Source organism: Mixophyes fleayi, chromosome 10 (assembly GCF_038048845.1).
Source record: "Mixophyes fleayi isolate aMixFle1 chromosome 10, aMixFle1.hap1, whole genome shotgun sequence".
Taxonomy (NCBI): domain Eukaryota; kingdom Metazoa; phylum Chordata; class Amphibia; order Anura; family Limnodynastidae; genus Mixophyes; species Mixophyes fleayi.
Window position 1 is genome coordinate 89,504,796 of NC_134411.1, and position 115,741 is coordinate 89,620,536.

Below are 115,741 nucleotides of genomic sequence, written 5' to 3' on the forward strand. Positions count from 1 at the left end.
CTTGTCAGTCAAGGCTAAGCCTTGTCAGTCGGCACTTACACCTGTCCCGTAACTGTTGCAAGTGATATTTCTGAAACCAAATGTACTTGAATCTGCCGCAGCTGCGTCGTCACGTCCTTCCTGTGCATGGTCTACGTTCATCAGCAGCTTACCTTCCCTGTTCCACCTCTCACGTCCTAGGCCAGTGTTGGCTAACCTGTGACACTCCAGGGGGTAAATGTATTAAGCTCCGGGTTCTTCAACACCCGCGGGTGTTGAAGAACCCGGAGCTTAATACATTTACCCCCAGGTGTTGTAAAACTACAAGTCCCAGCATGTTTTGCCAATATATAGCAGCTTATTGCTGGAAGGGTATGCTGGGACTTGTAGTTTCACAACACCTGGAGTGTCACAGGTTAGCCAACACTGTCCTAGGTAGTCGTAAGCGTCATTTGCACTCAGGCATGGATTTCATGCAATTTCATTTACTGGCGTAAGGTCCGTTTCTGAGCATGCGAAAAGCAATTTTTTGTATGATAGGGCATGCAAACTGACATACGTCGGAACATGAATCAGGACCATAATCCCTGTTTGTGGGCTTTACTTAAGCACATTTATAACTACATAGTAACCCCGTTCTGTTTGTCTCTGATCCGTATATCACTTCATGATGATACTGCATGATATGTCAAACTTATAGCACACAGAAAGACCTATTGATTGGCATACTTCCCAAACGTCCCAGATTTAGGAGGGACAATCCCAACTTGAGGGGTCTGTCCTGCTGTCCCGATCAAGGCAGTGTTGTCCCGTTGGGGGGTATTCTGTTCACCACGGTGAACAGGTGCTGTGCGCACACAATGAAGGAGTTTGGAGGGGAGAATCGGGCAGCTTAGCGCTTTAAAAGCCCCCATTGTGTTGTGACCATGATCCCCTGTCCCAATGCTCCCTATCCAAATGTTGGCAGTAGGGATTGACACAAAGTATTTGACCTCAGCTGCTATAGAGAAGACGGCTGCTATCCCTCACAAATAAGGATATCATCCTCATCATTTATTTATATAGCGCCAACATATTCCGTAGCGCTTTACAATACAAGGATATACCAAGGAACAAACAAAACCCAGCGCTATAGATCAAAACTAAACATTCAAATCAATTTATAATAAAATAACATGAATCACTACAATCACAAGTTTTTCAGCTAAAATATTAATCACAGTATAATATAAAATAAATACACATATCATAAGACAATGTCACTGAAACTCCATCATGGGCATAGATACTTATATAGAAACAATGTGTGCCAGCACAATTTAAATGGTTATCGACCACTGAATCACTCTAGTCAGTCCAAACTTCACAGGATTCTGGTAGCATCCACCATTCCCTCTTAAGAAAAAGTACTTATAAGACATCCAATTAATCATTTTCTAACTGCAATTGGAAAATACTGCAATTTTACCAATATACTTTTCAAACCGGTAATTATTAGATAACTTCACAGAGAACACTTTCACCAAAATATGGATAGAATGTGCAACTAAGTAATAAGATATTTGCTTGAATAATCCTGTAAGTACTCTAAAGTCTTTGACAACACAGTAGCTCAAATGGTTGTGGGCCTTGATATAATCAGGACTATCTGCAACAAACTGCTCTCTCTCTTTACTCTAAGGCGGCGGTTCCCAAAGTGTGCGCCGCGGCTCCCAGGGGTGCCGCGGCGCTGTCACTGGGGTGCCGCCGGCCAGCCCTAGAAAAAAGAAAGCAAACAGAAACTTACCAATCCGCGCGGCGCTAGGACCCTGCAGCCTCCTCTGTCACTGAATATCGACGTCAGTGACAGCTGCGCGAGAGAGGAGGCTGCAGGGTCCTAGCGCAGCGCGGATTGGTAAGTTTCTGTGCTCTTTCTTTTTTTCTATAGCTGGCGCCTGGCGCGGGGCAGAGGAGGAGGGCAGATGGCAGAGGAGGGGGACAGATGGCAGAGGGGGGGGCAGATGGCAGAGGAGGGGGACAGATGGCAGAGGAGGAGGACAGATGGCAGAGGAGGGGGACAGATGGCAGAGGAGGGGGACAGAGAGCAGAGGAGAGGGACAGGTGGCAGAGGAGGGGGACAGAGAGCAGAGGAGGAGGGCAGATGGCAGAGGAGGGGGACAGAGAGCAGAGGAGGAGGGCAGATGGCAGAGGAGGGGGACAGATGGCAGAGGAGGGGGACAGATGGCAGAGGAGGGGGACAGATGGCAGAGGAGGAGGGCAGATGGCAGAGAAGGGGGACAGAGAGCAGAGGAGGAGGGCAGATGGCAGAGAAGGGGGACAGATGGCAGAGGAGGGGGACAGATGGCAGAGGAGGGGGACAGAGAGCAGAGGAGGAGGGCAGATGGCAGAGGAGGGGGACAGATGGCAGAGGAGGGGGACAGAGAGCAGAGGAGGAGGGCAGATGGCAGAGGAGGGGGACAGATGGCAGAGGAAGGGGACAGAGAGCAGAGGAGGAGGGCAGATGGCAGAGGAGGGGGACAGAGACCAGAGGAGGAGGGCAGATGGCAGAGGAGGGGGACAGAGAGCAGAGGAGGAGGGCAGATGGCAGAGGAGGGGGAAAGATGGCAGAGGAGGGGGACAGATGGCAGAGGAGGGGGACAGATGGCAGAGGAGGAGGGCAGATGGCAGAGGAGTGTGACAGCGTGAGAGAGGGCAGAGGAGGGTGACAGCGTGAGAGAGGGCAGAGGAGAGTGACAGCGTGAGAGGGCAGAGGAGGGTGACAGCGTGAGAGAGGGCAGAGGAGGGGACAGAGGGCAGAGGGGGCAACGTGAGAGAGGGCAGTGTGCCAGGATGCAGAGGGGGCAGTGTGCCTGGATGCAGAGGGGGCAGTGTGCCTGGTTGCAGAGGGGGCAGTGTGCCTGGATCCAGAGGGGGCAGAGTGTCTGGATGCAGAGGGGCATTTTTGCATAAAACTAAATAAGTATATCTGTCGTGACCTAAATACTTATTACAATTTTTTGACCCAACTACTTCTAAAACGGGACTGCTCAGTAATTATTTTGGAGGGGTGCCTTGAAAAAATTTGCCGCGAACTGCAAAAGTTTGGGAACCACTGCTCTAAGGGCTAGATTTACTAAAGAGCGGTCTTTTTCAAACCCACCACTTTACAAATCGCCATCTCGATTTTAACAATGATGAACATACAAACCACCGTATTTACTATGCTGGGATTTGCAAAACTGCCACAAATCCATCATCCAAATGGCCAAAATAAAAGAGGTGGTTGTGAGTGGCGAGATTGCTCAAACTGCTGCTGTTTGAGCTATTTTGCCCTTCAGAACATAAGACAAAGCACCAGTGACATTTAAATTATTTGGGCAAACATTATTTATTGATTAAGGGCCAAAATCTATTTACTATTAACTTATGGGATTTTTTTTTAAGGGGACACTATTACATTATTATATTATGGGGAATTGTAAATATATAATAATATTAACTGATTGTTACTGGTGGATATAATTATTTATGTTGCACAATTTGGCATTACAAAGTGCCTGAAAAATATAATAATTAAATAATGTGGACCCTTAATATAATGGAGGGAAAAATCCCCTATCAGCTAATATTAAATTAATTTTGCCCCTTAATTAATAAATAATGATTGCCCAAATAATTTAAATGTTAATGGTGCTTTCTCTTATGATCTGAATAGCAAAATAGCTCAAACAGCATGTTTGAGCTATTAAGCCGTTCAGAAGCAGGTATTAAAACTGTCTTGTCCTGTCTCTTGGATGGCGGTTTTGGTGACGGTTTTAACCAAACCGACGGCGGTTTAGATTTTTCAATCCGCCACACATCACCATTTATTTTAAATCGTAGCCTCAAACCGCCCTATAGTAAATGCGGTGGTTTGGACCACTAAATCGCCGGCGATGTGTGGCAGTTTAAAACCACCACCAAACTCGATTCTTAGCAAATCTAGCCCTAAGCATGCACGAGGCAAAGATGGATGAAATACCTGAATACCCTCCTGAATCTTCCCAATGCGGCACAATACTAATCTCATCCACTTTGCTGTCACAACACTGAGGTTAGTATCCTTATAATCAATATTTAGGCTGGCCAGCCAAAAAGGTACGAACGTTCAAAAGTGGAGAGATGATTTTATGCAGATCACTTGCCAGTGTAATTCCGATCAACACAGCGAATGGATACCTTCCTTATTGGAGCTCAGAAAAATGATGGTCTCGTCTCAGTGGGGCCTATTTATAAATCTATTTTTTCATTATAATCGATAGCCGCGTAATTATAGATCACTTCAATGTATTACTAGGGCACAGCTGCAGATGTCGCTGTGTCTTCAAACACAAAAGCCCTCCCCATCTATGGGGACTGCTATTTTGCAAAATTTAGTAAGTTCCAAAAATCTTTGATTTTTGGAACATGTGCCCAATGGTTAACGCCGTCTGAAGAAGAATATGGGGAGAGCATTGAGGTAGAGGGATCTTCGGATCCCTTACCGCATCTTACCTGCGATCCCCTCCAGTCACTAACACAAAGGTGTGCACAGTAGAGGACACAGGACATCGGTATTCGCAGGAACAGCAGTTTTTCTTTTTCTACTGTTCCTAAAGAAGAATTTTCATACATAGTCACAAGCTTTCATTCCTTATCATTGTGATAAAGAATGAAAATGATCGTGTTTAAAACGCTGCGCTTGTTAAATATACCCCAAGGAGTTAAAGTCCACGAATGAATAAAATATAACTGTTTACTGGATAAAATAGTACCGTTTGCTCGCGCTTGATGCTGAAAAAGCTTTTGACCGGGTTTCATGGCCTTTCATGCGTGAGGTTCTCAAAGCATCAAACATTCAAAGTCCCTTCCTCAATGGAATTGCCTCTCTCTACTTCAACCCCTCAGCAACGGTCCTGGCTAACGGATGTGCTTCTGCGGCTTTCTCAATTCGGAATGGTACCAGACAGGGACGCCCCCTCTCTCCCCTCCTCTTTGCCCTAATGATGGAACCTCTGGCCTCCAGGATTCACCTCAACCCTAATATATCTGGTATTTCCACAGGTTTAAGATCAGCGAAACTAGCCCTGTACGCAGACGACGTCCTTCTAACCCTTACAAAACCTCATGTCTCTGTCCCGTCTGTTTTTGCTGAAATTAACGAGTACGGTCTCCTTTCAAACTTTAAAATCAACTCCGATAAGACTGAAGCTCTAGCCCTTAATCTCCATCCGAACACCCAAACTCACTTGCAAGACACCTTCAAATTTCACTGTCAACTCCATCACATTAAATACTTAGGTGTCAATCTCACCAAAACATATGATCGTCTATTTTTGGCCAACTTTCCCCCACTAGTAGCCGCCCTGAAGCGCGATCTTAAGTCCTGGTCCCCAAGGTATATTTCTTGGATTGGTAGAGTGGCTTCAGTTAAGATGAATATTCTACCAAGGATTCTTTACCTTTTCCAGACTTTCCCTGTACGCGTCCCATCACTCTTTCTGAAAGATCTCCAGGCAAGCATCTCACAATTTATATGGTCCGGCCGTCGTCCTAGAGTTCGTCTCAAAGTTCTCTTTCGTCACGCCCGGAATGGTGGTTTGGGGCTACCGTGCCTCCATAAATACTACCTGGCGTTACACCTCACCCAAGCCGTTCTTTCTCATTCTCCCCCCCCAAACTAGGCTTTGGGTCGACACAGAGGCTGACCTCCTCCAGATGCTATCTCCCAGTATTTTGTTCTGGCTAGACCCTAAGGACCTTCCTCCCCTGCTCTCCCTCCCCCCTACAGTTCGTTTCTCTATTGAAATATGGAGATATAGCACCCGCACTTTTAAACTCTTGTCTAATCCCAAGCAGATGTTCCCTCTATGGCATAACCCCTCTTTCCCTCCAGGGGTCAACCCAAAATCTTTCTCCCAATGGACAAAACAGAATATTTTGTTTCTTTCCGATATTGTCCCAATGGTTTTTTTTCCGACCTTTGCTGATCTTCGTAAGCGTTTCCATCTCTCGTCCTCCGTGTTTTACCAATATCTTCAAATTCGTCACATTTTCTCCTCCTTAATAGACCCTCGTGCTCCTCATAATCGCTCCCCCCTAGAAACCTTCTGTAAAAACAAAACGTCTTCTAAAGGCTTGATATCTACTTTCTATTCTCTACTATTGAATCATAATCTGCCTGACAAGGAGACTCATGAGCTCCGCTGGGAGGAGGAGATGGCCGAGTTTTTGGATCCTGAGGAATGGACTGAGATACGCGAGGCAGTCGCTAAATCTTCCATCTGTACAAATATAAAAGAAAACTCCTACAAACTATTGTTCCGGTGGTATTTAGTCCCATCCAGACTGAAAACAATCTATCCGGCATCTTCGGACCTCTGCTGGCGCAACTGTGGCCAGCGTGGCTCCCTGTCCCACATCTGGTGGAGCTGCCCGAAAATCATCCCCTTCTGGAAGGAGGTAGCTGACCCTATCCCCTGACACCCACAAAATTATGTGGTTACTCCCGGGCCATATCCTGACTGCAGCCAGATGCTTAATAGCCAAGAAATGGAAACAACCAGAGAGCCCTTCTGTTATGTTCCACTTCCACTATTTCCTCTCCTTTTCCCCCTCTCCAGTTTCCCCTAATGGTACTCCGGATATCTCATAACCATATCTCTTTTGACTCTCGTTTATCTGCATATTACTAATCCTGCGGACCATTACGTTTGTGGTGGCTCCGAGTTCTATGCCTCACCTGTTTTGCAAACTCTTGTTGTTAATATTGTTATGAATTGTTTGAGCATATCAAATACTGTACCGTTTATTCTTGACAAAAATCTGAATAAAAATATATTTTTTTTTTAAAAAAAAAATAGTACCGTTACGCGTTTCGTTACATCGATAGTAACTTCGTCAGAGGAAGAAATTATACAAATGACATTAGGAACCGGTTTAAAGAAAACTTCAACCAGTTAGTACATTGATGCAGCTGAAACTATGTGCAGAGATTCGTGGGTGTGGATAATCTGTAACAATTCTACACCTAATAATTTAAAATTGCTACAAAAGGAATAGAAATACCTAGGACCAACAATATTACTTAACCCCCCCCCCCCAAAAAAAAAACCCCAAACCTTTGAAATGTCAATCTTATCTTAAAAATGTAAAACATTCAGTATCAAAATAATCAAATGGACTAATTTATATGTATTAAAAATACAAATATTCCTTTCGTACTGTTTAGTCCATATTTTTCGCAAGAACTAAGATCAGTATAGTGAGGAGATACAGATATACCCTTGACCTTAATTGTGCACACCTATAGAAACACACATCTTTATTTTTATTTTATTTTTTTAACACAAACGCTAGGCTTGCAACACCACCATTCTCTAGGCATGGCTCCAAATATGTGTTAAACTGCTTAACTGTTGACAGACACAATCTAAATCCGCCTCTATCGTAAACACATAGCTGAGAAGTTTACAATGGTGTTAACGTGAACAATCCATTGTATATCAATTATCCTTATCAAACACCCTTTGTAATCAGTTCTTTCTGAAAGAGCGACATCATCAATTACGGCTCCGTTTGTGTTCACTAGTTATTGCTCGTTTTAATCTATATCACTGGGTTTTGTTTGTTCTTTGGTAAACTCATACTGATAACAGTATCTTATCATATATATATGTAATATGTAGTATTATCCATTGCCTGCAAGGTCAGATCAGGGAACAGATTCCCTGTTAGTATTAACAGTCAAGACCATGGCATGAATTATACACTTCCACGCTGCCGATAGGTTGCTGAGCAAGGGAAGAAGCTTCAAACTACCTAAACAAGTTACCTGATTGGCTGATTGATCAGTGACATGCACACACTCTATTGGCTGCCGGGAAATTAAAGACAATTGCAGCAGAATCTTGACGCCTTGTTAAAGCCCAACAGCAAAACGCCAGTCAGCATTTGTTGTGTCACCATTATGTATCACTAACAATTAATATTGTGAACAATAAATAAGAGTCATTAGACTAAAAGGATATAAGAATAAGGGGATTAGAAAGAAATCTAGGAATTCATACCCTTCACTTAATAATTTACCAATTCTCGTGTTGAGGAATTTTATGACAGTAGCCGCTAATGTTGCAATATTTTGTTTGAGGGTACTGGCTGGTACTCCTCCATGTCGGTGTCACGCTAGGAGTGTGGCGCTTGGCTATGATGTCACAGGCCAGCGCCACACTCCCAGTGTGAAGAGTCAACGATGCCGCCCCCACCTCCCATCTGCCACGGTAAGAAGCAGAGAGGCTGCGGGCACTGCCACGGTAAGAAGCAGAGAGGCTGCAGGCACCACTTGCGAGTGGTGAGGATGGGAAGAGCCCCTGAGGGCTAGTTCTTGCTCTGGGGTCTAAGCCGTATAATTGGAGACACTAGAGCTTACCAATAGTAACATACTAAATTAGGCTGGGTACAAACTACAGATTTTTCACCTGTTTATTGGGCCAATCACACGATAAACAACCATTCGGCCCGATATCACATTAGTGTGTACACTGCAACAATTAATGATGGGCAGCACAGTGGCTCAGTGGTTAGCACTTCAGCCTGACAGCACTGGGGTCACGAGTTCAATTCCCGATCATGGCCTTATCTGTGAGGAGTTTGTATGTTCTCTCGGTGTTTGCATGGGTTTCCTCCGGGTGCTCCGTTTTTCTCCCACACTCCAAAAACATACTGGTAGGTTAATTGGCTGCTAACAAATTGAAACTAGTCTGTGTGTCTATCTGTGTGTGTTAGGGAATTTAAACTGTAAGCCCCAATGGGGTAGGGACTGATGTGAGCGAGTTCTCTGTACAGCGCTGCGGAATTAGTGGTGTTATATAAATAGTGATGATGATGAATTATCGTTCCAAAGCACATTATATTATTTGATTTGATTTAATAAAGGGATTAAAAATCTCGTTTAACGATGGATCAATGTCGCTCCAATCCTGCAGTGCGTACGCACTCACGACCGGCAGTGTGTCCATAGCTCTCCATAGAGTTTACAGAGTCACAATCTTTTCAGCTGATGGTTATGACAGATGAAGTGCACAGATCTGAAGGTAAGTCTTGTAAACAGTGTAAAGTGAATCGGCTGCTGATCGGGACTTTCAGCTGTTGCTAAAACCGTTAAAAATATCACATCGGAAGAAATTTACTGCAGTGCATACCCAGCCTAAGGTAATGGAAGGGAGAGATCAATATTTCCTCAATTCTCACAATAATCAGCCCCAAAGTATTCTACAATCTGAACCTAGGAGGAACTGAACAAACTATTTAAATATCTCTAGGCATCCATGTGATATCATTCTGATCGGTGACATAAGTCAGCGATTGGCAACAGACGGCTCCGAGCCCTCACCTGCGGCCCCCAGCTTATTGTCAGATGTGTTTGTTATAGCTTGTAACACTTGTTTAAAATGCCTGCTGATGTTATTACAGATAGTCGTCTCTTTCTGTGGTTAAATGTATTGCTTTAACTTATTACTGATATTAAGGGAAATGTGAGAATTTGTAACCACATCACATAACAATGTAAAGTGTGTAGATCAGAGATCCTTCTTTATCTGTGATATATAAACCACTGTTCATCGGAGTGTACAATATTGATGAAGTTGACATAGATTAAGAATGCTATATAAAAAACAGTATTAAATTACAAAATAAAGAGACAAAAACACTTTTTTTCTGACACACATTCTATACTTGTTAATAAGAAAAGTGGCTATGTTTTAATACATGTAGGTCTCTGGTAGTGCACCACAATAAATGTATTTCCTTTTCTTTTTCAGTGGATATATTTAGTCTGGGTTACACTGGGATAGTGGCGGATCTAGGCTTTTATTTTAGGTTGGGGGGGGGCTTTACTGATTAGTCCCTCCCGTCTCCAGTCCTGGCTCCTCCCCTCTCCAGTCCCGGCTCCTCCCCTCTCCAGTCCCGGCTCCTCCCGGGCCTGCACCCTACTACACTGTTTCACACAAATAAATGTATTTTAAGATCAAGTTTGATCCTTATTTTAACCTGTTTATTGGGCCAATCACACGATAAACAACCATTCGGCCCGATATCACATTAGTGTGTACACTGCAACGATGAATGATGGGCAGCACAGTGGCTCAGTGGTTAGCACTTCGGCCTTACAGCACTGGGGTCACGAGTTCAATTCCCGATCATGGCCTTATCTGTGAGGAGTTTGTATGTTCTCTCAGTGTTTGCGTAGGTTTCCTCTGGGTGCTCCGTTTTTCTCCCACACTCCAAAAACATACTGGTAGGTTAATTGGCTGCTAACAAATTGACCCTAGTCTGTCTCCCCTCTCCAGTCCTGGCTCCTCCCCTCTCCAGTCCCAGCTCCTCCCCCCTCCAGTCCCGGCTCCTCCCGGGCCTGCACCCTACTATACTGTGTCACACAAATAAATGTATTTTAAGATCAAGTTTGATCCTTATTTTAAGTAAAACACTAAATAGCTATGAAATCACAACAATAAGAGCAATAAATAGTACACATCTTCAGCAGAAGCCTGCAAAGCTTCTTCCATAGATTCAGGAAGCGTTATCCTGGGATAATAGTGCCCATTCCGGTCCAGGTTTAGTTATTATTAGTTCTCCATAAGTACTGCAAAATGTTTTCACTTTTATTGCCAGTGACTCAGTGTTCAAATGCAAGATGTTTTTTGGCAGCAAGCGAGATCACAGAAAACCTGCTTTGTAAATCGCGTATTACGGAATCCAGCAAAGGAATGTAGGATGCCCTTCTATAGTAATCTTCTGGCATTGAGAATGAAATGTTAGCTCTATGTACTTGATTATTCATGGTTATACCGGGTAATTCTATTGCAACATCTAATTTTGATAAAAGCTGTGATGCTTTTGAAAACATATTTGAAAATCCCTCATTGCAGTTTACACGCTGTTTATTCAAATCTGACAGAAGATCCATGACAAGGGCAGCAGCGCCAGTCAAGTCTATAGTTTTCTTCTGGAACAGCCTGCTAAGCGGTAAACACAATGTAAATATCGAGAGTTGGCAGTGCAATGCCACTACAAACTCAACACTAGCAAGGTCCGGGATGATGCTGGTTCTGTCCATTGAGATATATATTCAAGTGGCTGAACAATTTTCTCTATTTGGTCGAAAAACTGGATTACGCATTCACATCATTCATAAGAACATGGTTCCGCTTAGCTGAAACATTAAAGAAATACGCAACATCCTTGATGATGCCGATACAGTTGCATATGCTCTGAACTTTTGAAGTCTTGGACATGGACAAGTTTAGGGAATGGTATTAAGCAAGGGCATCTAGTTGCCTCATTTTGTATCTCTGCAACAGCATCTAACTGCTGCGATATCATCAGGGAACAGCCATCTGTACCTATCCCAACACAGTTCAGCAAAATCTAAATTTTACTTTTGAATGTGCCTCATCACTAGCTGCCCCAAAACTTTGCCACTTACTTTAGGCTCAAAAGATGGTGATGAATCCTTGAAACAAGCCTCATGAACATTTTCAAACGCACTGAAAGCTTCATGTCTTTGGTTCCTGTATACATTGCTCAAACAGAGACTCAACTGAGTGACTGAGAGCAACTCCGAATAACTAAGTGGACATTATGCCTTTATAAGTAGTTATGGTCTTTGAATCCTGGGAAATAACAAATTGTGATAAATGTATAATTAATTTTCTGTTACGGTTATATTTTTCCATGTATGTATAGTAAAGACGTAAAGACATCAGAAATGACCAATTATGAACAGTGACTTTAGATCAGTTTATGTTGCTATTTAGGGGATTGTGTGCATATATTAGTAGTCTGTGTAGACAATAAATTAGTACAAGAAACCAATATAGACAAGATCCATGTACGTTCTCATAGAAGATAATTTGTTATAAATGTCATATTCCATCACTTGCAACTTATTGATTCCATTTTCCACCTTCTTCATCTCATCCATTAAATATCAAACTATTTAAATTGAATGTATAGTACACAGGTAACATGCGGGTGTATCTACTGCTCTATGATGGTCAGTTCTAAAAAAAATTGTTTAAAACTGGTTTCTCTAAGCACAAAAGCATTATCAAATATTTGCATGAATTATGTAGTATATTGATTAGAGAGAATATGACCTTGCTGATAATCTACTTGCTACCAGTGATAAGTGAACATACAGCGATCAGCCACAACATTAAACCACTGCCAAGTGAAGTGAATAACATTGATTATCTCGTTACCCTGGCGCCTGCCAAGGGGTGGGATATATTAGGCAGCAAGTGAACAGTCAGTTCTTGATGTGTTGAAAGCAGGAAAAACGGGTAAGCGTAAGGATCTGAGCGACTTTGATGAGGGCCAAATTGTGATGGCTAGACGACTGGGTCAGAGCATCTCCAAAACTGCAGGTCTTGTGGGGTGTTCCCGGTATGCAGTGATTAGTACCCAACAAAAGTGGTCCAAGGAAAGACAACCAGTGAACTGGCAACAGGGTAATGGGTGCCCAAGGCTCATTGATGCACATGGGAACGAAGGCTAGCCCATCTAATCCAAACCCACAGAAGAGCTAGTTTAGCACAAATTGCTGACAGAGTTAATGCTGGCTATGACAAAAAGTTTTAGTGCGGTCGCAACATTTTTAAGATTTACATGGCAGTCATAGCGTGTATTGGCAGCTGTTAGTACTTGACAACCAACCGCTATGGGAAACAACTCCACTTTTCCTTTTCAGAAAGTTTGACAAATCTACCCCCAGCTGTCCAATCAGGTGCCATCTTCACTACACTCCTCCCCTCACACAATTTGAATATTTCCCATCAATTTAGATCCCCGAGGCTTCCGTCTTAATTCAAAAAAAATATCTTTATCCCGCTATCCAGCCTTACAGAGCTTTCCACCTTCAACGAACATTCATTTTATTGGCTTACATATACCTTGCTGCAAAAACACATTGCTTTATCTTTGTTATATCCTTCTGCATTTTCAACCAATGGTTTTGAAATTATCTAGACAGACATTTTGATTAACAATAAACAACAAAAAATGTCTAATACCATTGTAAAAAACAAAATTCGTCTAAATAATATAATGGCCTTTGGAGAAAAAAACCCAACAACAATCCTTGAAAAAGCCAGACAGATAAAGTAATAAGTATGTATTTAGGAAAAGTTGCAAAAGTTCATGTACAAGCCAATAAATTAAAGGGAGGGACGTTGACTTGTGTGTAACAGGATAGTAAGAAGGTAACTGTCTTACAGGCTCAGACTGGCCTGTTATCAGGGGATCCACTGACAAGCCCCAACCCTCACTGGAACCTTGAAGCAATAAAACACTGAAAATGACTGTTTCACACTGATGTAGCAAAGTAATTGACCAAATATATTTTTATATTGTATAATATTGTGTATATAGGCTAATGTGTCTACGACATAAAATATGGTGTTTTAAACTCTGCCGTGAGTCTTTATAACAGACTCGATAAGGTGACTTTTACCACCTGTATAACATTCTCTTGAACTGCTCACTTAATTTACCACTGCAGTTACCTGTGCTGAGCTAATTTATTGAGCTTTCTAAAACTTGAATTAATTGAGCACAGTAACACCTGTAGGAGCTGTGTTGTAACTGGATTTACTGGTGAGAACTGTATACCCCAGTGTGATACTGGTGTCTTATATTTCATCTCCTGTTTAGAAATACTTCATTTGAATGACTCTCATGTGACTATTCTCGAGCAGATAGACCCTTTCATTGCATGTTGTTCTTCAGATGCGCTTCTCTTCTAAGATGCATAGAACTTTACGCGACTGATAACTTGTGACCAGCAATATACGTCACATTGAGGCTTTTCCTCCAGGCTGCTTGTGTGAGCTGGGAGCACACACACCTGGGAGAACAATCCAATATGGATCCTGACCCCCATTTAACCTCAGAGTTTGCACTTTGCTGAATGCAACGAAGCATCACTCAGATCATGCAGGTGTAGAGCGGCTGTTATACTAAACCACCAGGCGTTTACAGAGTATGTGCTTAGCTGCTATGATCATGGACCGGCTTCTTATCCAGCATAGACCAAAATAAAAATATGGCATAAGTCATTAAGGCAAGATTATAAGCAAAGTAATGGTGCTTTAATGCAATCGTCAGAATATAAAAATAAAAAGTAATACCTCTATGTCAGGCCTGGCCAAACAGTGGCTCTCCAGGTGTTGTGCAACTACAAGTCCCAGCGTGCCATGTCAGCTATCGACTGGCAAAGCATGCTGGGGCTTGTAGTTTTACCACATCTGGAGAGATACACGTTGGCCAGACCTGCTCTACTTACACAGGTTGCAAGATATATAAAACTTGATATACTGAACAATTAGGTTTTGATCAAGTATTTAAAGTTACGCTGATTACCTGTGCAAGAATGTTCTTCTAGAGATGCAAATGGAAAATCAAATGTACATAATATTTATGTACATAATGTTTTCCTCCTGATTTGCATGTTGTCAGTGACATCACCAGTCTGCTTGGATTGGGAGGGCGGCAAACAAGAGATACTGTGGCACAATCTGTTTTTCCCCCTTGTATGTAATTCCTCTCTCTGCCTTTTGTCCTCTACTTCTTTATGTACTCTACCCGCACTGTACAATGCTACAGATTTTAAAATAAATGATAATCATAATTGTGCAGCTACCCAACACACTAGTCCACTAATCCAATGAATTGGGGGGTGTTGCAAACCTCATTTTATCCAACAGTACATCACTAGACTCTGAGGGGTGTATGTATGTATGTATGTATGTATATATATATATATATATATATATATATATATATATATATATATATATATATATACATACATACTAAACTGTGGGTCTGAAAAGTGGAGATGTTGCCTATAGCAACCAATCAGATTCTAGCTGTCATTTTGTAGAATGTACTAAATAAATAATAACTAGGGTCTGATTGGTTGCTATAAGAGACATCTCCACTTTTTCAAACCCACAGTTTAGTAAACATATCCCCTGAATTTATAAATAGAGCCATGTCCCACAGGTTAAGACAGCTCTTCCAAAACTACTCATGGAGCACAAAAATGGAAATTGTATTTAAATGTTAATAACTATGATCTGGGAAAAAAAAACCATCATAAATTGAAGTAAATAAAATATCAAAAAAATAAATAAAAAACATGTAATGAAATACAAATGCAAGCATTTAAAATAAAAAATAAAATTATTTCATAAATCCCCTTTTTGATTACAAAACAATAGCCACCCACAACAATGAAGCATTCAAACAAAAATAAATTTATACAAATAATTAGTAAAGACAACCAAGAAGTGATTAAGAGCCAGTGACTAACCCTGTAACATCTGACACACAACATGGACGTGGTATCCTGATGTGCTAGGCCGTCACGTGACCCTCACACCCATGGGCGGGAGCATGCTGGACGGGATGAGAGACAGGCGGCCCAGCCAATCAGGAGAGGTACCTGCCTACGTCACGCTCGGCCGGTCTCACCTGCGCTCAGTGCAGAGTTAAAGGTCTCAGTGAGCGGAGCGGACGGTGCTACAGACTCTGCAGGGTTCATTGCTGGTTCTTTGGGCCCGGCTCTAACACCCACATGGGGGGCACCAGGTTTACACTGCCGACGTTGTGCTTGTGTAGTTTGCTGTGCATATTACAGGTAAGAGATTATATTTTGTAGGATGCGTTTAAAGCTGATGACTTCTGTTTATTATCGGGGAATCTGCTTAGTTAATTCATTACTTGTTTTTTTTTCCATCGCCAGATGCAGTAAGTTTGCTGCACTCGGCCGTAACTTTGTTCGGTTGTGCACGTTTTGACTCTGTCTACCCCATGTGTAGTGCAGTTACCCTTTTAATCACAAACTTGGCCCTCTTGTCCCATACAATATATAGGAGTGATCAGCCTTTAAATTATATTGCACTAAATCTTATTTTGTTAAAAATATAAAGTGCAATGCTACTCTTTATTTAAAAAAAGTCCTTCGTGTTTGGGTTACATGCGTTCTCTTTTTTTATAATTATTTTGATTTGTCAGCAATAAAGTATAACACCTTAACATAATTAAGCAAAGGCAACCAGTATAAATCCAATAGTAATTGTGGAGTTATGTACTGATGTACTCAAATACCCATATATTCTATTTTGTCTCTTGTCCCCTTTGACTCCACAATTCTCTTTTTAGGTGGTGCCCTCGTTCAGTGAGACTCCATCAGGATGTCGCCCTGGTTTTTCCTCCAACGAATATATCATTGCTGTAGACCGAAGGGAGATAAAGAAAGACAAAAAGCTTGGGAAAGGTATTCTCATTGTGTGCAATAAATTAGAAAAGCCAATTGTTTGTTTCAGTACACACTGCTTTTTTTTAAAGAGATAAAATGTCCTCCTAGCTTCCTATGGACTTGTACTGCTCCTAATGGGTTAATGTTTATCCAAGCCTTGGCTTCTGCTGGTTAATTCACAAATCTACCTGGCAGCTTTTATGATAATAGTCTCATCGGCTCTGTTTTATCGGATGTTGCAATGTATTAACTCTTGTTGTACCAGAGTAGTTGGCAGCCTGTTGCTGTACAAAGTGTTGAAGACTCCTGTTGAATTATTGGATATTTAGATGGGTTACAGGCTTTAAAATGGACTCGGCTAGTAGTCCTCTGCCTTTAATGACTGTTAACCTGGAATCTGTTACTTGTGTGATGTCCTTCATGGTACAGCGAGTTTGAATTACAGCCCCACCTTGCTGTCTGCATATAGTGCTTGTAGAGATCCCATTATAAAATGATTGTATGTATTTTAATAGCTTCTATACATGATGTGTGGTTGAAGCCCAAGGAAGAAATTACATGACCATATTTTTTTTTATATGCATCCTGTCTGGTACAGTTTGTAATCTTTAATACATGGACCTGTATTTGTCATTCTCAATTTTAATTCTGTTCTTCGACTAATTTAACAAATGTGAGTGCTTCAGAGATTTGTAGTGTAGTCAGTGTACAAGGTAAATAAGTTGTTGTACTTGGTATGTGCCTGTTATGATGTTTTTACGTTGTCCTGTGTATAATCACACTCTAGTGTCTGGGCTGCTGTGAGCAAAAGGTGTATTTTTTTCCCCTTCCCTTGTAGTTTATGGCATTGTGTATTTTTAAAAATAACACACTCCAATCTCCCACAATGCATTTTTTTCCTCTTGGTTGTGAATAATGGACCTCAACCTGCATGGATCCCGCCCCACCCCCAGTCTCACATTCCACAGCTTCTGTTACCTGTGAGGGTTTTTTTTTCCTCTCTCTCCTAAACAGATGTCTTGTCACCTAGTTTCTGTTGTGTCTAATTCCCCAGTGTGATACTTTATCTCAGTGCTGTAAAGTTTCTTCCAGGTTGTGACATTTTGCTCTGTGGGGGTTGTAGATCTCTGTGTAAATTTGATTTAGATAAGTTCTCCCCTCCCCCAGTTTCTCACTTTGTGTGGGGTGGCACTTGAGCTGTCCTTGGGAGTGTTTGCAGAGGCCCTCTTATCATTGTTGAAGAATGTAATACAACTGATTGGAACTGGCAGCGTTTTGCATATAATAGTGCTTTTAAAAGTTTGTTTTCAGTCTACACACTAACATTGTATTGCATGTTACTGCCAAATATGGTGGCAAAATTGCATCAGTGTTACTTTGAAATGTGGGCTTTCTGGTTATTTAAAAAAAAAAAAATGCACTAAAGTGACCCCTTTTGTCACTCACCCAAGTGACCATAATCATGTATCATGTTAATAGCCAGGGCTGAACTGTAAATCCATCTGAATAAGCATGCTCTTTGAAATGTTAATAATCCCAGTTTGGATAGTTCCAGGAATCCTTCCATTGTCCCCACTTCTGATAAGTCCTGCTAGTTCCCTCCCCCCTATCCATGGGTACAGGATCTCCTGGTGTGAATAGTGTCTGGTAGCCAATACCCTGGTCTCTGAGCCATCCTTTGTGTTTGTACAGGCTCTTGTGCTTCTGAGTGTAACTGAAGCTTAAGTGAAACTCCTTCACATTTTTGTCTCTAGTACTTGACTCTTCTATATGCTCTAACAAAGGGGTAATTGTATATTTTGTTCCAGGTGCACATGAAGTGCAATGTAATACACCTCTTGTCCGTATAGGCCGCATCTTAGATTGTTTCTGTAATCTGTATTATGTACACTCAGTTTATGAACTTGAAACCACTGGCCATGGTAAAAGAAAAACTCCTGCCTTTCTGTTATTAAAAAGCCTGCTGCCTAACTGCAGAGCTAGGGGGTTAATGAAATATTGTGGTTGTGTATTCCTGCTTTGGACTACAGTTTTCTGTCTTAAGTGTTCTGCGCAAACCCTGAGCTGGTTTAATGACCTGAAAGTACACGCTTTTTGTAAATATTTGTCACTAATGACGGAAATTGTTATCTATAGTGAGATCAGATATTATATGCATATGTAGAATCTGGCTTTAATCTGCACGTTCCCCAAGCATCCAGCCTTGCATCCTCTCTACTATGCTTTGTCTGCAGCTCTATTCATTAATGGGGGCTTTGAGGTGCGGTTTATCTTTATCCCATGTTGCGCAATACTAGCGACCTGTTGCTCCTCCCATCACTGGTCTCACCTGTTCATATATGCCCCTCCCTCAAAGTTCTGTATTGAATACTGGTTTGAGCACCCCACATCCTCGTTAGTTCATGCGTTTCAGGGGGAGTGCAGACTGAGGGTCCACACTCCAATGTGCGTTGCTAGGTGAACCCTGATAAGTTGATTGTCAACCACACACACTATTCTAACAATGCAGAGGGCAATCTTTCCAATAACCCGGCCAAATCCATCAATCTGATCTATTTAATTGGAGTAACGATCCTATTGATACCTGCACCACTCTTTGTAAGTTGGATATAGATATCCGAATTAGGACACACTAAAGAAATGCTAAGAATTAAGCTGGTCTAACCAGCTCTAGGTGACTTATGGCTCTCCAGCTGTTGTGGACATGCTGGTATAGATGGTTCCGCAGACTGAGTGTATCTGTTTTTCTACTTTACACTGATGCATGTATGACGTTTGTTCTTGCTTCTGCTGATTAATGTTACACTGGTAAGCCAAATGTGTTTTGACAGTTGGTATTTGTTAGCCATAAACAATCATCGGGGGTGGGGGTCTCATTACGAAAGGTAACCCCACTCCTCCCCTCACCTAAAGTAAGCTTAGTGTTGACAGGCAATAAAACTGCAACTTGCTTTCTACAGGACACTAATTATTCTAGTCAAGGAAATGCTTCTCTCCTTAAAACAATGTGTCATGGCAATAAGTAACGCTAACCAGTTTACTACATATGGTGGTGGTGTCTGCTTTCAGTGTGGATGGTATAAGTGGGTTTGAGAGCTGGTCCTTGATAATGTGGCAATTGGCCTGTCATTAAAAGGTAGTTAATGAAACCACACCCATATGAAATGGAACATCTTGGTAGGGCATTAAGGGTTGTCTTTATAAAAATAACCTTGCATGACAATCAATTTTAATCTGTTACTGTGTGCTATAATAACTTAAGCTTTGTGCTTGCAGTAGTCTAGTCTTATGATGTGCTGGTAATTATGTACATTAAGGCATAAGACAAGCGGTACATGAAGGGTCATGCTCTACTAATGGATCTATAGTACTAATGGAAAGAGGGTTTACAAATGCTTTGCACAGGCTTTCAGCTTGTATAGTGTCTATCCTGTTAAAGGGATTTCAAGATAAATTATACTTTTTCTGTCTTTTCACAATGAGGTTTGCTAAGGCTGGGTACACACTACAGGTTTTTCACCAGACTAATCTGCCAATCGCTTGATAAATGACTGTTGGATCTGATATTGCATTAGCGTGTACGCTCCTACGGTCGTGTTATTGTACCAAAGCTCATTGCATCACTTGATTTTATAAATAGGTTAAAAACCTTCATGAACAAGGTCAGGGAAATTCTGTAGTGTGCACTCATGACAAGCAGCGTAGGCAGATCTCCTTTTATTCACAATCTCTTCAGCCGATGGTTATGACTGATGAAGAGCACAGATCTGAAGGTAAATTTAGTAAAACGTATAGTGTGTACACATGAATCTGCTGCTGATCAGGACTTACAGTTGCTTGTAAGATCGTTAACAACATTGCATCGGGGGGGGGGGGGATTTTCTGTAGTGTAACCAGCCTAAGGCTAGGTACACACTGGTCCGATGTTTGCTTGAAAAACCTCCAATCGTCCGACCGTTTGGTCAGATATCGTGAGTATATATAGTGACACGACGATCTAAAGTTGTCCCAAAGTGCAGATTGTTTCATTTGGTCGGTCCTACTGTTTAATATTTTCCGAGCAATCATTGACTGATGTAGTGTGTATACGATCTACATAGAGTTCTGTCATAGATTTCTTTTCAGCTGATGCTAGTGATGACTGTCCTGGTGAATAAATGTAGTGTGCTGTAAAAGGAATAATTTATTTGTTCGTTCTGAGACTGAATGTTTTGTTTCAGTGTCACAGAAACAAACAAAATTCGTTGGTACATGTGGATAGCTATAACAAGATGGTTTTAATCAGTGTGACAAGAATGAAGACTGTGCGGTCATTCTGAGGACCAGATGAAGAGTACAGATCTCAAAGTAAATCGTGTGTACGCAGGAATCATCACACTGATCAGTTTCAGTCCTAGGCTCAATCGTTTGAGAACTCATTGGTCGGAAAATTCTTCAGTGTGTACCTAGCATAACTTCTAACCAGTGTACCCTTTATCTGAATTATGGTGTCTCCTTTGGGAACCTTTCATCTACATGATTGGGGCCTAAGATTGTATTTAACAGGCTGATTGGTGAGTAGTAGGCTGCATGCACAACCATATCTTGATCCTGAAATAATCTGTTAAAGTCCCAGCAAAATATCTTTTGGCCTATTGCTGCAAGGTCAGAATAGGGCCCTGTAAACCCTTGTTCATTCAGTAAAAGGGGCTTCTTAAAAACTTTCACTAAAAGTGGACATAGAAATTAGCCTATCCCACTTTTAAATGTTACTTGTATTCGTCAAATATATATGTAAAACCTCTAAAACTAATCCTAGAAGCCATTTCAGGCTCTGAATGGCTCAGTAAGACTAGCGGAGAAGCCTTTTTTTTTATTTTTTTATTATATATATATATGATGCCATCATATATTAAATTCTGAGAAGTACCTGAACATGTGCAGATGTCTCCTACATCTCACTAGATCTGTTACAGACCTGAACAAGTTATTTGTAGGTCATTTAAAGTTTATTCCCAAATGTGTTCTTTATGGGTGAGGTCGGGTGCTTGTGACTCCATGTCTAACTGCTCTAAATAGTGATTAATTCCCGAGTAAAGCGGAAAGGATGCCAGGCAAATGCTCTAATCGCTTGAGCACAAAATGTTATCCAATTGAAATACATTATATTTGAATAATGCTGTGACAGGGTCAGAGTGCCTGTTGGCTGTTTCTTCGGGAGAAGAGTGGTGTTTGGTTTTACTTGAATCCTAGTGTTATCGTATTACGTATGTTTGGTTGTGTGGGGGTTTATCTCTTCAGTTAAAGGTGTAAATTTTACCCCTGCTGACACATCGTTATATTTATATAGCGCCACTAATTCCGCAGCGCTGTACAGAGAACTCGCATCAGTCCCTGCCGCTTTGGCGCTTAGTCTAAATCCCCTAACTCACTCCCTCACTCTCTGAGACAGCCAGATGGCTGACATCACTAATCTGTCAGTACCAGCCACTTATCTCATTTCTTAACAATTTAGACCCCCTTTGCTTTAAAAGGAACTGTATAGGTTTTTGGTTTAGTTATTATCTCGGGATGTTCAATCCACTGGGATGTGTTTAGCCATATTTCCTATATGCATATGTTGGCGGAGTACAAACTCTGCCTTCAGAAGTTCATCCAATCAAACTGATCCAAGAGTGTCTAAATGATTAGACAAGATAGAAAATCGGGTCATAAGCTGACCAGCAAAAGGATGCTCCTAACTACGTCAGGTGCTTGTTCAACTGACCCCCCCCCCCATATGCCAGCCAGATCATGCCAAGCCATACACTGCAACTACTGGCTTTAATGCCCCATCTTGCTTTGCAGCCCATCTGTAGATTACATGTGGCTAGCAAATCTACAGCGCCCGCTCCGTTGGTTGAACTGCAGTGTTGCACTATAGGCTACAATGTAGTCTGTGTGTTTTCTCACCACTCTGAATTGCAGGAAGCAGAAACATTTCCTTATTTGTGTACTTTGCATATGTGGCAGTTACCATTTAGTGCCAACTGTCTCCATGTGCATTGGATGTCGGTGAACTTGATCATTCACTGCACAATGGTGTCTGTCTACATGATCCCTATTTTTTTATTGTTGAGAACTTTTCTCCAGAGATGGTCTAATCTGTGGAACCCAGGGAATTGATGTAACGAGAACTGTGTATTAACCTTGACATGCCTAATGAGTGTTAGAGGAAATGTTATCAGATGATCATGTAATCTAATTTCAGTAGCAGAAAGCTGCTGTTGTACCCTATTTTTTATTTTTAATTTGCCATGTATTGTAAATCTGCATATATTAAAAATGTATTTTGCAGAATTGCACATCCATTGGTTTTATGAGGGGGGTAACATGGTTAGGTGACTGTTGTACTTTAAAAGAGAGTAGGAAAAAACATGGGCATGAGTACTTGTGAAATACGAGTGTTCAAAGTCTCATTTCTCATCATGACACTTAAGCCACTCCCATTTATCAGACTAGTAATAGGTTTTTGGGCTTCATGTCAGATGAAAATGTGATTTGAGGGGAGGTGTCGTGTTCTTGATGTGGTGACTCTCCTGGTATTGGGGTTTCTGGGCGGTTTGTTGGTGGGTGTTTTTTTTTTAGACTATTAGGTTTTTCTTGCATTTTTTCCTCTTTTTAATTAGTGACCTGAAAAATGCATTGTTGCATAACCAGACACATTCCATTCTCCTGCAGGCAGGGCTGGCGTTCTTGTCCTGCCAGGCTGGTGCTCATTTAGATAAGCTTTTCAGCAGTTATTCAGGCACCCTAGTTATCAGCTATTTATAGTTATCTGGCAAACTTTACCATGTGCTGTTAGTACCCCACGGAAAACTTCTCCTTTCAGATCCACATTTTGCATTTGAAGCATATTTAATGCAGCTTATGTTGTACATGGCATGTGATTTTTATTTTTATCTAACAAGAACTCTCTTGTCCTGTATTTAATGGAACAAGATAATATATCTGGCCAGTGGTTTTTTTGGTAACATATCAGTCTAGACTTTCATCTCCTGTGTGTTTGTACATAGATCTTTAGGCTTGATTTGGAAACCAGAAGATTTGAAAGATTGAGCAAAAGCGTTGCGTTCAGATTTTAGAAAGTTAAATGCCAAGACATCCTCAAAAGTTTTTTAATGTGGGTTTTTTCTTCCTCCATGACATTTGTTTCAGATACAAAGCAGATTTTTTTTTTTGTTCTTGCGTTTCGAGCCCTGGGGTGCATGTCATGTGGTCTCTGACTGCTCTGAAGTTTCTTCTGCTGCATATGATTGGGGTAGGGTGTTCAGGAGCACCTGTCCCAAGCATAAATACTAGGATTCTAGAAAACAAATGCGGGATCTAATTACAAGTATGACCATTAACCAGTATCCACTGCATATTATCTTGCTGTTTGGGTGTAGGTTGTAGCTTGTGACTGGGGGATGGGTTGACTCAGAAATAGATGCTCATTTCCCGTAACTGTATCGCTTGCATGAAAGACTGACATCTCCAAATAATCCAATGGCTGTCAAGGAAACCAATGCAGAGGTTAAAAAGCTCTTAAGCCTATGGTTTATGAACATTTAACAGAAGCTTCTATCCACCATAAACAGCTGCATTTATTTTCCGTGGGCTTGCTTGCATATTGTCTGTAAAAGGCACTTCTTTGTAAGGTGTGGATGCCTTTACAAACCTCAGATGAAGATTGCATAGTATTGGATGTCTGAACCCTAGTCACACACAGGTCATCAGACCAAGCAGAGCCACAGACAAGTGTGCCAATACCTTGTGATCTGTCCACTTGTGTCTGAGAGGAAGGGGCTGTGGGTGACAGGAGCCATGGTATCATGTGAGGAGGAGACTGTGCAGCACACGTTCGGAGAGAGTGGAACTCGCAGGGTACCCCAACATCTATGAGGCTCGGTTACTTTGCACCGATCCCCTTGCGGTTAAAATCCTGTCCCTTGACTTCATATTAGTGTGTTCTCCCAAAAAAATGTTGGAAGCAGAAAGTAGTGGTAAACTACACATTCTTCAAACATGTCACCCCTTTTATCTCCAGTTTGTCACAAAAATGGACTTTGTTTAAAATTTCTGCTTCTGCCCATTCTGGACAATGCCCTCTTATGGCAGCAGTCACATTCCGTGTCTGGTACGCTTTGCCCCATCCTTCACAGCTTCGCACAGATACAAGTTTTGCATGCTTCACTGTTCAGATCTTGATTGGAGAAGGCAAATGTCCTCACTACACCATCTTGACACGTTGTTTAGGCGCAGGAAGATTGTTGAGAGGACAGTAAATAATGCGAGTTATTAAAAAGACTAGTTCGTCTGCTGAATCTGTTGGCTTGTTGTAGGATACAAGCGCTGGCTGATGTAACCAGGCCACAAGCAGCTTGGTGATATCACAGGGGAGAGACTGTAGTACTGTTAATGATGGCTCATGTTTAATGGCCTATGGCAATAGTTGGTGCTAATCAATGCCCGGAGTGCTGTGACACTGCAGCCTGCCCTCTTTCCCACGAGGACTAAATATTTAACCGTGAAAAGGTTTAAACTCCTTTCTGGGTTGTCAACTTTTGTTCCACTGTGGTTAGCATTGCTGCCTCACAGCACTGTGGCTGTTCTGATAAGGGCACCATCTGTGAAGGTTGTATGTTCTCCCTGGGTTTCCTCTGGGTACTTCAGTTTCCTTGTGTAACAGGGGGTTGCTCTACTGCACCAACTATAGGATTCTAGCCCAGTTTAGTAAGAGAATGTTCATGAGTAGTATATACTACTCAGTTATATATCATATATATCTATTTGACTGGGGTGCTACCTAGAAACAAAACAATATCATAGGTAGGGAGAAGAACAGAAGTTTCTTTATTTAGGTGCACAAAATCCTCTATAATCTGTTATTTTACTGAACATATGTTCGGACCATCCTTTTGTTAAAATATAACCTTAAAGTTTATTTAAAAAGCGAAATATAGATTAAAAAGTGTACTCATAAAAAATGATCTTGATAATAAAAGCTGGATACACTACAATCCTGTACCTATATACTCCTTATTCATGGACTATATGGTATGAAGATGTTGTTTAATTTAACCTGCAGTACTATGGAGGGGTCAAATCAATATGACCTGCAGTTGCAAGAAATGTTTGTCTACTTTATTTATTTACACATATATAGATATATAGATATATAGATATATAGATATATAGATATATAGATATATAGATATATAGATATATAGATATATAGATATATAGAGATATAGATATATAGAGATATAGATATATATATAGATAGTATTCTCCAGTCTACATGATAACAACTCTGGATATCTAATTACAAAAGATTGAATGGTGTTGAGCCATCCTACTCTTCTGATATCTTATATATTGGTTAAGTCAAAGTACACACACCTTACAATGAGTCTAAATGATAATATAATCACTTCAGTTTCCTACAGTACAAAAAATAGTAGGGTGATATGTCTTGTATGGCTGATTTTAGATTGTAAGCTTTGCTGGTGCAGGGACTAAAGTGAATTAAAAACCTTTTTAAAGCTATAGAAATGCATATAGATAAACCAAACATACTACTTGAACAAATATTTGGTGCATTAAATGATAGGTCAGTCTTGAAGTGACTGAAAACCAAATAGGGACAGGCTTTATAACAAGCATCAAGTATGTTCTCGCCATTGATGTGGGAAGAGTCGGAAGGATCTATTCTTGGCTCCGTTAACATGGGGCTGATGGAAATTGGGGACAGAAGGTCATAAACTATACTGTAACTTAAAATAGTCGTCTTATAAAACAATTATGTTCAACATAATGCATTTATTGATCTAATCTTCTGGAAACTGTTGAGGGAAATGTAACAATTGAGGCAGGAGATTCATATGTTGAGGTCACCTTAATCTTACAGGTGTCACACAACTTTGGTTGGTAATGACCTTATTTCCAGCAGGTGATCAGTTCATCTTCAGAGCTTCCTGGGATCTGTAGATGAACAGCAAAAAGCTGCAGAATCCTTCTCTGAGCTGATGGTACTATTCTGTTTTGTATGTACCTGGAGACTTGTATTTGCTTCAGTTTCTGTTGCTACTGATATTGAAGTACCTAAATGAAGTTTTGCAGGAAGAATTGTGTGGCCTTGACTTACACTGTTCCTTTGAGAATATTGCATGTGACTGACTGCCCTGAGCAAAGGTGTAGTTAGGCTGTAAGGTGCCTGGGAGCCATGTAACACTCCTTTCAGCGTCTGTGTGCTGCTGGTACTTGCACAACTTATAGAAGTGACTGCCTGCAGAACCCCCCCCCCCCCCCTTCCAAACAATCCCTTTTCCCTAACAGCATTGCTGTTGTACCACCATTCTGGACTAATGCTGTCACTATCTGTTCTTGCAGCTTTCACTAATTCCTGCTGGGGTCTTAAGCCATACCGTCACCAAAATTGGGGCAATTGGGGGACAGTCATGATTTAAAGGGCTTTCCTGCTCTCAGACCTGTGGACAACCTGCCTTGAGAAACTTTAGAGGTATGCCCAGTTCACCACGGACAGCGGTGGTGAACGGAGACGGCACTGGAACGGTGTTTTGGAGATGGCTGGAGGTGGGTCAGGGTTCATAAGCACTGGACACACCCCTGGTGGGGGTGATTAGGGGATGATGTGAAGGGGTCATGGCTTTTAAATGGTGAGCATGGCAAACCCAAGACATAAACAGCTAACTTTTAATCTTGTATAATTAAAACACACTGTCTCAGATTTATCCCCTCTTCTCTGTATAGTCTAAATTTGCTGTAATCCTGATACAATCGTTGCTTCACCGGTTGAAGCGCATATTTCCTGTCCAATACAGTAATTGTTGTCTGCCTAATGCTGTGTGGGCCATACAACTAGTACTAACATAGGTGTTTGTGAAGTGTTCTCCTTGGTATACATCCTGTAGGTGTTTATTGTCCTTTAGGTATCCCCAGCTGCTGCTGTTTTTCAGCCTGTACTTAATCTGATGAAACCAACCCATCAGCACAATGTAAATAGGTGGACGTGTTCTCCCGTTTCCAATGTGTGATGTAAATGGCCAGATCAACAGCCTGGGCTGAAAAGAAATGAGGTGCAATTTGTTTTACTGCATAGTCTCCTTTCTGGGGGGGTTGAGCAGGATGTCGTTGACACTGAATTACTTTGATGCTTGAACTGGTCTTTAGTGGAGCAAACAGGACTTGTGTTGTAGCATTGTAGCCCTTAATTCTATTACAGTAATATGTTTAGTGAAGCAATTTGGTTATGCAAACTCTCTTCGGATACTGCAGACAGGCCTATATTGATCAGATATAGCTGTATGTCCCATGTAATGTGAGCCACATAAGTGCGCTTTTATAGAGGTCCAATAGGTTCTTCTGCAACACTCTGTGCCTGGTGTTTTTAATTGGGTTTCAGACCAGTGCTCACTGGCTTAGGAAGCACTGAGCAGGAAACTATCTCTCTGTTCTTGTGCCAACACATTTCTAAAACATTGCAAAAAAATTCTCATAGGAAGAGATTTCTTTTTACCTTACACCAGTTTTGACATGTCCTTATGAGTTAATCTGTATTAACATCTTTACTTTTAAGCAAGCTTTAGTGTCCAATTTCAATAAATTAATGTAACACATTTAAATAGTATAAGCTGTTGCATTCTGCTTCTTTACCCAGTGTAATCAGCAGAACATCTCTTTATGGGGAACATCTTTCTGTGCCTCATTAAAGTTTGTATTCTTCCGCTAAGTTTAAAAACTCCTTCAGTACTTGTTCTTGCTGTAATCCTAATGCATGCAGCCATTGGAAGACTTGAGATTGGATTCTTGCTACAACTGGGTGCTAGATTCTTTGGTGACCATCCCAGTCCTGGGGCTTGTCAGCCAGGCACCAGATAGAGGTTTCATTGTGCCCTGTTTTTGTCACATGTTTGCCCACAGGAAAATGATCAGCAGCTCTTCTCTAGTAATCTGAATATAGATCAAACATCAACTATTGCATTGCTGGAGAATGCCAAGTCTCGTCCACTTAAAGGACTATTTACACCCAGTGTTGCTACGTTTCGGCAGCTTTTGCATAGGTCTCCTTAACAGAGCCAGAGGGCTACAGCACAGAAGCTTCGGAATCTTGTGTATTAATGTTTGTTTTTGTTATACAAGGCGTCTTTACATTGGGCTTAGTGGACATTTTTGGGCATCAAAAACTAAAATACATGAGCTAATATTGATACACACAAATACAGTTGTGAATGTACCCTTAGTTCTGTATAACTTTGATGTATTGGCATTGCTATGCAGTAGAATGTGCTGGTTTATTATGAGCTGTTTGAATGGATGCTGAGTGTGGTGTTTATCTCTAGACTTGAACAGGAAGTATGTGGGGGGATCTTCCCTGCAATCACAACAGTTATCAATTGTCTTCTAATGCACTTCTGAAGTGGCTGCACAAAGTATTCTTGATTTATTAGCTGCTCTGATCTAAGGCAGCTTGTATTTCTTGTTTTGAGCCTTTAACTGCGGAAAGAGTTAAAGTGCGTGTTGATGGCACCCAAGGCTCATCCAGCTTCAGAATTCTCTCCAATAAATCTCTGGCTCATCCATGCAAACTGTGTGCACACTTCAAAGTCCTAGCCTTGGGGTAAGAGTCTATGCCCTTTCACAGCATTCCCTTATCACGAGAATGATGAGCTAGGAATAGTCTCTGTCCAGATCTTGTATGGTCTCAAACTTATTGTGATGGGAGCTTGTTATGTATTTGCCACTCTCCCAATTGTGCCCAGACAATAAAACCCTGTGGCTCCCCAGGTGTTGTGAAACTACAAGTCCCTATCTGCTAGTTATCTACTGGCAAAGCATGCTGGGACTTCTAGTTTTATAGCACCTAGAGAACCATGGTTTGGTCAGGGCTGTCTTATGGTATGTTTTTAAAAACCAATCCATACTCGTTATGTCCTATGGCAGAAAGCCTTTACTCATTGTAGTTTTGGAGGGTGTGTTACTTGCATTTAACCTGTTGAGCTGTACAAAGTGTGAAAACAATGGCCCTGTATGATCCTTTAATATGAAGGCAGCAGCCTTGTGGGTGGAATAAACATGATTTAGTTCCCAGGGATGTGATGCACGCATGTTCTCGTGTCTGCACGAGTTTTGTTTTCTATTATAGTAGTCTTATAATTATCAGTAGTGAACTGTATAACCAGCATTAAGATGAGACTTCAGAGTATAGAACTTACTCTAAGTGCCATTTTCTAAAATATGGCCAACATAAAAGTTTTGTGAAGGAGTCGCTGTCCTTTGTCTGCTTCTTGCAAATCTGCAGTGACCTTCACTTACTGTGAATACAAAGCTCCTATTGTCTACCTGTTGTGACCCCCACCTCCCATACAGAGATCTCATTATGGTACATTGAGACGTGTTACATCTCACTGGCTGATCTTAAATGAATCTTCCTGTCCTTCAGCAGCTCCTTACTTGGGGAGCCAGTTTGATCAATTAGCCATGTCCAGGCTGTCCTGTGACACTGAGCGATGTGGAATTCAGAACTGGAAATACTCTTATCTATAGCGCTTACAGATCCATAGCAAATGTACCCAATGTTACCTCACACTGTTGGATTTATTGTATGCATACTCTAGAGCAGTGTTATTGTACACTTATGTCCATTGTCCAACCCTTTCAGTCAGGTTTTGCTTCTGAAGCGCAGACTGTTTGGAAGAACATTCATGGCTGGAACAATTGTGACCCTTTGCTGACAGACCTAACTGAAGCCTTCTTTTTAGGATGGCTTAGTAGTTCACTCTTGTACTGTGATGGGTGGGCCTGTATACAGTGGCATGGCCTTAACTGTGTGGAGTTTGTATGTTCTCCCCGTATTTGTGTGGGTTTCCTCCCGCGCTCCAAAAACATACTGGTAGGTTAATTGGCTGCTATCAAATTAACCCTAGTCTGTGTTGGGGATTTTAGACTGTAAGCTCCAAAGGGGCAGGGACTGATGTGAGTGAGTTCTCTGTACAGTGCTGCAGAATTAGTGGTGCTATATAAATAAATGATGGCATGACATGGAACCATAAAATTTTGTTGGTACATCTTTGGTTGCAGCAATTCACCTTTTCAAGTCACTTGTTAAGGTTACAACTGTTATTTCAGCTAATAAACTGTTCTCTGGATCTTCAGTCTGAGAAACAAATGGGGAACTGGTAAATGTTATACATTTCCGAATAAGGGAGTGCAGCGTCTGTCTGTTTTGCTGTTAACGTTTTTAGTCCTCCAGGTGTGATTTCCTCGTGCCTGCACTAGTTTTGCAACATATTTTTCTTAAGAACTATGCCTAAAAACATTCCAAAATGCATCAACCATTTATCTGGAAGCTTTATGTAGAATTAATTTTGCATCCTCCTTAACTAACTGTTGGTGTAATTCTGATTGCAGAGTTTGGACATAAGTCATTGGGGAAAAAAGTGCACCTAGGTTGTAGAGCCACCTTAAGCTGCAATAAGTTGAAGTGATTCTTTCATCTGTGGAACTTTGGGCCTCTGCTCTTTCAACACTGCTTCAGTTCATGGATGTTTGAGGTCCTGTGTTTAAGCAGAGCTTTGTCCCGACACAACATTTGTCACGTGGTGAGCTGGGTTTGGCCTTTCAGCCATAGTGTTTTGTATTTGTTACTTCCTTGGGATCAGTGCCCAACTTCATGATTCGTTTTACCCATGCTTCGGGTGGCATGGACGGATAGCCTTACATTTCAGTGACTTCACACTGTTTGGAAATGGCCTTATAACCTTCTTCAGCCTGAGCAGCAGCAATTTCCTCTGGGATCATTGCAGACATCTTTTGTCCTTGGCATGATGTAAACACACAAACCAGAATGCTCCAGATCTGGCTGCTAAATGTTCTGCTGTTCTATAGAGGTGGTGGCGCTTCCTGATCAAATAACAGTGCACTTTGCTGCACCTGGCTCAAATAACTTATTGATATGGAAGCAGTAAAATGGCAACATAAAATGTTATGAGTTATTGCTCATGTGAGACTGCACAAAACAAAATAAGAAACCTCCTAAAATGTTTTGTGTTTTTGTTTTTTTTAGTTTTTACATGTCAGAAAACAGATTTTTGGGTATATAACTGTGTATTTAACCTACTAGTATGCAGTAAATAAGTCAAAGGCAGATTATGGACTCTTAACTTTATTTTGACTGTACAGGTCGGGTCTGGCCAACCTGTGGCTCTCCAGGTGTTGTGAAACTACAAGTCCCAGCATGGTATTAGCTATCTATCTACTGGCGAAGCATGCTGGGGCTTGTAGTTTCACAACACCTGGAGAGCAACAGTTTGGTCAGGCCTGGTATAGGTAAATGAAACTCTATGGCTCTTGACCCACTAAGCCTAAAACACATTGCCTTACATAAACTGGTAATATTCAGATGTATAGATACAGTTAAAATAACTTGATAGAGGAGGGCACTTAAGACCTTAATTGATCTAACGTACAAGCTGTCTGAACAGAACTGTATTTTGCACTCTGTATGTGCTTTGTAGCTGAGGGCGAGCCAGTCATCGGCCGTTTCAGGCTGGGATTATCGGTACAATGTCTGCTGTATCGGAATGAATTTCCCAACACAAGCATTACTTTCACTGAGCTTTTTATATACTTGCCTCTTTATTGCTATTTGCAGATTTTATATAATTCAACTTTTAGCTTTAGTGGTGCCAATTTGATACAGGTTGAATGATGTGCAATAGAATAGGTGCAGGATCAATTTTGGTGTGAACAGCTGTAGTCCTTGAAACTAGTTGTACATAGGGGGCTTTCAATAGGCAACTCCTGTTTGCACAACTAAATTGATCAACTTTGCCCTTGTTCTAGTAGCTTGAGATGGTTGCAGGCTTGTTACAGAAAGAGGCCATGCTGCTGTTACAGGCTATGGAGACTCTGACTTACACCTGCATGCTGTACACATCTATCATGCATGAGTCGCACGAAGTAACAACTACTCAAGTGTGACTATTTGATGACTTTATTTCCTGTATGTCCTGCAGCGTTATCCATATTGGTTCCTATGCATTGCTTCATTTAACTTGCAGAAGCATACAAATAAAATGGAAAATTTGGGCTGTGAAGTTGTCTTCAGCATTTTCTTGTATATTCAGCAATTTAACATACTGATCAAGCCAAAATTTACTAGTGGCTTTCACCAGCGTTTAACAGTTTCGCTAGTGCCTGTAGTGATGGGTGCCACAAAGTCTGCTTCAAGCACTAGAGTTACGATTCCTGACCATGACCTTATCTGTGGAGTTTGTATGTTCTCCCCGTGTTTGCGTGGGTTTCCTCATGGTGCTCCAGTTTCCTGCCACTCTTCAAAAACATACTAGCAGGTTAATTGGCTGCTATTAAATTAACCCTAGTCTCTGTCTGTGTTAGGGAACTTGGACTGTAAGCTCCAATGGGGCAGGGACTGATGTAAGTACTCTGTACAGTGCTGTGGATTTAGTGGCGCTATATAAATAGCTGATAGCCTGCTCCTACTGTGGCTGATAACAAAGCACTAGTTTGACCCTTACAATACTATGAGCCTATGAACAGCTGCAAAAGGGATAGGGGTTAGCTTTTCTGCCTGACAGCGCTGGGGTCATGAGTTCGATTCCTGACAAGGGCCTTATGTGTGGAGTTTGTGTATTCCCAGTATTTGCGTGGGTTTTTTCCCGGTGCTCTGATTTACTCCCACATTCCAGAAACAGTAGTAGTAAGTTAAATGGCTGCTGACAAAGATTGACCCTGGTGTCTCCCTCTGTGCGAGGGAATTCAGACTAAGCTCCGATGGGGCAGGGACTGATGTGACGTTCTCCATACAGCACTGGGCAATTGGCGTTATATAAACAATTATAAGGAATCTCTAAAATATGCATATAAAATATAGAGCCTGTTGGGCTTTATTCTGGCCTTCAGATTTAATGGGGTACTCCAGGTAATGTGGTGTGAGGTCTTGGGGGGCTGCCCCCCCCAGGTCATGTGACATAAGCTTAGGTCATACAAATGATGAGCATTTGCTTGCAGAGAATTTGTTAGTGGCTGGCAAGAATAATTAAAATGTATTTAATAGAAGGAAATCTGTTTTGGCATCTTTCATATATTTCTGTGAGGAGAAATTTGAATAGGTTAATTTACACTTTCTCCTTTCCCTTTAATTCTCTCTCCAGTACATTTTGTTGACTGCACGGCACGAAAACATGGCAAATATGATGTGGGAGACCCCCGGTTCCTGGTGCTCATCGACGGCACCCTGATATCAAAACGACATGTGAAGCTTCACGGGCCCGACATCAAGTTTTCTGTCACCACGTGGGATGCGCAGGGGAATAAGTTTTCCACAACAGTTCTTATCAAAAAATTCAAAAGATATAAAGAGGTATTGACTTCTGCATACAATGACTACTTACCTTGTCCCCCCATTCGTGTATTTATTTCAAAAGCTTCACACAATGCAAAATATAGTGCAGAGATCATTGGTAAAATGAAATACAGGGTCATTGATCTGCCTGATTCCTTCAGTCCTCCCTGAAGGCCCCAATAGTACCATCCTGCTCCTCTATATACTAGTACTGGTGTATCTTGTGTTTATATGCACTGGGCTATAAACCATTAAGGGATATCTGTATTGTTGCTGCTTTAGTTAGACCAGTGGTCGTATGGAAGAGCCAAATCAGGTCGGGCAGATTGGCCAACAGACGACCTATTCGTAAGAAGAGACTTAATGGTCATACAGCAAGCTTTAGTTTTGCCAGTGTTATTTAAAGTTGCAATGAGTGATTTGATCTGCTGTCCAGACCATCTCTAGTGTCATGAGATTGAGGAACTACCTGAATGTAGAAGCTGAACACTGAAGGCATCGACAACCTTTGTCAATCACTCAAGATCGTAGTGGGTTCTGTGTGTGGATCATCTCCAACACTTCTTTTTTTTTTTTGTTCTTCTGCAGAAAGCTCCACGGAAAAACAAGTTGCCTTTGCTGACCTTCCCAGAGAAACAGAAGGGCCTAAAGAGAAGGAAAAGGGAATGGGTGATCCCACCCATCAATGTGCCGGAGAATCAGAGGGGCCAGTTCCCTAAGCAGCTGGTACAGGTAAGACCAAGCTATGGCTGGGCTAATCCTCACCCAAACTAATAATGTAAACCCATAGTCCTAGAGAAGATGCTAAATGGGCAAAACTAAGACTATGGGGGGGGACTGTTCTAAAGAAAACGGTGTTATGGTTAAATATGTTGCCCATAACAACCAATCAATCGTTGGGGTTTTGTTTTTACCTTTTAGTTGAGAAAATGAAAGCAAATGTCTGTTAAATTTATATTTTTTTTTTTCCTCCCAGATTAAATCCAACAAAAAAGCAAAGATCTTCTACAGCATAACAGGACAGGGCGCAGACACCCCTCCCGTGGGATTTTTCAGTATAGAGATGGAGACTGGCTGGATGCTGGTGAACCAGCCGTTGGACCGTGAGAAATATGCAATGTATATTGTAAGTATCTTATGGATGTTCGAACTGTTGGAAAATGCCACATGTTGGTGACATGTCTGGCTGCTCTTGGTAGAGTACAGTAAGGCAACTGAGCCTAGATCTGCCAGTGTATGGGCAGTGTTTATGGCGCTCAATTGCCCAGCATTCGGGTCCTTGCATTTTAATTCCATTAATGTTAACTAGATTTGTTTCCATTGCAGCTCCAATCTCATGCAGTATCGGCAAGTGGCGAGCCGGTGGAAGAGCCTATGGAGATCATAGTCAAGGTCCTTGATCAGAATGATAACAGACCCAAGTTCACACAGGAAGTGTTCAGGGGATCAGTTCGAGAAGGGGTTCAGCCAGGTGAGAGGGGCTTAACTCCAGCTTCCTTTATCTTGCACTATGGAGAATGCACAAATTTAGACCTTGCCTTATCGCTGTCTGCTAACGCTGTCCTGCCACAGGTACTTCTGTGATGAACGTAACGGCTACAGACGACGATGACCCTGATACAAGCAACGCCATTCTCGGCTACTCTATTCTAAAGCAGGAGCCAGAGGACCCAGCGCCTGGACTCTTTACCATCAATAGTTTGACGGGAGTGATCAGCGTGATTGCAACAGGCCTGGATAGAGAGGTTGGGGGTCCTTTGCCTTTTCAGAGTACATGCATTGAATCAGATCTTTATATGATCCAGCTAATTTTGTATCTGTTCTCCGCAGAGAATACCACAGTACATTCTGACCGTGCAAGCTGCAGACATGGAAGGCACAGGTCTATCCACAACGGCAACAGCAATTATCCAAATTGCAGACTCGAATGATAATGCCCCCGTGTTCGATCCCGTTAAGGTAAGGGTTACCAGTGTGAGATTGTGAACCATAGTGCTCTAGAATAGTGCAGGTGATGCATGGCCTTAGTGGTGGGCTACTGGTTCCCTCTGGGAAACAGAGGTGACACTTGTGCAAGTGCTTAAAGGGGTTTAGCAACTTAATGTTTTCCGTTGCACAGTAACCCTGAATCTAACTTTATCTTATAGCAGCTTGCATGCTGCTATTGGGGTTCAGTTTGACCTCTTCCCAAAGCAAAGGGAAACTTGGTATCCACCCTGCACTATATGGGGAAATACACTTCTGCATTTTTAACATGGATCTGGCTAGTCACGGATGTCTCGTATCCATTAATGGTGGCACATGTGGGAGCCGTAGGGGTACTGCTTAGAAATGCAATGGGTGGTATAGAAAACATGGTTCACCACCTAAACATACTTTAGTGTTAAATGTGTCGGCATTGGTTCTCTATTTAATTTTATTTTAAATATTTTTAAGTTTGGGTGCAGAACTATTTAATTGAAAATTGACACTTATAGGCTGAAGCAAATTCTCAAATTAAACTGCTGTTCTACCACCAAAAGCTGCAGCACTATGGCCTACTTATCAGGGATGTTTGTTTTGGGTTTTTATTGTAGTACACTGCAGCGGCGCCAGAGAATGAAATAGGAATTGAAGTTCAGAGGTTGTCTGTCACGGACAATGACGAGCCGAATTCTGCCGCCTGGCGCGCCGTTTACAAGATAAAGATGGGCAATGAAGGAGGCTTTTTCAAGATTGTCACAGACCCCGATACAAATGACGGCATCTTAACTACAGCCAAGGTAAGAGTCGATGTGTTTAGACACCGCATTTCATTATAAAGTTTCTTGTTTTGAGGAATCCAGCCAAAAGCAGTAATTTTGTTTACAGCATCGTATCTCCCATTTTCTGCCCACGGCTTCTTCTGTACAGAAGAATAGATTGTGCTGATCTCTGGAGGAGTCATCGCCTGACTTCCACCTGACTCTCTAGTTCCTGTGACCTTGCAGTGCTCTCCCTAGTTTCACCGCCTCCTTCTCATCTGAAACTGGCATGCACATTACATGCCGTAAACTTTGTGCCAGCAGGCAAACTGGTTGCATGATGTATCTTGCATATTTACATGACTACATAAGTTTAGTTGCATTAGAACTGTTCCCTCTAGTGGACAAACAATCATGGAAAATGACAGTTGGCATGAACGTAAATGTTCTGCCACTTGGGTGGTAATATTGCTTTAACTACTTTAAAATAACTGCAGGCAGGTGGTGTCCTGGGGAACCAATCACACTGTAATCCCCGTGGTTGCCGATTTAGATTAACCACCGAAACCCAGGGGACACACTATTGCATGGGCCAGCTTCAGTGAATGCCACCCTGAATATGGTGTGTGGGTCTTCCTTACTCCCCCCTCTCCCCCCAAAACCTGCAAGTGCAGCTTTAAACATCGACCCTATGAAAAACTCTAATTCCCCTGTACCTAATGTAAGGAAGAGCACTGACCCTAGAACCCTCTTGTCTTGTCCTGTGCTGTTAATGAGTACAAAATACATCTGTGGGGCACATCCTAGGCGCTGGAGATGTAATCCAGTTGGTTTGGGGGGGGGGGGGGTTGAGATGACTTCATCTGGGGCATGGCAATGTCAAACATTGGAAGCCAGTAAAGGTTGTGCTGAAACTGCTCCCTGTTTGTTTGTTAGGTGTAAATATTGCCATGTGCTGTGATCTAGCTGAGCGTTGAGCAATCTCAAATATGATTACATACTTGCACGGTGCAGCTAGACTAATACATTGGGATATGTGGCTAGTGACACAGGGACTTGTTAATGCCACTGAAGTCTGCTGTTTTCAGCCAGAAAATCTCTTGTATTTGGTTACTCATATATGTGGTCGAAACTGATGGCTTCAGTGGTCAGGTCTATGGGCCGTATCGCCCTGTGTATGGGCAGTTAAGGATTATAGAGACCTGGCTGACCTGTACAGTGATTCAAAATTGATAAAATGGAGATAATAATGAAGCTGCTCATGCTGGATTAAAATACCTGTCCCTCTTCAAATCTTACAATGCAAATGTCCTCTTAGAGGACCTATGACAGACGTTTCAGTATATTTATGCACTTTAAGGATTTTTAAACTGGCTTTGTTTCCCCCCTCTCCTCCTTGACAGCCTTTGGACTTTGAAACCAGAAAGCAGTTTGTGCTGCAGATTACAGTGGAGAATGAAGAACCTTTTGCTGTCCCTCTGATGACCTCCACCGCTACGGTTACTGTGAACGTGGAGGATGTGAACGAGGCTCCCTTCTTCCTACCGACTGTCAGCGTGGCGGAGGTGCGTGAGGACCTTCATCGCGGGGAGACAATCATATCCCTAGTTGCTCAGGATCCTGACAAGCAGCAAAACCAGAAGCTCAGGTAAGGCCCAAGATGCAGAGATGTTGGGGAAATAGCCGGCTATGTACACTCTTGTACAAGCCCTTCAATAGGTGTCCTTCCTAATAAAGAATAAAGAATCCTAGAGAATAAAGAATTCCTAGAATAAAGTGTGGAGCGTTCCAGTTCTGGTTCAATAAATGCTGTTGTCACAAGCCTGGTTCTAATTTGTCCTGCTCTTAAAGTAGGCCTGAGGGTTTCTTTACTTAGAAGCAGTGATCAGGTACAGGATATTTACAGATCCATTTGCCACCCTGCGACTGACTTTTTGGCCTTTACCATCGTGCAACTTCTGTTGCAGCCATGGTTTAGTCTGCTCCACTGTACTCTCGTTCCTGTTATGTGTACTGTTCATGTATGTCAAGCATTCAATTTTATTTGTGTGGCGCACAGATTTTAGTACCTGACAATCAAAAGATTTATCACCAATTGGATTTAACTTTTAAACCTATAAAATGAATATGTAGTGAAGGAAGCTGGATTTCTGTGCACTAATCTTGTTTAAAACAAGCAGATAAGCTTAATTTTATTTATTTTTTCCAAGGTACAAAATTGGTAATGACCCCGCTAAATGGGTTTCTGTGAATGAGGACAATGGAGTGGTCACAGGCAACGGCAACCTGGATAGAGAGTCTGAATTTGTCAAGAATAACAAATACACAGTCATCATGATGGTAATTGATGACGGTAAGGCTGGTTGATTTTCCTATTGAAAGCGAAGTAACCTAAATCCTCTCCTAGAGAAGTGGTGGCTGTGTTGCTGGCCTCTGAGTAGCTGTTTTTCTCAGTCCTTCAGCAAGTAGCTCTGTGCACACTACCATATTTCTGTCAAGTCTGTCCTGCATTTTATCAAACTGGTCTATCGGGCCAGAGCTTTCTTCCATGAAACTTTGCTAGTATGTAGCGTCATCCCGCCCTGTTTGTCACATCATGGTAGACCCTATCCACAGCCAATCATGTGAAAAGCTGTTCAAGCTTACAATTGGGGACTTAACACATGATCCACAATTGTATAAAATGCATGTTTAAAATAAAATTATACACCTGAAGTAGCTTTTATTTTGTGTAAATATCCTCAATATCAAAAAAAGGTACAAAAGGATTGTCCCTATGTTTTTGAACTTCAGTATTTGCTGTACAATTCTCAATGTCTTCACTCTGTAGAAATAAAGTAACTAACTTGCTGCAAGGTTGTAATTTAATTTTTTGGGGGTCTGCTTCATGTAAATGATTATATTAGTGCTCCATCCTGTCTATGTTCTCTGTGGCTATATACTCATGGCAATCCATGTCTTGTGCAGGGATCCCATTTGGCACTGGTACTGGCACCCTTGTCCTGCAGCTGCTTGACGTGAATGACAATGGTCCTGTCCCCAGTCCTCGAGCATTCACCATGTGCACCCAAAATCCAGAGCCCCAGGAGTTCTCAATCAGTGACGCCGATCTTCCTCCGAACACGTACCCTTATAGAGTGGAGCTCTCCCACGGATCAGACCTAACCTGGGCAGCGGAGATGAAAGGAGAAGGTAACTAGACCTGTGTAATAATGTCCAGAGTTTGTTTTACTCTGACTAGATGGAGTCCTAGTGAACAGGCTTTGTATATGGTGAAGAAAATAGATTTTGCCTATTTGTTTGCCCCCTATGGAGGTGTGAGCTTGGGAAGGGGCGTTTTAAATTAACAATACAACATCTTCTACATCAGGTGCCATGACACTCCGACCTAAGGAAGAGCTGAAGATTGGTGACTACAACGTCTACATTCGATTGTTCGATGCCCAGGGTCTGGCTCAGCTCACGGTGGTGAACGCAACAGTGTGCAACTGTGAGGGCAGCGCGATCAGCTGCCAAGAGAAGAACGTTGCTGGATTCGATCTGCCGATTATCCTGGTGATCTTGGGATCCATCTTGGCTTTGCTAAGTGAGTAGATTGCTTCATGTTGAAGTCTCTGTAATCCAGACTGGTCCAGCTTTTGAATGCTACCTTGGTGCTTTGAGCGCTAGAACCTGTGTTTAGCTGTCTGTAGCATACTAAGCGGTTGCTGGATCATTTCCCTGACTCTCGTGTTCTCTGCAGTCCTTATCCTACTCCTGTTACTGTTCCTGAAGAGGAAGAGGGTAGTCAAAGGACCACTGCTGCTCCCCGAGGACGACACAAGGGATAATATATTTTATTACGGTGAAGAGGGTGGTGGAGAGGAAGATCAGGTAAGAGATTTGTAAGGACAAAATAGTCCAATAATGGATTTGGTGAATCGAACCCTAACAAAATAAAACCCTCTCTCCCAGGACTATGACCTGAGCCAGCTGCACCGTGGCCTAGATGCCCGCCCTGATGTCATGAGGAATGATGTGGTACCCACATTAATGCCCGCACCCCAGTACAGACCCCGGCCCTCGAACCCTGATGAGATTGGGAACTTCATCGAAGAGGTAAGTTACTGTGTACAGTGGATTATATGGAGGCCAAAATGTGTTGTGCACTCCTTGTGTGCAGGTAACTGCTTCATACTGCCCGTCTGCTTCTCCTTGTAAGGGTTAACATGCCAGAGTCTATTTCCTGTGAGTGGACATTAGTGAGCTGCCAATGGCCGCTTATTACAGGAAACTGCTTAATGGATTCTCTGCCTCATTAAAAGCAGAAATTACCTCTAAAGAAGCTGACGGAACATTCCCAACCTAATGTCTCCTAAAAGCTCTTCATTTGTCTGTCAGTTTAGTTCGCCATTAAATCTGCATGTTTTACACAAACATCAGAATTGTCTCTTAAAGCTGTATTTAGCATTTTATTTTCTAATCTCTTTTTGTTTTTTCCCTTTAGAACCTCCATGCTGCTGACAACGACCCGACTGCGCCACCGTACGACTCTCTCCTCGTGTTTGATTATGAAGGTAGCGGGTCAGAAGCCGCTTCCCTCAGTTCCCTAAACTCCTCCAGTTCTGACGGCGACCAGGACTATAACTGTCTGAACGACTGGGGACCTCGCTTCCGGAAGCTGGCAGACATGTATGGGGGTGATGACGACTAGTTTGCTGGTAACGTTGACCAAACTAGAACTTCTACCGCATCGCCTTATACCATGGTCAATTTTGTGTCTGTTTTTCCGGACTGGAGTGTCTGCCTTAAACTATCTTGAGCGGCATGTGATTTTGCTTTTCCTGGTTTGTTACCCAGTACTTCCCTCTTACTGTCATCGTGCAATCAGTGTCCAAACTACTTCAATGAAGCTACCAAGCCAAAGCCCTGAGAAGAACTGGAATTGTTTGACCAAAGAAGTCCACCATAACTAGAAAATGCTTTCTTGAAGGGTCTGGAATGTGCCTTCCTTTGCACCGTCCTGCAAAAACTCTACCTGTAGTCCTCGTTTCTGGAGAGACTGCCTTGTTTTAGAAACTGATTTACCACAGTAGTCGAAATGTAGACTTTAACATTGCACCAATAAGACTTTATACGCCCTCCGCTGTACAGTCAACTTTGTTTCTTAGTTCACATCAATCGTCAAATTGCTTTTCGACATTATCCATAGATAATGCAAACCATTCAGCACTGGAATGATATGCGGATTGCAGGGATGTTACACAAGTTTTCAGATGTTCCTGTATACTTGTGGGGGGGGGGGTTCCTGGAAGAAGAGTAACCTCTATGTTGAGTATGTTGGGAGATAGGGTTGTTTGATTACACTGAAACCATGTTGGTGTCAGATAGTAGTCAGATAGTAGACCAAAATGCCCCAATTTGCCTAAACCTGCTTGGCTGATTAAGTTGAGTAAATGGTTCTAATTTTGTTACAGCATCTCTGCCCCCTGAAAATCTCTTGCCCTAACTCACAATTTAGGTTTTACAGTAGTTTTTTTTTATATTTTTGCTCTGGTTTTATTTACTATTTATAGGAATAAATTGTTTTTGTATCAAACGTTAAGTAAAGATTTAATGTAAACTACCCACATTTTATTAAAGGCTTTTGTTTTTATAAAGTTTATCCACTAACCGGCCCTTTATGTTTCTGCTATGAATACAACTTGCAAGGAAATCTGCAAAGGTTAAATGATGCAATGTTACTTGATCCTACAAGTGTACCTGTTCTGGTTTTAGAACGTATCTTCAGGGCCCTGGATAACATTTTGTATTTTTTTGGGGGGGTATTGAGGTCTTTCTTTTTCGTAATTAAATGAGGAATAGCAACACGGCATGCTGCTGAGGATCAAAGCAGAGTTTTATCTGGTATCAAGATTTCAATCGTGACATACTAGCACAAAGGGAATGATGCACTCACTATCGATAAAGATTTAATAAGTAATATGGAATTTAAAATACTAAACTTATTAAAGCCAACACTTAATTCCCCAGATTGACAGCATGGAGACCCCACATTAAATAACAATCGTCTGAGTTCTAAATTGCTTAAGGAGCTCAGTTTGCAGGACACGGTCCACTGCACTAATTTTAGGGAAAACATGTTCAAAAGACAGGTAAATTACTGCAAAAATTTAATTTTTAACCCCCCCCTCCCAAATAAAACACTAAATTGATGTAGCAAAAAGCTTAAATAAGCAAAACATCTACATAGGCTGAAGCCTGGGACAACAATTTATACAAGACTCTGTGTACTTGTACTGTCTTCATCCTCATGTTGTGTAAACAGAGACCAATTACTCAAAGGAGGGTGTCCTCTTGGGAGGGTGGTGATTCCACTAGACACTCTCTCCCCCCCCCCCCCCCCCCCCAAAAAAAAATAAAAAAAAATTCTGCTAATGTTAGGATAGCAATAAGACAGTCACACAAATGTGCTCTAGGCTCAGATATCCTGGGACTTGCCTAAAAAGCAAGCTGGGACTTGCAGTTCCACAACATCTATCACCCAGGGACATCCTTTGATTTGTACTTCCACAGCAGCTTGATTCACAAGTTGCCTAAATCTCCTCTACATCCACGTTTTAGAAATAGGACCATGATGAATTGGCTTATGTCTGTGTAGCTTGAGTGCTCTTACAGTCTGGGTAACACACGTTTTTGCTAGTCTTGGTGCTGCTTTCTTAACTTCTCATCCAGTATACTACTCTTCACTGGGACACTTGTGTTTGAGCAGTATGAATCCACAGACTTTATTGAGGTATATTGCTTGATATGCTATTGCTAGGAGGTTGTATATACTATGCATGAGTCCCTCATCCCCATGTATGCTCCAGTTGGTTTCCTACAGTGCTTCCCTCTGATAAAATGAACACTTTTTTTTTTTTTCTAAATCTGCACCTAGGAATGGTGTCTGTATGCACGGCTTCCAGTCTGTAGCCCCCTGCTGGTCACATGATCGCTTGGGTGCCCCTGCATCTGGGTCTGAAGGCCCAGCAAGCTTAAAAATAAACTTCTGTTTCAGTGCTAGTTGGATCTGGTACATTGATTACAGTAACCAGTTGCTATTCTCACTTTCTCATTAATAACCAACTTATTACATAGTGCTGTACACTGAGGGATTGAATACAAATAAATAAGGTACAATGGAACAGAAGGTAAAGATGATCCTGTACAGATCTTGTATCTAAGAGCTGTGCGGAATAAGTTACTACATGAGGTTTATGTAATGACTATTGCAGCTGTTGCTGGGGAAATGCAGTTTGCGAACGACAAATCTTAAAGCAGCCAGTTTTGATGCGGAGACCTAATAGATGAACCGGTCACTGTAGAAATGTCACAACAGTTGCTGGGAACCTTAACAGGTCTTCACTATTTATTGCAACCAAGACCCCTTTCCCTTCTGGTTCTGGAGAGCTCGTGTGGTCACCCATCAGATCGGAGGAGCTGTGTGCCTGGTAGAGGGGTTTGGCAGCTTACTCACTGCTGAGCACAGTCAGGACAGGTGTCCCCAATGTTCACAGAAATTGTGGCCACAGCTGTCACTAAGGAGGCCGTGAAGATCACCAAAGGAGGAATAAAGGTGGTGGCAGCAATGACCCTTAAACACTCTGAATACAGCAGCTGAACAGAAATGGTTTTCCATTAGATCTTTTAAACAACCCTGTCCTGGGTCTGATGATGCTTCAGTACCACATTAACAACCCTAAAATCTTTCACTAAGAAAATGACACATTAGTACCCTGATTTTTGGGACGATGTTTGGTCTGTTAGAAGCTATGAAGTAATGGTCAGCGTACCTGGGCTGCACTGAGTTTTATAACTATTATAGAAGATATTCTATGGGTTCTATTACATTCAGCACCATGGCCAAAACAGAGCATTGGGATTCGTATGTATGTTGCCCTGTGTCAGGCCTGGCCAAACTTTGGCTCTCCAGGTGTTGTGAAACGCCCAGCATGCCTGTTAGCGATCTGCTGGCAAAGCATGCTGGGGCTTGTAGTTTCTAACACCTGGAGAGTCACAGGCTGGCCAGGACTATGCTACGGTCTTAGTTGCTGTAGAATTCCTACACTTGGGTGACTTTTGTCTATTGGAGGTGCGTTCAGCCGCATCAAAATACAATGTTGCCTGTAGAGAAAAATTAACCTGTACAGACCAACTTTCAGAGCAGAGTTATGGCTCAATGCAAGAAGTAGAGGCGCTGGAGTGAGCTCTGCCTCTAAAGGTTCCAGGTACAATGATTACTATAAGCCAGGGTCTCGGGACCCCTAACAGTGCATGTTTTCCATATCTCCTTGCTAGAGCACAGGTGAAATCATTACTGACTGACACAATGTAACAAATCCACAGATGGTATAATTATATCATTGGTCACCTGGAAAACCTGAACTGTTAGGGGGTCCTGAGGACTGGGTTTGAGGAAAAACCTGCTACAAACACTTTTAGATGTACGTTCCCAGCACCATGAATCAGTGATAGCAGAGGCGCCAGAGCACTGCGTGACCTTCACATACCTGGCTCTCAGGGACAGACCCTGGGAAAGCCGGACATCTGGTAACTAGGAAATGGTTAACCCTTAGTGCTTCAGAGATGATTTACATCTGTTTTATTTCTCCCCCATAACCGGATGACAGAGATTATTGGCTGTATTAAGTGTGGGACATGGTTGAGTAGTGATCAGCTTATGTGAGAAAGGTCTCTGTCTATGGGCACTGAAGTAAGAGGTGACAGATCACAGCACTATAAGCAGCAAATTACAGCAGCAGATGGGGTGACTGAATGAGTTTCATAGCAATAAGGGGGGGCACCGGCCCCTCAAACCTCTGTGTGATGAGTTCCCAGTGACGCCAGGGCCTGACTGCTATGAAATGATCAAAACCGGGAATCCTAGGGACTCTTCATCCGCTGTCGGAGAGGGGAATACCGTGGCTTTGATCAATCTGCAGCAGTCATTGCTAAGAAGGGTGTGGGGTTTTTTTTTTATTTGTTTTGTGGTCATTTTTTAACTTTGTTTATTTCTTCACCATTTGGACTATGATGGATCAAAAGAGATTTTATTTAATATTTGTGTTTAATCCTCTGTCCTGCAAATTGACATCACACTCACGCGCAAATACTATTCACTCCTCTTGCGTCTCCCGTACTACAAAGCTTGCGACGGACTCGAATTCCCAAGTTCTCCTTCCTTTTCTGCAGCTGTTAAACGCATATGGTACGTCTACTGCATGGAATATAAGACCGCTATAATAAACAACTCCGCAAAATCATTTTGCAAGACCTGGGAAACTTGGGCAATTTAATATAACATCCATTTGCCCGTAACATATTAAATAAATTCCGCCTCACAAGTATTTTGCATTTCTTCACCTCTCACCCCCTACGCTACCTAAATTTGGGATTTAGGTCCCATACACTCTATACAATTGCGGGGTGTATTGGTGAACCGTCCCTATTGAATGCATTACGGTGTTATACTATGTTTGCTTTTTTCACATTGCTGTGCTGATTGGTGGAGATTTGGAGGAATACAATCATAGCAGAGGCTACTCCATCTGCTCTTCAATACCTATTGCTGCCTACCTTACATATATATATATATATATATATATATATATATATATATATAACTTTTTTATTTTTTTGCAGCATCCTCCTCCCATATAGGCACCAGTCCTGTGCTGACTTGCAGCAAACCAATTTCCAGGGCTCATGTACCTCATACTTGCCAACTCTCCCGGAAAATCTGGGAGACTCCCGAAATTTGGGTCAGTCTCCCGGACTCCTGGGAGAGCTGGACTTTCTCCCGCATCCCGCAATTCTCTTGGCAAAATGACGCCATTCTCTGCAAATCGCGCCATTTTGGCCCCGCCCCCGCGAGAAAACGTAATTTACTCGTGGGGGCGTGGCCAAATGACGCGATTCAAGACGCCACTGCCCCCTCCCGCCCTCTAGTCACGCCCCTCTCCCAGACGTCGCCTACTGAAAGTAGGCAAGAATGATGTAGCTGAATATATGACTGTGTGGAGGGACAGAAGACGCCGGAGCCGGTGCCCGTGAAGAGGGCGAAGATGTCCGGCAGCGCTGTGCCCCTGGAGGGGCTGAAGAGGTCCCCGATGGTGCCCAGCTACAAGAAAGAAGAGAAGAAGAACTTACCCGTCCATCGATCCAGCGGCGGTGAGTATAACTTCTTTTTTGCAGGTCCTGTGCGCGGGGGAAGGATGAGCCAATCAGGGCTCATCTTTCCCCGCTGGCCAATCAGCGGCCGGATGCGCGAGCCAATCGCGGCTCGCGCCCGGCCATTCAAAAGATTGGCGCCGACGCGAGCCAATCAGCGCTCGCGCCGGCGGATGACGTCACGCCGGCGACTATATAAGTCGCCGGGTGGCGCCATTTTGCCAGAAGTCCGTCGGCGGGGAAGAGAGAGGACGTCTCGTCCAGACGTCCATCAACAGAGCCAGCAGCAGCGGCGGCAGGGGGCCCTTGTAAGGGCCGTGAGCTACCCTGCCGCCAGAAGACTTCAATCAAGCCGCCGGAGCGGAGATCGCCGGCGGGGAGCCCTTGTCAGGGCTGAGAGCGCCCCCGCCAAGCAGCCTTCAACAGCGCCGAAGAGGAGAAGAGGCGCCGCCGGCTGGAGGGTCTGGAAGACCCGGAGAAGAAAGAAACAGAAGACGGCGTGTCAAGTTGAGTATCCTGCGCAGAGCAGGTAAGTATACTCAACGTTAAGTTCGGGCACTAGGCCCGTGGGCACAGTCGGGCACAAGGCCCGTGGCACTGTAAAGTAGGAGCACAAGGCCCAGGGACCTGGGTACTAGGCCCCAACGAAGTAGTGGGCCAGTAGGCCATTAGTATATATATGATAAAGGGGACAAGCCCCAGTTAGCTAGCCAGACAGGGGCGTGAGAGCCCAGATACAAGGGCACAAGGCCCTTAGGTAGTGAGTGGCCTAGAGGCCATAGGAAGGCCAGAGGGCCTGGTTAGGGGCTGGTAGCCCATCTGCTATTAAGGGCACAAGGCCCTCAGTTAGTTAGGAAGGCCACAGGCCTCAGGCAGGGGCTAGGACCCCTAGGTAGTAGGGCACAAGGCCCTAGTGAGTGGGCTCAGAGCCCTGAGTTAGAGAGGGGGCTGAGGCCCATTAGTCAGAGCAGAAGGCTCTGTGTGTAGCTGGGCAGAGACCCATGGTGTATAGGGCATAAGGCCCTGGTGGTGAGAGGTAGAGGCGTGAGAGCCTCGTGAGAGTAGGCGCGGTCCTGTGTGAGGTGAGCACACGTGGTTAGGAGGTACGGTCGAGCGTAGGCTCCTGTGGTGCTGTAGCAACCTGCTGGTTGGCTAGCAGCGGTGTGTTCGGGTAAGTAGCGGGCAAGGTACTGTATACTGTATCTATTTATTCTGTCTGTGTGGCGAGTGTAGTTTACATTACAGTATTTTGGTGTGCTTTCTAACTGTGTCCAGGGGCAAGACGTCAGGCCCCCATTAAAGGTAGGCTCTTGTTTCCTGTGGTTTTCCTGTGCTAACCCGTGCTGTGGGGGACAAGTGTAAGTACCAGCATACACATAGTCAGGGGAGAGCACATGTAGTTTCCCTGTCCCTTAGGTCCCCGGGGTCACACTGGTACCCAGAGGGGGTGGCTGAGTGAGTTGGTGGCAGTACAGCACACCTTGAGGCAGTTCCAGGGGCGGCCGTGGTTCTGATCAAGGGTCCTCAAGGCCGGTTCCGTGCAGGTGGACCTGTGGTTCCGGACGTGGGGACACGTGTGAGATACCCGAGTACAGGCAGTCGGGCGGTTCAGTTCGATCGGCTGTTCCGTGCGGCAGTCGGCCCGCGGGTTAGTGTGCTGTTTTACTGAGCCTCAGCCGGGCTTAAAGAACCCGTACTTAGGGCCTGTGTGTGACTCCATAGCAAGAAGGCAGCTTCTTGGTAAGACCTGGGTGAGGGGGTTAGGAACCGCCCTCCGGTTTAGGCTGTGAACACCGGCTGGTGTTCCCCGTAGCGTGTAACTAGTAGTTCCGTTAGTGCACCACATTTAGTTAGTCCTAGTGTTTGACGTAGTTGCGTTGCCGACCATTAGAACGTTGTTAGGGTCGGGTCGCCGTTGTAGTTAGTCCAGTTTGTGGGTGCCATCTTAGTTCACGGAGAGCGTAGAGGGAGGCTGTGTGTCTTGTTATCCGCAGGAGTCGGGAAGGTGCAGGAGAACCGGATCGGAAGTGGGAGTGTCCCGGTGAGTATCACGCTCGATTCCTCCTTTCGGTTAGGCCCTCACCGGCAGGTGTGTGAGGCACTTGAGGCGGGATTAGTCCTCGGATTAGTCTTGGCCTTCAGTGCCTGTAGTCCCCCGCGTCTTGGCAAGAACAAAGTGAGGAGGCGGCAAGGAGCTTGGACTGACCGTGTCCTTGTCCTTTGCCGTAATCTCGGACAGCCCTTACCTGGTAGGCACGGCCGTAATCTCTGCCTCTATCTTAGAGGGACGTGATTGGAGGTGGCTGCGGATCTGCTGGGATCGGATCGCAGCTGGGAAATCGGAAGCGGACTGGAGGTGACCATCGTTTACAAGGTGAGTTATTTTCTGTTGCGTCTGTCCCTGTCTTTCCCCGCAGGGGGCGTTACAACTGTATCACTTATTTTTCTATACTTGTACAGTAAACAAAAGTAGCCATTCTCTGCGTTAAACATTATCACTGAGGCACATCACTTATGGTGGAGGCAGCTATATTGTGGCTGAACCAGCATTCCCTGGGAACCAGTGACGTCACAGATAATTCAATATATTTGGCCACTAGGTGACACTGTTTAAATAACTCATTAGAGGAGGCACGTTTGCAGCTTACACTCCTTTGTAATAAAGACAAATGTGTAGATAAAGATAAGTTTCTGTACAAAATAAAACATTTCTGTGTTTAAATGTCACCTGATTACACAGAATTGTACAAAAAACTCCCAAATTTGTCATTATAAAACCTCTCTGGGAGGTTGTAGATTTTATATCATTCACCTGGGAAAATCCCTTTAATCCTTCAGGCATTTGGAGGACAGGAAGTGACAGCTATGGGTGGGAGTGTCGTTCTTTGAAATGGTCCTGTAACTGGAGAAGGCGTTTTTATTTCAGGAATTAAGGTGTGTGTGGAGGAGGGAGTTATTCCCCTGCCTCTAGGTGCTTGTGTTTCATGGGAATTCTTTATCTGCCTGCTTTAGTGTCAGTTTTCAAGGAAATTGATTAACCTCTCCCCATTGTGAGTATCCCAGCAGGAATGCCGAACAATATTATGACAAGGGCACATACATGGAATATAACGGGATGTCCTGTAATAAGGTATAAAGCTGTTCACACATGCACAGGTCTCATGTATGGGCGAAGGGGAAACTGATCCTGTTAGGATCCACCTGTATGGGATTTCTCTAACATTGATTGTGTACACAGCAATATAGCTGCATGTCTACTGTTGCACTACTCTCCCGGAATTTCCAGGAGGATCCAGGAGATTAGGCAATCTAGCGGAACCTTGTGGAGGGGGGTGTGGTGATGTCACCATAGCCCCGCCCCTACTAGAAAAAAATGCAGAAATTCACAGCATTGAACAGCGAAGCCGAGGCTTATAGTCACAATCGGGGCTATGGTGATGAGACGACATCACCACGCCCCACCCCTGTCACATGACCTGTCCTCTGAGCTCTCCTGGAGGTCAAAAAAAGTAGACAGGTGTGATGCAGTATATGTATACTATAAATCTGGACAAACATGAATTACACAAACCTAGTGGCTGCATTCCAATTAGTTCACTTATTCCCATTGCGATCTGGCTGGACCAACATAATAAAAGTTGCACTTAACCTCGTGTATCACACTCCTATTGTGCTGTAGAATGTAAGCTTGCGAGCAGCGCCCTCTTACCGCTTTGTCTGTTAATACAATTCCTGTTTCATTACTGAGTTGGTTGTAAAGCGCTACGGATTATGCTGGCGCTATATAAATAAATGTTAGTGATAATAATAGTTCACATGCAGCACTCAATTTTCTATTCCCTATTTCACCACTTCTTTTCCTATTGCGATGAATTAGTAAACTGATGTAAAACAATAATTCCACCTTCAAGGTAGAAAATGTTAAAAAGTCATCGCGCAGCTTCTGGCTGCTGACGCAATGGTCCCGCACAATAACGACTGACGCTGGAACTGTGAAAAGCAGAAATAGCAGATGGGGCAGATGTGGCAATCTGCTGCAGCCTACTTGAAATTGGGTCTTCTTTTGAAGGGCCCAATTTTTTCAGGGACCCATTGAGTGCAAAGCATGGGGGTCTGACTGGTGGGATTCCACAGGTCAGGTAAGGGAAAGCAGCTGGGTTACTTTTTCACATTTTCTACCCAAAAGTAGTTCTCCTCTAAGGTCTTCAGATGAGCATTCTGGGAGAACTGGATCATGCAACATTTCGAAAGGATGGTGAAGCAAGCAAATCATTCTCAAAATACTGCCGCCACCTGGACCACTGACCTGGCAGCCTGCAGAGCTTACAGTCTATACCGGCCATTGTGCAAACAGCAGAGACGCACAGGCGCCAGGATTCTTGAGACAACATTTTAAACGCAGCAGTCACCTCTACTCTAATCCACTCTAATGAACGACATTCCAGTAATACAAATATTGTGAGGTCTATGCACTAAGACATGGCTATAGGGCTGGTTTTCTATTACCACTTATTGCAATGATCTATAAATATAATCTGACAAATGATACTCGCCTGATTCTGCAACACTGGCCAGGGGCGTTAAGGCTTAATTTACAGACCAGTTTCAGTAGATACGTGCGTGCCAGACCCGTCTAGCCGGATCGACCATGTGCCGTGGATCTGAAAATCCAGACTGCGGCTTTGCCACTATGTGGGGGAAAAAAAAGATAATAAAGATTAAAAAACTACACATATTTTAAAAGAATTGGCAAATAAATGTTTCTTTAAATAATAAAGCATTATTCATTGATTTCCTTCTGATATCACCACCCTGCTGGGACGGCGATAGCAGAAGACGAATGTCGTCTTTAAAGGAGCTTTTGCCTGCGAGACCGGGCAAACCTTTTCGCTGGCGGGGGCTACCGCAGACAAAGTCAATGATATCGCTGTCAGTGATTTTTTGACAGATATGGAGAAGCCTTGTTCCTGAAGACAGAGTTTTTCTCCATTTGATAAACAGAGCAGTGTTGTATGCGGCAGGATATATTGCCTGTGTGACACTAACCTGATAGATGATAGATTAGCCCAGTGGATTCCAAACTTTTTTAGTTCAAGGCACCCTTAGGGTCTCCAAAAAATTTCAAGGCACCCCTAAGCCATAATAATTACCAAATAGTCCCCCGCCTTGCTTAGCACTGGCCCTCTCCGAGGCACCCCTGTGAGATCTCCAAGGCACCCCAGGGAGCCTAGGCACACAGTTTGGGAACCACTGGATTAGCCATTTAAAAACCAGACCCATATGAGATACATGGCGCATGCATCTGAAGTAATTGTGTACCCAAGACAATTGCAGTCTATTGTGTATTGGGGGGAGATGGGTATGTTCCAGGTTATCTCTAGGAATAAAGATGTTGTCTCCACACCCTTTAATAATGTGTTACTTTGTATCCCACTGACATATAAGTACACAGCCAATGTCCTGGAGGTCTGCAGGTCACTAGCCTCAGGAGAAAGCCACTTAGTCATTCAATTAGTGTGTACAAACGATCATAAAAGAACACCACAGACATTATTCTGCACAGTTATGAGTAAAGGCTACCAAAATATTGTTTAAAAATAAAAAATTAATTATTTATTACATTGTTTGTTTTTTTGTTTTTTTTATTTAATTCAATGACTTTCTCTAACAGTAGAACTAGGAATGTTTGCACTCTGTGCAGGGACTTTTGTAACTATAACTTCTCCCTTCTGCAAAATGTATAGTCCACACCCCTTTAAGACCATGTGTCACTCAAGGCTATAACAACTATAACACAATATGAAAGGTGACATACTAACGTAGGGGGCCTATGCAGTTGTTTGTATATGCAAAAAAAAAGCAGATTGAAAAAATAAAACTTTATTGAACAATCACATTGCCAACTCCCTTATCAGCCACATTGCATAGACCACAGTATCATCATCAATTTATATAGCGCCATTAATCCCACAGTGCTGTACAGAGAGCTCACTCACATCAGTCCCTGCCCCATTGGGGCTTACAGTCTAAATTCCCTAACACACACACAGACCGAGAGAGACTAGGATCAATTTGATAGCAGCCAATTAACCCACCAGTATGTTTTTGGAGTGTGGGAAAAAACCCAGGCAAACACAGGGAGAACATACAAACTCCACACAGATAAGGCCATGGTCGGGATTCAAACTCATGACCCCAGTGCTGTGAGACAGAAGTGCTAACCACTGAGCCACCGTGCTGCCCAGTACAATTATTTAATTATATTTGTTCCTTTTTTTTGTGTATTTAGTTATATAATAATTCCCCATAGAGTCAACTTGACAAGGGTTGGGTGGTAGAGTGGACAGTACATGAGTATAAAAGAAAAGCACAGGTCACTCTCTTTACCTGGTGATTTGATTTTATCTCTGCATGATAACCTCCTCTTTACAACCTTCCACCTTCTTGCTCCCGATCCCCTTAGGCTGTTTCACCTCTTCCTATTTCTGCTGGTAAATCATAGATATGGCTGTTCTAGCATAAACATCATTGCATATACAAACTGGTCAATAAACATTAACACTGTGGAGAAAATAGTAGCTGATAAGGCATAAAACCATGCACAACCAGCTGCTGCCATTTGATAAGTACATTAGCAGCAAACTCGAATCCAACAAGTCCCTTGGGCGGGGTAATCACCATATATAGATGTGTTATACTTCCAGTGAATTGCCATGGAAAACGAATGAGTGGATCATGATTATTGTACACTTGCCAATGAAAAAAAAGGATTGGCAAAAGCAAACGTGCCTTTGGCTAAACCCAACTAAACCGAGCAAACTTCGTAATGTTAAGATTGTAACCACCACGGTATGGCCTAACCTTCATCTATCTCAATCTGGGCTGTCAAACTAAAGTCCAACAAGGTCACATAAAGCTTTCTGATATTTATTCCTGTGACATAGCATGACGTGATCTTCTCAGTAGGACTTGGAACACAAGCATCTGTTTATCGCATATTTATGTCCCACGCTATGAAAAATGTGTGGAGCACTAGTATTGTATAAATGGGATCTGTTGTCTTCAGGGAAGCCAAGCCCTGAGGAATTCATAAAAAAAAGCAGAGGGGGGGACATGTCAGTGTCACTCAGTGACGACATGTCACCAGGCAGTTACCCCTATTGCGTTTTATTATAACACATTTTAATGCAGCTGATAATGACAAAACATAGCTGTCTACAGCTGTCAATCACCCAGCGACCCAGCCAGTAAGAGAAGACCGAGCATTCAGACTGATTGGAGGTGCGCCGCGCCGTGCAGGTAATATCTCTATGTGCTTGTCATTATATTAGCAGTGCCCTCCTCATATATGGGATGTGGAGATAAATCTAGATTTATCTACTACCAATCTTGTAACCCTGATTGTATTTATGTTTCATGTATTTAAACACATAATGTATTTTAACTATGGTTTTAAGTTGCAATTTTAACTTTATGTTACTATAAATGTTCAATAGAAACATGGTATATTACATTTCAAAGCACAATCGGGAGCTGCAGCCAAATTAAATACCATTCACAGACACACTGTGCCACACTGTGTTAAAATTAATGTGAAAATTGGCAATTATTATTAGCATTAATAATTGCTTATCTAAAGTGTCCTTGTGTGGCATGAAAACTATATGCAGGGCGGGCAAGAGGAATTACAGTTATACTTATTTATATGAATTAACAGCTCTTTGGTCAAGACAGGATTTTCAGAACACCAATCACTTCCGAATGTTAAGCAACGGTGGTCTTCATACAGGCCACTTGTCCATAAACCGCTGTCTTGTTTTTGCAAAATGTTATCGGTATAAGAAGGGCGTTATAGGACTGCTGCTGTAAAATAAATTTTATAATACAGGAAAAACAAACTAAAAAAAGGTGTTTCATGCCATGAACCTGCATATTTACATTGACTTATTGGGGCCACAGTTGTATGTACGGTAGAACAAAGCCGTTAGAAATTTATATAGGACATTCTAACATGAAAATAACCTATGAACATAATAATATATATGTTTGTCTGGGATAAACAATAAACACAACACAAAACTGTTATACATGCAGTCAGCAATCCTAAAACAGGACCGCAATTTGCTGGTTTTAATAAACAAATTAATAAAAATATCAGTCCCTGAAATCTCCTGCCTGAGCTTACAAATCACTGTCTGGACTCGACTTTCTTATAAGGGAGAAACTACTGAAACTATGATTCCGATACAAAGAGAGTGAGCTGTCTACAGGCTTCCTGTAAGTCTGAGCCACAGAAATGATCTATTTAAATAAATACCGCAGGTATAGTTATGTCTCAACACTTGAGCATTATAAAAACCATACTGTCTGTTTTTAGAAATGTGTGTTAATCATTATATTATCTCTGTCTTGGATCTCCGTGTCCCTTTCCAAGCCAGCACCAAGACAGGTGACCATGAAGGAAAAAATAATGGAAAAAAAAAACCCCAATTATTGTTCATGATGAGAGTAGAAGAGTGTCAGCTTATAGGACTAGTTAATAGGATACATAAGTGTTTTAGTGTGAGTACAGTTCTCTGCTGAAACCCAACCTATCTACATATGTGGCAAAGTCCACAAAGTGTAAACAATATAAGGCAATACAAAACGACAGATAACCAAGTGTTTAAATACGAGATGCCTGAGAATAAATCCAGATGATTATTTTGCAGTCATGAAAGTGTTATTTTTTTCCTGTCATTAATAGTTTTCGTTATGTACATTCACAGCTCAATATTTTAATTTTTAGCATCACATTTACTGAATTCAAAGTGCAAGAATATTTTACAAGTAAGTACCAGCCTTCATTAGTTCACATAGAAAATCAACAAAAAATTAAAAATACTGGGTTTCTCTAAGCCAAAGTGAACAAAAACACCCTGAGTAACACTGGCCACACATATAATTCCCAGGTGTACCGATTTAGGCAGGTTTTACTTAAAAGAAAGCAAAGGACAAACCTGACCAACCTGTATCCTAAAATGCATTCATTTGTGTGATACATAGTGTTGTAGGGCACAGGGCCTACACGCAGGGGAGGGCTGGCAAATTTTAGCCTGGGGGGGGCAAAACGCGACCCACCAGTTTATTTTAAAAGATAAAAAAATACAGATGGCCCAGTGATCCAGCCCAAAGTAGCCCACTATAGGACCGTCCGGGGGAAGGGGGCAGATGTCCTTCTGCCCCTGCCTACAGGAGTCGGGAATGGAGAGGGGGAGGGTTCAGGGTCTATCGATAAACTAGTTCCCCCCCCCCCCCCCCTTCGCCCCAGGGAGAGAGCTAGGCAGCGGGAGGGAAGAGAATGAGAGCTTAGGAGGAGAGGAAGAAAGGGATGGGATATGAAGAGAGTTTGAAGGTGGAGGGCAGAGCACCAACAATATCAATAAAGAGCTGGGAAAATTAAATAGAGAGCTGGGTTAATAAATAAAAAAATGTTATAGGGACAATAAAGACCAAAGGGTAAAAAAAGAGCACAGGAAATGTAAATGTTAGACAAGAAAGAACTGGTGGGAGGGATATAATATATATAATAAAGGGAGGATAAAGCTGAGGCTAGAAAAGGAAGAACTGGGAAAGAAAATTGGACCAGGAGCGACAAGAGAAACAAGAGAGATAGGAGACAGGGCTTGTAAAACAGCTGGGTTAGAGAAGGGAGAGCATGGAGCAGAAAATATAAAGCTGGGGGGAAACTGGGATTGCAATGACTTAAACGTTTACTGCTAGAGAGGAGACACTGTCCTGAAATGAAAGGAAACCAAGGTCCTGTTATCTCGTTATAGTTAGAGAGAAGGGACAGGCGCTAGGAGAAATATCAGAAGACAGACCCACAATAGATCAAATACATGGAAGATTAGACAGTTGGTTCATAATAAACATTTACTAACAATTGGGTTAATATTTAGCTGACTTGGATGCTAAAATGTGACAAGTGCCTATTTTATGTATAAATTATCTAATCTTCCTGCATTTCATCTATTGCTGATCTGTTCTCTGATGTGCCCATTCCTTCACTCTAACTCTGCAATGTATTCACTTGTGTGGCATTGACACTTGGTTCCGAGTGACGGTGCAGCTGGAGTTAAGGGAATTATTATTTTGTCGACTATATAGGAATTTGTTGGTATTGTTGACTTTATAACACCTTTTAGGTGCACTTTTGTATGTATAAACAACATTATGTGACTCAACCGCACTAATTTACAGTAAAATAATTTGACTACAAAACTGTCTGTTGCAGACTTATTGCAGTGTTAAAAGTTCACTCCAGACGAGTGACTCAAAACAAATAAACTTGAAAAAGAGAGTCAGTATCTAGATCTCGTTCTTCAGATCTAGCAGGGAAGGCATTTATCGTTTACAGTTTCTTGCAACACAGGAAGGAGCTGCAAGAAATATATGCAAGGCTAATTTAAAGCTCGCCACATATGAAGCGATGAGCTCTCTTCTCCCCTGTTGCATAGCGGACATAGTGAGCTCTTCTAAGGGTCCTTCTAAACGTCAGATACCAGTCCAGTAGCAGTTTGTAACTACTGTCATGCTCCGTTACACAAATTTACCATATAGCTCTATACCGCAAAGTTCAGATGGGAAATTTAACATTTCCATATGGGCTGGTAATTGGAGCACACTGATGGGTCCTGTGTTGGGATGACTGCAATATTGGCGTTAGCCACATGTCCCATTACTTACATGTGGATTTTAGCAACGCTCAGATTTTTGCAGTCAGGAGAAAGAAAGAAAGAAAGAAAGAAAGAGAGTTAGAGAAAGAGAGACGGAGATAGAAAGAGAGAGATAGAAAGAGAGACAGAGAAGGAAAGAAAGAGAGAGGGAAAGAAAGAAAGAAAGAACGTAAGAAAGTAAGAAAGAAAGAAAGAAAGAAAGAAAGAGAGTTAGAGAGAGACGGAGATAGAAAGAGAGAGCTAGAAAGAGAGGCAGAGAAGGAAAGAAAGAGAGAGGGAAAGAAAGAAAGAAAGAGCCAGACAGAGAGAGAGATAGAAAGAGACACGAAAAGAAAGAAAGAGAGACAAAGAAAGAGGGAAAGAAAGAAAGAGAGTTAGAGAAAGAGAGAGATAGAAAGAGAGACAGAGAAGGAAAGAAAGAGAGAGGGAAGGATATAAATAAAGAAAGAAAGAAAGAGCCAGACAGAGAGAGAGATAGAGACACGAAAAGAAAGAAAGAGAGACAAAGAAAGAAAGAAAGAAAGAGAGTTAGAGAAAGAGACGGAGATAGAAAGAGAGAGATAGAAAGAGAGACAGAGAAGGAAAGAAAGAGAGAGGGAAAGATAGAAATAAAGAAAGAAAGAAAGAGCCAGACAGAGAGAGAGATAGAAAGAGAGACAAAGAAAAAGAGAGGGAAAGAAAGAGAGAGAGAAAGAAAGAAAGAAAGAAAGAAAGAAAGAAAGAAAGAAAAAATTAAATTAAACCTTTCCTCTTTCTCCTAAAATAGTCATTGGCCTGGCCTCATTTATGGCTTAAACTAATGATGACAGTGGACACTGGGACTGACCTTCTTACTTTCGGTAAGTTTGTGTGTTTGAATGTTTATTTTACATTGGGCATAGTGCACCTAAGGATGTGCTTCACCACCGAAGGGTAAGTGGAAGACATGAAGGACCTCGTTTAAAGTTTAATGTATGTCCATTTTGGTGGAGTAAGTATATGGAATTCTGTAAAGCACACATGTACCAAAATGCATCTCTATATAGACTTTTCCATATCTCCTGGAATTGGGCATCAGTTGAGTACAGATATATACACGTAAGTTTAGCATGTACCTTGGAGATGTGACTGAATGGGATTTGGACGCCTCCCCTGCTACACTTCCTATGTTTTTCAGGTATTGGTGTAAAGATACGAGGATGATGATGACACCAGTAGTATTATTTACCTGTTTCTGATTGGCTGTTTGGTACTGACCCTTCCAGCTGATAGTACATCATTCATTAGCACATTGGCCATGTTTCCTTGGCACTGACCCCTGATTCCCCGTTCATACCTTTCTCCCCCCCCCCCTCCCCCTCCTTCCCTATTCTTTCCACAGGTTTTGTTTTATTACAATTTCCCTATACTGTTATACGTGTTTTTCTATATGTACAATCTGCTGTGCAGAATTTTTACTGTTCTGTTTCTTTATTAACTATGATCTTGTGTTGTAAAGTTGTCCTACCGGTTTCAATAAAAACAGAGATTGCAAAAAACACAGATAGTTGTACAGTAAGAAGCAGGTAAAGGGGATAGGGGCACCGCTTCCATAGGCTACACTTATTATTACAGATGAAGGCCCGTACTGAGTAAAAAGACCTTCACAACTTCAATTGTCAGAGCACAGACACTGAATATAGAACATACTAGTCCACACCAGTAGCCACACAGCACATTTTCCAAGAAGGTGTACGAAACGAAAATAGATTCTGTAGGCAGGACCGTAAGTAGGGTTGGGTGAGAAGGTCAACTGCCCAGGGAATAAAGTTGAAAGGGGGTGCAGGATAATTAATAGGTTCATTTTGGTTACAGTTCACTACTAGGAGGTGTCGGTTTTCCTTCTTGCCCCAGGCATTACTATTTCTAGCTACGACTCTGTCTGTAGGGGCACGTTGCCGATTTTTCCTCAAAGGTTGCCAAATCTGCATTGATTGGTGCAACTGTATGGTACTGTAAACGTATCAGGAGATCCTATCTGGCCAAGGTACCTTTAGGCTTCAGACTCTACATTTAGATCAAATGTATCCATTTACATTTGTACATGTTTTTATTTAACTTTTAAATTCAAGATGACATTGTACACTAATATATTGGTTGTAAGAAAAATACAACCACGGTGGCATAGTGGTTAGCACTTCTGCCTTACAGCACTGGGGTCATGAGTTCAATTCCCGACCATGGCCTTATCTGTGAGGAGTTTATATGTTTTCCTCGTGTTTACGTGGGTTTCCTCCAGGTGCTCCGGTTTCCTCCCACACTCCAAAAACATACTGGTAGGTTAATTGGCTGTCAACAAATTGACCCTAGTCTCTCTGTCTGTGTGTATGTTAGGGAATTTAGACTGTAAGCCCCAATGGGGCAGGGACTGATGTGAGTGAGTTCTCTGTACAGCGCTGTGGAATTAGTGGTGCTATATAAATAAATGGTGATGATGATGATAATATTCAATAAAAACAATCAAATATCAGTGCTAAACAAACAGTTGTCAATGAGTCACTTGTAATACACATTTTACAATGTTGCTTGCCATAACAAAAAGTGGGGTTTTGAAAGTAAGAAAAAGTCTTTTTCAAAAGCAATTCTGAAAAAGTCTATAAGACTTGAAACATTTTTTGGTAAAATATTAAATTGGGGCATAATGGCACAAGGAAGCAAGTATGAATCAAGCTCTACGAAATCAGCAAGGATCCCAAATTAAACTTGTCTCCTATTTTCCACAGAAACCAAACTCAGATCCTATTCAAACCAATCTGGGAGGGAGGAGGAACAGGATCCTTCCAGTGCTTGTCTATAACTAGTTTGTCTACATTTATCATATTCGGTTCTAAGATATGGAATTAGTAAGCACGGAGGTGCCGACCGAGGGGAAAGTTGCAATATAACACCAAAAATAATTTCAATCAGGGTTTGTAAATCATTCAAAAGCTTTGAGATTTAAAGATATTCCCACTATATATAAATGAAGCCCCCTCTTAGCCCACAGCCATGCAAACACAAAGTTAAGGAGGAGGGGAACATTTTCTCAAGCTTTGTAGTGGCTAAGGGCTAGATTTACTAAGCTGCGGGTTTGAAAAAGTGGGGATGTTGATTATAGCAACCAATCAGATTCTAGCTGTCATTTTGTAGAATGTACTAAATAAATGATAACTAGAATCTGATTGGTTGCTATAGGCAACATCCCCACTTTTTCAAACCCGCAGCTTAGTAAATCTAGCCCTAAGTCCCGTCTGGCACATAGCATATATGAATTTTCTTTTATCAAAGTTGAAATAAAGGGCTTAGCACCTGAATTCCTAATTTTGCTGCAATGGTGTTTGTCTAGAGAAGGACCCACTGTGAACAGTTCACACATTCTCTGACTTCCTGTAAGTCTGGATAAGATGCTTCACTAATTTTTGAACGTACTTAGGTCACATAGAGGGACTGCTACCATATACTTTCCATAGCGGTCTACCATTATAAGTATGTAATTAGAATTATTTTTTCCCGGTTCTAAATTCAAGTGATCTATGGTGACTAGTTACAACAGACAACTGGTTTGCATAGCGCATAATGGTGTAGTTTGGTTTGCTTTATTCAGTCTTTTTAATGTGCATGGAAGACATTTCTCACACAATTGTTCCATGTCTATTTTATTTCCTACACAATAAAATCTTTCTTGTGTGGTGGCTTCAGTTTTTTGGACATTGAAATGACCAGACTAATTGCGGTATGCCCTTAATATCTCAGTGCTTCTTTCTTTAACATTATCTGGGTTTTTTTCATTCTGGGGTCATTTCTCTGCTTTTCTTTTCAATATGGCCTCACACATCTCTTAATATGGATTCTTATCCTTGAACTTCCAGCCTATTCCATTTTCAGTATAATTTTAATATTCTAAAACCATGATTAGGATAGTTTCAGACAAGAAATGGGACTATTCCAAGTTCTTCTCCTCCTGTTCAATATGTTTTTTCTCTCCAGGTTATGCCCAGGCGTTCTGCCAGCATAGTCTGGACTCCCTTGTGTTTCATATTTGTTTTCTTTAAACAAATTTTCTTCTTGACAATGTTGTTTTGTTTTCTTTCAGTTTAAGTCCCACTATTTATTTACTTTTGTAATAAATGTGTTTCCATTACAGCTCTTGTAGAAGCTAATTTTCTGTTCTCCTATATTCAGCTTCATTCTGCATCTTTTTTTTCAACTATACTATCGTGGGGGCCCAAAGGAATTAGCGCTTCCTTCTAAATTCTCCAATTACACCAGTGTCTGTAGTTAACGCCTAGGTCACATAATGGTCGTAGTCACAAGGGTTATTTTGCTTGAAAGGCACATGATATTTGCTGCTAAACAGAAATAAATAAAACAATTGTAGATATAAAAAAAAGTGATCTGTGGGCAATATATACAGTGGCTTAGTGGTTAGCACTTCTGCCGCACAGCACTGGGGTCATGAGCTCGATTCCCAACCATGGCCTTATCTGTGAGGAGTTTGTATGTTCTCCCCGTGTTTGCGTGGGTTTCCTCCGAGTGCTCCGGTTTCCTCCCACACTCCAAAAACATACTGGTAGGTTAATTGCCTCATATCAAATTGACCCTAGTCTCTGTGTGTGTGTATGTTAGGGAATTTAGACTGTAAGCTCCAATGGGGCAGGGACTGATGTGAGTGAGTTCTCTGTACAGCGCTGCAGAATTAGTGACGCTATATAAATAAATGATGATGATGATAATGAATATATACTGACTGACTTCATTTACATAACCACAGGCTTTGCTAACTGGGATCTTGCCATGATGTCTCTGAATTTTTGAACTGGCAAGTAGATGGGAAAAGCAGGTGAGGGAACATAGTCACTGAGGAATAGTGACAGGTAATCATCCAACGTAAAACATACCTAACATTTTGTCCAACAAAAGATAGAATGGTTTAGTTGAATGAAACTTATAAAATTTATACTAAATAAATGACTGTTCACTTGTGATGTCTGTACAGCAGAATCTCTCATTTCTGTGCTGTGTCTAGAAATAAACTAACAATGAAAGTCACTCAGACGTCCAGTTATCTGATATATAAATATATATCTCAAGTTACCTTCATGTTAGCTGGACACTCCCAGCTATTACACTAATGAACAAGGCAAATGCAGCTATATATGACTTCTATATTGGACACTTCCTCCTCCTGCACAAGTGAAACTACTTGTAGTGACTAAGAGCCGTCAGTGATACTGTCACTCTTACCCTCAGTCCCTGATACCACCCGCTGACGTCGCCCTGCAGTGACTTCTGTACCTGGCCGCCCCACCTCCAGGTGACCGCACCTGAGTAAGCCCCGCCCACAAGAGGAGAGCAGTAGGTAAGCGGCCGGGACAGTCATACTGTACGCAGGACCCTGCGAGAGGACACATTACCGGATCAGACCCCTTACTCTCACCTGGAACCCCCCATGGGGATGGACAAGAGGCGCTGTCAGGGAGCTGTGCTGCTGCTGCTTCTCCTGCAGGTCAGTCCAACACCTGTGTCACTATTATATACTGTAATAATTGTCCCATGTGGGTTACTGCATTACCCCAGGGATCACTAAGTACCTGAGTTGTCACCATAGGCATAACTGTATACTTTATAAACGATACTTAAATGCATAGTGATAGAAAATCTTTTATTGCACATAAGTTTGTAAAATCAGAATGTATGGCATGGTTTAATTAAACGTGGGAAAAAAGTGAAATTAATGAATTAGATAGGCACTTCCTTTATGGCTTATATGTAGGAAAAGCAGGATTTACCACCTGCCGGTAATTCTATAACATAGTCTCATAAAACATAAAATAAGTGACACTAACAGCAGGTCATTGGGCTGAATGGTCCTAAAATGTTAAACATAAGCCCCAAAAAGTATAAAAAAAAAAAAAAAGTGAATAAGTCTCATGGTTAAAAAATTGAGAATTGTTAGATATGTTTAACTGCCTGAGTAACCTGGTGTCAGGATCCCAGTATGCCACGCAAGTCTCTAGATTTGCTGTAGATACCAACCAGATATACCTGGTCTAGATTTTTATGACCATGATGTGTCTTTTCTACTAATGTTTTCTAAACAATTAAAATATTTTCCAAAATGAGCGTTATCTGACCTTACCCCACCAAGCTTTTTTTTTCCCCACAAACTTTTTAAACATATTAATAAGGGAAAGGACTGCAAAGATAAAAGAGAGGGAAACGGGAAAGGGATGAGAAGATCTTCCTTATATATGAAGATAGTTAATTACTTATTAAACCCAGTTTTCACTCTGGGCCTTTAACAATTTACTTGAATACTCGGTTCCATTACAGAATTCTATGTAAACCATCCTACCTCCATATTGTCTTGTTTACCATCTGCATTTAGTTCTGTATCGCCTTATTACCAATTCTCGGCACAACAATTCTGAATTGGGAGAAAGTTGGGTATAGATAATACAATAGCTGCTAGCAAACATGATGTTAGTTATGTCCCATCTATGATTTTGGATTAAAGTTCTACCATTAAATGTCTGTCTCTCTCTGTGGCAGATTGCTGGAGGATTGGCAGAATGGCAGCTATGTTTCTTTGACTTTACCGATAGCAGTTACCATTTCTCTGTACCCAAGTCCTTGAAAGCAGGAACAATAGTAGGACAAGGTAAGAGCAATGTCACTGATGTTTTCTAATAAACCAACTGCTGCGTCATGTCAAAATAAAAAGATAATTTATAAGGGTTTATCATGGATTTTCCCCCCTTACACTAGTTTTTGTTGTTGGAATGTGGACTGATGGCTAGTTAGGAGGGCTCAATTGCCCCTTGAGATAAACAATTTGCATTCTTGAACTAAGAGAGTTTGTTAATCCTTTCCTGGTAATGTGAATGTTATCTCTTAATGACTCTTCTCCAGTTTCACCTCTGTACTGCCATGGGGCTCACACCCTACCAGCCTTTTGGGAATGGAATAATTATCAAAAATCTTTAGTCCCCGGATGGAGAGAGTGTTCATGGTAGATTATAGGGAGCTTCTGAAATGCAGAGTAGTTTACAAGCAAATTGTGCCCAACATTACAGGCAAGTGCCTTTTATTAATCCTAGGCTGGCAGGCAGAAGAGCAGAGTTTAATGGCATTATTGCGTCCGTCTCCTAGCGATCGTCAGTAAAGCAGATAAAAGATCACATAGTGGGAAAAGTTGTCAGGACTTAAAATAAGTCACAAACGCAGACTGGTATTACTGTAATGTCTTTATTTTACTACTGGTCCAGTAATGGGTGGGACTGGATTTTGTTGTGACATCATCATCACCATTTATTTATATAGCACCACTGATTCCGCAGCGCTGTACAGAGATCACTCACATCAGTCCCTGCCACATTGGAGCTTACAGTCTAAATTCCATAACCATACACACAGACAGACAGATAGACAGAGACTATGGTCAATTATTTTTTCTTTGATAGCAGCCAATTAACCTACCAGTATGTTTTCGGAGTGTGGGAGGAAACCAGAGCACCCGGAGGAAACCCAAGCAAACACGGGGAGAACATACAAACTCCACACAGATAAGGGCATGGTCAGGAATTGAACTCATAACCCCAGTGCTGTGAGGCAGAAGTGCTAACCACTAGGCCACTGTGACATACTGTTCTGAGTGGTTCACATAGATTTCATTGTTAATGTTCCTTTAAGAGAGCAATTTCATAGTTGCACTTCAACCTCTATAGTACCCGGGTGGAGCTGTGCAATTGAACTGTAATTATATCATCAGGAGATTGATGGGACAGAGTGCGACTGTAAAAGGCCTGATCATGTGATTTCCATATATAATTCAAACCGTCGTCTTGTTGCTTAGACACCATTTTCCATGTTATTCTTCCATCATAAAATAAACGTACATTTTGTTCAAGAAGGTTGTGAGAACAACTGGACTGTTATAAAGCCACGTCTTTCACTAAATCCTTTTATAGTGTGCAGGTCCTGTTTCTGCACATAAATTGGCCTTTCCATCTTTCATTCATTGATTCTTCTTCTTTGGGTCTATTTGTATAAATAGGCTTTTTTAAGTGTTCTTGCAGCAATTAAATTCAACGGAAATGTTTTGCACCCTATAGGGCATTATATGAATTTTAGTGTCTTTTGGTTTTCTTTTTTGTTTGCTTGTTGTAATAGTAATTTATGTTTGTTTTTGTCTAGAATCTTCTATGTTGTCAGCAAGTTTGTTATATACACATAGATAAGGTATAGATAAGGTGTTTTCCACTTTCAAACGACTTTCATTTATTGACTCCTACTTGCACCTTCTCGAAAATGTTAATCAAATGCTTTTGCTTTCTATCTTCATTCTGTGCGTTGGAGCCGTGTATTTATAAAATCAGGTTACAGTTGTTTGCGTGTTATGAAACAGCTTTTATGGGCTCTCGGTACTGGATAAAATGGTCTCCAGAGCACAGTTCTGTGTTGTATTTCAGGGCAATGGAAATAAACAGATCTAACTGATGTTATAAATACATTGCTGAAAATCACAGAAGGAAATCACAAAGAAAATCTAATGTATTTAGTATAATTTGCTGCAAGGTTGAAAACACCTTAAAACAGTGTTTTCCCAAACTGGGTGCTGCGGCCAGGGCCGGTGGTAAGCAAGGTGAGGGACTTCTTGGTAGTTATTTTGGCTTAGGGGTGCCTTGAAAAAATTATGGAGACCCTAAGGGTGCCTCGAACTGAGAAAGTTTGGGATCCATGGCCTTAAAGTGTTCTCCCTTGGTGGGAAGTAATATAAAGAGATGATTGAATTTGTTTCAAAGTGGTTCTCAAACTGGTTCATCTCTAACATTTGTGATAAATTCTCGAATTTTACATGGACTAAAAAATGGGAGATAAATTTGAGCAAGAGGAACACGTTCGACCATGTTTCAGCCACTTTGAATATGTTTGAATTTAAATGGCTATATACGTTAGTACTTTCAACATATTTCCATGCAAATGGGGAACTTAAATACAATAATGTTCGTGGTTTGAATAAAAAACTAAAACTACAATAACATTTTGCCATGTAGGTGTGAATAGGCAACGTGTTATGGTTTGACATGTTTTATTTTATCTGCCGGTTCACACTTTGAACTGCGACAAGCTAACCCAAAAGAAACTAGCCCTGAAATCACAATTGTTCACCAAGCCAAGGTCGAGGGCTTTGAATCGTCCAATTTCAACCAAATTTCGAACCGGTTTGAAAAATTTGAGCATCTCTACTAATATAGACTGACTAGGTAACACTGTGTACAATTCACACCTTGCACTGCCCAGCTAATCCTGGTTAGGATGTAAACAGACATTCGTTTGATGAAAGTGGTGTCATTGCCATCGACTTATGTCCTTCCCATAAATCCACTTTACATGGAACGGTGACTACATCTAATTTAAAGCATAATATCTACGTGTCACTGACATAAACTGACTTTCCATTGCGGGGAACGGAATAGACAATCCTGTAAAAGAGAAACTTGTAAATAAAATATTAAGTCATGACATTTTGTGAGTTATGAATAATACATACCAGAGAAATCATTTATGTCTACCGTAGATATTACCCTCCAGTGCCTTTCTTGGGTAAACAACTAGCACAGCATTTCGTCCTTCCACACCTTTTTATTTAACTTTTTGTCTTCTTGTGACTTGTTATCACAGGCCCTCTGTGGTCACGGGTGTGGATTATGGGCCGTCCTGGAACACTGGTTAAAAACCAGTTGTGTAACATTCTATTCTCATGGCTGTCTGGGAAATTAAATGATAAGTCATTACCTTGCCCTGGTTTGGAGGCAGTATCTAATGTGCAAGAAAAAAAAGCCACTTACAACTTCCACTTAAAAAAACAAAAAAGAGTACAAAAAAAACCCATAGAGTAAAAAATAATTATTTGAATGACTTTAACTAAGGAAAAATGCTTTATTTAAATAATAAAGCATTTTTACTGTTGCGGATTCTCTACTGTCGCCATCCTGAGATGGCGATGGCGTTAGGAGGACAGCAATGGTTCTTGCACCACTGCTATCCTTCACCAGATACCCCACAGCGACAACCTAGTGATACCTGGTGGTAGTCTACACTAGCCTAGGGGCTTTGGTAAATAGGGAGAAGCTTTAAATCCAGGTATCTCTTCCTTTCTTAAATAGGCCCCTTTTATTCCCAAGTAAACCTGTAACTCTGTCTGTGATAACAGTCCAATAAATCAGCTACTCATCAGAAATAATTTTTTTACAACTTTATTCTTTCTCCAATATCACTCTGTTGGTTTGAGTTTGTTGGTTTTAAGTGTATCTTTTTGTTTGGCTACTGATAGTGCGAGTTCCACCATTCTCATTGGTTTTGGAATGTAGAGTGGATGCTATGCGGAGCTTCTGATGCTCAAAATCCCAGATCTAAGCCAAAAGTCTGTTATATACAGCTGACGCTGAAGTTTGGCAATGATATTGAGTTATTAGGAGGAGCTTACATTACAGGTCACTTCAAGTTGCACAGCAGGGATCCAAACAAATGTCCTATATCTTATCTATCAAAAGTGAAACTAAAAAAGCGCTTCTTGGAATCTTTATTTTTTCTGCTGAAATTGGGGCATTCCGTGGCTCCAGGAGATCTTCATAATGATACAGTGGTCAGAACTGAGGCCAAATGTCACAGCTTTAGGGAATATAAGTGCATGCAAGTTGGGCCAAGATATTTCCCGAAATTATGTCTGTGATCTACTGCTCTGATTAGAAACTGGGGCATGTGCAAACTTGCTGGCACTTAAGAAACTCAGATAAAATATTTACTGAACTTTTATAAGCAGAAGGAATCTGGCACATTTTCACATCTGCTTTCTTCACGTTAATAAAAAATCCCTTAACTTTCCAGCAGTCCTTGGGAATAGGCACATCTCGAATTCTCCACCTAGTTCCCAGGTTTCACTTGTTGGTGGGTTAGATATTCTGTATCTTTTAGACATACCCTTTGGTGGATCTGACCTGATCCTTGGTAGGTGAAGCTGTATTAAACTATTATTATAACTATATATGATTGGAGACAAATTTCTATGGAATTTGATGTTGCTGTAGAGTGGATATGGCACCCGGCTTTAGCCAAGCACCACGTTCTGACCCAGTTATCCACCTATAAAGAACTAGATTAAATATTAAGTCCTAACTCTCCACTCCCAGCATCTCAGAGGTTATCTGTTCTTTAAGTACATTATTCATAAATCCTTCTCTGTTATTACTTCGGTTGAGGTATCTCCCTCCCTATTGGCCATATCTTGCAGGATCCCAGCACTCACATGTAGCCAGGAACTCTGTCACTGCTGTACTCCCAGGACAGAAAAGATCCACTGCATTGCTGCTAATGAAAGCTGGTTGCTGGTTGGAGGAGGGTGCGGTGATCCAATCAGCAGCTGGCTTTCGCTTAGAACCCCTTAGTTGGACACCCAATGAAAGACAGAGGTCCTGGTGCATTGTGGGTGCTGAAACCCTGCTAAATGCAGAGATTGATGGGGGTCTATGGGGAGGGAAACCCACCAGATTAATAAGGAACAGAGGGTTAATGTATTTAAAGTGGAAAACCCCCTTTAACTATTGCTAATAAGTTCCATGTTCACATTGTGGCCAAATTGGACATAGGATTGGCCAGTTGGAAAATGTAGCAATCCATATTGTGCAGGAACATCAGATAGCACTCCAGCTTTGGGTGCTCACTGTTGCAGTCATTTCCACACCCCTGATTTAATGGCTCACAAGTTTCCCATATGCTATTTATTTAGGATTACAGTACTGGGTAATCATTTTGGGCCCACATTTGTGGCGATTTTGGACAAATTGTTCTAAACTGGTCATGCAAAGCTCGGTAGGTGAGGGGAGGTTAACGTGGATTATGGAACCCAATAGATAAGACAAAATGACTAATTGTGGACAAGAGATGTGAGTAAGTAGTCAAATACTTTGCACCTTTGTTTTGCTCTGTAAATAGAGGCTTACCTTTCCCCTAGTCCTCATGTTTCCTGTATGGGGGGAGGGAACACGCTCTTTACAGCCTGTTCATCCTGCCTGCAACACGCATGGACTTGATCTAGTCGTGCACTTCAGATGTAGTGCATTTTATTGTTTTATCGCCTCAAGAGCATCAGAAACAGAGTATTAATATAGACATTAGCAAGTCTGTATGTCACTGAGCTAGAAATATGTCTGATATGTCTGAAGTGTTTGTACTTCACCACTTCTATTTATTAAGACCCCTCTGATAACTAGATTTTCTATCGCCACATATGGCAGCGATAGAAAATATTTTATCCGGCAGTTTATTAACACAAAGTCACCGGGGCAGCTCAGCTCCCCTGTGATACTGGCTGGCAACATGAGTCATATCGCATGCCAAGCCAGTCCTGATTAAGAAGCCTGCCAACTCGGGTATGCATCCTGGGACTGGTAGCCCAAATAAGAAGAAAAAAAAAAAATAGTACAAAAAAAATAATAGAAAAAAAATGAAGCATTTTTTCCTGTGGGTACCCCCAGCTAGTCAGAGGACAGCGGCTGTACTTTTACCATTGCTGTCCTTGGTAACTAGGCTTCGCTGGAGGTCCCCATTGATGGCTACTCGCAGGCTTTACTGGTCAGGGTCTTTGGTAAATAAGGAGAAGCCCTAAACATCCCCTTTTTGCAGGATTTTGGGCTTATCTCCCTGTAATAAAAAGACCTTGAGTCTTCTCAGTATGTCCTTTGCCCATATCTTTACTGCAGGTTACAGTCTTAGAGGGGTGCAGCATCTTGTATTATTGGGGGGCAGCACAGAATCCTGATCCTGGAGCGACAGTTTCCCGGTCTCCTGGGGCAGGGAGATATTATGTGGACACTTCTGATTGGTAGACTCACACACAGGGGTATACGCATACATCTGTGCCATCCACATTCCATAGCTCTGTACAATTGTGAAAAGGGGCAGGCTGGGATTAGGGGCAGGGGGTTATCTGCCCCCCAGGCTGGTCCCATAGTGGGCTACCTGAGGCTGGGTCACTGGGACAACTGCATTTTGTTCCCTTTAAAATAGGCTGCTGAATCAAATCTTGACCTCCCAGGACAACATTTGCCAGCCCTCCCCTGATTGTGAAACATATATATACAGTACTTATGTACAGATGAAGACTGAGACATCAGGCCTGGTACTTATTATGGTCAGTTTACATTTTATGCCCCACCTGCGCAGAGAAGCAGAAGTGGGTGGAGCATGAAGCCAGTGGGTGGGGCTTAGCATCATAATCAACAATAAATACCCCCGCCTCTGATGTACAGTATTTGCTGACACAGTAAAATAGGTCGCTGTTTAGTTGAGACATAAAACAATTAACAGGTTTATTTTCCACACTGTCTCACGAGGGCCTCCGGCCGCTCCAGAAATTCTTGAGAATTAAGACAGAATCCAGCAAATTGCCTGGAACAGGGCATGTCTCCACCTGTATCCGTTCTATGCACATCTGCCCGTGTTTTACAAGAATATGATTTAAAGTTTCACTAACACCTAAGAAACATTGTTTTAGGATGGCCCCTCTCCCTAAGCGGGGGCTACAAAAAAATGGCTTTTATGATCAATGTTTTGTTACAAATACAATGTCCCTCTATAAGCAGAAAAGTTTAGAATTCATTATGCTATTCATTTTAATTTTAGAATTCATTAATGAGGCTAATTGTCAGCCGTCAGCTCTGCATAAAACTCATGGTCACCGTTTTATTCATTCCCCAAAGCTGCAGGGGTAGGGGTCATCTTTCTATGCAGATTGCTGGAATTCCTTCCTCCCTGGTATTTGCATAGACTACCACTGGTATTATTTAGGGAGGGACTAACGGAAAATTGAGGAAGTGTTACACCAATGAGTGTTGCTGTAGAGTCATTAGACTGTAACCCACAAATACAATACATCCTTTTTAATCAGCTTCAACACAATCACTTTTGGATCAACATTTTCCAACAAATACAATTGGACGGTATGAAGATAATTCCTTTGGTCGACATTCAGAAAGTCGACAACATTAGGTCGACAATGGAAATGTAAATAGTATTATATGGTTAGGGTTAGGGATCAGAATAGGTTAGGGATCGGGTTAGTGATATTATTGTTGACCAAATACTGTCTACATTCGAACTATCGACCTAATAATATATGTCTATATTTCAATTGTCCACCTAACAATACTGTTGGTACCATTATTGTTGACCCTCAAACCCAGTCTATATTATGATGTTGAACATATAAATGTCGATCATGTCACCGTTGTACATATGTATCACACCCCAACTGGACTATTTATCAGTTTGGCCCTGTATATTTGATCAATTGTCACCCACGCAAGATTCATCTGTAGTCTAAGGCCAGCTTAAGACGGAACAGTTTATATATTTTGCATGTGACGTAACATCTACAGAGCAAATAGCGCAGCCATTTACATGTTCACCCCCACAATTCCTAGTTGACGGCTTTTGCATCTATTTTTGTAGTCTCAAAATCGTGTTTTAGAGCCACTAACTTTAAAATGCAAGTTGAACCAACTAAAAAACTATGCATCTTATAAAATGTCGTTTTTTTAGTATATATGTGCAAATTGTCGTATTATAATATAACACATATGTCATTGAGCTGTGTGCTATGTTACCTTTAGATCTATTACACTAATCATCACAGTAATAATATAATGCAGTTACTATTGAGGATCTTTTTTTATATTGAACATGATTGCTTATTTTTTCATTTATATATGTATCATTATTATTTATTTTTATTATTATTATTATTATTATTATTATTATTATCATTTATTATTCTCTATATAATACAATAAATATTCAATATTTTTACTTTTCTCCACCTGGCCACTTAATTACCAATGATTGTTTGTATTTTGAATAACTGTTTGGTAGAGCACTAGTTTAGTTTATATATTTACTTTCACTGCAGTTGACCTCTGGTATCATCATCGGACTGGGAGGCTGTTTGCAGTCTCTTATTTGCCTAAAGACAGGAAGTTTGTTGTGCATATGATAAAATCCTCCACCATGATCACATTTTATTTCAGATGTCTTCCATTCTTATTGTTTCTGGATCTTTTGCATCTAGATTTGTTAATACTTTTAGAATCTCTGTTATATAACAAATTATATTTTGGATGTAGCGATAGTTTAATCGTCCATCCCATTTTTGTTTAAATGGACACTATACATATTTGGGCAAGTGATGTATTAAAATGAAGCATGGAAAATAAATGAATAAGCTGCTGACTGGTAGCTACATTCACCTATGCTGAATATAATTATGTGCTGCAGTTTAGGAGTGATGGGGGGGGGGGGAGGGAGCTGGGTGGAATTTTTGGTGGAATTAACATCCAGTAAAAGAATCCTGGATTACTTACGCTTGTGATCTACAAGGTTATTTAAGGCTAAAGAAGCAGTTGTCAAAGTATACATAAATCCAAAATTGTACTTTTCATGTACGAAGTCTGTAATTCAGATACTATTTCTGCTTCTAGGGCCTGATTCATTAAGGATCTTAACTTAAGAAACTTCTTATTTCAGTCTCTTGGACAAAACCATGTTACAATGCAAGGGGTGCAAATTAGTATTCTGTTTTGTACATAAGTTAAATAGTGCCTGGTTTTTCATGTAGCCCACAAATATCAACTTTAAATGTCAGTGTACAAATAAGCTATCAAGTATTTGTGTGCTACATGAAAAAAACAGTCAGTATTTAACTTGTGTGCAAAACAGAAAACTAATTTGCACCCCTTGCATTGTAACATGGTTTTGTCCACAGACTGAAATAAGAAGTTTCTTAAGTTAAGATCCTTAATGAATCAGACCCCTAGCCTTTATTTCTACTGCAATTATTAAAAACATTATAGTGTAATTACATTTTGTCCCTGTGATCACTGCCTCTTCTACTCATCCCCTTACCAACATAGTGGAAGACAAATAACCTGTTTCCCTATACATATGTCATGTATAGGACAGATACAATGGTGCAAAGACTTGGGTATAAACTACCTGAGTTACTGTTTTTATCTGTTTTTTCTCTCTATCATTCTGCCTTCCATTTGGGAGCCAAACTATTTTCACTCTACGCTAAGCTTCTCTAGAGCCATCTATCAGCAGACCCCACTTCTAAAGCTTCAATGTTTCACTTTCTTTATTGAATATTTAAACGAGACTACAATATAATAATCTTAATTCAGTTTCCAAGGACTCTTTGTTGCTACCATCCATTGTTTCACATACCATTCATTGTCACAATGTAGCTGCATTTTATTTTCAATACTCCCTGGTAATAAAAAAAAACAAATTTATACAGAATGAGAATAGATAAAGAGAATTGCATGACATGTACAGGACAAGAGAAGCTGTACTGAACATGTCCTGACAACATCTGGGACAAACAGTTCTAGAGACAACATTTTTTTTAAACTGGGACTGTGTTTGGACAGCTTGATACTGTGCTATATGCTACACCACTATTTGCTGTTGTATTTATTACATCACTATACTATAGTATAGATTGTTTGCTATACTATGCTATACAGTATATTATGTTATATACTATACACTGTTTTATTATGCTGGACTGTGCTATTTTAAGCTTCAGACTGATAAAAAGGTATTAGTGTTGTTACACAATCCCAGGGTGCTGTCATGCCTGAGGCACAGGGTGGGAACCTGCCATGGCCAAACCCACAGGATAATCATGGCAATCAGTCTACAGCCAAGTTGGCCCACTTCAAAGGCTCACAGCGGCCATTCCTATGTCAATTAAATAATTGCTGTATAAGCATGAAATGTTCAAAGGTGTGTTGCAGTAACAATCCTCAGCAGGAAAAGGGTTGTGTAATTAGAAGATTAGAAGATATAACCCAAGCATTGTTCAATGTAGGATTCCACTGGTAGGGATGACTAAAGTAAATCTGAAATACAAGTGCGTGAAGCAGAGAATCATCCCCGTATTATTATAGGGATAGTGTTCTTGGGGCAATGTGCGATGGGTGATAGGCAAGTTCCAAACATAGTGCATAGAGTTGAGGTAAAAATGTTCCTTCTTCAACAGACTGAGGAATAGTTTTGGATGGTGGCCTAGATGTGTTTTGAATGTTCTTTCATCTTCATGATGAAGCTCTCTTTTGCAAATGTGTTAATTAACGGTGGGACCTCACCACCGACAGATGTGTTTATTTTTAAATCGATTCTGTTTACACAGACGAACTCCAGTTAATCAATTATGTGATCTCTGAAGGCAATCGATTATTCTTGAGTTTCTTGTATAGTATGTTTTTTGTTTGAAAATAATAAAGAAATGGCTTCAACTTTTTTTACATTTTTTTTTTATTGATATCTCATTGTGTGTGCCTCTCTATAGTCAGTGCATGCAATGCAAATTATAGGGAAAAAAACAGGTTCTCAAATCATTGGAGAAGTATAAAAAAAATAGTTTAACTTGATAGATGGCCGCTGTCATTAAGCTTTGTGTAAAAGAACAAAAAAATTTAACTATTAAGGCTCCTTTCTGCTTTTTGACACACCATGTTCTACACAAATGCCAATTTGATGTGGTCTTATGATAGATAAGTCCATCAAATTCCACCTCCTAAAAACGATGGGGCATACTTGTTATTGTCTGCAATTTTCTCCGGCGTTAGCCTATTGGTCAATGGCTGCTATATTTAAATTTGCCTTGAGCCAGTTGTCTCCGCATGATTTAAGTTTAGATAAACAAGCCCCTATCTGTCCAGTTTAGGAAAAGTATAAGCTTGATGAACTTCTGCTGTGTAAGTAATTTATTAACCAAATGTAAGAGAAAATTTGCTGGCAACAAAAGGAGCCTTTTCCAGCCCTCCGTCATCAGTACCTGAGGGCGTGCAGGTGGCGCATTCTTTTACTTACCTGCAACCTAGCAACGTGAGCTTACTGAGAGCGGGTCTCATTGTCTCTTATCCTGCACTCAGGAGCACAGTTGTTGGTGAAAGAGGCTTTTTCCACCGAGTGCTGGAAAACATTTGATCAATGCTTAGTGCACACACAGAAGTCTTTTTTATTTATTATTATTATTTTATTTTTGCAAGGTCAAATGAAAAATAACAATAAAATTGTACAACAGACAATGAGAGTTCACATGTACAAGCTAAAGTGAGAGACAGTGTCTACGACCAGCGTAGGAGTTAAACATCTCACATCAGCAGCACACACAGAAGTCTTTGGACTTCAACCTCCTATTTTTATGTGCTGATAAACACTCCTGCCAAACTCGCCTCCCAAAGTCAGGTGCGCCTATTATACTATGCATTGGCTTGCGTTAATCATTAACTTGCTTATCTTCTAAATTTTAAAATTCTTCCCCCTGGCTCACTGATAAACTCTTTTTTTTTCAGAGTTTGTTTCTCAGAGGTGGTGCATTGCAAGACTGTGGTTTTAACCTGTCAGAGGTCATTTTAAACTTTTATTTATTACATTTCCAACTTAAGCTAGGTAGGGTTATATATCTTTCCTCGCTGTCACAGATTGCTACAAGAGTGATTTGTTTTGGAGCCACCTCTGCATACCTCCCTTAGTAATACCTCCCTTGTCTGGCCAGTTTTAATTCCTGGGAACTACAATAGGCTGGGATTCCTGTTAAAGTGTGTCTGTCATCCTTATAAGATTCATCTAGCACAGTGTTTCCCAAACTCAGTCCTCAGGGACACCTAACAGTACATGTTTTCCATATCTCCTTCCTGGAGCACAGGTGTAATCATTACTGACTGACACATTGTAATTATACCACCTGTGGATCTGTTACATTGTATTAGTCAGTAATGATTACACCTGTGCTCCAGCAAGGAGATATGGAAAACATGCACTGTTAGGGGTCCCTGAGGACTTAGTTTGGGAAACACTGATCTAGCAGTTGGTTGGAAATGTATAGTTATCCGCGTAGTCCATCTCCTTAAAGCTACATCGTCAGTGCCAACCTGTGGCACTCCAGGTGTTGTGAAACTACAACCCCCAGCATGCTTTGCCAGTAGATAGCTATCCGATAATTGGCAGGGCATGCCAGCTATTGTAACATATTTTCTTTTCTAATTAATTTGATCTATTTTTAAACTTTTTATTACTTTTAATTGATTTTTATCTTGGAACTGAAATCCAAAATCTGGCACATACGCAGAAACTGGCCCCATGTGAAGGGTCAGCTTATCCCTCCCGATCAGTGTCGCGAGGGCATCTGAGTGGCGCTCAGCTGTTTGTTAAAGAGCATTGATAAAAAGAAATCAGTTTGATGTCCGCGATCGTGATGTTTATAACTAAATACGTAATGGTACTAATGGAATCAATAGTTGTTCCATCATCATCTATATAGCGCCACTAATTCCGCAGCGCTGTACAGAGAACACGCTCACATCAGTCCCTGCCCCATTGGAGCTTACAGTCTAAGTTCCCTAATATACACACACTAAGGTCAATTTAATAGCAGTCAACTAGTTTTCCTTGATGAGCAGACACAGAGCAGGGACTGAGCCTGCCTGTGATACTCAAACACTGCTCCCAACTTCTCTTCTGCGTGAATTAATTATGAAGCATCACAAATGGCGTTAAAAACCCTTAAGGATGATTCATAATCCTCATCAGTCAGCAGGTTTGTATTTGTTTTGTTAGTCCAGCTGACACATAAATATATACAAATACTCCAACAGATGCAGACTTTCCCCTTTGTTGGTCCTTAAAGCTCCACAATCCCAGATGATAAATATTTAATGGGCAGCTGATTGTGTGGTAGAGAAACCTCTCATCACAACTGCACAGGTCCTTCTAGGAATCAAACCAGCTTGTAAGTGCAACATAGCTGCCTAATTCACGTGCTGCTAATATAGCAAATGTCAAATTCTATTTTCTTTGTCCATAATTTGGCCTTTTTGCTATGTTTTAGGCCCCTTGCTGAACGTGACAACGCCTGTGAGATGCTTGTTCATGTTGTTGTTGGGTAGTGCAAGTATTGTACAGATTTCCACTACCCACAGGGGAGGACGGGGGACCATTGGAGTGTATAAATCATTTAATTTAGATGATTAGCTCTTTTGAGCAGGGTTCTCATCCCTATTGTGTCTCCATGTTGTGTAAATACTGACATTATGTCATTTTTATAATACCCTAAGTCACTCCATACAGCTGCGAAGATTTTGACAGTTTTTTAAATCTATGCAGGCAATAATAACAATAATAATTAACCATGTCACGACCAAGACAATCTATTATTTTCGGCTTGCTCTCACTTAGACGGGAATAACTTTAATTTATTTTTACTTTATTTGCATCTTCATGGTGCCAACCCCTGCTGCCCAATTACATGATTTATATCAGTCAGTAAATTGAGGCTGGGTTATCTACGTCAGACCGTGAGTGGTAAATAGGGGAGACAGTGATAGTTTGCTGATTAAAGTAGGTAACCTCCCACTGTCCCATAGATTGTAAGCTTGTGAGCAGGGCCCTCTTACCTCTTTGTCTGTATTACCCAGTATTGTTTTATTACTGTTTGTGTTTCCAATTGTAAAGCGCTACGGAATTTGCTGGCGCTATATGAATAAATGTTGATGATGATGATGATTTTGCTCAAGCCACGAGAGACATAAAAAGCCTGTATTAATTCAGAAAGTAAGTAGGTGGTAGATATAGAAGCCAACAAAAATGTCCCAGACAAGATGGGTCAGGTTGACGTCTCCAACCTGAGACACGACCTGACCTTTTTTTTTTTCCCTGGGAGATTTTTCAGATCTGCCCTGCACATATTAAAGTTCTCTCTGAATACATTGGATTATTTATAAAGTAAAACAGTAACCGAATCAATGAAACGAAGGGTTAAAAATGTTACCAGCTTTGTAATTGTTCTACTACCAGCAGAAGCGAAGGGGTTACATCCTTTCCCCATAGCAGTGGCTAATTCTTATCAGTGTGATACTAAGGTTTCAGGCTGGTGGGAGGATGAAGTGAATTCCTGGCTGCCTGGTGTACCTCCCCCTCCAGGCTTGCAGTGTGATTCACCTAAGATTTGGGTGTTTGAGGTGCTGGCAAGTGATCTCACTGTTTCACCTGAAGCAGTTGCAGAGCTGTTGAGCAATTGGAGAGATGGTAAAACAAACATCCTGGACACAGCCAGAGACAGACAGAGTAGTTTCAGTCCCTGGGAATGTCCTTATATGGAGAGAGAATCAGGCAGGTGGGAGCGAACAGTCCACTCCCCCAATGAATGACAGATTGCAGTATTTAAGGACAACTGGAAAAAATGTGGACCAAAATGTTTTTTTTTTTATTAGATTATTATTAATATAGATTTATATAATGCACACAGTGCTGCAAAGGCATAAACAGTATATACAGTACATGTATTGAAACAAAACATTATATAAACACTTGCCAGGCATGGAGAAGCAATTGTAATAATGTCTGTTCACAAGAGCTTACAATCTAAGAGGAGAAGGGTATTTAAGCGGCGTTGGATACTTTGGAAGTATCATTCAGATGTCAGTGCTGAGTTTGCATTTTAGAGGACAGTAAGTGGTCGGTGGATTTAATCAGGATATTTATATGCAGTGAAAGGTTTTGGTCATGGCTGCATCTGAAACATTTCTTGACAGATCTCACAATTCTTCGTTAAGGTCACTTATCTGCCTTTATCCCTAAAGTGGGCGAATCTGGGTAATAACAGACACTGATGGGCACAGAATCTCTAACTCTGCATATTTTCCGATTACATATCCGAGAAACTATGAATAAAATAAAAGGCAGCGAAAGTGTGACCTGGAAATGTAATGTATATGCTCCCCTGGGCTGAATTGAATCATTGATACCAATGTGTACATCATCATCATTTATTTATATAGCGCCACTGATTCCGCAGCGCTGTACAGAGAACTCATTCACATCAAGCCCTGCTACTTAGGTATATACTTTTTTTTTTCTACTTGGTCGGGGGCACGGGTTCATAGGCTTTATTTAATTTGATCTAAAAACATGGAAGCAGTTTTCTAGCTCTCTGATTTATACAGAGAACTAATGTGCTCATATGTTGCAATTGTAAAGCGATGCAGAAAATAATAACGTCGTATAAATAAACGTTAATAAATAAATATATTACAGTGAGTTCTTAAGCACCCTCTTTTTTTAATTGAAGCTGATAACAGAATGACCAGTTCTCTTCCGCCTTTAAATATTTGGTCCTACATGTTTGTAGTCAAATTGCCCATAGATCTCATAGCTTAGCAATAGGGCCAAACGGCCAGGATGCACCATGTCAGGGCATCATTGCACCAACTATCTAAATATCTGTTGTGTCCGGTGCTCTGCAAGTGCTGCAGACATCTAGGAATATAAGAATACATCTGTTTTGCCCACTGTAAAAAAAAAAAAACCTGCAACAAAATTTTTTAATTAGATAAGACTTTAATTAGTGCTTAGTACCATCCTGTCCTGAGTATTGATACTGGTACAGTCTAGTCTCTGGGCGTGTCTGTCCCAGGCATGTAGGCTCATTATAGGTAGGACTGCAGGCAGAAATAAAACAGGTTTCTCTCCTTTGCTGTTTGTATTGTAGGACTTGTGTAATTGTATGTGGGAGGAGGAGAGGTCACTTAGGTTGGGGTGGAAAGGTCCTCAGGCTGCAGGTTGGCCTCTCACCTTGTGTAAAGTTCTGAACTGTGCAGCTCACAGGAAGCTCATCATAGTATAATTTTATTTATAAACTTCCTGCTCCACAACCTAAACACATTATGCAATAAGATGTCTGGGTGCTATTGATCTTCAAACAGACATATTGTGGAGGAAATGAAAGGTTCAGTCTCAGGAGGTGTTTACTCTGTGTGGATGCACAATTCCTATCGTAGATCGCTCAACCAAGACTAAGCAGATATCTCTGGCTTTATAGCAAGAATGCTTTTGTCTCCTGTAATCCTCAAAAAATGTCATGCTTCCCAGAGAATTCCTACGTCACCCTCCCGAGGCTTCCAACAGCCTGAGCTCCTATTCAGAAGGTCCTCGATCAGGTTGTCTCTCATTCAAGCCTAAACCCGAACATGGACTGCTGGAGCCGAAAGAAGGATCTCTTGTTTGGGTTGTAAAAGTCAACGGGGATCTACCACACCAATGGATCCATCGAGCACCCTAAATACAATTTAGGATTTTGTTTTAACATACTTAATTCCACTCATGTTTTTGCATGAGCAAGCTTTCGCTTTCACTTAGATTAAAAAAAAAAAATGAAAAGTTTATAAAATATTGGAAAAAAAGTAAAATAAAATTAAAATATAATGTACTGCACTGTACAATATGATTGGCGCTATATAAATCAATGATAATAATAGTAGTGTGAATCCCTTTAAAGTATCGAGCGAAAGAAAAAAAGACGTCTTTTTGCCCTTTGATAAATCTACCATTATGTTTTTAAACTGTGGAGGCAGCCATTTTATGGGCGGAACCAATATTCATAGAGATGCAGCCAGTTTACTAGGAACCGGGGACAACGCTTCAGTGGAATTTCCTATTACATTTATAACATTACTACATTAGCTATGTGAAGAAATGATACTTGTCTTTACAAAGCTTTATTCGTATTTCTAGGGTTACACTGACAAGGGAGGGAACAGCCTGTCTCTAATTGCAGTTTATAACCTTGGTTCTCTTTTCAGCCCATCTTGTCCCTGACCTCCTCCCTGAAGCCGTCACATGCAGTGATGCTTCAAGATAATATGAATATCTATTATTTATTATGCTGTGTGATGAATGACATATATATTCCAGTATGACCTTTGCTTTGTGATAAATTGTAGGGAAGGTGTGAATGTTTGATGTGCCTTGTGTAACTTCACAGTTCCTGTTCTATTTTATGGAGTTTGCACAACTTTGTTTGTGCCTCATAACTCAGTGATATTACATATGGGTTCAGCCAACAAAATGGCTACCTCCACTGTAAGCATTTAACAGACAAATGTATAATTACCATTGTACATACTTGTCAACTCTCCCTGAATGTCAGGAAGACTCCCTGAAATAGGGGTGATCTCCCTCACTCCCTGAAGAGTCTGGCATTCTCCCTGATGCTGAGCCAGTACAAGACGTGGTTGGCTTCGCCATCTGTGGCATGATGACACAGTTCAGAAATTGTGTCTTATGTCCATGTATTGATGCCTATGGAGGTGGCCATTTTCATGGAGACCAAGATTTAACCAAGGACTGACAGGTAAGACAACATGACTTCAGTAATGGAGACAGAAATGTAAAAGACACTCTCCTGGAATGTACGGGAGACTCCCGCATTTCTGGGAGACCAGGGCTAATATCGTGTTATCTTAGCCCCGCCCCCTGCTGTAATTGGCTAAAATTATGACAATGGTTTAGGGGCGGTGCCAACATGATGCGATTCATCAAGCCCCGTCCCCGCATGCCCACCTCCCCTGGGATCTCCCTGAAGCCGACGAGGAAAAGTCGGCAAGTATGCTCATAACTCAGTGATATTACATATGGTTTCAGCCAACAAAATGGCTACCTCCCGCTTCCTAGTGAAGTGGGCAGATTTTGAGCTTCCATAATGCGAGTCTCCGGGAATGGTACCATTTTGGCCGGCCCCTGTGGTAAAATGACGCATTTGTGTCAGTACATCACGAGGGTAGGAGCCAAGAGTACGCTATTCTGAGCCACGCCCCCTCACCGAGACTCCCCGACACCAACCTGGAAAGGTTAGCAACTATGTGTGTATATGGTTGTTTTTTCACATTTTTACAGTACATGGGGGCCCTTACAAACTCTTGCTAGGGACCCACATATTTCCTCTGGCAATGAGTAGACTTTGGAGACATTAGAAAGTGATTTTGCACTGTGAATCTAGAATAACTAAGCTATATTAAGTATTAACTTAGCTCTCCCATTTACCGCAGGTCACTACCCCCAATACACAAAGTGGTTTACCTTATATGAAACCATACAAGTAAAGTGCATTTGTGTTGTTCAGACAAGTATTTTGTCACACAAAGATCCCTCGAGCAGTCCTTATGGTGTACTTTTGTCTTGTAAAAAATTGTGTACATATGTAGCTGTCTTCCTTATCAGACATTTCTCCTAATGTCAGCATATATTGTGAGTACAATAATGACATTGTTTTCAGGTCTTCAAACTCACACGGAAAGGTCTGTTAGCTACCTCGTTCCAGTTAAGCTTTGTGAGTTTTGTCACTAAACCACTGAACAATGTGGAGGAACATGGGGCATTGCAAACAGCTGGCGTTGACAATCTCTGGCGTGCCAACGGTTGTTTTAGCACAACTCCGAATGCGCTACGTGCAGTCAACCAGCCATTAGTTGTAGTTGCGTAGTTACATTTGGGGATTTTTTATAAAAAATTGCTTCACAGATAACTCTGCAGAAAAGGAGGTGTTGCCAGTAGCAACCAATCAGATTGGATTTTTTTTCTAATAGACTTTAATAAGTGGAAGCACATGTCTGATTGGTTGATAAAGATTTCTTGACCTTTTCATTGGTTTCCTGTATAACAAATTTCATGAGATAGCATGACATGCGATGCTTGTAAATAGGCTTCCCCTTGCAATAAGCTTGTATAGGGTTCTACCCTTGATTCATAGACCCAAGGGTCCATTTCTGGTGAGTCTGCACTCACTCCTGAATGAACCCTGCTGTCTCATTTTTGCAGACTGGTCGCAGGAGAATGGTTGCTCGGCAATAAATTAGAATATTATGTCCAGTTTGTTTGGCTCAGCTGGAAGCTGGGGTGTATATATAGGCTTATTAGTGGCACTATATAAAATAAATGATGATGATGATGAAGGCAGGAGTCCTGTGCAATTACAGCCTTGTGATGTTATATAAGAAAAGAATAATAAGAATAAGAAGTACTAGTAAAAGCCAAGAATATGTTACAGAAAGCTGGAAGCTCGAGGAGCTGGAAAATATTGATTCTGCTACTCAAGGTCGAGGTGCAGAGCTGAGACTGTAGGTGGGGTCCTGCAGGGCGGGGATGAGATGCAGAGCTGTGTGCTATATATAAATATTGTATAATAGGATCCTAGGGTCCTCTACTTTATTAATCATCATTAAAGTAATTACTGGAGCCTGCCTATAAGCTTTAATTAGATTATATATATATATATATTTATTTCAAGCTTTAATATAAGAGACATGCTTCGATTATTACGTTAATAAAGATTAATAATATAGGGGATCCTATAACATATTGGTTATCATCATCATCCGCTATTTATATAGTATCATTAGTTCCGCACTGCTATCTTATTATTACATAATGTTAGACTATATGGATAACATTTTATTTTGTGACTCACCTGTACTTCTTATTTACGGTAAAAAGGTTTATGTTGAAGGCTTATTGTGGCACTTTATTTGTCATGATTTATTGTTGCTTTGTTCCAAATTCAACTATTTGGAAACCCCCACTTAAAAATCCTGTGTTTGCCCTTGCAGAAGGGTGGCATGGCCACATCATAATGGGGTGTGGTCACCTCACATGGGGGTGTGGTCACAGTGGGGGTGTGGCCCCACTGAGACTGCATTCCCATGAATATTGCTTAGATTACAATATAGCTGTTTCTATTGTGCCCAGAGGTGAACATCAATATGGCTACATTTAATGAAAAGTTAGTGTCTGTTGTACCCTGCCTTGTGTCCACACAATACACCTGAGATTTGTTGTCACAGAACGACATGCTCTGCTTACTCCCCAAAGCTCAAGGTACAAGGGATTATTTGTCTGCCCACTGAAGCTTTCCGCCTATATCTGATTTCTCTCTTGATTATGCCGCTAACGCAGCTCGATTGCATTAATGCAATGTGGACTTAACAAAACGGAGACAAGTGGTGTATTGTGAGGGAGCAGTGTCTTGTTACACTGGGGTACTTTGATTTAAGTGTCAGATTGCACTGTGCGGATGCAGTTATACAAGGATTGTGCTGTCAGTTCTCCGGGTAACCCACCATCTTTAACACCTGCGACAAGAACTAACAGAAGGTTTGTGAGCAAAAGTGATGACAGGCTCATAGGCATAATGTCAGGTCAGTGGGTTTATCTGTGGACACAGAACCACCCATGTAAAAATAGCTTTCCCCCTCTGTATGTACAACAGAGAGGCCTTACCGCTTCGCCAGAGAATCTGGTTCTCTCTGCGCCGTCCGCACAAGCACCGTGGAACCGAGAGCCTGGACTAAGGCTTTCACTTCCAATTAAAAAAAAAAAAGGTAAATTTTTTTTATAAATAATAATAATACTCATGTAGCAAGCTACTAACATCAAGTAACTCCTGTAACTTTTATCCGCACAGGCCCAAAGCAAAAGTTTGGCTTGGGTGTATCCCTGGTTTAATAGTTGTCATGGTGGCGTGCCATAGTGACATTAATCTGCTCTCTTACTGACAGACAGTTCTAAATTCCTTTTTACAAAGCAGCCAAACAGCTATACAATACTTAAAAGAGGAAGCTGTTTACTCTCATACACACTGCCAGAGTGGTTCCTAAAATCACAAGCAGTGAAATTAAAAGTGAAATTATACTGTCTTTAAAAGGAAGTAAAGTTTCTTATCAAGCATAGATTTTATTGGAAATATACCCCTTACGGCCTTGTACAATTAAGTACTGGTAGAATAGGTAATTTCCAGGGAAAAGTTCCAGGTTTTAGTCTTATCTGTGTGGAGTTTGGATGTTCTTCCCGTGTTTGCGTGGGTTTCCTTCGGGTGCTGTGGTTTCCTCCCACACTCCAAAAACATACTGGTAGGTTAATTGGCTGCTATCAAATTGACCTTAGTCTGTGTTTCTGTCTGTGTGTGTTAGGGGACTTTTAGACTGTAAGCTCCAATGGGGCAGGGCCAGATGTGAGTGAGTTCTCTGTACAGCGCTGCGGAATTAGTGGCGCTATATAAATAAATGATGATGATGAAATTTATGGCCCTGGAAAAGGCAGAGTACAACTTCTCTTGGGATTTCTGTCTTTTCTAGGCTGAATGCCGTTCTTGGCAAAGTAGATCTATCACTTACATAGTGGAGGCAGCTGTTTTGTATGCTATCAATTCCATAGGAACTATCAAAGAGGCACAAAGTGCCTTATGGCTCCCTGATGTCAATTAATGTGTATTGTACATGCAAGTATTTAAAATACAGAATTGCATTATGATTGTGTCCAGTAGACAGGCCTTGTTGGTGGATTAGTTGGCAATGCTGTAGTTTAATGTCCTTTCACTTCTCTGTAGAACGCTTAACAATTATCTGCAACTACAACTCTTCCTTCAAGGGCTCATTCACACCTTCTAGCTGCTAATGCCAAGTACTGCATTAAAACTAGGACGAATGGTTTCTAATTGGCTCATTCCCACCATGACGTTCTAAAATTGTAATGCCAGATTCTACCGTTTGGAAAACCTATTTCTCATGCATTAACCTGAGCTTCCAGCAGAGAGTATATTGGTAAATGTGCATCACATTAAAACCGCATGGAAAGCGAATTGCTAAACAATGTATTTAAAGCAGTTGTTAGTTTTCATGCAGTTTAACCAATGTTCCCACGTGTACGTGTGTGTATGTGAATGAGCCCTGCGTGAGAAATCTATTAATAAAGTCGCATCTAGCCTTGAGTTACATAACATTTCCTTCCTTGTCTGGGCGCTGTTAGGAAAGAACAGTGCTTGGGGTGATGTAGCATGCAACGGGGCTGTAACAACTCAGCACGGTTGTCTGCAAAAATTACAAACACATAAAAGCAGAACTAAAGGGCCTATTTATTAAGCCATAAACCAAAGAAATAGCTAGCTTTTCAGAGCCTGACCCCGATGGCTAACGCAACCTGAAGATATCGTCTGTGGTTCTACCCTATGTGGGGAGCATCCGAAGATCCCTCTCTGCAGCCTTCCTGCTCTCCCCTCCATTAACTAACGAAAATGGCTCTGCGACCTAAGATCGTTTATACTCAGTAAAGACACCGGTGGGTAAATTAATTAAGTTGCGGTTTTTGCCTTTAAACACATTGCCGTTTTAAAATGTAAAATTGCCGTTATCGAAGACTTCCAAAACCGCAGTTTAATACATTTACCCCCGGGTCTAAACCCTATCGAGTGCGCTGTCCCGGGATGTTTTTTTAATAAATGGCCATGTAATATCATCCCTTATCATCGCGATAAGGAATGATAATTAAACGGGGGGCTTTGCGGTCATTTATAAATAGGCCCCCTAAGTTTGTACTTTGTGCTAGGTAAAATGAATGCAGCAGTCTTCCATGATGACAGAGGCATAATTAGAAACGAATGGGCCATTTTTAATTGTCACACGCTAATCAATACAACATATCTCATTCTTGCCTACTCTCCCAGAATGTCCGGAAGACTCACGAATTTCGGGGAGCTGTGGGCTCATCCAATAGTAATGAATATGCAGCCTATAATTGAGCTACAAACTGGTGGAGTAGTTTATTGAGCTAAACCAGCTCCTTCCCTGTTTGTTACAGAGGATTCGTTACTGTGAGACGTTCTCAGAGGGGAAGCCCTGGATAACACTGTTTTTAATTCAAATGACTACATTAAATTTGCATGAATGAGGATTAGCAGCAGCAGACACACCCACCCTAAGTAATCCCTCAGAGAAGTATCTGTTGATTTTAGGTGGACCTCATCTAATAATTCTATACCTGCTTAACTGACTTTATTTTTCTAGCTGCATGTTAAAGCTTTTCTTTCACCTTTTTAATTTGCACCTCACCCAGTGTTAATAAAAACAAAACTACTATTGTATTTGCTCCTATGGCCTCTCCCCGTGTACTCCAGAAATAGACCCCACCCGGCATATTGCTAATCACTGCAGAGTAGAGCAGGGTGTCCATGGGGCGGATTCTGAGCTGCTGTTTGTTCTACAACCAAGTGGGATGGTTACAATTTAAAAGTAAAGGCAAGAAATGTGATTTTGTGTTGGGATTGAACCATTTAAAGTCTGCATATGAAGGTTGCTTACCGGCCCAATCCCAAATTTCCCCTGTTTTCAGTGGTGTAGTGTTTTGTAGACACTTACAGACAGCAGCTTGTCTCTATGCCTGAAGTACGCCAAACTAATTAAGCCCGAGAAACTCAAATATACCGCCCCAACTGTCCTGGGACATTCCTGGTTCTGGGGAGCTATATTTGTCCCAACTAGTGGGAGTCATGTCCCGATCACGTCTGCTGTGCGCACCAGGGGTGCAGGAGTGCAAAAGTGGTTTCAGGGAAGGGAATGAAGCGGACAAGCAGTTCATAAGCGGTAGACATGCCCCTTACGGCGTGGTGATGCCCTGCCGTGACGTGATTATACCCCATCGTAACGCAACCACATCCCTATTGCCTGACATGTATTCTGTGTTGTCATATACAGTCCTGTCTCTCCATATATCTGGGTGAAGCTAAGAGCACAAAGCAGGTTCAGGAACTTATGAGATGAGATAACTGTAGTCGTTGATGCTTGATAAGCAGATTTGTTCTAGTAGCTAAAGACATTCTAATATTTACCACTGACTTGCCGACTGGATTACACAGGCTCAGTTAATTGATTAATCCAAAAGGTTTATTTTATAACATTTGATGAAGCTAGAGGCAGAATGTTAAATACGACCAGAGGCATAAATACCTCCCAACATTCCCAGCAGGTAGTGAACTGGTGCGGTAGCTATGCTGGGGTGTCTTTATGGAAGGGGGGTGTCCTAGTGCTTTAGACCACAATATGATGCGGTGTGAACCCCTAGTAAATAGATGACCTACCAGCCTGGTGCCTAGTGAACGCCAGACCTCTTAATCTGGTGGTTTGTGAATATCAGACCTCCCATTCTGGTGACTAGTTAATATCAGGCCTCCTATGCTGGTGACTAGTTAATATCAGGCCTCCCATTCTGGTGACTAGTTAATATCAGGCCTCCCATTCTGGTGACTAGTTAATATCAGGCCTCCTATGCTGGTGACTAGTTAATATCAGGCCTCCCATTCTGGTGACTAGTTAATATCAGACCTCCCATTCTGGTGACTAGTTAATATCAGGCCTCCCATTCTGGTGACTAGTTAATATCAGATCTCCCATTCTGGTGACTAGTTAATATCAGATCTCCCATTCTGGTGACTAGTTAATATCAGACCTCCCATTCTGGTGACTAGTTAATATCAGATCTCCTCTACGGTGACTAGTTAATATCAGATCTCCTCTTCTGGTGACTAGTTAATATCAGACCTCCCATTCTGGTGACTAGTTAATATCAGATCTCCCATTCTGGTGACTAGTTAATATCAGACCTCCCATTCTGGTGACTAGTTAATATCAGATCTCCCATTCTGGTGACTAGTTAATATCAGACCTCCCATTCTGGTGACTAGTTAATATCAGATCTCCTCTTCTGGTGACTAGTTAATATCAGATCTCCTCTTCTGGTGACTAGTTAATATCAGACCTCCCATTCTGGTGACTAGTTAATATCAGATCTCCCATTCTGGTGACTAGTTAATATCAGACCTCCCATTCTGGTGACTAGTTAATATCAGATCTCCTCTTCTGGTGACTAGTTAATATCAGATCTCCCATTCTGGTGACTAGTTAGTATCAAGCCTCCCATTCTGGTGACTAGTTAATATCAAGCCTCCCATTCTGGTGACTAGTTAATATCAAGCCTCCCATTCTGGTGGCTATCGTATACCATATACTCGTATGTTCAGTTCCAATTTTCCTGGGACAGTCCTGGGTTTTCTGAACCCAAAAGGGGTGTGTCCACACTGAAATTAGGTGTTACTTGAGCTACTTGAAGCGTGATTTGGAGGGATAAAGGGTGTGGCCTAATGTGTCTTTATATTCTAACTGGGATCATTGGTATGTATAATTGCAGACCTTCCCTTACCTCTCTGACTCCCCCCTATGGTTCCCCTTGTACACAACTTATAGAAACCCTGTTAAAATGCACCTATTATACACAAACGAGGTGCGAGTGCAGCCTATCAATTCACTAAGAACCAGTGACATCACTGAGGCCTTAATTTGTAAAACGGACAGGTAACTCCTGTCCTTCCAAAGAATATATCAGCCGCATCTGATGCCTCGTGTAGCCTAATGGGTTACCCCAGTTATTGGTGAGGGAGGTGCTGGTTTCATGTGCACACGTTGTATATTAATAGCAGTGTCACACGTGGCCTTTACATATTCATATTGTTCACTACTCTGTACCAGCCCTTCTGTAATCCTTCATGTCATTAGCTTTTTATAGCTGTAATGTGTTTCCATTTTTGGAAAATTTTAGTTTGACTGTGCCCATGTATCCTAGTGAACACCTGAGGTAGGCAACTCATGACTCTCCGGCTGCTGTGGAACTACAAGTCACAGCATGCACTACTAGCCTCTGTGAAGACACACTGTGAAAACATACACTGGATTGCTAAAGTGTGAGGTGCTCATTGTATGATGGGGAAGGTCTTTGTCTTTATGGGATTTCCCAAGCATTCCATTTTATTTTGACAGAACATTCCATTACAAGTGGGGCACTTTACTTTTTAGGGCTGCATAGTAGATACAGCCGCACCTATTGTTTGGATTACATGCACAGATACTGCCCCTTGGCCTGAGCAGCTGGATCACTTTCAAATTTGGATACAATGTGGCCAAATCTGGCAATATCACACATAGAGCAGAGCAATAACGAGCTTCTCATCCGAAATTTACCAGTGTGCCCAACAGTAATCTCTTTGTTTTTTATATCGGGTATTATACTTGTCTTTAGGCCATACACACAGGAATATCAAACATGTTGGCCAAAATTTTGGCTACATCTCAGCGCTTGGTCAGTTTTGTTTCCTATATTCTAATACTTTGTTATTGGTATTCCATTATTCTAACCATGAGATGTTTGTCTCAGCGCTGCAGAATTAGTGGCACTATATAAATAAATGATGATGATGATGTCTCAAGCTGACCACAAATTCTCTGGTATCATCAGCGTGCCAAAAACACCAGCATGTGCGCTCCAAAACAGAGGTGATGTCCGATCCAATCAAAAATGCAGCCAGAAGGTGACGGCCTTGGGCTGGTGTGCCATGATGTTACCTGGCAGGCAGAGATCTAGCCATTTAGCACTTGTGTGTTGCCAAACCGATAAGCGGTCCTGTTGCCTAGCAGGAGACTCGTCCACCTTCAGTATCGTTCTATGACTGTCATAAGCTTTCACCAGAACTCTGAAGACCTCATAATCATAATATTGTGAGCCTTGTTTTGGAAATCTGTTAATGATTCCTTGTCTTGATTTTTATGTTATCTGTTTTTTTCAGTTGACTTTGAGAAGTGTGAGGAACCAACGATTATTCGCTATGTCTCAGAAGACCCCGATTTTGAAGTCCAGGCAGACGGTTCAGTTGTACCCAGGCATCACGTAAACCTGCGTGGGCACAGAAAGTTCCATGTTCTGGCGTTAGAAGGGAAAAATGTTCTGTCTTCTACTTCTGTGATCTTGAAAAAGGAACACTCCCATCATAGGCAGGTGAGTTAATCAGATATGGGAACAATATTCATCTTTTATATATTGTTCATATTTTATTAAAAAGAAAAGGATATTCCCATTTTGAGAAATGTAAAGGTAATGACATCAATTCTATGTATCTTAGCTTTTTTATGACTGGGAGCTGCCATGACTCGCTCTCTAAGTGGGCGGTACTGTGCCTCTAAGTGGGCGGTACTGTGCCTCTAAGTGGGCGGTACTGTGCTTAGTTATGTCGATGGACAATATGTGAAAACATTTTTATTTCATGATAAACATATTGCAATAACCTTTCTCACATTTGGCCTTTGCAGGCTGAACACAGTGGTCACTCCAACTCTGAGCGTGGGTTGAGGAGACAGAAGAGAGACTGGGTCATCCCTCCAATCTCAGTGTCTGAAAATGAAAGAGGTCCATTCCCCAAAAAGATTATCCAGGTAGGTGTAAAACAAACCAGATGTAAATGTAAATAGTTACATTGTACACAGTAATCATCTTGATTAATAAAACCTTAAGCTTCCAGTTTGGACAGTCCGTAAGTAGGCTGAACAGCTGTATTCCGCCTTCATTCCTCTGCACATACTGTGATTGGCTGTAATAAGTGACAATCAATCAGAACACTACACTATTGGCAATTGCCCCAGGTCCCGACTGGTTGGGATACTGATTACATGCTAGGGATAATATTTGTAGCGACTAGGAGCAGACTACTGTTCTGAGTATGCCATTTATTGACTGGATTTCTAAAATGTCGAACTGTGAATCTGTGTTCTGGACTTTGTGTGCAATGTGCAGAAGTGTTACACTATATACCTGCTGGGTGCATGCCTAGTTGTGTATCTTCCAACATGACCGATTTCCCATTTCACTTGGTACACAGCTCTCTGGTTCTGTTACTGTAAATAAAGGGACATTAAAGTAGTCCAATGCCTGCGTTAGACGTACATCTAACACAATACAATAATTTACATATTTGTAACAGAATGAGACTATAACAATAACGTACACACTTTACAAACTTTTAATCCTATAACTGTTTGGAAACACCATTGACAATTTCGTAAATGTTGTTTTTCGTTTCCTCTTCTTTTTCTTAGATTAAATCCAGTCGGGCCGATGAGGTGATAGTGTTGTACAGCATCACGGGCCAGGGCGCTGACACTCCACCTGTGGGCATATTTACCATGGAAAGAAACACTGGCTGGCTATATGTCACCGCACCGTTGGACCGAGAGAAAATAGCTAGCTATGTGGTAAGTGCAGCACCAAGAGTAAACGATAGCTGTAATATTACGTGATTACGGCGTGATAATAACCAACATAAATGAATCTGAATTTTAGATTTATGTCCATGCTATATCGTCAAATGGAGAAAAGGTAGAGAATCCGATTGATATCACTATTACAGTCATGGATCAGAATGATAACCGCCCAAAGTTCACCCAGACGGTCTTTGAAGGCACAGTGCCTGAAGGATCCAAACCAGGTATTGGTCTTTTGATCTTATATAACCCCAACATATTCCACAGCACTGTACAATTACAAGTTTATTAATGACATAAATGGGTAGATGTACTAAAGCTTTTGAAAACGAAAAGTGGGGGTATTGCCCATAGCAACCAAACAGATCCTAGCTATCAGTTATCTAGTACATTGTAGAAAATGATCTCTAGAATCTGATTGGCTGCTATAGGCAACAGCTCTACTTTTCCTTTTTAGAAGTTTAGTTAGTAAATCTACCCCAAAATCTTATTTCTGTTTATTCTTTTGGCACGTGAAGAGTGTATGTAAAATAAACGGATGGTGTACCAGTGAGTGATACCCCTCGCTCATGGTATTAGAAACAAGAATAATAAAAGAGTATTTCACAAAAGAAGCCACAAATATGCTTCAGCCCGTTTAAGGAGAAATCAAAAATAAAACACAATGCAATAAAATAAAAACGTTTTTGGGCTATCTCAGTCTTTATGCAGAAATACAGTAAATAAAGAAAAGAGCTAGCAATTTAAATGCAAGCCAAATATTTAAACACACCCTCAGTCAATTAAATAGCTGTGGTTATAGGACCTGAAAAAATGAAAATGAGTCTTGGGGCTAGATTTACTAAGAATCGTGTTTGGTGGCGGTTTGAAACCGCCACCCATCGCCGGCGGTTTAGTGGTCCAAACCGCCACATTTACTATAGGGCGGCTTGAGGCTTCAATTTAAAATGACTGGCGATGTATGGCGGAGTGAAAAAGCTAAACCGCCGGCGGTTTGGATGAAACCGCCATCAAATCCGCCATCCAAAAGACAGGACAGGACAGTTTTAATACCTGCTCCAGAATGGCTGGATAGCTTAAACATGCTGCTTGAACTAATTTGCCATTCAGAACATAAGAGAAAGCACCATTGACATTTAAATTATGTTGGCAATCTTTATTTATTGATTAAGGGGCAAAATGAATTAAATATTAACTTATGAGGGAATAAATTTTTTTCATTATAATAAGTGGATAAAATTACTTAATTATTATATTATTTGGACAATATGTAATGACAAATTGTGCAACATAAATAATTATATCCACCATTAACAATCAGTCAATAATATTATATATTCACATTTTCTACATAATATAATGCTATAATAGTGTCCTTTAAAAAAAAAAAAAAAAAATTCTCTCATAAATTTATATTACATTTATTTTGTCCCTTTTTCAAAAAATAATGATTTTCCAAATGATTAAAATATATGTTCTGAATGGCAAAATATCTCAAACAGCAGCTGTTTGATCAATCTCGCCTATTGAAACCACCTCTTTCATTTTGGCCGTTTGGATGGCTGTTTTGTGGCGGTTTTGAAAACCCAGCTTAGTAAATCCGGCTGTTTGTATGTTCATCATTGTTAAAATCGGGATGGCGGTTTGTAAAGTGGTGGTTTTGAAAAATGTCATTTCTGGCTGTTTTGATGGCGGTTTGGGCATTAGTAAATCTGGAAAACTAGCCGAAAACCGGCGGTTTGAGCAAACAGCCCTTTAGTAAATCTAGCCCTTGGTCCGCATGGGAAACATTAACCCAGAGATTTTTATTTTTTTATTTAGCAGAATAAACACTATACTGATCGGTAAAGATATGTGCTCATAGGAACTATATTCCCCGGTGATTATGGAGAGTCAGAGAAATCATGTTTGATAAATAAGACATTAAGGGGGAAATTCAATTCCCTGCGAAGCGCCCCATAAAGGTGTGCAGGAAAATCCTTGATGTTTGGGTACCTCAGTACCTGGAAATGAGCACAGACGGACATTGCGGTGATGTCCGGCGGCTCATGTCGGGGGAGTTGAATTCCCTGTTAAACCTACAGACAATGAAAAAACTATAGACAAATTATTTACATTTACAAAATATGTGACTGAAAGCATATTCGTTACAATACATAAGATTATGCATTTCATAATCATGTTTCATATATTCAAGTTCCAATATCTTCAGTCTTCTAGTCCAATATACCTAACACCTAGGTGTCTGTTTAATAAGATCATGATTGCAAGCTGTTTTGACCAAAACATTGGAGACAAATAAATATAGATAAAATTAAGCTTGCGTTGTTTGTATAACTAATTCTTCAGTATAGAGCAGTGATCTGCAATGGGCAGTCCTCCCAGCCTTCACCTGCAGCTCCTTCCTACTTTACTGTCAGATTTGTTTGTTTTTTGCTTGTTTAAAAATGCCGGCTGATATGTTATTACAGATAGATGTCTCTTTCTTTCATTAAATGTAATATTTTAGCTTATTGCTGAGAGGCTAGAGGGCCGCCCATGCGGCCACTTAAGTATATCAGGGTGCCTATAACTGGACAGAGTGTCACTGACCCACCTTTATAATTTAAGGTACTCAAGTGATGATGGTGACAGCTGTAGATGAAGATGACAGTGTGAATACCAATAACGGAATTATTGCATACTCTATCATCGGTCAGGACCCCAAGCTTCCCTCCGATATGATGTTTACTATCAATTCTGAAACTGGTATGATCAGTGTGATCTCAACTGGATTAGATCGTGAGGTAAGTGATTGTTGTGTATGGGATTTCTCTGTTCACCGTATAGAACACATTCAAGAAAAGGATCAGTGGCTTAGTGGTTAGCACTTCTGCCTCATAGCACTGGGGTCATGAGTTTGATTCCCGACCATGACCTTATCTGTGTGGAGTTTGTATGTTTTCCCCGTGTTTGCGTGGGTTTCCTCCAGGTGCTCCCATTTGCTCCCACATTTCAAAAACATACTAGTAGGTAAATTGGCTGCTATCAAAATTGACCCTAGTCTCTGTGTCGGTCTGTGTGTGTATATTAGGGGATTTAGACTGTAAGCCCCAATGGGGCAGGGACTGATGTGAGTGCGTTCTCTGTACAGCGCTGCGGAATTAGTGGCGCTATATAAATAGATGATGATGATGATCACAAAGCACATACTCTGTATTGCATATTTGCCCGCTCTCCCTGAATATCCGGGAGACTCCTCTGCATTTCGAGTACCTCTCCCAGGAGAGCAGGCTGTCCCCCCGCATGATGGGGACCTAGATGATGCGATTCGTGACACAATGATGCAATTGTGGCATTTCGCTCCGGGGGCGGCACTCTTCGCACCAGCCACTTGACAGGTGATCCCATAAGGGAGAGTTCGGAAGTTGGCAACTCTGCTGTACTAATTAACACATGTTCATGCTTACAGTTTTAAAGACTGGGATATGGTGCCCACTAGTGGTAAATCTTTGTATTTATTTCCATCTAACTTCACCTTTCCAAAGGGCCAATTTCCAATGGGCTTATTTATTAGGTATTATTGTTATCGTAACTTATTTATTTAATTTTTTATCAGCGCTTATCGCAGCAATAGGAAACCCGTTTTTGGCGCCATTTCTTAATAAAATATCGCCGGCAAAACTGAGCGATACTCCCGCTACTTCAGTGTTAACTGCCCAGAGCGTTAAGTAGTATAGATGCATACATGACCCAGCTGTAGAACTGTGCAATAGATATATATTTATGCTTCAGTATATTGTCCGTTTAAGCAGTATATTATTCTTTTCAGAACTATCCACAATACACACTGACTATCCGAGCCACCGATCAAGAAGGTGCTGGTTACGCAACAGACGGTAAAGCCGTGATCTTTGTAACGGACACCAATGACAACCCTCCAATTTTTGACCCAAGTACGGTAAGTTGAGAAACTTTGTTACCTAAAAGAACAATTTTATCTTCATTGGAAAACAAACAATCCAGCAAAAGAATAAAAAGGGTCCATTTTGTCGAAGCCCTGGCATCTGAAAATACATTCTCTTAATTCCAGTACGCAGAACAGGTTCCTGAAAATGAGAAGGATTTCGTGGTTGCGAGGCTGACTGTCACAGATGACGATATTCCCAACACAGATGCCTGGTTCGCCGTGTTTCGGATTATTAAAGGCAATGAGGGAGGTTTTTTTAACATAAGCACATCCCCAGACAACATGGGTCTCTTAACAACAGCAAAGGTAAGCCATGTTTTCTTGTAAATAACCTTGTGCCTTGATAAGAAAGTGGATGGGTTTAGCAGCCAATGGGCGAGATAGATAGCAATTGAGTGACAGCATAAATCAAAAGGATACTGAAACCACATACTAACAATGTCAATTTTGTGTACTTGCTATATATCAGTGTATCTGAAATTAGCTTTTTAAATTAGTAGGATGACAAAGTGCACTAGATGGTTAAGTAGTTGCAACTCCAGGGGCAGAACTGGATGAAGGCTTTGGGGGCCTGGGGATGTTACAACTGGGGGCCCCATGGTCTAAAATTAAGAGCGTCGTGCCATCATTCAGGGAGTGTTACTTACAAACCCAATTTTGGTTCACATAGTTCTGTTAGTCTCCTTGATGATCTTAATTAATAAAATTGCCCCCTTGATGATTGTAATTAATAAAAGTGCCCCCTTGATGATTATAATTAATAATAGTGCCCCCTTGATGATTGTAATTAATAATAGTTGCCCAGAACTTTAAAATAACTTTGTTTTCTGTTGCAGGGGCTGGACTTTGAGGTGAAGAAAGAGTACATACTATCGGTAGTGGTCACTAATAAAGCAAACTTTTCCGTGCCGCTGTTAACATCCACGGCCACAGTGACTGTCACTGTTCTGGATGTGAATGAGGCTCCCGTGTTTGTGCCACCAGTGTATACAGTTACTGTCTCGGAGGATCTACCTAGCGGACAAGAAGTCGCATCCTACACAGCTCAGGATCCAGACAAGTTTCAAAATCAAAAGATAACGTAAGTGTGTTTTTTTTTTTCCACTTTTCATCCTTTTGTTCTACCGTTTTAATGGATCAGGTACAATCATGGAATCAAAGTTAGCTTAAAGCTTTCAATATCGGCTAGTTGTCGCAGTGTGTGACCAAAAAAGTAAGTGTGGTTAGATAATTATTGAGGATGCTTGCAAATAAGGTCGAACGTTGACCTCTATCGGACTGTGTGTGTAGTCATCCTAAAAACTTACTAACATGTTACGGTGTGTTCCAAGACTGTAACTAAACTGGAAGACGCATCTTTCATGGGAGAATTCATGCTCTACAGTTGCAGAGCAGACATTTCTGTAAGATTTAGTTGAAGAGTAAGAAGCAAACAGTGTGGTCTGTAGCCAGTATGCTGTAGAACAGCCGGTGTTGAGGTTTTCTTGGACAACTAGGTCCCATTCCAGCCGCAAGCGACTCTCGTCTTGCATTTCTCATATTAAACTGATTTGATGTCCTCTGCAGGTACTATATGGGTAATGACCCGGCTGGGTGGCTCACGGTGAATCCGGAGAACGGCATTATCACTGGAAACGGACAGCTGGATCGAGAGTCGATGTTTGTCAAGAACAACACTTACAAAGCCATCATCTTGGCTGTCGACAATGGTAACTATTGATTAATCTTAAATCACTTTAAGTCATAACTGAATTAAATATATTCTTCTGTCTGGGTGTTATTGTCTTAAAATAATCTCCATCCAGAACTATATTTGACGGCCCACCTCATCCCCCCACTAGCAGAACTGATGTGCAAGTGTCCCACTATTTTTTAAATACTCATCACCCTCAACCTGCTTTCTCAGGAGCTATGACTGTTGATTTGAAACGCATCTACACCTCTTGTGTCTAGAGTTCTGATAGGATGGCCGCCCAGTCATCCAATCGGTGCTCTCAGTACAAGAACGTGCAGAGTGCTTCAGTTTCAAACTTCTCCTTTACTCCAGTAGAACTGACTATTGATCCAGTGCACAGGGGTAGGTACTAATGGGTGTAGTCCATGTCTGGATTGCAATTTTTGGCCGGTATTCCTCTATAATGAGCGAGGATAGTAATAATTTGGAGCACCTCTAACCCCAGCATATTTTCTATTGTTTTAAGTGATGCATTGATTTATTTCCAATATGTTTATTTGTTTCTAGTTTTTAACCTGCACTTGACTACAGTCTGATCATTTATTCTGTTCATCTGCTATTCCCACGTTTGAAGTTAACAGGGACAGAACGACTTGTAGCAGATGATCGGAATTCTCAATGCAGCACATAGTATTTCAGAATGAGTGTGCTACACTTGTGAAAGGCAGAGACCTGTCCACTGGTGTGATTATATTAGTGAGTACAGGGCCATATATGAAGAGGGGAAAACACAGAACCACACAGTATTCATTATATGGTGAAAGGAGCAGGGTCCCCCAACAGGACAGAATAATGATGTCAATCTGATGAGGGCAGATTATGGTGTCAGATGAAACCCTCTATAAAATGACATGCATATATCCAACCTGTTCTTAGAGTACTGTATTGGTTTTCTGATTTGCTTGATATCCCTGATAATATGTTTGTCCCAACAGGTATGCCAACTGCCACAGGAACAGGGACCCTCCAGCTTGTTCTTCTAGATGTGAACGACAATGGACCCTATCTGGAAACTCAGGATATCATATTTTGCCAGAAGAGTCCCAACCCCATCACCATCCCTATAATTGACAGAGACCAAGCTCCTTTTACACACCCGTATATAGTAGAGATCAGCCGGGAAGCACGTGAAAACTGGACAGTCAGTGTGTTAAATAATGGTAAGTGTCCACACACCGCATACTTTATTACAGAATGTTGGTGTTGTTCAATCCCGTAATGACCAAAGGTACCTCTTAGTTTCATGAATAGATCCATTTTGGTATCTGTTTTAAGTGTGGGTTAAACTGAGAATAATCTTTTAATTATTAGGGTATCCATATTTATTATTTTTTAGCTGACACATAGGCCTTTTGTTTTTTTTGTTTTTTTATTTAGATACTAAATATTTGTAGTTTACTGAAGTTTAGGAATTGATATAGGGCAGTGGTTCTCAACCGGGGGACTGTGGTCCAGGTTGTTGTTCTTCTCTGGTGGCAATAACAACAACTGGCTGCGTGTCAGACAATCAGCTTCGGAGCTTCACTGCATAACACTCAGTAAAGGCAATGCATGGAGGAAGAAAGAGATTTTGGATGGGGGTTAGGGGAATGGGGCAGGAGAGTGCATCAGGGAAGAGACAGGACAGTTGAGTGCAAGGAGAGGAGAGAGGAAAGAGGGCTTGGGAATAGACAGTGTGTTTAGAGAAAATAAAATCGGGCTATATAAATTTGGGATGGAGTAAAATGTTTGCAAGTATGTATATAAAACATACTTACCTACTTTCTTCAGCTCTCTTCCGGGAGCCAGCCAGTGGAGGGGGGCGTGAGGGGGCGGGGCGGCCAAAATCGCGTCATTTCGGCCCCGCCCCCTGTGACGTCATGACGCAAATTGCGTCATTTGACAGCGGGGGGCGGGGCTAAACGCCGCGATTCATCGGGAATCGCGGCGTTTGGGATCTAATTCTGCCCACTTCACTAGGAAGTGGGCACTTCCTAGTGAAGTGGGCAGAATTCGGGAGATTGCCACACTCGCCCGGGAGTCCGGGAGACTCTCGCAAAATGCGGGAGTCTCCCGGACATTCCGGGAGAGTTGGCAAGTATGATATAAAACAGTTTTGTGGTTATATGTATGTGAGTTCAGGTGCATTACTAGCAGTTTGCTATATTGTAAATGTAGGAAATATATAAAACAGGTGGGTATTAGATTTTATGGAATCCTGTTTGGGCCATCTCAGACTGAACAATGCAAACATAATTGTTTTCCGTTAGTGTTAATCTGGGTCTTTTTAGACCCATTAGCTTTCAATACTCCAGGGGGTGACGGCCAGTGGCATTTAGAGGGATGCAGGGAATCAGGAAGCCGCAGAGGGAGCATAGCCTTCCATTGACATGGCGAAGTAGGCCGACAGGAAGCCACAGACTTGAGAATTAGATAGTGGAAGGAGCAGGGTGCCCCAACAGCACAGAGTAGAGATGAGGCTCCTGTTATACTGATGGGGGAAGATTGTGCTGTGAAACACACCTGAAGGGGCCACACGCTGTGGTCTGCTCTGCACATAGTCCTCTCTTATGGGCCCCCACAACACAGCTAATAAAGAGGGCTAATTCCATTACATAACAATTTAAACATTTATGTTCTAAAATATTGTATTGGATGTTACATTATGGAAAGTACATTTTGGGCCTGAGTCATTAAGGAGAGTAAGGCAAAAAAAAGGAGTAAATTTGCTCCTGGATAAACCACGTTACAATGCAAGGGATGTAAATTTGTTTATTACTTTGCACATAAAAAAATACTGGCTGTTTTTTTGTCATGTAGCACACAAATACTTGATAACTTTATTATTACACTGAAATGTAAAGTTGATATTTGTGTGCTACATGAAAAAGCAGTCAGTAACTTATGTGCAAAACAGAATACTAATTTGCACCCCTTGCATTGTAACATGGTTTTGTCCAGGAGACTGAAATAAGAAGTTTCTCAAATTAAGATCCTTAATGAATCAGGCCCATGGACAGTAAATTTCTTTAGATTTGGTCACTCCAACAATAAGTAGCGTAAGGTGCGTTTTTCAAACTAAAAAGGTATGAGATTCAATATCTTCATAACTCAAACCCGGGGAGAACATACAACAACCGCATACAGCCTTGGTTGGAGTTGAACTCTTGACCCCAGCGCTGTGATGCAGCAATGCTAACCACTGTGCCACTGTGCTGCCCACATCATATTAGAAATCTGAAAAAATATTTAAGCTTTGTGTTTAGTTGTTGTAGAACTACAAGTCAAAGCATGCCCTGGGACCTTTAACTCCACAACAGCTGGCGAACCACTAGACGTATACCTATGATAACCCAATCAATACTCCTGCAGATTTTCAGTGGTTTATTTTTGTGTGTTTTTGTCTCTTGCAGAGTTTGTAATAACACTGAATAAGGAGCTGGATGTTGACACATATTCTGTCCCCGTCACCATCGCAGACAGCCAGTTACTGAAGAATACGACCATACTAAAGATACAAGTGTGCAATTGTGAAGGAGACAATACAATGTGTCAAGGAAGAGATGCCCAGGTTGCTGGCCTGGGGCTGCCTGTGATTCTTGGCATCCTCGGGGGTATCCTGGCACTTCTGAGTGAGTAATATCTTCTGTTTGCACCCATGGTAATACTAGAGAATTGAGAGTCCACTTACTTCCCCTGTGTCTCTAATGGATTGGGAGTGTGGCGCTTGGTTATGATGTCATACCCAAGCGACACACTTCCACTGAAGAGCAGAAATAAGACGAGGCGCGGCTGAGGGCACACTGCCCACGGGGGGAGGGGCTTCACCTAAGGCACCACTAGAACTAGTGCCAGCACTGGGCTCTTATCTGGCTCATGTATGATGTCATGTAGCTATCTCCCATGTTTTCCCATAATGCCATGCAGCTATTGGCCATCCTAACCAATGATGTTAAACCAGCATTATTTTCCACAGTGCCGATCCACCTCATCTCATCAGATAAAATACTTATAATATACGAGGGATGCTTATAAATGATTTATAAAGTGACCTCTGATGTCAGCAGGTCAGTATTTATTAGGAAAAGTGTGTATTTTATTAAATTACGCACCCACTGTGGCAAATTATTCCATATATTAGATTTATATGACCCGTAAAAAAGCAGTCATCCTGCTCTTATATGGTCATGGAACTTCTCTGTGACTTCTAATATCCTTATAATTAACAGGCGATATATTATACTAATATATTATCATATATATATATATATATATATATATATATATATATATATATATATGTGTGTGTGTGTGTGTGTGTGTATATATATATATATATATATATATATATATATATATATATATATATATATATATGTATATATATATGTGTGTGTGTGTGTGTATATATATATATATATATATATATATATATATATATATATATATATATGTATATATATATGTGTGTGTGTGTGTGTATATATATATATATATATATATATATATATAATGTGTGTGTATATATATATGTATATATATATATATGAATAAATATGTGTGTATAATACATGAATTGCATGCATCTTATTACTAACTATAAATGACCATATGTCCTTCGATTCTCTCCTCTTTCTAGTTCTGCTATTGCTTCTCCTGCTATTCCTGAGAGGCAAGAAGGTTGTCAAGGAGCCCTTACTACCCCCAGAAGAGGACACTCGGGATAACGTGTACTGTTATGATGAAGAAGGTGGTGGAGAGGAGGATCAGGTACTATAGATTGAGGATTTACTGTTATGGACATATACTTAAAGCCTTATGGACAGATACTTAAAGCCATGGTTACACCATATTAATAATTTAATATTTTCTTAAGGATTTTGATCTGAGCCAACTTCACCGCGGCCTTGACGCCCGCCCAGACGTAACCCGTAACGATGTTGCGCCAACACTTATGCCTGCTCCCCAGTACCGCCCACGTCCAGCCAATCCTGATGAAATTGGGAACTTTATTGAAGAGGTGAGTGGTGGAAACCTCTTGCAAATGGGCAAAGAAAATCATTCAGCCTTAAAACATACTCAACACCTACACACTGTGGAGGCAGCCATTTTATGACCTGCACCCAATGTACAAGGGAGTGCAGCGTAATGAATTGATAGGATGCATTCTCATGAATATTGTCTCAGCTCACATAATGGCTGCCTCCACGGTGTGTGAAGGTGATACGTATTCTTTAATTATAGCAGTATTAACTATACCAAATATTACACACATAAACTGAAATCATTTATTGTGTCTCTAGCTACAGAACTAGAAACCAAATAACTCTATGGGGTTTGTTTGTTTTTTTCTTTAAAAAAAAAAAAAAAAAAAAAAAGGAAGTATAATAATCTGAGGTAAAATTTAAATGTTTTGACATTTAATCTAACAAAATTAATTTTTCTACTTCATCAGAATCTGAATGCCGCTGACAACGACCCTACTGCTCCCCCCTATGACTCCCTCCTGGTGTTTGACTACGAAGGCAGTGGATCAGAGGCTGCTTCCCTCAGCTCCTTGAACTCGTCTAACTCTGACGCCGACCAGGATTACAGCGGTCTTAACGACTGGGGACCGCGTTTCAGAAAACTGGCGGACATGTACGGAGGAGACGAAGACTAGGCTATACGCTGCATTTATCCGATGCATAAGGACTGCAGAAATTGTGAATGAATTTCATCCAATAGCACTGTGTAAAGAGCCAATCATGGAGGCCGATCCGTCGTTTTGACCCCTCTACTTATGACAGTCCATCAGCTGGGAGCCGGGCCATAGATAATCTTCTTTTGTGCTGTAGCTTCAGCAGTGACTTTTCTCAATGGAATCCCTTATTCTTTCTATTATTGTATGTCATATGTGCAATTTGCAAAAGATAGCAGGTTGTTTTTGCTGTACTTATATTAATTTTTTTTTATATATTGTGATTGAGTCTTTTCAAGCCTTTTTTAAATTATCAACGGGGTATTTGTTAAGTGTTTTGTATGTGTTAATGACAAGCTTGGTAGAATGCTTTATTGTGAGAGAGCCATATTTTTCTGCATTATGTGAGTGAGGGGGGGAGGAATATAATCTATAGTGCCACTAGTGGTTAAATTGTCAGGCAAAATGGCAGCCCAAATAGTAACTTGAGCAACGGATCTCTGAGCAAGCACCTGTATGCTTGTTTTAGTCAGCAAGACGCTAGCTACAAAAAGAGGTTAGGCACATGGATTGTCGGACCATTCTAAACGCCCCATCACTGTGTCAACCACTCCTGTCCCCTACACAGTGGGGGCAGCCATTTTGTGTCCTGAAGTGATATTTTTGCCTCAGTGATGTCACTGGTTACTAGGGATTTGACAGGCTGCATTCACAAAATGGCTGCTTAAAAGGTTGTGAAAAACATTAGACAAACTTAGGCAGCTGTGTCAGTCAGGTTTGGGAGTGGGGGGCAGAGAACTGAGGTAGAGAATGTAGAAAATGACAATATATATATATATATATATATATATATATATATATATATAATAAAACTTGTATACAAATGTTTACTTTAGTCTGTGGAAATGCAGGGGGGGGGGGTGCGCCATTTTGGCTGCAGCCTCAGGTAGAGGAATTGCTTGGAACACCTCTGGCTCTCTGCAAGTGCACTTTAAGGGCTGTACAGGTTTAAGTTGTTGCCCGGAGGCATTTCTTCAGCGCCTCACCTATAGTTAGTACCATTTGATCCACCAGGGGATCCTCACTTTTGTTGTAATGATATGTACCCCTTAAACAATTTAGGAGTCAGCGGTATCCCCAAGTCTGAGTCTGCTGAGTGCTCACTGCTCATTGGAGGAACATTAATGTATATTTAGATCCAAATGACAGAAAGTATATTGAAAATTCCAGGTATTAATTGTTTCTACTCATCTATTTTTTTTTATAAAAATAAAATGGTTTATATAAAATAAAGTGTTTTACGTGAATCTCTATTACTGAGTTTTATAATTTAGCTGAACAATAGTTTCGTTTCTGTGTAGATTATATATACATGGTATAAAATATTATTTCTGTAGAACTAGTTTCTTCTTTTACACTGAAATCATGTTCCTGTTAATATCTGCAGTTCATGTCATGTTAGACTTGGCTACCAAAGTTCCTTTACTTATTATTTTTAAAATGAAGTATAGAAGACTGAGCTAGTGAGAAAAAAATTAAGTTATTAGTAATATTAATATATAACCTGTCAGTTTGCTCCCGCCCAGGGTCCATTGGGCACTGAGGGGTCCAGATTAGTCAAATCTGTTTTTATGGGGGTTTTTTTTAACATGGGGACAAGATGAGGGCCCAAACCGGTATCTTGAGTAGGCCCCCATAGGGTCATTAACAGGTTCTGTAGTGTTGATAGGAAAAATTCCTGAAAGATGGGACTGCTACTGCTTGGGTGACCAAATTTGATAAAAACCAGCCTTTCGGTGCTTACGCCAAGTGGTTGGACCACCCCACTGCTGGGGCTACTGTTAGTGCAGATAATAGCGCATACAGGCCGATAGTGGTCATCTCCCAATCACTTTCCCATACCTGATAATGATCCTGTTGATTTCTATAGAATAGGTTTTGGGTAGTGCTATCTTTTTGAACAACACGTGTGGCAAAACCGGCTCAAGTGCTGATCACGCAGCACAAGAGTTAGACCCACTGGATGTTTGCTGGGATAAATAATAAGCCATGGTAACTTCCAGCTTCATGTTAGTCCCTGCTCTCAATGGATAGATGTCCGATTTCTCAATTAGCCTTAAATCATCTGGCTCCCCAAAGCTCTATCTAAACACATAGCAGTTAGCTAGCACCTTACACTGTAAACCATTCGTCCTTTGCAGCTTTGTGCTTCTTGCTGTCGTTGGGGCTGATGTAATAAGATCATGTAAAGTACACTGATGTGCTGTAACCCATAGCAACCAGTTTTGCTACTGAAGCTTGCATCTGATTGGTGGCTATGTATTAATTGATAGCATTGTACTTTATAGCATCTTATTGAATACTGTAAGCTCCTCTGTGTTGACATATGGGGTATATTTACACTCTCTTCTCATACAAACGCTGCAATCCCTAGGTCTTCAAGACACAGTTCTATCCTGGTTCTCATCTTACCTCTCTAATCGCTCTTTCACTGTTAATTTCTCTGGAGCCACATCTGCTCCGCTTCCCCTATCAGTTGGAGTACCACAAGGCTCGGTGCTAGGTCCTCTGCTGTTCTCTATCTATACCGCTTCTCTTGGAAATCTAATAAGTTCCTTTGGCTTTCAGTATCATCTCTATGCGGATGATACCCAAATCTATCTATCCTCTCCTGATATCTCGACATCTGTGTTGTCCCGTGTAACTGACTGTCTTTCTGCCATTTCATCTTGGATGTCCTCTCGTCAACTCAAACTTAATCTTTCTAAAACAGAGTTAATAATATTCCCACCCACCAACAAGAACATACCTGACATTTCTATCTCTGTTGATAACATGACCATAAATCCCACCCCACAAGCTCGCTGCCTAGGTGTAATCCTTGATTCACGCCTATCCTTTGTTCCCCACATTGAATCTATATCTAAATCATGTTACATACATCTAAAGAACATTTCCAGAATCCGCACATATCTCACACAAGACACTGCTAAAACCTTAATTCATGCACTAATCATCTCCCGCATTGACTATTGCAATTCCCTCCTTACTGGTCTTCCCAAAAACAGACTCAAACCCCTAAAATCTATTTTGCATGCTTCGGCAAGACTGATTTTCCTTGCAAATAGCTATTCCTCTGTTGAATCACTCTGTATGTCTCTACACTGGCTGCCTGTCTTCTACCGAATCCAATATAAAATACTTTTACTAACCTACAAGGCCATCAACAAAGCTGCACCAACATACATCTCCTCTCTTGTCTCAAAATATCTCCCAACTCGGCAACTCCGTTCTGCAAAAGATCTGCGTCTCTCATCCACCCTCATTACATCCTCCCATTCCCGGTTACAGGACTTTTTTCGGGCTGCACCCACTCTATGGAACTCTCTCCCTCGCACAATAAGACTCTCCTCTGTTCTACAAACTTTCAAGCGTTCTCTGAAAACCTACCTATTCAGACAAGCGTATAATATTCCTCAACCACCATCTTAACCTCACTACCTTTAGCCTGTTACACAATTTCACACAAGACAACTACCCCCGGACCAACATTATTGTGTGACAGGATCATTTAGCTTATGAGTCACCCTACCTTTGCAGTCTGGCTGGGCCAAGATGCAAAATGTATACTTAACCTCATGTGTCAATCTCCCATTGTCCCATAGATTGTAAGCTTGCGAGCAGGGCCTTCTCACCTCTTTGTCTGTTTTACCCAGTTTGTTTATTAGTTTATTACATTTGTCCCCAATTGTAAAGCGCTACGGAATATGTTGGCGCTATATAAATAACTGATGATGATGATGATGATGATTTACTAAACTGCGGGTTGGAAAAGTGGAGATGTTGCCTATAGCAACCAATCAGATTCTAGCTGTCATTTTGTAGAATGTACTACATAAATAATAACTAGAATCTGATTGGTTGCTATAGGCAACATCTCCACTTTTCCAACCCCGCAGTTTAGTAAATATACACCATTATGTTTGAGGGAGTAATATACAATGTATATCCCAGAGGGGAATACTGAATTATTTTGCCTCTAACTTGACAACTTAAATAGAAACAACTATGGTATTCGGCTAAAGCCTTTTTATGCTTCCAAAAGTGTGTTGACTTTTGAAAAAAAGGCCTCCTGTTAAAACTTGCAGCCTGTTAGGCAATGTATATATAAGTTGTCTACAATAGGAAAACTCAATCCAAAACACAAGTTGGCTTAAATGAGAACTACTAATAACATTTACCTATATGTGTGTAAAAGTTACAGGAAGTTATCCCAGGGGAAGATATTGGAGATTAATTGTGAAGACAAGGAAAGATATTTTCTGAAACACGGCAGTAATCCCAATGAAGGACACTGCAGCCAGATAATTACCTTTTCATATGACCGGTATCAATGGCTTGGACTCATGTGAACAAGGTGTGTAAATAAATGAAGCATCACAAAAGTTACTGGACAATTTAGAGGTCCCGGCTGAAGCCGCGGCCTACCTACGGCGTCTGAAATCATGGCAACCATTGGTAAGGCACAAACTACACTCACAGGCATTGTCTCCAAAAAAGTGGAAGAGGTAAAAGATGAAATCTTATTTAGACATGAATTTACTAAAGAGAGTGAGAATGACCAAGACAGCTACACATCTCGGCTACAAGGCTGGCTCCGCCGGGTAACACTGCGCCTGTATCCTGCTGGTAGTGGTTTCACTAAGGAAATGTGCTGCGGATTCCGAGAATCACTCAAAGCGCAACAATATCAGAATTGTTGTTCTGCAATAGACAGAGCAGCGGATATCTCCTGAACATATCTTGGAGAAATTGCTGGCGCATACTCTTGGTCTGAGTCACCTTACACGTCCCATTGTAATTGAGAGAGCGCCTACCCGCATGCCATCCTGATCTGGCCTTCCCGTTCAATGTGTGCCAGGCTTCTGAATTTTGGAACCAGGATGCAATATTGCAGACTGCCAAGAATGCTGAGGACGTGTTATATGAGAACCCCAGAATATCATTTCTGCTAGTTGTTTGTATTACCTTAGAGCAGCAAAGGAGCAATGTAGTTCCTGCTAAATAGTTACTACCTGAAAGAGGTTCAGGACTGCCATGATATTTCCATTTTGTCTCCATATACAAAATAATGCAATCATTTTTTAAGAACCTGGAAGGTCTCAATAATGGTTGTAATAACACCCAGGTGGTCACAGGAACAGTTGAGCCCACAGCAGTCTACAATCTTACCCATATATCTGTTCCTAGAAGTATCTTGGAGTTGATGACATCTTCATGATAGAGGCGTCCTGTAATCAATATTCATTCTGCCCAGGCATCAGGATGGTGGTGCGCCCAGATTTCTGAGTCATCACCACTATTATCTTTACTGTTAAAATGCCTATTGCCACTGACTGTGTAAACAATGGGGAGTTATTAAATATAGATTTGTGAATATTCCAACAAAACAAATATTGCATTCTTGGGAATCCTTCTCCAGTTATTTACAACTAACGGGATAAATTTATCAAGCTGCAGGTTTGAAAAGTGGAGATGTTGCCTATAGCAACCAATCAGATTCTAGCTATTATTTATTTAGTACAGTCTACAAAATGACAGCTAGAATCTGATTGGTTGCTATAGGCAACATCCCCACTATTTCAAACCCGCAGCTTGATAAATTTATCCCTAAAACTTTTCATAAGTAATTGGACCCAGGGTGGTTTACAACCCAGCATTCACTACAAACAGTGCTACTTACTACTAAATGCTACACAACCAAAGCTTCTAGCTGAAATATACAATATGTTAATGCAAACTAAACCATCAACATGAATATCCCGATTCTGGCAAGAGATTATCTCCCACTTATCCAAAAATATTGGGTGTCAGTGTCCTGCCTTACCATTGACATACTTATTGGGGGGGTTCCCACAAAAACCCTTCTTTGTGAAACTCTACAGTATGCTAGGAAAGCTATTGCACGCAAATGGATGGCTCTGGATTCTGCAAATGTTGAACTGTCCTTGCAAATTGTAAATAATGATTTCTCTTTGAGCAAAATAATATACAGTATACCTGTAAATGTATTAGTAGCAAGGCAATTAAACAGTCACAGAGTAACATTTGGAGAACACATCTCCAGATATTGATTTCAGTAACTTTCATCATCATCAACATTTATTCATATAGCGCCAGCAAATTTCATAGTGCTTTAACTTTGGAAATTTTTCAAAGCGAAAAGCAAAACATGAACATAATATTCAGGGGCAAACGCAGGATTTGTAGAGGGGGGTTCTCACACCATGCCGCCAATGGGCGTGACCAGCATGCATGGGGGAGTGGCTATAATTTTAGACAGTGCTTGGCTGCTCTCCAACTCTTCTTATCCCCATAATATACATGGGCAATGCTGCATGCACTACTGTTAGGTAGCTCTCCCTTTTCAAGCACAGCCATGTGAAGCGGGAGCAGGGTCCAGCCACCTATATTATACAGTGCCCCAGGCTTGGAGGGGGTTTCCAGGCACTAGGAAACCCCCCCCCTCAGTTTGCCTATGATATTAATACAACAACTCAGACAACTCGTTGAACACAAACTTTCAGTAAGAAACTGATTTCCTGGGCCCTTTATCATGCAAAGAAATGCAGGGAAGTGATAGTATTTTTAGTATTATATTAGTATTCAAAGAGCATGAAATATTGCCCAGCAACAAGTGAGAGAGTCTAATAACCTTAATCTTTGGATCATTAATAATGCATAGAAATATTATATATATCTTAATCTGTGACCATCAATTTTAATAGCTTTGCACTCTTTATTTTTGCCTATCTTTACACATTAATGTAGGCCTATAACATCAGTAAGAAAATACCAAGTTTCAACTTTCTATTCATCATAACACTGGTGATGGTCGCCAGCACTCTCTGATGGCTTCTGATTGGCTGATAGATGCTTTCTTCATTGATCGCGCATGTATTCTAGGCTTTTGTGAGCATATTTTAAAAAATTTTTTTAATACTTTAATTCATATGCGAGCAGGAAAATTATATCTGCTGTGTTATAGCAAGCCTAATAGTGATGTCAACAAACTTTTCTTGTGTGGTAGCAAATACGATATTTTTACAGATGGCTTTTTTTAAGCATAGGTTATTGGCAACATGCATCCAACTAAATTTGGTTACTTTCTACACTAATCCATAGAACTAAGCTCCATCCATACTAAGCAAAGAACCTCGTTCCATCTGATTTCTCAGACTCTGGGTGCAAACTTCCACTTCCCACACATATACCTTCATCTTTCTCTCCCAACCCACTCACTATGGTAGAATTCTACACCCACCAGAACAACCTGAGGCACGTGACATCACCAAAGAGGACGTTTGCTCTGCTCCTTGACCATTTTGTGCTACGTAAGCGACCTCTGGTGGTTTTACTTGTTCATTACACCACTATGTAACTATACCCTGGCTTCTTTGTAAATACTTATCGTGCTGTTGCTCTCTGGGTTAGTACAGGTAACGCAAGGGTCTCCATCTTTGCTGGTCTACAGGGCCAGGCTGGGCTGGGGGACAGGGGGCATCTGCTCCCCAGCCGGTCCCATAGTGGGATACCTTTGGCTGGGTCACCTGCAATTTTTTCCTTTAAAATGTTCCTAATATGCTGCTGAGTCGTGTCTTGCCTCACAGGTTAAAATTTGCCAGCGCTCCCCTGCTGGTCTATACCTATTATGGAAATAAATGTTAAGCCAGTTTGACATCTTGTAAATGTATTATTCATGGTGATGTTCAGAAAATAGACCTGCAATGAAAACAAAATTAGACTCCCTGCCTCTGAACTGATAACGGAGTGAAGGCAGGGATAATGTAGTTATATCAGGTCCTTTAAGAGTCACCCCTATGTTGACTCCAACACTAGTAAGTCTTCCTGTCCCCGATCACCGGGCTACAATTGCAGAATAATGGGAACACACAGAGAAGGCAATTGGGAGAGATACTGGCATCTCCAACACAGAAAAGATCTCTTGTCCAGACAATTAATAATGATGATATTCCATGGACACAAAGCTTTCCCTGTCTCAACAAACAACCAGCCTTATCACCGTAAAACTGTTATACATACCTCCCAACATTTTAGCATCCTACTCACAGTTATGTCATATTCTTATGGTCTTAAAAACCCCTAAATGTGAAAACAATTCTGCCCTGTATGTGTGGTACCCCAAAGCCCTGTTGAACAGCACAGAGGAAGTGCATAAACGCTTTTAAAATGCAGGGCTATCAGGGGCAGGGCCGGATTTACCGCTAGGCAACCTAGGCACCTGCCTAGGGCCTAGCGGCTCTCGGGGGGCACAGCTGGGGGGGACAGGAGTAATTTTTTAAAAAATGAAAAAAAAAAAAATCGGCCCCTCCCCCGACTCGCGGCACCCCCCCCCCCCCCGCGACTCGTGCGGGGGGGGGGGGGGTGCCGCGAGTCGGGGGAGGGGGGGGGGGTGCCGCGAATCGGGTCCCGGCAGCCTCTTCTCCTCTCAGTGTCTCAGTGATAGAGAGAGGAGGAGAGGCTGCCGGGACCCGACGAGCGATCACGTGACTCTTTCTTTCTTTTTCTTTTTTTTTTTTTTCTTTACATCTGGACTGCCGGAGGAGGAGCAGCGCGCAATAGAAAGGTAAGTAAAACACAGAAGTGGTGATGGTGAAGGGGCACAGAAGTGGTGATGGTGAAGGGGCACAGAGGTAGTGAAGGGGCACAGAAGTGGTGATGGTGATTGGCACAGAAGTGGTGATGGTGAAGGGCACAGAGATGGTGATTGGCACAGAAGTGGTGATGGTGATTGGCACAGAAGTGGTGATGGTGATTGGCACAGAAGTGGTGATGGTGAAGGGCACAGAGGTGGTGATGGTGAAGAGGCACAGAGGTGGTGAAGGGGCACAGAAGTGGTGATGGTGATTGGCACAGAAGTGGTGATGGTGAAGGGCACAGAGGTGGTAATGGTGATTGGCACATTGGTGGTGGTGGTGATTGGCACAGAGGTGAGGGGGAAAGGGCACATGTGATATTGTGAAGGGGCAAAAGTGACAATGAAGGGGCACAGTGTGATGATAGAGGGACAAAAGTGACAAGAGCACATACTTGGATTTATGCGTATTATTTTTGCAAACAACTTAAGTATTTCTGCCCTGACTTCAATATTTATTATGTTGTTTTGACCCAACTACTTAAAAAAACGGGACTGCTTGGTAATTATTTAGGGGTGCCTTTTTCTGCAGCAGGGTGGCCTTGCTCTTTTCACATGTTAGGTACGCCCCCAAAGATGCAAGCCACGCCCTCACCTCCTTTGGCGGCGTGCCGCCGCGCAGCGGCGGCACATGCTTTCATATCTACGTAACTATAGGGGTATATGGTAGCCTGCAAAAATATAGTGCTATGGATTGTTTCAGGGAGGGGGCCTAAAAACAGTATCCTGCCTAGGGCCCTATGAGGTCTAAATCCGGCTCTGATCAGGGGTTAATTGTGCTCCTGAAAACTTGTGCCCAGGAGTGATTGACAGGAGGAGGATGAAGGCACTGATTGGCTGGGGGAGTAACAGGAAGAGGATGTGCAGGAAGGAGGAGAGAGAGAGAGAGCAGTATGGTAGAAGGAACAAGGGGGGGAACGTGCAGCCGAGCAGAGACAAGAGTGAGCTGCTGCCAGAACTGTGAAATTGCCAGCAAAGCGGACAGAGAACAGCTGGGGACACGCAGCGGGGTGCCAAAGACAGTCTCCACTAACTGCAGAACCGTCTCAAGGTAAAACCCTAGCCTGCAGGGTACTGCACACACCCCAGTGTCAGAGGGAAGAGTGATGAGAGAATCTATCCAAAACTGACATTGCATTCTTGTACAAGGAAGGATTGTGAGAGCCTTTCCCCCAGATCATACCTTTACACATGCTGCAGGGAACAATTAAGACGGTCGTTTCAGCTATATCCTGTGTTTGTGCTGATATCTGGACACTATATCCTGTTGCAGAGCACATGTGCTGATAGAGATTCATTGACTGTTGAGAGAACAGCGCCATCTAGTGGCTGAAATGAGCAACAGCCCTGCTTTCTACTATACTTAGCTCTTGATGGAAACCTCTGCAGGACATTGGAACACTACCAAATTCCTGTGCACAGGTCAGCCCAGGACTGAGTGGAAAATATGGTAACGTTACCAGGGATAATATTGGTGCACCAAATGTTTTAGATGGATGTTAATGTTATGTGATTTACCTAAGAATTGATTTATTAATATTGAAGGTGTGACATTCAGTGTTAGTGGTACCGCTGCAATTCAAGTTAACTCGGCAGTAGATGCTAAAAGTGGGGCGCCTGACCCATAGGGAATAGCACGGTACCCCAAACACCTGAATAAGAAGGAGCCCTCTAGTGGGCGCGGTAGTGACCGTAAGAGTCTTGATGGGTTATTACTGATGGTTCTTGCATCATCCCCAGTCAGATATTTCTAACTTGAAAGTAGTAACTGTGATTACCAGTGTGCCTTATTAGACAATGTGTATGTTACATGTTAAATGCTATTGTGCTCTATGCTGATCAGACGCATTATTTTGTCATACTATTGAGCTGAAGGGGTCAGTGGCGCGGTGTCTTACCGAAACTATCCTTACCGCATTCTCAATAAACCCAAGTTGTTTGACCAATCCTTGTCCCTTTCATTCAAGTATTTATCTCCTGACCACCGGATATCCGAACAGAAAAGAACCTGACTCGTGTCTGGAGGATAAGGTAAGGGAAGGATTCCCATCAGTACTCGGCCACCACATATGTCCACGTCATGATTCAGAAACGCTACTTGTGGCCAGCTTTAACTAATCAATTGATGGATCCTGGTGAGCAACAAACAGTCCACAACTTTGCAAATAGCTACAAAAGCAGTATCATCATCATCATTTATTTATATAGCGTCAGCAAGTTCAGTAGCTCTTTAAATATTATTACGTCAGTCTAACTCAGGGTTTCCCAAACCCAGTCCTCAGGGCTCCCTAACAGTGCAGATTTTCCATATCTCCTTGCTGGAGCACAGGTGTAATCATTACTGACTGACACATTGTAACAGATCCACAGGTGGTGTAATTATGTCACGTGATTTGGAAAACCTGCCCTGTTAGGGAGCCCTGAGGACTGGGTTTGGGAAACCCTTGTTTAACTTGTAATTCAATATCAAATAACAAAATTTATACATTAAACACACAATGAAGTGTAAAACAGAACATATAACTGAGAATAACGATCTCATGCATGATAATTTAATTATTCAATGTACCGCAATGATATTACAAACATTACAGATATTGGACCTAATTCATTAAGGAAAGTTAAGTAAAAAAATTAGTAAGTAGTCTCCTGGACAAAACCTTGTTACAATGCAAGGGGTGCAAATTAGTTTATTATTTTGCGCATACATTAAATACTGTCTGTTCTTTTCATGTAGCAACAAATATCAACTTTAAATTTCAGTGTACAAGTAAGCTATCAAGTGTTTGGGTGCTACGTGAAAAACAGGCAGTATTTAACGTATGTGCAAAATAATAAACTAATTTCCCCCCCTTGCATTGCATTGTTTTGTCCAGGAGACTACTTACTCAATTTTTTACTTAACTTTCCTTAATGAATCAGGCCCATTGTGTCTAGAAACAAATGAATGAATGAATGTATGTATGTAAATAATTTTGCAATTTAAAGTTGCTATTTGCTACCAACTTTAACCAATCAATATATAGCAAAGTCACCACATATTTTCCTATATTTTCCAGTTTTTAGTTGACTAGGCCTAGCTTAGATTTAAGATTTCAGATTTTTTAAAAAAAAATTAATTATACATGGTTGTCTAGGTAGATGTGGACCCAAAATAGGATCCTTAATTAATGTATCCCAATGTTTTTTTCGTAATTTATTTCTATCTTTCTGAAATTGCTATTATACTTAGTAATAAAAGGTCTTCATTCTGGACCAATGTATCGTGAGTTATTTTTTTGTTGCTTTTTATACTGTAATAACTTTAATCTATCCATTATCCACGCCTTATTAAAGGCATGCTGTATTAATTCAACTGGATTATCTTTCTAAAAAAAATGTAAAGATAAAATTTCAAATTGTTTTTTGAAAGTATCAATATTGCTACAATTATTCCTCATAAGCAAAAACTGTAAGGGAGTTTATGAGAACTCCAAAAAGCAGGATATCACAGTCTGCTTGCAGCACATAAACTGCTCACCACACATGGCAATGTACATTTGCAAATCCAGAGACCCAAAGA

General features: G+C 41.4%; 2 protein-coding genes across 2 annotated transcripts; both read left to right on the forward strand.

Annotated features, from left to right (window-relative positions):
* The first annotated feature begins 15,516 nt into the window (after positions 1-15,516).
* Positions 15,517-42,066, forward strand: LOC142104431 (EP-cadherin-like). Its single transcript, XM_075189088.1, has 16 exons — positions 15,517-15,679; positions 16,204-16,318; positions 33,496-33,704; positions 34,275-34,418; positions 34,663-34,812; positions 35,013-35,157; positions 35,259-35,431; positions 35,517-35,645; positions 36,263-36,448; positions 37,813-38,057; positions 38,620-38,762; positions 39,377-39,601; positions 39,780-39,995; positions 40,152-40,282; positions 40,364-40,507; positions 40,896-42,066. The coding sequence occupies exons 1-16, from the start codon at positions 15,617-15,619 to the stop codon at positions 41,100-41,102; spliced, it is 2,625 nt and encodes an 874-aa protein (XP_075045189.1). The 5' UTR covers positions 15,517-15,616; the 3' UTR covers positions 41,103-42,066.
* A 20,465-nt stretch (positions 42,067-62,531) lies between these two features.
* Positions 62,532-104,776, forward strand: LOC142104432 (cadherin-1-like). The gene is made up of 16 exons (XM_075189089.1): positions 62,532-62,821; positions 63,868-63,976; positions 90,653-90,861; positions 91,173-91,295; positions 91,956-92,111; positions 92,200-92,344; positions 94,731-94,906; positions 95,932-96,060; positions 96,193-96,375; positions 96,906-97,150; positions 97,636-97,778; positions 98,740-98,964; positions 101,197-101,415; positions 102,423-102,553; positions 102,660-102,803; positions 103,239-104,776. Exons 1-16 carry the CDS (start codon positions 62,765-62,767, stop codon positions 103,443-103,445), a joined length of 2,601 nt encoding a protein of 866 aa, XP_075045190.1. The 5' UTR covers positions 62,532-62,764; the 3' UTR covers positions 103,446-104,776.
* Positions 104,777-115,741: the final 10,965 nt, after the last annotated feature.

Excerpts from the sequence above, each read along its gene's own strand:
- LOC142104431 (XM_075189088.1), top strand. The coding sequence starts at position 15,617 with ATGGGGGGCACCAGGTTTACACTGCCGACGTTGTGCTTGTGTAGTTTG. Across the intron at positions 16,319-33,495 it reads AGACAAAAAGCTTGGGAAAG|TACATTTTGTTGACTGCACG; the intron begins GTATTCTCATTG and ends TTCTCTCTCCAG. Across the intron at positions 40,508-40,895 it reads TTGGGAACTTCATCGAAGAG|AACCTCCATGCTGCTGACAA; the intron begins GTAAGTTACTGT and ends TTTTCCCTTTAG.
- LOC142104432 (XM_075189089.1), top strand. The coding sequence starts at position 62,765 with ATGGGGATGGACAAGAGGCGCTGTCAGGGAGCTGTGCTGCTGCTGCTT. Across the intron at positions 62,822-63,867 it reads TGCTGCTGCTTCTCCTGCAG|ATTGCTGGAGGATTGGCAGA; the intron begins GTCAGTCCAACA and ends TCTCTGTGGCAG. Across the intron at positions 94,907-95,931 it reads CAACTGGATTAGATCGTGAG|AACTATCCACAATACACACT; the intron begins GTAAGTGATTGT and ends TATTCTTTTCAG.